Here is a 120,587-nt window from a genome sequence, read left to right on the forward strand (position 1 = left end):
CTAAAACGGTTTGTAAGTTATTAAAAATACAAGGTTGGGAAAAAAGGTCAATAAAACGTAAGTTTCCATATCTTCGACCACTTCTACCGGGCTAGAATTGGGCTAGTTCCACAGACTAGTTCAGTCAGCTGAACTAGTCGAACATTAGTACAGAATGCCCTATAAAAAAAAAAATAGTCGTACTTGACATCGTTTTTGATAGTAGAGCCCATTAGTAGAACACCCCAATATATTAGTAGAGTCCCTAGTAAGCTCTAGTAGGTCTAGTTGAACTAATTTATTATATTAGTAGGTCAAGGTTGAACTAGTATTTTGATAGTTAAGTCCCTAGTGTATCCTGACCTACTAACATATAGTTTATTCCAGTCCAGCCGTATTAGTTACAGGTTAGTCGTATACTTGACATTGTTTTAACTAACTTTTCCTTAGTTAGTCACCCCAAGTTTCGTTTTCAGTGATGGTTTTACTGTCTAAGTGGCTGTGCAAGGTTTTGATGCTGTACATGCTGTATTACTTTCAAAAAAGTTAAAATTTGATGTGTTAATTATCATGTGATTTTTCATATTTTGTTAAACTTTACCCAAAATGCTGAAATAATATTAGTAATAAAAAAGTTTAAAAAAAATAAAACATTTCATACGGTATTATAAGATCGTAGATTATGGCTTTAAATCACATTAAAATCTTTAACCTACAGGCCATGTTTATATTATGCGATTTTTTTCCTATATTCCTAATATTGGTGAAAATACCGTAGAATTGTTTAAGTAGGATTAATGAGTTTCAAATATAAAACGCTTTAAATCATTTGAGTGAAAATACCGTAGAATTGTTTAAATATTATCAAAGGTCACAACTCAACAGTTGAGAAAAAAATACTCAATATTGAGCTCATACAGGTCACAACTCAACATTGAGCTCATGTTGAGTAATTTTTTACTCATTTGTTGAGTTGTGACTTATATGAGCTCAATGTTGAGTAATTTTTTACTCAAATGTTTTACTCAACTGTTGAGTTGTGACCTTTTTATTCCATATTTTTTGCAGTGTACGGATATCTGCGACGCATGCTAGAGAAGATGAATATGGGGGTGATCTGGTCCCCTGGCACTATAGTTGAAGTACAGAGTCTGGAATTATACGTCACTCTGATTAGGGGATGCGGCCTGTTGAGAACCGCTGTGTCTCAAGTCAACATATGCTTTGAATGAGTTGCCAGGATGAGGATGTTTTTAGATTTGAAGTATTCATCGACAATATACCCCTTCCCGAAAACCACCCCACACCAGATTTTAAACGTCTCTTTGCCGATAACCGCTGTGTCTCAAGTCGGCATGATCTGAGTGAGTAAGATGAGGATATTATAGATATATGAAGTACTCACCGACAATAATTATACCCCTATCTGAAAACCGCCCACCCCAGATTTTGAACTTCTCTTTGCCGAGAACCGCTGTGTTTAAAGTTATGGAAGTTGGATGAATGAGTTGCAATTTAATTTTCGTTAAATTTATCCTAAATTGATCATAATACAAATTTTAATTTAAAATTCTTCAGTCCCAAATTATTTTAGATCGCATGTATCCTTGTTCCAGAAACGACTAACATTAACAAAAGGTACATATTTTTCCACCATACTTTCCGTGTTTCAAATAATGGGAGGAATAAAGGCAATTATTATTGTAACCCGATTTGGTATAATTTAAACAGATAAGCTAAACATGATGTGTGATAAGATTACTGATTATGATTATGGTTTATGCAATTGAATAAGATAATCTGGAATCGGTCTGTATATCTTGGTCTATTCATTATGATTTATAATTATATAAACTTGTTTTGAAGGACGAACGTTCACAATTTGCTAAACAGCAGTACCCACTGACATTAATGATAATTATGAAAATGTAATAAATTGGCCTTTACTTTCACAAACCAGAGAGATAAGCCTTGATAAAATGTTGCGCAAATCGTCTTCATACAATCGTCTATACTGTTGCATAGTTGTGTTCTCTTTAAAGCAAGTAGAAATAAACATCTCAAAAAAACAAACTAACCCCCTTAAATAATGGCCATTATTCAAAAAGGGCTATTGTATTAAAAATCTGTAAAATGCGTTGGAAGCAGAATTTATTTCTGCGCATTTTGACACCTCGTTTGATAGGATATAAGCCTAGAAAACAATAAAACATCAGTCAATTTAATGTAGTGAGGTCCAGATTTGAAAGTTGCGAAAAGAGAGACTGTATCCAAAGCGCAAATATGCTGTGAGGGAATAACTTTATATACAAATTTTTACAATACAAAAACACTCAGATATCATTACACAGATTTCCTTCCATTACACTGAATACAAAATCAATAGAATTTACTGCAACTTTCAAACCTTGGGCTACATTGATTTAAATATACGCTGTGACGTCAATATTTAGTCAATTGCTACAAATGAGGTGTCAAAATGTGCAGCAATAAATTCTGCTTCGAAGGCATTTTACAGATTTGTAATACAATCACCCGTTTTTGTACAATGGTCATTATTTAAGGGGGTTAGTTGAGATGTTTAGCTTGTCAACATTCAACATGGGAACACGTTATGAAGTAGGGCGATCTATAATTACTATAGGTCCTATATATATTAATTAGTGAAACAAAATAGCTCAGCGGCCAACAAAAAGTAATTGTCTTATTATTACTATATTAGGTCATATATACGACAAACAAGATTTTCTCTCTGAATTGGCCGTATTTTTACCTGTAGGCCCTACATGGTGTAAGAAAATCAATCGCATTATCGTGTTCACTCTAGTGTAAATTTGGGCCCTATTTGACCACAGATATTGGAACACATCTGTGATTTGACTTATTGGAACGTTCTTAAGGACCCCCCGCGACTGTCAAGGTAAAATGAATTTATTAACTTTTTTTTTTCAAAAGTTTTTATAAGTGTTCACAAATTATATTTTGAGCTCATTTGGAATCTACACGTCAAGGCAATCACATCTCCCGGTTTGCTTGTAAGGCCACTCACAGATCTTTGGAGAAAAAGCATCTGTGATCACATCCAAGCATCACTTCTACTTCAAACCAGTCCTTGTGTGTGTAATTTCAACATTTTTGAAAAATGTTGTCAAAGGTTTCATTTGTGAAGTGTTTGACGTTATCAGCGGCATGTCTTCTGCTCTATGTATCATTGGTGTCTTCAGAAGGCAGTCCAGATGCTTCTGAGACAAGCGTTTTGATCTTAGGGGCTGGTGCAGCTGGTCTGCAAGCAGCAAGGAGCTTGCTGGAAAAGAACTTCACTGACTTCATCATTCTGGAAGGATCCAACAGAACAGGTTTTTTTTTTTTTTCAATTAAATTATTTTTAACAGTTGATTTTTAAAAGGGACATTTTGTGATCCACAGTTTCATCCCTAACTTTTCTCTAAAACAGTTAAGATTTTTATACCACCGGAATGCTCTGGCTACATATGTGCAAACTAATTTCTTAAAGATTCATTCACTTGGCAAAAATATCACATTTGTATTTATGTTCTGGTTAACAAAACAAAACAAAATTACAGCACAGTGGCCTATGGAACAGTCTATACGGCTGGAGATGATTGATTCTTATACATGGCGGTATATAAATAATTTATTTATATATCTCCATGATTCTTATTCATAACTAAACACGACTTGAGGAGTTCTAGATGAAGAGGTAATAGTTAACCGATGATGTCTTTCGTTCTAGTTCACAATAATCCTTGATGATACATAAATATAGGCCTATGAGATTTCTTCTTGATAAATGTGTTGGTATTAGGAGGGTCAAAACCGATAAATCGGCAGTACTTGGAATTAAAAAATCGGCAAAAATAAAGTATCTATAAACTACTCCTATTTAATTCATAAATCAAAGGCAGTCCTTCTAAGTTTCATTCTATAAAATATGACGATCAAATCTTGTGAACTTTTATTTTTAAAGGTGAAATCAAAAAGGATATTCTAACAAAACTATAATATATAGACCCACACGATGTGCCTTACAGATGTGGGAAATATCTTTCTTTAGCGATTACTAGTATAGGCAATTAAAAATTGAAATAATTTTAAATTGATTCAGACCTATACCTGGGACCTGAAAGAAACATTTTGGCGTTTATATAATCTTAATTGGACGTCCCATTCCAGAGATACGGCCTTTTGAGTGTCACGGTTTTATATAGGGCTGCTAGAACATTTAAAAAAATGTAATTCCAAAAAGTAATAATAACAGAAAGTGCAAATCATTTAACATGATTAAGGTACTTTTTCTTAATGTATTTTAACTAGCGTTATCTGGAACATTATATTTGCTTATAACAACATGAAATAAGTTGACTAAATAGTTGACTAAATTATAATTCTATTCAACTGGACTTACTATTTATGATGGCTACGGTATCTACCTGGATGATTGATAATATTCATAAAAACATGAAATAAGATCATCCTGAAAATTGTTGACATACAACAAAAAATATAAGACCTCAAAACCCACGGTTTGTTTGGTGGAGCTCTGAGCATGATCCTAGATAGATGGCTGCCATGGAAAATATCTCCAGAGGAGCTGAACAATTATAACTGCATTATTTTAAATGAACAGTGAAATCTTACACTAAAACTAAAAGACACAATATTTCATGCCTAATTTTAACACCAGGATTTAAAAATAATTATAATGTATATCCAACTTCCAAGGACTATATGTTTTTAACTGACATTTACTGAAGAAAATAATATTGCTTTATATTTGACTAACAATAGAAGCTGGTGACTAGGGGTCTGAGTGCCTTCACAATTGGGGAATAGAGTGATATTATCAGATTACCATTTTAGATCAAAATGATACTTGAGCAATAATAGAATAGGGAGGATGAAGATGCCAACAATCGATGGACAAAGAGTAAATGGGCTGATATGATAGGTCTAATCAGGTTTAGGGTAAATGATTATCTCCCAGGTCTCTCTTTCTAGATCTTTCCATATCATGATATTACTAGTTATATTTTGGAAAAATCGCGTTGCGGCAAGTTTGCGTAAAAGTTTGCAACCAGCTTTGGGTATCATGCTGAACTCGGAATCTGTTGCGTTGCCTGACAAACAATATTTTGAGACCTTGACCCTCAAAAAGACCCCTAAATGACCCCATAGGACCGTGTAGGGGGCCAAAATTAATTTTATTCCACACACATGTCAAATTATGCATCTGGCCCCACGGATCCCAGAAATGTAATGTTTGTGCGTGTACGGCCTATATTTGTTAAGAAGTTATGGGGCACACATGATCACAGGTCGGTTTGATTGTTATGTATGGGTCAAAAGTCAATATTGCTCCAATTTTCGTAAAAGTTGAGACAAATTGTTCACCAAGCTTAGAGGTTTCAGAAAAAGAATAGTTTACACTATCTGCGATGTCTAGTTAGCATGTTAAACAACAAAGAGTCAAAAGATATATAGGATTCCATACATGATTCAATGGTATTTGTATTTATTTATCATCTATCTTCTGAACTTGACATCGCAGATAGTAAAAACTATTCTTTTCCTGAATCCTTTGAACGCAAGGAACAGTTTGCATCCATATTTACTCAAATCGGGGCATATAGCATGGGAACTATATATCCTACACACAATAATATTACATTTTTGTGATCCTTTAGACCCAGACGAATAATTTGACATGTTTTACAGTGACTTTGGAGCATGTTTAATTTACGATCATGTAGGACCGGGGTTTGGTGGTCTTTTTAAAGGTCACGGGGTTCCCATAATTATAGTATTGCAGACAAATTTTTTGAATCCAGCATTCCCGAAATAACCAAAATAATTGTATACGCGAACTTGTTGCTAGATCCTTAAGAATACGATACATAATTTACCGACAAGTGACTCATTTCGGAATGCGATCATGAATTTTGAAGAAAAAAACAAGTTTCCACAGGCTTCGTTGGGATTCGAACCAGCGATTCGGAACTTCCTTTGATTAAACGCGTCTAGCGCTTTACCGCTCGGCCACGGTGGCAGTTGAGTGGAGGAGTGTAATGATGAATTAGTCTCATAATGCCATCTTGAGCCTTTTGTTTACTAAAAAAAGACGCGTTTTGTAAAGATAGATTAGCCGTTTTATGCATAAAGAGCACGGACGTTTGGGAAAGGTTTCAAACAAATAATAAAGACACTGATGTGATGATGAAATTGCGTAAGTCGGGAAATATCTGCGTCGCAATGTTTTGTTTTGGTTTTAGGAATTTGACCTTAAAATTTACGACTTCATGACATTATCATTCGAAATCAACAAAAGATATTTCAACAGTATATGGCCTCATTCTTTCTTTCTGAATGTTTTGTACATGTATGTGAAACTAGCTTCAACAATGGTTCGCTGCATAATGGTAAAAACAGCCTTGACCTAAAAAAGGGCGAGAGGTACCATATTTACCGATTCAGGCTAAATTCAAAATTGATATAAAACGTTTGTTTTTTGATCGATTACAAAAATTAATTTTTGTCATATAAAGAAATTGTGTCTGGTGTGAATTACACTACAGTTTTTATTCTTAGGGCTCTTTAACTTCTTCAAATAATTTTTTAAATGATAGAGTGAATCCCCTGGCCCTCTATAATTACGCACAAAAGATCGAGTCCCCTGAAATAAGCACTAGAGCGGTTCTCGGGTTTCGCGGTTTTCGGCATACGCGGTTGGTGTGTAAGGTTGTTGGGTGGTGGTATGGTAGTAGGTGAAAAACCTCGCGTGGTTGTGTTTATGTGTGAGTTTCTTTTCATAACCCTGTATGTTCGCAGCCAGGGTGGTGATTGGGGAATGTGGGGTGATGAAGAAGGAAATAATAAATATGGAAATATAAAGAGGAAGGGAACACATGCATTACATTAATTATATTTTTTATATATATTATAAATTGGTAAATGAATAAAATGATGATCACATTGTTTATAAGGTAATTCATTGTCAAAGTTTTAAGGGATTTAAGGCAAGTAAATAAATAAAACTATAATGAAAATTGAGATGAATTATACTAGCTCTATTGTTTGAAGCTATAACGGTTACACATGGTACATTTGTTTAAGACTCGTGTAGAAATACAAAACAAACAAAAGGTTTACCCACATTATGTGTCTAAAATATTTGATATTATATAAAGATTGATAAACAAGTATGATTGACAGTGTGTGTTAGGGACTAAGTCCCCGATCAAAGTCCTGTTAAAAATGCAAAGTACATAGTCGATTTAAAACTCGGGCTTTCGCGATTAATAAACTGGTAGATTCTAAAATCAGAATTGTTCAGTATTGAAGTGCCATTATAATATGTTGCATTCAATAATAATTATAAGCCTCCGTATACTTTACTGTTACTACAGGGTGTATCAAAATGATTGGTACCGACGACTTCTCATTTTTGCAGATTTTTAGAACTATTTTTGTACCAGTGTGGAGTTAATTGTTTAAATATTTGAAATTATAGTAGTTTAATCTTTACTAAGAATTTTAGATCATAAAGATAACACATTTCGTTCAGAAGTTACATTATTCTAAAGGAAAGTAGGTGTTTTTACGCTTTTCATCGTAACGCTGGATCCGCAGCGTACCATTTTCAAAGCTCTATTTTACTACAAATATATTACCTTGTGAGAATGATATGTTGAAAATCTCGGAAATGTTTTATTTTTCCTTGCCTATTTCTTCATTCATGATGTATATTTAAATGTTCTAATCAATATTTATTGGTTGAAAGTAATGTCAAAGCCGTAATATCTTATTGACTTGAATCATTTAGGTGGGGTGAAAGAGGTTTGTGTATTTACACCTTCTAGGGCGGTAATTTAAATTGTAGTATAAGATGCATTGAGATTACTAAGTAGATGGTGTGGTAGAATGGTTATGGACTGTAGACAGTGTCTGTTAGGTAAGACCTGGTAAGCGTTAATTGGAACGGCTCTACAGTATTCAACACTTCAGTATGGTTTCACGAAGCTATGGCGAAGTGCAGTAAAGATTTAGAAGACTTGCTCTAAGAGCAAGGATGATCCCAGGCAAACATGCTATAACTAACAATGTTTCAAAATAATTTGGTATGGGCAATTACAGAATGGACCCATCCCAGGTGTTTTAACTTAAAAATTCATTCAAGATAGGACTTCACCTCACACTGTCAGAGTCGTATAAGGCAGATACTTCAGGAACTATCTTTCAAAAGTATGTGTAAAGCAGTTTTATGTTAAAACCGATAAATCAGTCGGCAGTACTTGGAATTAAAAAATCGGCAAAAATAAAGTATCTCTATAAACTACTCCTTTTTATTCATATATCAAAGACAGTCCTTCTAAGTTTCATTCTATAAAATATGACGATCAAATCTTGTGAACTTTTATTTTTGCTGAACCATGAAATGGTATCAGCCTATATTAGTGTATGTTACTAGGTTCCTAGGTTCCTAGGTCCCTAGGTTACTAACTAACCATTTGGTCTGAAATAGACATATCTCTAAATGCCAGGAAGGTATGACCCCATGAGTGGTGTCATATGAAAGAGGAAAACATAAAGAATATAATAAAAATATTTCCAAACGTCAGAGGTCATCCAGGGGTCACAGGGGTTAAAAAAGGTCATTTTAACAGAAAATGCTCCGATTGAGCTTAAATTTGAATGCAATGATCCTTATGACATTCTAAACATGTTTCAAACATTTTAAAGTTTATTTAAGGTCATTAAGGGGTCATAAAGGGGTCAAAGGTCAAGTTTTTCAAAATGTTCCAATTGAGCTGAAATTTAAATGCAATGATCCTTATGACATTCTAAACATTTTAAAAATATTTTAAAATTCATTTAAGGTCATTAAGGGGCCATAAAGGGGTCAAAGGTCAAGTTTTTCAAAATGCTCCAATTGAGCTGAAATTAAATGCAATAATCCTTATGACATTCTAAACATTTTAAAAATATTTTAAAATTCATTTAAGGTCATTAAGGGGCCATAAAGGGGTCAAAGGTCAAGTTTTTCAAAATGCTCCAATTGAGCTGAAATTAAATGCAATAATCCTTATGACATTCTAAACATTTTAAAATATTTTAAAATTCATTTAAGGTCATTAAGGGGCCATAAAGGGGTCAAAGGTCAAGTTTTTCAAAATGCTCCAATTGAGCTGAAATTAAATGCAATAATCCTTATGACATTCTAAACATTTTAAAAATATTTTACAATTTATTTAAGGTCATTAAAGGGACATTAGGGGTCCAAGGTTACGTTTTTCAAAATGCTCCAATTGAGCTGAAATTTAAATGCAATGATCCTTATGACATTCTAAACATTTAAAATATATTTTAAAATTCATTTAAGGTCATTAAAGGGCAATAAAAGGGTCAAAGGTCAAGTTTTCAAAATGCTTCAATTGAGCTGAAATTTAAATGCAATGATCCTTATGACATTCTTAACATGTTTTAAATATTTTAAATTAAGGTCATTAAGGGGGTCATACAAGGTCAAAAGTCAAGTTTTCAAAATGCCAGCTTTCCACGATCAAGGTATATTAAAACGGCAATTAATGAAACAGTCTTATTAAAATTAATACTATCCAGTACAGTATTGCTGCTTGATCAGATCGTCACAGTAATCCGCCTAACTTACCTCATGCACTTTCGTAGCATTTGGAAATTATGTCCATTACAGACTCCGGGTGACACTGGTAGGCCCTATAGGCCTACCACAATATACTGCCGAAGCTACATGGTTCAGCTATGGTGCGGTTATCGCTCTAGTTAAAGGTGAAATCAAAAGGATATTCTAACAAAACTATATAGACCCACACGATGTGCCTTACAGCTGTGGGAAATATCTTTCTTTAGCGAACTATATTACTAGTAGGCAATTAAAAATTGAAATAATTTTAAATTGATTCAGACCTAACTCGGACTTGATGAAAGAAACATTTTGGCGTTTATATAATCTTAATCAGACGTTCCATTCCAGAGATATGGCCGTTTGAGTGTCACGGTTTTATATAGGGCTGCTGGAACATTCTAAAAAGTAATAATAACAGAAAGTGCAAATCAATTAACATGATTAAAGTACTTTTTCTTAATGTATGTATTAACTAGCGTTATATCTGGAACATTATATTTGCTTATAACAACATGAAATAAGATCATCCTGAAAATGTAAGCGATTTTGTTGACATACAACAAACTAGAGCGATAACCGCACCATAGCTGAACCATGTGGCTTCGGCATTATATTGTGGTAGGCCTATACCACTGTCACCCGGAGTCTGTAATGGACACAATCTCGAAATGCTACGAAGGTATGACCGCCCGAGTGGTGTTAATGAAAGAGGTAAAGCAAAGAATATAAAATAAACTAGAGCAACTGTGCCCTTTGCAAGGGCACGAGGTAAGTTAGGCGGATGACTGTGACGATCTGATCAAGCAGCATGCAATAATGTGCAGGATAGTATTAATTTTAATAAGACTGTTTTATTAATTGCCGTTTTTAAATATACCTTGATCGTGAGAAGCTGGCATTTTGAAAACTTGACTTTTGACCTCTGTATGACCCCTTAATGACCTTAAATGAATTTTAAAATATTTAAAACATGTTAAGAATGTCATAAGGATCATTGCATTTAAATTTCAGCTCACTTGAAGCATTTTGAAAACTTGACCTTTGACCCCTTTATTGCCCCTTAATGACCTTAAATGAATTTCAAAATATTTTCAACATGTTTAGAATGTCATAAGGATCATTGCGTTTAAATTTCAGCTCAATCGGAGCATTTTGGAAAACTTGACCTTTGACCCCTTTATGACCCCTTAATGACCTTAAATGAATCTTAAAATATTTTTTAAATGTTTAGAATGTCATAAGGATCATTGCATTTAAATTTCAGCTCAATTGCAGCATTTTGAGAACCTTGACCTTTGACCCCTTTATGACCCCTTAATGACCTTAAATAAATTTTTAAATGTTTTAAACATGTTTAGAATGGCACAAGGATCATTGCACTTAAATTTAAGCTCAATCGGAGCATTTTCAGTTAAAATGACCTTTTTTGACCCCTGTGACCCCTGGATGACCTCCGACGTTTGGAAATATTTTTATTAAATTCTTTATGTTTTTCTCTTTCATATGACACCACTCATGGGGTCATACCTTCGTGGCATTTAGAGATAGGCCTATGTCCATTTCAGACCAAATGGTTAGTCAGTTAGTAAGCTAGTAAGCTAGTAACTTAGTAAGCTAGTAAGTAAGTAAGCTAGTAACATTCACTCTTATAGGCTGATACCATTTCATGGTTCAGCAAAAATATAAGACCTCAAAACCCACGTTTTGTTTGGTTGAACCCTGAGCATTATCCTTGATGGCTGCCATGGAAAATATCTCCACAGAGGAGCTGAACAATAACTGCATTATTTTAAATGAACAGTGATAGTCTTAAGGGATCTGGAATGAGCGTTTTGAGCGTTTCGACAGTATTTTTTGTGGGACATGAGAACACATCAGACGTATCGAATTGCATTCTGAATACGAAGAATGTCTTTCTGATATCAAATAATTTTCATTTTTTGAAATTCACGGTATCATACAAATTTTATGACAAATTATAAAAAGTTGATATTTTTCACATTTTTGATATATTAACAGTCCTCGAAGTAAATTTAATAAATTTAATGATATATTCTTAAAGCGTATGTAGCTGGGAGGAAAAGCCGACGATCAATTGAAAATTTTAACCTTTCATATTGAAGATATAGATTTTTTCCCCAAAAGACCTAATGTTTTTGAATTTTGAAAAAAAATCCATATCTTCAATACGAAAGGTCAAAATTTTCAATTGATCGTCGGCTTTTCATCCCACCTACATACACTTTAAGTATAAATCATCAGATTTATAAAGTTTACTTCGAGTACTGTTAAATATCAAAAATATCAATTTTAATGATTTGCCATAAAATGTGTATTACATTGCGAATTTCAAAAATCAAAATTATTTGATATCAGAAGGACATTCTTCGTATTTAGAATGCAATTCGATATGTCTGATGTGCTCTAATGTCCCACAATAAATACTGTCCAAACGTTCATACACCTTCCCTTAAACATCAGATGTCAAAAATCTTACACTAAAAGACACAATATTTCATGCCTAATTATAACACCAGGATATAAAAATAATTATAATGTATATCCAACTTCCAAGGACTATATGTTTTTAACTGACATTTACTGAAGAAAATAATATTGCTTTATATTATTTTGACTAACAATAGAAGCTAGTGACTAGGGATCTGAGTGCCTTCACAATTGGGGAATAGAGTGATATTATCAGATTACCATTTTAGATCAAAATGATACTTGAGCAATAATAGAATAGGGGAGTAAATGGGCTGATATGACAGGTCTAATCAGATTTAGGGTAAATGATTATCTCCCAGGTCTCTCTTTCTAGATCTTTCCATATTAAGGCCTACCAGTTATATTTTGATAAAATCGCGTTCCTTGCGGCAAGTTTGCGTAAAAGTTGCAACCATGCAGCTTTGGGTAGGGGTGAACTCGAATCTGTTGCGTTGCCTGGCAAACAATATTTTGAGACCTTGACCCTCAAAAAGATCCCTAAATGACCCCATAGGACCGTGTAGGGGGCCAAAATTATTCCAATAACACGTTCAAACATGTCAAATTATGCATCTGGCCCCACGGATCCCAGAAATGTAATGTTTGTGCGTGTACGGCCTATTGTTAAGAAGTTATGGGGCACAAATGATCACAGGTCGGTTTGCTTGTTATGTATGGGTCAAAAGTCAATATTGCTCCAATTTTCGTAAAAGTTGAAACAAATTGTTCACCAAGCTTAGAGGTTTCAGAAAAAGAATAGTTTACACTATCTGCGATGTCTAGTTTAGCATGTTACACAGCAAAGAGTTAAAAGATATATAGGATTCCATACATGATTCAATGGTATTTGTATTTATTTATCATCTATCTTCTGAACTTGACATCGCAGATAGTAAAAACTATTCTTTTCCTGAATCCTTTGAACGCAAGGAACAGTTTGCATCCATATTTACTCAAATCGGGGCATATAGCATGGTCACTATATATATATCCTACACACAATAATATCATTTACATTTTTGTGATCCTTTAGACCCAGACGAATAATTTGACATGTTTTACAGTGACTTTGGAGCATGTTTAATTTACGATCATGTATGGGGTTTGGTGGTCTTTTTAAGGGTCACGGGGTTCCCATAATTATAGTATTGCAGACAAATTTTTTGAATCCAGCATTCCCGAAATAACCAAAATAATTTGGTTGCCATCTTATACGGGTATTTCTCTGAAAAGGTGTACTATTGGGAGATAGGCAAATATGAATTTGAAAATGATTATAAAAATGTTTCCTTTACATATCTGTAAGGATGTAAGTCTCTAGTGCATGAAAACAATATTTGGCGCAATGAGTTATGAGTTTTATGGATAACTTGTAAGTTGCTTGATTCATGTTTGCTTTTTTCATTGAAAAATATGATTTTGTACTTTCGTCATTTAGTTGGGACAATGAGAGGCAGGCTGTACGGAAAAAGTCATGTCTGTTTGTATTTTTTTTATACAAACTTAAGTATATTCATAATTTTGCTTGAAATAACTAAATAAATTTCTATTGACATAGTAAACACATACAATATCAATTACATTTCCAAATAGTAAATTCCATGTTGTCTGGGTCAAAGGTCAAATAAAGGTCAACAACAATTGTGATGGAGATGACATTGCTGTGATGGAGATGATGGTGATGTGACGGAGATGATATTTCTACACAGATTCCTATAGAGAATCATCTCCGTCATAATTGTACCGATAAATTTGATTTCAGTAATGTTTTCACACTACTTGAAAATGAAATTCATACAGATGAGAAGGTTTAGAATTGGTAAGCACTTTCTGATAAACTAAACTGGACTTCGCTGTATCTCAAGATCCGGTGCTGTGATGGAGATGATGGTGATGTGACGGAGATGATATTTCTTCCACGAATTCCTATAGAGAATCATCTCCGCCACGGCAAATTGTGACGCCAACTGATGTAGCGGAGATGATGGTTCAGACATTGCTTACGGTTAATAACAGGGCAAAGCTTACCCACGTGTTACATAACACCACAACAGCTTGTGGGACATATTCAACCATCATTATTTTCCGGAAAAATTCAACAATAACACTTAGGCCTATATCAAATTGATCAGAAACGTTTGGAGATGATGTTGAATAAAGGTACGCGCCTGTATACTTGAAGATACCCTCAAAATTGGCAGGAAAAGAGTGCCAATATGCAGCTATTTCGGGTTGATGTTTTTCGTCGTCTGTAAACGGCAGCGTACGGGGTCAAATTATTGACCTCTGATATTTGGTCTTCACCTCCAGCCGTTTTGATGCCAATGTGACGGCAATGATGCAAAACTCAGGGACAGCAATTTTTTGACACAAATTTGTGAATTATTCCATAAAATTGACTTTAGAAGTGGTTTTAAGCGTTTAAACCTTCTTAGACATGATATTTACCCCAGTCAGTGGTAATGTTCACTTCCCACACTTGCTCACAAAAATACTACTAAATCACTAAAAATCGGTGTGTGACATCGGGACATGGGGTTTTCAGGGGGGTCGTCAGATATTGAAGAATTTTTTGACTCCAAGAAATTTATTTTTCCCCACTTGGATGTTCTTAACTATTTTTATACATACAAAAGTCCATGACTAAGCCAAAAAAGGAAAAAAAATCCGCTTTTAAAACTTTTATGAGCGCCGAAAGTCGCGGGACTTAAAAGTTCACCTTTTCAGAGAATCACCCATACGCGAACTTGTTGCTATAGATCCTTAAATATAAAGCACAAGAGCGGTTCTCGGGTTTCGCGGTTTTCGGCATACGCGCTTGGTGTGTAAGGTTGTTGGGTGGTGGTATGGTAGTAGGTGAAAAACCTCGCGGGGGTGTGTTTATATGTGAGTTTCTTTTCAGAACCATATGTTCGCAGCCAGGATGATGACTGGGGAATGTGGGGTGATGAAGAAGGAAATATATAACTATGGAAATGTAAAGAGGAAGGGAACATGCATTTCATTAATTATATTTTTTATATTATAAATTGGTAAATTAATAAAATGATGATCACATTGTTTATAAGGTAATTCATTGTCACAGTTTTAAGGGATTTAAGACAAGTAAATAAAGTAATGAATATTGAGATGAATTTTAATATACTAGCTCTTTTGTTTGAAGCTATAACGGTTACACAGGGTACATTTGTTTAAGACTCGTGTAGAAATACGAAACAAACAACAAGTTTACCCACATTATGTGTCTAAAGTATTTGATATTATATAAAGATTGATAAACAAGTATGATTGACAGTGTGTGTTAGGGACTAAGTCCCCGATCAAAGTCCTGTTAAAAATGCAAAGTAGCCTACATAGTCGATTTTTAACTCGGGCTTTCGCGATTAATAAACTGGTAGATTCTAAAATCAGAATTGTTCAGTATTGAAGTGCCATTATAATATGTTGCATTCAATAATAATTATAAGCCTCCGTATACTTTACTGTTACTGTCACTAATATAATTATATAAACTTTTTCATAACCATTTACTAGTGTTTTGATGTAATAAATATTTCAAGTTCAACTGAATGCGTTCATCATGATCAAACGTCAACCTATTTAAACACAAGCTAAACATATAGTTTGATATCTAAACATGTCGTTTAGCAAAACGATAGAGCTGTAACACTTTTTTAACACGTTAGGCGTTTAGCCAAATTGTTATTGTCGTCTACATGTACCTTGTCAGGTTACCATCTTGAGTAATGCAGAACTGCGTCATGCGATGAAAAGATGTCAAACGCGCTTGCAGATGCATGATATGCTAGTGTAAATTACTCTAAAAAACAAGCGAACATCCTGGGGACCACGGGGTAGATTTCCTATTTTTGTTATTGAACAACTTTTGTTCCATCAAACTGGCCCGGATGTTGTATCTCTCTGCCTCTTCTCCCATAACGGTGGTACTGCATGGTTAGTTCTTGAAACAGATTCATCAGGATCGTTCATAGTTCATTAGCCTGATAAAGGTTCTTTTTCAGATCCAATAAAATGATACTACTCACTCAGAAATATTCCTGTCAGGAATCTTGTTCACTCTGGTACTGGTGTTTCTAGATGTTTTTAGATCCGGCAACACTTCTGTCTGGTTTTGATGACGTCACCAAACTTTCTTGTTGCCGAGAATTTATGACCTGGAAATAAATTGTGTCCAGTCTGTAAGCCCCCTCGTCCTTGTTCATGGTGTCTTTCCCTCTATTTCTAATACAGATTGCTTCCTTTAGCCAGCGTGTTGTTTTGTCGCATTCTTGATCAATGACCTGAGTCTCTTCCCATGCACCCAATCATATGATTTTGGTGTGCAACATGTTCTGCAATAGCCGATTTGTGGATTTCTGAAGCTTGTCTTTTGGATGAACTTACATGTGCAACATGTTAGTTCATCCAAATGACAAGCGCGATCGATCGGCCGAGGTTATATATGAGACCCCGGGATATGAGATCCCGTGTCAGAATTGCCCCAAAACTTACATCGGTTAAACAGGTCGCTTGTTTGATAGGCTAACAGAACACAAATCAGAAAGTGAAAAGTGAGCTATTTTAACGTGTCTCACTGTCACGTTCGTGCAATGAGATAAAAGTGTTGATGAAGTAGAGTGCGTTTCAAAAATAAAAAGATATGCTTTAATAGTGACCGTAAGAAAGGCTCTACCATTGTCTACTATTAAAGCATATCTATACACGGATTGTTAATTGTCACTGCACGAATATTTTATCTCGGCACGAACGTGACAGTGAGACACGTTAAAATAGCCCCTGCTTGGTCACATCTTTCTGGTTGCAGATTTATTTGTCTGTGTGTAACTAAACCTTTCTATCATTATTACCGTTCCAGGTGGTGTTCTTCAGAGAATCCAGTTTGGTGGAATTGAACTAGCCTCCGGTTACATGTGGTTAACACCCCCTGATCTTCATCTTGCAGAAAAAGACAAAATAGGATTGCAGGAAGTCAACTATGAATCCTACATGGTTCTTAATGATTATGGAGAGAATGTGACAGACATGTTTAACCAAAGGTAACGGCATAGTGTCACCGTGATAAAGCCTTGTAGGTGTAGACTTTATATTGAAGAGGTGGTTGCTTCATCCATCAGGGTGTTCAAACACTCCCAATGGATTATAAGAGAATTGAAGAGAGGGAGGGAGGGAGGGTATGTGATAAACAAAATAGCAGAAGAAATGTCAGAAATGTAAGAACCTAGATTAGATTGAAGCAAGTCAACTCTGATTCCCACATGTTTTTTTTTTTTACAATCATATGGAAGATATGAAGTAGATGTTTGACCAAGGGTAGTATTAACTTATGTGAAGAAGAGGAAGGGAGGGATGGGTGAAAACACAATGTGGGATTGAAGAAAGCCGACTGTGATTACTACCAGTAGCATTCTGCCGTCTGCCGAATTCATAACGATATGATTGCTGCGTGGTTCATAATTATGATTATGATGGATAAATTATGTAAACTTGTCAAAAGGTCAGGTTTTAAAAAATGGTATAACTTGATGGTGGGATGAACTCGAAATTGTTTTAATAGGTGATTGTGCCTGCATATTCAACAATTTTAACTTCAATCAGGCAAAATTGGGCTATTTGTCTAAAACAATTGAGAAAATGTTGGCAAAATGTCTCAATCATATACAAGAAATTGCCAATTGATACCCCTCTACCTCTCCGCCCCCCCCCCATGCAGAAAAATCACTTACAGGTTTCTTACATTTTCATATCAAAGGTATGCAGCTTTTTACGAAGGAGATGAAAAAATCTACGATATAGCAGGGGTGGTGGCAACGGGACAAGGTCAGGATGTCTCTCAGAAGACAGCCCTTGCTATATGTCAGGCTGGGTTGCCGCTATCCCGTTGGATCGCCTCGTGGAGTGGTCGGAATTAGATTTTGGTGAAGGTAAGGATACTATCCTCATAGTCAGTGACGATACCGGGAATATTTCCGGGGGGGGGGGGGGTAAAGGGAATTTCAGGGGGGGGCAAAATCATCAAATTTTGCGCAAAATCGCCGCAAAAAGTGAAAACTTACGTAATTTTGGAGAGTCTGTCTCAAAAGTGGAGGGGGGGCGCAAGAAAAATGCTTTTTTAGGTCACAGCTACTTTATGATACAATAGGCCTACTACATGATTTATAAACTACTTTTACTTCATAAAAATGCAAAAGTTACAAACAGCTCCACAACTGGATGTCGGGGTGGCGGGGCCCAAATGGCAATCAAAAGGATCATATTATTTCCACTATTTTATTACCATTTTTCTTAAGTGCATATTTATTTATTTATTTACACTCAAAGCAAGCTGTGAAGGAAAATTCCTTAGCAAATCATCCCAAGGCTGAGAGAAAATATGTTAGTCCCTACCAAACTGACCCCTAAAGATTTAAATTATAGAGTCCGAAGTTTTTTTGTTTCACGGAAAACTGAAAGGTACAACACGGAAAATGACATTTTTGCATGGTTGAAAAATTAAATTAATTTATGTAATGATCAGCTTTCACATCTTTCTGATTTCTGAAAACAACATGCTCACATTTTCAAATAAACATTATTAAATCTTTGTGTGTAAGTTAGTTGAACAATATAGTATTTTTTGTGTTCTGGTATTTAAGTTCAGATCCGGGGTTCAGATATGCAATTTTATTTTGTGGGGGAAAAAAGCAGAAGTCATAAGTGTCTGAATTCCAACCAAATTGAACAGTTTTAGCCATATTCAAGATCAATCCAACTAAAGCAACTAGGGGGCCAATATTTGTAAAATTCAATTGGATTTCGTAATTTTCCACAATATTCAGCTGCATTTTAACATCAATCGACTATATCTAGTTCCACTCACAGTGTTATCACCCATAATGTTTATGAGTACAATGGTAAGAATATTTTCATGGGGTGAAATATGGACTGTTCCATTCAACAAGGCTTTCCCGAGTTGAATGGGACAGTTCATATTTCATCGAATGAAAATATTCTTTCCATTGAACAAATAAAACATTCAACATTTTGTTTTATATAACTCATTTCAAAATTCTTTTTCTTTCACTTAAATTTATGAATCACCCAAAAAACAAAATAAATTAAAAATATATTACAATTTACAAACTGTATTTATTTTAGAAGCGACACCCATACCTATAATCGGCGAGTCGGGGTAGTCTTCGTGTGGGATATACACTCGCGTCTGTAAGCGTTGCTATGGTAGCTGCGAGTGAGTGCAATGGAAAAGGGACTATTGCGTGGACGCGGAATGTAATAGTCTATAAATAGCAACAATAATCAATAGTAATTGACCAATCAAATGATAAGAATGTTTGTATAATAGTCTATAAATAGCAACAATAATCAATATTCTATTACCCCCACGACCCATTATTCAAAATCGCGCACTGTGAGAATGGAATGTCAGGGGTGTGTTATTGTATGTGCATACCTGCTTATAGGGGAGAATGGAATGTTAGGTTGTGTTATTGGAATGTGCATACGCTTTGGTTACGGTATGTGCTCCACCTTGAGGTAAACAACTTGAAATATTTGGGCAAAAAAATTGATATTTTCTCTTTAAATCACACTATTTTGTGGTAATAGAATAGAAATAAAGGGTGCAGCATTATCCTTTACACGCAAATAATGTGTCCTCGGCAGTAAAACGTTTAAATAATGGGTTCGGCTGCGCCTCACCCATTATTTACGTTTTACTGCCTCGGACACATTATTTTCGTGTAAAGGATCATGCATTACCCTTTATTTCTTAAAGAGGAACAAATGTTGGCCTGGTCAACTGGCCAGTTGGTAGACGACCTTGTCCTTATAGATCACACTTCTGTATACTTGTATACATGTCTGGACTTAGGTGGTGTCTGGACTGACATGCCCTGGGCCACATAACTCAATTATGTAGTTCATTATTCCAGATGTGCTTGTTCCTCTTTAAGTAATTGACCAATCAAATGATAAGAATTTTTGTATGAGTTATATAAAACGGGCTATTTCATTTGAAATCCACACTCCCCATGGTAGACATGACCTTAATCTTTCGCGCAGGGAGTGTGAATTTCAAAGGGTTACCTGAATGGGTGAGTCCATTTGAAATCTACACCACCTGTGTGGAAGATTAAGGACATGTCTTTCAGGGGTGTATGGATTTCAACTGGAATAGCACAGAAAGTTTTCCATTTATTATGTAGCCTTGTTCAAGGCCTTCCTCATGACCATTTTCGGGCTCGCCAAGTCAGTGAGGGCCACAGATTACGGCTACTAATGACCGTGCGTAAAAACGTCGCCCTACGGGCTCGCAGGCTCAATCCGAGTTCGATCGTTCGACTTAGGCATGATTATAAGCAGCCGCAGTCTGTGGCCCTCATATCATGGACTTGGCGAGCCCAAAAGTAGTGATAGGATTCAAGTGGCCTTGAACAAGGCTATTTATTATCAAGCAAATTAAAAAGATGACTCCTCTGCGTGTTTCTCTACAGCACCATATGAGTTCCAACACCTAATAGATGAGGAATACCCTCCAGAATATATAATAACGGATTACAACCAAGGATTCTTTCCTGATGTACATGCTAAACTTGTAGGCCTACCGGGTAAAAACCTCAAGTTTAACAAGGTAAGGGACCGTGAAAATGTGTGGTTATTTTTTTCAGGCCCCCCCCTTAGGAGGGTCAAAAATTTTCAGCCCCCCCCCCTTTTTTTGCATCAGGCCCCCCTTACAAGTGTTTGTGAACGGGGATAGGCAGTGGGTTCATGGCTCTTCATTTTGCCAACAGAGTGGGACAATTTAGACTTTCTCCTTGCTTCATTTAGAATTATGTACAATTAATCTGATCAACTTTTGCACATTGTATCACAATTAATCTGATCAACTTAATCTGATAAAATTAATCTGATCAACTTTTGCACATTGTATCACAATTGCAAAGCTTTGAAAAAAAACCAACTTGTTGACAACTTGTGTGTTTTGCATAACACTAAGCCTTTATGTCAGTCTTCAAAAAATGTCCAGATTTTAGGAATCAATTTTGCTCAGATGACATGTGCAAAAAGTGCATGCAAAAGTATACATTTTTCAGGAATTTTGCAACCATTTCAGGAGTTTTTGACAACACTTTTTGACATAGCTTTCTAACTTATGAATTCACGGTTGTTTGATGTGATCATTTATTAATTTTTCTAACAAAAAACATATGTTCAATTCTAAGACCTGGGCAATACCAACAGCTATCATACTAATACACATATATTTTAAAGCTATTTTTAAACAAGATTTTCGTTTCTATATCAAATTATTCATCTTTTTCTGCTTTTTTGTGGTAATGCTTATTCTTTAAACTGTATATTGGTGTGATAATTGAGGGCGCTATTTACATATTTTTAATTTAAATTAGCTAAATAATATGACTTATTCCTTACATTTCGTGATAAAAAGTTTTTTGAAAATGTTCTTGCCATTTATTATTAATTTTTCTGATGTTCAAATACCATTATACAAGTGTCTACCCCTTATAATGATGTAAACAAGATTTAAGATAAACAGTGCCATCATTGTTCAACTTTTCTTTAAATTGACACAGTTTTACATTACATCAAACAACAATGAATTGTGTTTTCACCCAATACAGGTAGTGCGGAACATTGACCAATCTGGCGACAAAGTAGTTGTGACCACAGAAGGCAAACATCAATACACCGCTGATTATGTCCTGGTCACCTTCGGCATTGGAGTCATCCAACAAGGAGAGGTTACTTTCACTCCAGATCTTCCACCATGGAAGACGGAGCAGATCTTCCGCTATCAGAGGGGCACCATAGATTCAATCTTTCTGAGGTTTTCCAGCAGCTTCTGGGGGGATAAAGAGTGGATATATCATGCTAGCGAGCGTAATGATGTAGACCGTCATTATTACCCAGGTTAGTGATGAATACAGGTACTAACATCCACAACATGCTCATCTATCAGGGCACACTTCCTTAATCCTAATACATTTGTACATGTGTTTTTTGACGAAAATGTAGGTTTTAAAATTCAAAACCTCAAGTGTTCCTTACAATATTTTTCAAATTCTATCCAGTGTTCTTGAATCTAGAAGCAGAGGGCTACTATGCTGACAGCAAGATGCTAGTGGCCTTTGTCACCGGTGAGGAGGCTCTCAGGGTAGAAGGACTGACAGATGGACAAGTTGCAAATGAGGTAAGTCAATCAATGAACTAATCAATCAATCAACTAATCAATCAACTAATTAATCAATCAAAATTTGCATCAATAGTATTTGATATTTCAGGTAGTGCAAAAAACCTAATGAGCAAATCAATTAATCAGTATATTAAGAGGCCAATTTCACATCCATATGTATCACAGTATCCAACTTTGGATCATTAAACCACAATACACAATGTAAACATGGGTAATGGTATTTAATGATTGAATTCAGCATGTCCACAGTAGCCCATGAAACTGAGAAACTTATAAGAAAGTTTAAAGTCCCTGGCGATAAATTTAGCCAAAAAAATGTGCAATTTACCGCGTTTTCCCATGTGACGTGGGGCCTTTCAGAAACAAAGTGTAGGAAAGGAGATGTATCAGTCAATCAATCACATCATAGTAAAACATAGATGGTTACACATACTTGATCCACAGAATAATGCCACGTACATGACATCTATTATATTTCTAGATTCTTGCAGTCTTGCGATCCATGTTTGGAGCAGAAACGGTATCCACCTTGGAAGAAATCTATGTTGAACGTTGGGCATCTGACCCCTTCCACTACGGTCTATTCTCAACATGGCCTGTTCCTTCCAATGTCCCAGTAGATGCAGCTCAGCGTCTCCGTGCCAAAGTTGGCCGCATATTCTTCGCCCAACAAGCTAGTGACCCCTTTATTGGGTAGCCCTCTGGAAGCGTTGGGGCTAGTATTACGGCTGTGGAGCAAATGTCGGCTTGTATCCAGGGCGAAGAGTGTCTAGAGTATGAGCCGGACATGAGTGGAAATATCGGGATGGGAGGGGTTGATGATGATGATGATGATGATGATGATGATGATGATGATGATGATGATGATGATGATGATGATGATGATGATGATGAATTGTATAAGTGTATACGTGTACCAAAAGGCAAAACTAGAAAGAATATGCCTGCAAGTGATAAAGCCACTGGGACTAAGGAGTAAACATAGGTAAAAACGCTGATCTGTGTAGGGTACCTATAGGAAAATGTACCTTTTTTATGATTGGTTATTGGCTGCAATGCAGTCGAATTCAATAGGCAACAAATGGGCTATTTTATTTGAAATCCACACATACTCTGTGGAAGAAGACACATTATATCACAAATTCAGTTGAACTAGGAAGTCAAACCAGGCTATCATGTTAACCCCATGAGAACTACCTGCCGATTGGCCAAAATGAATATTGTGTTCAATTTTGAACCAATCAAGGAGGGTATTAATAAGATCATCTGCAAATGCAAGTTTGACCATAATAATTCAAAGCCTAGGCATAATTGGCAATTGAAATGAGCGTTTCAAGTTATCAACCAATCAGAAATGCTGTTAGATGACCAGTAGTGTCCAGGGGTTAAAATAAACACAACATAAAAATAAAGTCCTCACTCATATACTGCATGTTATGGCAATATGTTTGATATGGTGCAGAATCTCCAATTTGATTCTGTGCCAATTTGCTACCGATTTTGATACGAGTCTATGGAATTTGGTGCACTTTTTAAAAGTTGCAAATTAAAAGGAGCATGTATGCAGACGTGCATGCAGAGGTTAATTGCAGAGCGTGACCATGGGCAGAGCCGGAAACGTCCGCTACGTTATATCTGAGACTATCAGGTATAGTCTCGGGTAATATAGATCGCAAAATGTCCCGTATGTACAGCGATAAAACAGTGTAACAATGCACGTGTTTCAAATTAGCAATTGAATAAACCGTTTCTCTGCATGGGTACTTGCGACAGTCGACAGTGACTCGCCTCGGGCAAACGCGCTTGGCCATGCCTAGCAATAATCCAAGTACTGCATGGTCATATTGATTTGCAACTTTTCAGAATTATATAGAATCTTTCTCAAGGGGAGTGGTTTTCATATACAATAGCCCAGTAATACTAGTCTTGTTGCACAGATTAAAAAATATAAATACAATTATTTTCATTAATAAAATTACACATCATCTACAAATTTGTCCAGGCTTGCATGTCCATTGAGGGCCAGTTGTTTAAAGCCAGTGATCCCGACCCGGATCTCTGATTTATATAAAACTGTTCATTCAAAGGTAAATTTGGGTTGTTTTTTTAATTGGTTAACAGTAAAAGTAGTGAAACCGAGTTGTAAGAAGTAGTGAAAACAATAAAATTGAGTTCTAAGATAATTCATGTGTTTGTTTGTCCTTTTACTTAGATGTGGTGGTGGTGGTGTTGTTGATTGATCTCACATTAGAAGTACGTCATATCCCTACACTTATAAGGGCAATTTCGTGGAAGAAACTTAAGAACATAGATTAAACTCTGCCATTTGATTCCTGACTGGGCATTACGTTACTTAATTCCTTCAAGTTACATCCATTGGAATAATACCAACAGAATAGAATAAAATGACTGACTGACAATATTGCCACGGATTTTTCCTTCAAACACACCATTAATGAAGTAAGCACCTTATGCTGGTTTCATACTTTCCTGCTGCTTGCCACGTTCCCTGGCCAAGTAAAGGTATACCTTTTTTTTTTTGCTCTACGATATCATTTGGTCGAGTTATGGGCGCTTGAGTGACTTCAAGTCGGATTTTGAAAGTTGCACTTAGCTCCTATTCCAGCCGAATACGTTGTACTGTGACTTGAAGAGTTCTTGGAAACAGAGGGGGTGGATACTCTCGACTGGCCTGCAAAGAGCCCTGACCTTAATTCACTGGAACACTTGTGGGACACTCTTAAGAGGAAAGCTAACAAGGCACTCAAGTCTGACACCACCTTAGAAGGCCTTCGACGCATCCTGCTCAGGAAATGGTGAGACATTGACCAAGGAAAGATAAGACATCTTGTTCAGAGCATGCGACGACGAATCCAGGCAGTGATAGGAATTGATGGTGGACACACCAAGTATTGAGATGTCAGCAGAAAAAGTTCATGAGATAAGTCAGAGATAAATAAAGCGTAGCAAGTATTGAAGATGGAAGTCGAAGGAGTAAAATAAAGTAAAGTTCATGGTTAAAGTTCACGCATTTGGCTTGAATAGGAGCTATAAGTGCAACTTTCAAAATCCGACTTGAAGCCACTCAAGCGCCCATAACTCGACCAAATGATATCGTAGAGCAACAAATGAGGTATCAAAATGCGCAGGAGAAAGCTGCGCTTTATATACATTATTAAATGGGTTTTTGCTATAAATTTCAGTTCCTGATATATCTGACCATCTATAATCGTTTCGATACTTTCTGGGTTGAGTTTAGTATAAATAGTAGTAGTCGCTACGTGCACCAATCTTCATCTTCCACACACTTCGCTGCTACCCACGCTTGGTTGATAAGCTCTCGTGATATGTTTCTAAAGTTTTGTTCTCGCAGAAGCCTGTAGGCTGCTTCTTGATCCTGGATAACAAAAGTATAATTCTTAAGTGATCGTTGGCCAGGAAAATCCTCGCCCTCGTACCTGATCTTGAATCAAAACTCCTACTTAGCCGAGTTTCAAACCCGTTTTTATTTTTGAAGGTCTGTACTTAAACCTTTCTTGCATTTTCTTGATGGGCTGTACGATCGACACGCGGTTGTTTGATGTATATAGCTTCATTATTAACTAAATGCAAACTATAGATGGCGCTATTTATTCTAAATCATATTTCTTTATTTGCAAGGGGTAGGTGATTAAGGGGTGGGGTATGAACCTTTGGACAGTATTTATTGTGGGACATTAGAGCACATCAGACATATCGAATTGCATTCTGAATACGAAGAATGTCCTTCTGATATCAAATAATTTTGATTTTTGAAATTCGCAATGTAATACACATTTTATGGCAAATCATTAAAATTGATATTTTTGATATTTAACAGTACTTGAAGTAAACTTTATAAATCTGATGATTTATACTTAAAGTGTATGTAGGTGGGATGAAAAGCCGACGATCAATTGAAAATTTGTACCTTCAGATTGAAGATATGGATTTTTTCCCAAAACACCAAAAAAATTAGGTCTTTTTGGGAAAAAATCCATATCTTCAATATGAAAGGTCAAAATTTTCAATTGACCGTCGGCTTTTCCTCCTGCTACATACACTTTAAGAATATATCATTAGATTTATATAATTTACTTCGAGGACTGTTATATATCAAAAATTTGAAAAATATCAAATTTTTATAATTTGTCATAAAATTTGTATTATATTGTGATTTTCAAAAATGAAAATTATTTGATATCAGAAAGACATGCTTCGTATTCAGAATGCAATTCGATAGGTCCGAGGTGCTCTCATGTCCCACAAAAAATACTATCGAAACGCAATAAACGCTCATTTTAGATCCCTTAATACTGCCATTAAAACAGCTGGAATAGGTGAAACAAGCAACAAGGAAATTTTATAAACACATTTTATCAAACAATAAAAGGAGTTGTTTGTATTAAAAGCTTGAAAGAGTAATTTCTAGTAACTAAATAGCATCACCAATTTTGTCATTAATAGATACATGTTATATCCGAAAAAGCTATTAAAATGCTATAAAAGTGAGTAATTTTGTAAAAGAAGGAAAATTATAGTTAAGAATGACTCAAAAGCATCTGTATACATTAGCATGATATCACATTTAGCTATGATGTTTTGTTTGAAAAACTAATAAATGATCCCATCAAACAATATGAGCACATGGCAGGTTTTGAAATTGGTGCCCAGAAGGTTTTGATTCCAAAGGTCAAAAGTTCATACAGAATTGGGCAGGAACTTGTGGCCCCTGAACATGTTTAACCAAACCTGTCAATACGTTACATAGCAGGTTTTGCTTTAAGCATGTTCAGGGGCAAATGACACATACGAGTTTATCCCTCATAGGTTTTCGGGTGTAGCCTCTGGCTAGCGACTGTAGTATGAAACAAGCTTATCACTTACCATAGGTTGCGGTTATACCTGAGAATATTCAGGTATAATTGTCTCGGGTTATACTCTCCGATCCGGAGACTAAGTCTGTTAACATGCTCCATGTAGGATGTTCGTAACATTGGTTTTATCTCATTCCGTAGACATCTCGAACATAAGTAGCATGTACAATGAGTAAAGTATCAAAACTTCCAAACACCTCAACACTTTATAACGTCAGTTTTTGAATAGTTTACTTTTTGCTTTTATCCCAAGGAGTGGTAAGTGATCGACCAGCCAATACTGGATGGAAATAATTGTGATGTTCTATTTAAAGGAAGTCTCCGGCACTCATATTGACCATAAAAACGATTTAATACAGCCGTCTCTCAACAAGCGATATTCAAAATTCCTGCGCCGAAATTGTCCAGTGCAATGAGGTCCCGGTAATACAATGAAGGCTGGCAACAATTGAGCACAAATAACCATGACGTCATTACATTAGACAATTTCGGCGCGAAAAGTTTGAATATCGCGTGCTGAGAGCCGGCTGTTTTTATGGTCAATATGAGTTTGTTTTAAATAAAACCAGGTGATTCGTGCTTGATAATTATTTTTCCAACATATAAGACATAATGTTGTGATTGCCGTAGACATCCTTTAAATTAGATGCCATAGGTTTTTAGCAGTTTGCATTAGGCACTCATTTTGTCCAGTATCAATATCGATGCCCCGATATATGCCGATAGCTCTTTTTACTATAGACGAATCTAAATTCACGCATTCCTACACCTGACTAGCAGCCTTTAGTTGGGTAGCCGTTGGCTACAATGCACTCAAAATGTGAAATGATTCGGCCTTGGCGGAAATTTTAAACTGCATTCCATCACCCGTTTGACACCTTGATACATAATAATCGGATTAACTACACGCGGTATCTATGCTTTGATGTACTTCTCGTCCTTGCATCTTCTCTAGGTGTTAGGCGGCTTTTATTTGCACAATTGGACGCTCAAAACACTAGGTTGGTGCTAGCGGCTACCCAAAGATGTCCGACCAAATCCTGACCATGACTTGGCTCGTTGGATTCGTCTATAGACGAATCCAAATACACGCATCCCTACACCTGACTTGCAGCCTTTAGTTGGGTCCCCGCCGGCTACAATGCATCCAAAATGTGAAATGATTCGGCCTTGGTGGAAATTTTAAACTGCATTCCATCACCCGTTTGACACCTTCCGGGAAAACACAGGTAGACAAAAGATTGATTTAAGTTTACAACACAATACAGTTCCAACAGTTGTGCAAATAAAAGCCGCCTTACACCTAGATAAGGTCGAGGAGGGTTAATAGAATAATACAATAGAGATAATTCCGCAGGTAATCCCGTCGCATGTATTCAAAGATGTACAAATGGATGAACAAAAGGACTATATATGTATAGATGCGACAGGATTACCTCTATTGTATATATTATTCTATTAACCCTCCTCGTCTTTGCATCTTCTCCAGTCCAGGTGTTAGGCGGCTTTTATTTGCACAATCGGGCGCTCAATACCCCAGGTTGGTGCTAGCGGGAAACCAAAGATGGCCGACCAAATCCTGACCATGACTTGGCTCGTTGGATTCGTCTATACCTCATAAATATTTATTAGGTAATCCAAACATCTTATGATAACGCCAGCGTCCGAGTACGGTATTTTGACTACTTCCCCGCGCCTGTGCAATTACTCGCACGCGGGGAAGTAGTAAAAACTTGAAACAACAGAGAGTGTCAAATCTGGGTTCTAGATTTCTGATGGTATAAACACCTCCGTTCTTTTGGAGTAAAGTGTGACGATGATCCGAGTCTATGGATCACAAAATGCCTCTTTAAAAAATTATTGTTATACAATTAGGGGCTGTGCAATAATTATGAGCCCGGGGGGGGTAAAATTTCCAAATGGCTCGCCAAAAATCGCTTGCCCCCCCTCTCGGCTTGCTCCCCCCCTTTTCGGCTCGCCAAAAATGTCTTGCCTCCCCCCAATTTTACCCTCCCCCACGGCTCATAATTATTGCACAGCCCCTTACATTACTCCTATATTTTGGCTATACATTGGTTCGCTTGAAGTTTGGTAGTGACGTCAATACTGTTTTGTGGTTGTGCCGCAAGCGGGCCGTCAAGCCGTTCCAAATTATAAATATTATTTCGAGAAAGTATAAATTTAACAAAGTTCTCACGACTTACGTTGTGGAGGTTGGTGGCCTGCGACCAGCATCCACTGGTCTTCAATGCCGACTGATGTTTTGGTTGGTAGCGGGAAATTGGATCATCTGACCGGAAGTAGCAACTGGTGATGACCTCCGACGGTCAGGTGAATGGATGACCGAGTCATAGGTGGGTGGAAGGTGGTGGCGCCCCTTGTCTCTGTTTCGGATCACTCTCATTGCGTTTGATTTGTATGGCTTCCTTGACGCCTCTGCGAAACCAGTTCTCTTCCCTGTCCAGAATTATCTTCAATATCATTTTAAATGTAGTTTAGTTGCAATAAAATATGTGTATTCTATGCTGATGCTTGTATACAACAAAGAAGCAACATGCTTCTGCATCATCATTACACTTTCTTGTATATCAGCTTTGTGCAAACATCCTACTTTTGTGTAGCCTTGATCAAGTCTTTCTCCTCACTACCCCTGCAGAGCACAGTATACCTGGGGTAAAGTATGATAAGAAAGTCCACTATCTAGCAATTCAAATGTCAAATAGATTTTCACAAAGTGATGATGGTAAATAATTATTTTGAAAGAATAGATAACTTCAAAACTTTGGAAAGAAATAGAAATTTTTGGAAGATGTGGCAAAGCTTCCATGAATTTTAGTGGACGCCAAAGGACTTGAAACAAGTCTTTCTTTTGTGATGGATGCACCAAATTAGCGTAATTAGCTAAAATGATTTTGTTTCAAATGTCACTTGCTTTTATATCCCAAAATCTGGAACTAAACTTGTTATTAATTCATTAAAAATGACCAAATTATATTCATAGTAAACACAAAAAGCACATAAAGGGTTAATAATGTATTTTTGTTAATTTAATTGTATTAAATTGCAAGCACCTGTGTGCATATTATTGAAATTTGCAAAATTGAGTTTTTATTTGTTTTTGTTTTTTTAACATATTAAAAACAATACCATTAACTTGATGTTAGTGAACCAGGTGGGTACTTTCATCAGGCTGTACCTACGTAAAAATGACAAGTCAATTAAATGGATTTAAATTGATCTGCAATACCACAACTACCAAGTTCAAACTGTTATCTTGTGAAAATTGGTTCTTCCAACAGATTGATACATTCAAGATGACAATGCTATCACAGACAGAAGCTCTTTGGTTCCTCAAATACATTTTGAAGGTAACGTCTGTCCAAGAAAAGCTGACCAATGACAAAGCTGCCTTTCTGGATGAAATCATTAACATCTACCGGCAGAAGATTCCATTTCAAACGATAACTGTAATATCCAGGACAGACGAAGATCAACATCTATCTTCAATGGATGACATCAAGGCACAAGTTCTTAGTACTCAAGGAGGCCTCTGTTATGATCACAACATCTTCATGAAGCATCTTCTGGAAGCATTAGGTTTTGAGGTTTGTCTCAATGCATGTGACATAGGACTGAATGGTGTACGTAGCCATGTATCAGTTCTTGTTAAAAACTTAGTGAAGACTGGGGATAATTACTATGTTGATGTTGGCACAAGAGATCCATTCTTCCAAGCCATTTCACTGGATTTTGACAAAGAATCACCAGTGTACAAGTGTGGTTTCCAGGTCTATAAATTTGTCAAAGAAAGTGAAGAGATCAGTTGGTGGCAGAAGGTCAATAGGTCATATTCAACTGTATCCCTAAATAAGAAAGACATCATATTTGATGGTTGGAAGAAGTTTATGACTTTCACATTGGAGCCAAGGGAAATTGAGTACTTCAGAGATCACATGCTCAAGCACTATGTGACACAGAACCCTCCTTTGCCTAGAGTCACTCTTCTCCAGCTAATGCGTGCAGTGGCCTATCCTGGGCAGAAGTTAGTAGCTATCCTTGGTACAACCCTACTTCATGAAAATGATGAAGGGAAAATTGAGAAGACTAAAATTAGATCTAAAGAAGAACTTGTAGGTCTCTATGGGAAGTATTTCCCCCAGTTTCCTGCTGATTTGGTTGAACTTGCTATTGACAAAATGAAGTACAACTTTGAAAAGTGAAGAATAAATTAACTTGGTGAGAAGCAAGAATAGTGACTTATGGGTTTACATTTGGTACAGCTGTTCGTCGATAAAATACTGCCGGACAAAAGACTACATGGAGAAAGTTGATTTTTTTTTTTTGCATCAACTTCAGTTTCAAATCAAATAATACCAACAATGTTTACCATTAAACTTAAGGCATTTGACTATGGTGGGAGAGGTTGCGGGTTTGATGGCTAGTACGCTCTTGTGTAAAAATTGAGTTAGCTTGCAATTCCCCTGGACAAGGAACTTACTGCTAATTGTCTCGTTGTAACCCGTAAATATCCTGGGTGCGAAGGTCAATTATGGAATGTCTATGTTACGAGCCGCACTGACTCAAGGCCAAAATCACCTCTTGCCCAAATTCACACGAATGCACAACACAAATACACTGTTTGATTAAGCTAACAAAATCTAAGTCTTTAATTGAAAGTAAAATATGATTGATACAATATATGACAACAAATGATACAAAAAAATCAAACAATAATAATCACTCTTTTATCTAATTAGTACTTAGCCAACATTCTTCTTCTTGAAGATAACAGAGTTCTTGCAATGTTCTGGACAGCTGATGTAACTATCCTCATTCACTTGTCCTGCGTTTGCATATAAATATCCATACGAACAAAATCCTCACATGAAAATCATGATGCTGCTTTCTCCAATCACTTATCTTCTTGTGCTGCTTTCTCCAAAAATATATCTCTGTGCGCTGCTTTCTCCAAAATTGCTTTCTTTCACCAATCACTCTTTCTCCAGGAAATAGGCTTCTTTAACACTGCTCCGCTGTATTTGACAGATGTGTTGTTTTAAAATACCAGACTCCAGCAAGTCGACAGAATAACTTTAATCCTTTGATGAGGAGGAGCACATTCGTGTACTCATAAATCTCCTTCGTTGCTGTATTAAAATAGCTCAATTATTGGCTATGTAAACTGGTTAAAATGTACTTCTTTTTTGAAGCACGAAGACCAACACACAACCAATTTGGGGGGTGGGGGGGAATCCCAAAATGACTTTACACACCAACTCTTGCAAGTGCAAGGGGTTTCCCATCTCATGAAATACTTTCAGCTTGTAAACAAAGCTAAATAATTAAATTAAATTACTCAGGGTACATCACACTAGGGTGTGAGCTTCTTAGCTTCAAGTCCCTGTGATATCGTTTAATGATTTGTGGAATGATATGTAGTGGTCGGCGAAAACCTGTAAAGTGTGCTGAGGCTTGTGGATCAATGTCTTAGCAAATGTAACATGCGATTACTATCACTAGGTAGCATATGATCAGTAGCTGGCACCTGATTACTATCTTCAGTAGATAGCATCTCATTACAATCTTCAGTAGATAGTATCTGATTACTCTCTTGTGTAGACATTTAGTATCTGATTACTATTTTCAGTAGATAGCATCTAAATATTACTTTCAGTAGATAGCATCTGATATCTTCACTAATATATAGAGCATGATATGATATGTGACCATGAGTAATTTAATTTGATCATTTAACTTTGAACTTTTTTTACATTTACAGCTATTTCATGAAACTGTGTGCTCAGGCATGGCTCAGGTGTATTGAGGTGGAAACTGCATAGATGGTTTATAAGAGAATCGTTTTGTAGCCAAACTTTTCCATATGGACTTGTCAGTAAAACTGACACAGTTGAATGAAGGAAGAAGGGGCTATCAACTTAACGATTGATGTTAATATCAAATTGGAGCTTATTAAAAAAATCGGCACTTACTTTAATGTGCAAGGTTGAAAGTCCAGGTTGAGACACACTATTCACTGTCGTAGTGCACGTTAGAATATGACCCTTGCTAGGTCAACTGGCTCACGCTTTCCTTTGTTACGAACCACTGATCAAAATGATCACAACACAAAGCCTATGGCATATCAAAATTCAGAATAGATGTATGAGCCCATGCTTGAATCAGTACGTACCAATGGTTACTAACATGCACTACGACAGCAAATTGAACATTCATCATTAAAGACAAGTACACCAAATATGATTGTCATAGTATTTCAATATTTCATTGCTGACAGTATTATACTCACAAAGTTTCTCAAAATAAAATATACAAACAATATCAATATATATGAGCAATAAAACAAAAAAAGTTTGATATCTAGGTAGCTGGCTATATTGCATACACAGAGGGCTATTCCAGTTGACATCCATACACTCCCTATGGAAAATTTTGGGTCAAAATATAAAAGTTGATACCAAATTTTCATAAATTTTGAAAAATTTGAAAACATTTTGTAAAATTTGAAAATTTTGCAGAAAAATAATGAAAAAAACAGGGTCATCAGTGACAGATTATTAGAAATTTTCCCAATTTTTTTGAAAAATAGGGGGTCTTTTGGTGACAGGAAAACAAAAAATGGAGTCATTGGATGAGAGGAGTTCAGTAAAACAAAAAAGGGGGTCATGGGTGAGAGGGAGTTGAAAAGTGGGGGTCAATGTGGCCGCACATCCCTGTCACCCATTTTTAGTGAGTTCCCCCACCCCAGGCATAGAGGGTGTATGGATTTCAACTGTAATGGCCCAGAAGGTGAGCAGTATTTAAGTGGGTAAAACAGGGCAAATGTGAGAATCAGATTTGATTCTCCCAAAATCATATCCATTCTCTATGCATTAAGTTATAATGATCAATTCAATGGTGTAGCGCGAGTCATCCTATGGGGGCACCATTCCCACCAACCATGATTGGAGTTGGGACACCGGGCCTGATCGGAGGGCACGAGCCATTTTTGGGCAATTATCCTGTGGGATTTCATAAAAATAAACAGGGGGGGAGGATGTGCCCCCTGTGCCTCTATAATGCTATACCACTGGATGGATTCTCACTTGATTCTTGCCAATTGAGTTTGTGAGAATTAGGCCAAAAAAAAAAGTTGTTTGTTTGTCCTCCACCGCCCGCTCCTCAGATTAAGGCCTGACCAATTTCTTTTTTTCTATTTTTTAAAAAATTTTTATAAAAATAAGTAAAATTCAATTTTTTTTTTCAGATTTGGAGTATCTCTGGACCTAGCTAGAGCTAAATACTAAGATCTTTCATGGTTGAAAATAAAAAAGTTATAACTTTTCATTTCATAGTCTATTATTTTTAGTGACTTCAAAATACATTGGATTTGAAATCATTAAAAGACTATGACATGAACACAAATTATAACTTTAACTGCATATTAAAGAAACAAAATGTTGGTTTTCTTAAGTCACCATGAATGATTGTAGCATTAGCTCTAGCTAGATCCAGGAATACGCCAAATCCAAAAAAATTTAAAAAAAAAAATCTGCCCGCCCACCCGCACATCCTCTTTCAAAGCTGTGGAGGACAAACAAACAATTATTTTTTTTGGCCTTAATACTGATTCATGCAAAGTGCTGCAAAATTGAGCCCCTGCATAAGTGGCATTTTGCCTTTGTCACATTCACAAAACTCAAAAGTTGAGTCAACAAAACTGCACTTTAGCAATTTGTAAATAATTCGAGAATACTGAAGATTCACATGTGTTGTAAACGTTTAAATATAATGTGACAGGACTATACTATAAAGCATGTATTAGTAACATAATACTAAAATAAAATAAATAAAATAACTTTTCACTATTGAGATAAAATCCATTTTATCTATTCAGCCAATTTGAATATTGCAACAAAAACATTTGCACAACAACATAATTACACAGGATAATATAACTCACGTTTTTTCCCCTCTCTTCAGCCAATATGAATATTGCAATAAAACATAATGCACAACATATTACACAGGATATAACCCACATTTTAGGAAAAAATCAAATAAATCTTATTAGTTTCAGTCGCAGCCAGATTGTGCGCTCCTTTGTCACTAAACAACCCGTCTGACGACAACTTCAAAATATGTCTTTTCTGATTGGCCTAAACTATCAAGCTTCAACCCAGTTCTCAATCAAATTGATTTAAAAGTAGGATGTCACCTAAAAGCTAGCATTATAGGCCAGATGTTAGTGACCTTATAACACAAAAAGTTTGAAAATGGGGTATCTGAACTCATCATTTTATATTTTAAAAAAAAGAAAAAGAAAAGCGCAGTGATTTATAGTGCGCTATGCACAGGCACAACGCCTAGACGTTGATCCACAAGCCTCAGCACACTTTACAGGTTGTCGCTGACCACTATGGCCCCACATCATTCCATAAACCATTAAACAACAAATCAGGGACTTTGCTGCTTCAAGAGCGCACACCCTAGACATACTACAAATAACCATCGCAACCAGGATCAGCTCCCCGAGTTTTGTATGGGTTACAACGAGACAAATTAGCAGTGAGTTCCTTGTCCAGGGAATTTCAAGCTAACTCAATTTTTCCACGAGAGCGCATTTAGGGTTTGAACCTGCAACCTCTCGCACCATAGTCGAACGCCTTATCGATTGAGCTAACTTGACTGCTCACTTAGAACTTAGAATTCCTAAATGGATCTGCTGCAGGTGTCATAGGTCACAGCAGGATACGATCAACATGTCTTATTGCATAACAAGATGGAGATTGCAAATCATACTCATCAATTCAGTGTGTGTTGTTGGAAATGTATGGCAGCTGTCTGTAAGGGAAAGAGAAAAGGTCAAAGGTCAAAATATAAACTTCATTCCAACATATCCCCATCCCGGCTTTACGAGCCCATCCCCACCTCGGAATGTAACTTTCAAACAAAAATAGAGTATTATTCAAACTACATTGTACTACAGTCCAACCTCTCTTATCCGGACATCTTTTATACGGATCTCTCTATTATCCGGATATGTGATCTTCATAGAAAAACATGTTTTTCATGTTTTGAGAACTTGATTTCATGCACTGAAGCATTTAGAAGGACATAACTATGTGGCATACATAACTCAAATACCATATTTCAGTGTTATTACCCCATTTGAGTAACCTTTTGCTGTCTCAATGTTAGCACTTCAGACATTCAATGCAAAATTACATGTAATTCACTTATCCGGATTTTTCACTTATCCGGCTAATGCTTGGTCCCATCATGGCCGTATAAGAGAGGTTGGACTGTATATATAAACAATAAACATATAAAATACAATCAAAATAAACTAGCAATTCTTTTTCAAAGTACTAGTATTCAGTGGTGGCACCAGGGTGGTATCCTAAGGACCCAATATACCGTAGAATTCCGTCTAGAAGCATATATGCTTCTAAACGAGGGCTTTTTTTAACGAAAGATATGAAAGGCCAATACCCTTCTCAAAAACATTGCAATAGATTGGTCTTACAAATATACATGTTGGTACAGCTGCCTTTATCAGTAATATAGTTGTTCAAACTCCAAATAACGCTTTTGCTGAGAGTGTCTGCCTCTTGTCTCTTGTGTCAAAAAACCTCGCTTAGAGGCATTATATGCTTGTAGACGGAATTTTACGGTATGTCCACTTTCGGGCCAAAAACTATGCCCCATTTTAGGCAAATTTTTGTATCCCTGGTGCAGCCACTGACGGTATTCTGTGTTACATAATATGAGTAAGAATGATTGTATCAAAGAGTGTGGTTGATGAAAACATACCACTACTATATGTGACAAAGTTCATTTCTGGTGTGGCCAATAATTAGGACCTGATTCTCGAAGCATGGCTTAGTGGTCAGGCTTCTTAAGCCATGTTTCTCATTTGATAGCGTTTAAATCAATCAATAATCCTATTGCTGAAGAGGATAATAATCTAATCATTAAATAGCTCTAGTCTTTGTTTGCTTTGGCTAAATCCTGTTCAAGTGGTTGGTTACAATTGCATTGTATTTTGTCTAGGTATGTACAACCAACAATAACAATGAGAGGACATTCCTGAACCTCATTGACATGAGGATGATTTGAAATGACCGCCAATTATGACTATATTACCAGCAATGTAGAAAAAGAGACACACGTAGAACCGGAAAAAGTTACCATTTTGTTGAAGGAGCAGAGTTCAACAAACCATAACCCCGCTTCTGGATATCGTTTGAGGTCAAATGATATAATATTGTAAAGCTTATTATGTATATTTTCTAAACACAAAATAAAACAAAATTGACCGGGGACCGACTTTACGGCTGATTCGTAGTGTCCAGACACATATGAGTAAGAATGATTGTATCCAAGAGTGTGGTTGATGAAAACATACCACTACTATATGTGACAAAGTTCGTATTTCTGGTGTGGCCAATATAATTAGGACCTGATTCTTGAAGCATGGCTTAGTAGTCAGGCTTCTTAAGCCATCTTGCCTAAGCCCAATTAGTCCTATCAGGCCTTAGCCTAATTGTGACCCACTCTGACAAAATATGTATGAAATGAAAGGATAAGAATTGGAACGCTGTTTTAATACAGTTCACTTGATACACTTTTGATATGTATGAAATGTGATACAATGAAAGGATAAGAATTCAACGCTAATTTGATAGTTTCAATATAATTTTGATACATAAAAGGGTTAGAATTGGAATGCTGATTTGAAACAGTGACATACTTGATACACTTTTGATATAATTATGTATGAAATGAAAGGATAAGAATTGAAATGCTGTTTTAATACATTTCATTTGGTACAGTTTTGATATGTTCAATTTGATACATCCAACTTATTTGATACATTTTTGATACATTATCTTAGCATTTGATACACTTTTGATATGTAGGAAATGTGTATGAAATGAAAGGATGAGAATTTCAATGCCTCAATACGATTTTGATACATAATAGGATTAGAATTGGAATGCGGATTTGATACAGTGACATATTTGATACACTTGATACATTTGGGTGAGAATATGACTTTTTTTAATGGGGTCTTTGGGTGAGAGCCAAAAGAAGCCTTGAAAATCAGTGATAGCCAATTCGTTGCTGTTCAGATGGAAATATTAGGGTCTAGGTCTTTGGGTGACAGATCTAAAGGAAAAATATGGGGTCTTTGGGTGACAGAGCATGTGCTGGTAATGGGGTCTTTGGGTCACAGCAATGGTGAAAAAGGGGTCTTAATAGCCCTACATATAAATCACGTCCAAAGTGGGAGTGCCCCCAGTTTCAGCACATTATTATCATAGCTCCCATTGGGCGCCCCATTCCTTTTTAAAGGATTTTTTTTTATTTGAGCCTGGTCCCATCAGGATCCAAGTTACCATTTAAACAAACAAACAAACACACAAACAAACATATGTTGTTAGTGTTTTTAGTAAGAAAAGAAAAGCACGCAAATCGGTTAACACTGCATTACAAACTATAACTATGCACACATCAGCAAAATATTCTACCTGCAGGCAGGGTCAAAGGTCATGCTGGTTGCTAAAGTTATGCTGTTTAGCCTGGTGAATGTATTCAGGGTTAAGAGGGTGGAATGCATGGTCTGATGAGGCTGGTGAGGGTGGAGGCTTTGAGGCTGGACGAGCTGTGTGTGGAAGGTAGCGAGCAAAACATGTCAATAGTAAGCCAGTATGGTTGGGGCACCTTTGTTAATACAGAGAGGACATTTTACACGTGAGCGCTGATTAGTGAATTCTTGATTGACATACATGTATATGTATATGTATATGTTTGAAAATATAAATGTGCAAATTTATAAAATATTCAGGTTTTTTTTTTTGAAAAGCAGTGGCTTTTTTCGATGGGAATTTTGTGTCACATGAAGAAGGCTTTTCTTTTCTTGCCGGTAATCACTTTTTCTCTATCCCCCCCGGCAGGTGGTGCTGTAGCGCTGTGGACTTCATTGCTTTTTTAGTCCATAGAGATAGTGGCCCCAAAGAGCACTATAACCCAACCCCAATGACATATAGATCAATGTTTGAAAATGCACCCCGAATCTGCTGCACATCCCGAATCTGCTGCATATCCCCGCACCCTCATTTCAATTAATCAATCAATTTATTTATTTTCATCTATTCAATCTATAACTTACCTAAATCAAATGTAATTCTCTCTCTAGTAGAGCCTGCAGACTTCACTGCCCTCCTCTGCTTGGGCGTCTCTCTGCATTGATTAAAAGTTACAGAAACATACAAAATAATAAGAATATTAAAGCCATATTATAACATTTGCTGAGGAGAACGCCCTCAAAAAAATTTTAAATTCTGTTTTTACACGATTGTAATGTACTTTAGTCAATAAAGATACTCTGCAAAAATCAAGACTTTAGGTGCTGTAGTTTTGTCAAAATCCAAGATTTTGAATAAAATGATGGAACCGGTGTTTTATTATTATGATGGAAATATTAGTCGAACACGTATGCACAGTACGTACACGGTGTGCGGGATACACATACACACACACACCCCGAGGTTCATACCGTATTACAACCGCGGGAGTAACATGCATGGGCGCTAGTAGTAAATTCCAATTTCTATGCTTACCTCACTTGTTCGGCTCAAAATTAAAAGGGGACATATCTAGCTAACATTTTATGGAAAATAAATATTAATCTATTTTTACAGAAATGTTATAATATGGCTTTAAGGCATCTTAATTATTGTGCATCTATCATTTCATTTCATATAACACTATCTAGCATAGTGAGGGTGATCAAGGCACAGTTCACCAAAATTCATGATTCATTTTGTTGAATTAGATAATAGATGTATAATATGTCTGTCTAATATGTATGATGATGATGACGATGACGATGATGATGTCTGTCTGTTGATATACATGAAAAAAAAAAAATAAAAATAAATAAAAATAAAAAAAATAAAAATAAATAAAAAAAAAAAAAATAAAAACTAGATGGACCGCGGTTCTCGGATGTCATGGTTTTCGACGCTTTAGCGTCGACCGTGATGCCTCCCCCCAAAGGGGGCGATGTGGCACTCAACAGTTGATACAAAGCAGTTTTTATCAATTTGACCTCAGATAATCTCTGGGTGACCCCGGATGACCCCAAAATGACCTTCCAAATATTTGGCTCTAAATGTTGACTGTACCCACCAAGTTTCATGCACGTATGACAGTTTTTACTAATTTGACCTCAGATGACCCCTGGATGACCCCAATATGACCTCCCAAAATTTGGCTCTAAATGTTGACTGTACCCACCAAGTTTCATGCCCATATGCTAGTTTTACTAATTTGACCTCAGATGACCCCTGGATGACCTCAAAATGACCTTCAAAAATTTCGCTCTAAATGTTGACTGTACCCACCAAGTTTCATGCCCATACGACAGTTTTTACTAATTTGACCTCAGATGACCCCTGGGTGACCCCAGATGACCCCAAAATGACCTTCCAAAAATTTGGCTCTAAATGTTGATTGTATGTACCAAGTATCATGGCCATACAACAGTTTTTGCTCATTTGACCTCAGATGACCCCTGGGTGACCTCAGGTGACCTTGACCCACTAACCAATACAAACTCGTTCTGCCTGGGTCAAGATGCACCCACCCACCAAGTTTGAGGAACGTGCGACCCCTAGTCTCTGAGAAAAGAGGTAAATAAGGAAAATGGGCCCCTGACCTCAAATGACCTTTAACCTCAGTATATGACCTTGAACCTCACCCAAAAAAAAGTAGCCAGAGTTTTTGACCATGACCCACCTATCCTGAAAATCTGAAGTCAATCCGCCCATGCATGCCCGAGATATAGCGTCCGGACGGAAGCACGGAAGCTCGGAAGCACGGAAGGACGGAAGCACGGACATTGCAAAAACAGTATGCCTCGCGGTGGAGGCATAAAAAATGTACCTCTTGCTGTAAGTTTGGAAGTCATCCAGTGGGAAATTTGATTCATTATAATGGATCTTTTATATGATATAATGATCTTTTTTTTTAAATATGTGTTCAAACACCAGCAACACCTCATGCATGTATAAGACCTGAGTGCTCCCGAGTAAACCCTGACAAAGACACAGAGACTGAATTTGGGATACAGTCCAATAACACTGGACAACAAATGAAAACTTTTCTCTGTTACTGACGAAAATCCATGTATTCTTCGCTAAATCAGGGCCGCTGATTTCAAATATTAAGTCAGTTTTACTGAGAATGCTATAGGGTCACTCCATATAAAATCAAGGAGGCCCCCCACCCACATTACATTTTTTCCTTGCATATTTAATGACCCCATGACACAACGCGCAATTACAGAAATTTTTATTTTTTGACAAATTGGGCATGCAGTTAGTGTGTATACAACGTTTCAGACCTCTCTCTCTCTTTATAAAGAAGGCACAGACTCTCAAAGATGAAATTTATTTAGAGGGCAACTTTTGGGTCCAAATTTAGACCCCCCTACTCCAACTTTATATGGCTGCCACAGTAAATCCGTAAGAGATTTGCAGGTTTTTAATATTTTTACAGGTACAACATATGACTAAAATATAAAGCAAATCTGAGGGGGTCAGGTGGGGCACCTCCTTGATATCATATGGAGTGACCCTATATCAAAGGCATTATAAAATATATCCGCTATCATGTTTTGGTTAAACCATCACTGAAATGTCTTGATGGAACCTTTAACCATGCTAATCACTCACATCACCCTTATAAAAAAGAAATCAAGGTGAGAATACAAGAAGCGCATTAATAGACTCATTTTTAAGCCAATTTGCTGATAGGCCTTACACATATCTGAAAATCTTGATGTGATGGACAAATTCCGACTTCAGATTCCGAATCAGAATGCTCAATTTAGTCTAGAACACATACTTTTACCCCAGTAGTAAAATCTTTGTTGCCAAGTGACAGGCTAAAAGTCAATAGAAACCAAAGGAATATTGAAGCTAAAGATGTATTTTTGAAGGGCCAAAAATTGAGTAATCATAATAAGCGATATCATTTTAAGCAGTCAAGTTAGCTCAATTGATAAGGCATTCGACTACGGTGCGAGTTCGAACCCTGGCGGTGCCTAGAAATTCCCCTGGACAAGGAACTTACTGCTAATTGTCTCATTGTAACCCGTACAAAACTCGGGGAGCTGATCCTGGTTGCGATGGCTATTTGTGGAATGTCAAGGGTGTGCGCTCTTGTAGCAGCAAAGTCTCTGATTTGTTGTTAAATGGTTTATGGAATGATGTGGGGCCGTAGTGGTCAGCAACAATCTGTAAAGTGTGCTGAGGCTTGTGGATCAACGTCTAGGCGTTGTGCCTGTGCGTAGCACACTATAAATCACTGCGCTTTAAAAAAAAAAAATTTAAGCTGACAATCTAAGTATTTTCGATTTGAAGATATATCCAAATGATAATTTCCGGACTTATCCTAGTTTTGTAGGAGCAGGTGTGAATAGGTAGTAGGTATATGTTCACTGCAGGTGCATGGAAACTACCAGTACATGCACTGTAACAGCCCTCTTATATCAAGTTTTCAAAGTAACATATTACAATACCTCCAAGGTTCAGAGAAATTAATGAGGTGTCACTAGAGCTGGAATATAGATAAAAAAATAAATAAATGAATACTGTCTCTGCATCCTCTTAAATGAGTTTGCTCTAGCTATGATGGCTATGTTTTATATCACACCATCTTTCCATCCTAGTAAGTACCGAGTCTTGGTTGTTCACGCTATGATGGCTATGTGATCTCAACATAGCCAAAATCTATAAGATATTCAAATTGTACTCACTTGGCCCTTAAATACGCCACTAGACCTAGGTCTCTGTGTCACTCCATCTTTCCACCCTGATGAGTCTTAAATGATGTTGCTCTCGCTATGATGACAGCTATGTCATAACAACATAGCCAGAATCTATGAGATTTTCAAACTGTACTCACTTGGCCCTAAATACACCACTAGACCTAGGTCTCTGTGTCACTCCATCTTTCCACCCTGGTGAGTCTTAAATGAGGTTGCTCTCGCTATGATGACTATGTCATAACAACATAGCCAGAATCTATGAGATTTTCAAACTGTACTCACTTGGCCCTAAATACGCCACTAGACCTAGGTCTCTGTGTCACTCCATCTTTTCACCCTGGTGAGTCTTAAATGAGGTTGCTCTCGCTATGATGACAGCTATGTCATAACAACATAGCCAGAATCTATGAGATTTTCAAACTGTACTCACTTGGCCCTAAATACACCACTAGACCTAGGTCTCTGTGTCACTCCATCGCTCCACCCTGGTGAGTCTTAAATGAGGTTGCTCTCGCTATGATGACTATGTCATAACAACATAGCCAGAATCTATGAGATTTTCAAACTGTACTCACTTGGTCCTAAATACGCCACTAGACCTAAGTCTCTGTGTCACTCCATCTTTCCACCCTGGTGAGTCTTAAATGAGGTTGCTCTCGCTATGATGACTATGTCATAACAACATAGCCAGAATCTATGAGATTTTCAAACTGTACTCACTTGGTCCTAAATACACCACTAGACCTAGGTCTCTGTGTCACTCCATCTTTCCATCCTGGGGAGTACGTACTGAGTCTTAACTGAGGTTGCTCTCGCTATGATGACTATGTCACAACAACATAGCCAGAATCTATGAGATTTTCAAACTGTACTCACTTGGCCCTAAATACGCCACTAGACTTAGGTCTCTGTGTCACTCCATCTTTCCACCCTGGTGAGTATTAAATGAGGTTGCTCTCGCTATGATGACTATGTCACAACAACATAGCCAGAATCTATGAGATTTTCAAACTGTACTCACTTGGCCCTAAATACGCCACTAGACCTAGGTCTCTGTGTCACTCCATCTTTCCATCCTGGTGAGTCTTAAATGAGGTTGCTCTCGCTATGATGACAGCTATGTCATAACAACATAGCCAGAATCTATGAGATTTTCAAACTGTACTCACTTGGCCCTAAATACGCCACTAGACTTAGGTCTCTGTGTCACTCCATCTTTCCACCCTGGTGAGTCTTAAATGAGGTTGCTCTCGCTATGATGACTATGTCATAACAACATAGCCAGAATCTATGAGATTTTCAAACTGTACTCACTTGGCCCTTAATACACCACTAGACCTACAATGCTGGCCATAAGTGTTGGGACGGTTTGATAGGGTAATGTACATAAGCACCCCACTCCCCCCGATCAACGTTGAATCCGACTTTTTTGGTCACACAAGCCTTGTGGCACCCAACATTGATTGGTGGGGAAGGGGGAGGGTTGGGGTGTTAGGAAAGGGTTTAGGCTTGACACCAAAGAAACCTCCACTTTATCACGTTAATAATAACGGAAATAAGGTCATAATATAGTGTACGTTTTCCATAAGTGTCCCAACACATTTTGGCCATGGTTGTATTTGAAAAGTTGAAAAAGAATCATCTAATTTCAGTTTTTTGCTTATAACTCAAAAAGTAGATATGATATTGACACCAAATTTGGAGCAGTTAGAGATCTTATCATTTGGCTTTACCAAAAATATTTTGGATGGCTACATTTTACATTTAGGGACTGGTCACTTAAAATGTCTTAAAGCGATATTTTGGCCCTGTCTATGTTCACTATTCGTCACTTTAACTGTCAAAAACTTGGGTTTTAAAATGGAAAATTATTGTTTCCACCAATTAAAATGTTACATTACAGCTATAGAAGAAAATAAAAGTTATCACAACATCTCGTGATCAAAAAACAAATAAAGGAATCGAACCCATGCACACCTGTTTTCCCAATTTACCGCAGTCTACCACAAATGAAGCAACGGAGTAAATCAACTTGTTAGCATTAATTTCGATTACATACAATAATGGATGAAAAAGTACTGTTTGTTAGCTCAGTTGATAGTCTGCTTTTATTTGTGATATTATTTATGAAAATAAGAATCCTACATATTTTCATTTCAACAGAAAAGTGAGAAATTGGTAATTTTAATAAGAAAGCAAAAAAAAAACAAAAAAAAAAAAAAAAACAATTTTTTTTAATCGTTAGGAATCGAACTCAGACTTTTTGAGCATAAGACAGACCCTTATCAACTGAGCTAATAGTTTCAAGTAACATTACGAAGTATTTTGGGGCATAAAAGCTATTGCGAAGTTAATAAAAGTGTTTAAACTAACCCGCTACTTTTAGGACATGAAAATTGTCTTATTGGCTATAGAAGAACGGTATTCAAGGCCTTTTTGAAGAAAATATATTCTAAAAGTGTAAGAAAGTCTGAAACCCACGGTATGCACTCGTAATCTAAATAAAGAGATGGTAGTGATTCTCTTTTATTATAGCCTGCATACCGTGACCAAATCACCTTCCGTGTACAAATGTCAATGATGAATCGAATTATTGAACGGTTCACTGAGGCATTGTATTATCTAAATGACCTATGCCGTGCATTAGGGTTTCAGCTTTAGCATAATGGTATCGCCGAGTTATAAATATGTTTAATAAGGAAATATAATTATTAGGTCTTGATGATGCTGAAGCTGATGATGATGATGATGATGATGATGATGATGATAATGATGATATGATGATGATGATGATGGTGATCATCATCATCATCATCATCATCTTCATCATCATCATCATCATCATCATCATCATCATCATCATCATCATCATCATCATCATCATCATCATCATCATAATCATCATCATTGGATCCAAAAGGTGTGCCTATATCTGCCTGTAATAGACTAGTCAAATTTCTTGGAAAGGGGCATAAGCCATCAAGGCGCATTTTTGGTTTAAAGTGGTATCTATGACTTTTAAGTCAGTTTGGGTATGCTAAGTTCATGAATCACGGATACCAAAAATAATTTATATGCTTTGACCTGCTAATTTGCATCAAACAAATTGACTACCAAAGTTATCAGAGTTTTAAATACTAATTTGATGATTTTGGCGGTTATTTTGTTTTTATTCAAAATTATAATGTCAAAACGTTATAATTGTTTATGGTATCCACGTTTGTTGGATTCAGCCTACCCCAATTGACTTTAAAAAACATAGAGACCGTGTTTAACTTTAAAAAAACGCACCTAAGACTTCTATTACTCAGCAGAAAGTCGACTAGTCTAATAGGATATGAAGGTGAATAGTCAATGATGTTTGCTATCTTCTGAAGATGATGAAATTCTGATTTAGATATTATGTGTAATATTATGATAATTACTTTTTTATGTGCTATGTTATTTTTTATACGCAAGTTTCTTTGAAAGCGCTTTAATAAATTTCAGTTATAAAATGTAATTTAGGCCCACTCCTGCCGACTATGATTATATTTACACGATTTACTCGTTGTAAATACGTTTTTGATGCAAACGATGAAAATGATTAAAGTTTGTTTGTTTTTTGTCTAAAAATGAGCTTTTTTAATTTTAAGTATTTTTTTTTTCCAAAATCACTCTTTTAAAAGACTTCAATCAATTCCTGTCAACAAATATCATGTATTTCTGGCGATTAAATCACTACTCTTTCGAAATAAAACATCATTTTAAGCAAAATATGTAGTTCGCATAGGCTAATAATGTTCAGAACGCACTGTAAAATACATGATATTATGTATAAAATGTGACCGTATCCCTAAATCACGTGAGGAAAATGCAATATTTTTTATATAAGTGAAAAGATAAATAGTTTCTCCGTTTTCATGTAAAATTTGATGAAAATCCAAGCTATGGTTGAGGAGATATGGGCCAAAACACACATTTTAAAATTTGATTTTTGTACCTTAGAGACAATGCTGGCCATAAGTGTTGGGACGGTTTGATAGGGTAATGTAAATAAGCCCCCCACTCCCCCCCGATCAATGTTGAATTCGTCTTTTTTGGTCACACAAGCCTTGTGGCACCCAACATTGATTGGTGGGGAAGGGGGGAGGGTTGGGGTGTTAGGAAAGGGTTTAGGCTTGACACCAAAGAAACCTCCACTTTATCACGTTAATAATAACGGAAATAAGGTCATAATATAGTGTACGTTTTCCATAAGTGTCCCAACACATTTTGGCCATGGTTGTAGGTCTCTGTGTCACTCCATCTTTCCACCCTGGTGAGTCTTAAATGAGGTTGCTCTCGCTATGATGACTATGTCATAACAACATAGCCAGAATCTATGAGATTTTCAAACTGTACTCACTTGGCCCTTAACACACCACTAGACCTAGGTCTCTGTGTCACTCCATCTTTCCACCCTGGTGAGTCTTAAATGAGGTTGCTCTCGCTATGATGACTATGTCATAACAACATAGCCAGAATCTATGAGATTTTCAAACTGTACTCACTTGGCCCTAAATACGCCACTAGACCTAGGTCTCTGTGTCACTCCATCTTTCCACCCTGGTGAGTCTTAAATGAGGTTGCTCTCGCTATGATGACTATGTCATAACAACATAGCCAGAATCTATGAGATTTTCAAACTGTACTCACTTGGCCCTAAATACGCCACTAGACCTAGGTCTCTGTGTCACTCCATCTTTCCACCCTGGTGAGTCTTAAATGAGGTTGCTCTCGCTATGATGACTATGTCATAACAACATAGCCAGAATCTATGAGATTTTCAAACTGTACTCACTTGGCCCTAAATACACCACTAGACCTAGGTCTCTGTGTCACTCCATCTTTCCATCCTGGTGAGTATTGAGTCTTCATCTTATTTATAGCAAGTTCTCTATGATGAATGTCTTTTCCACCTGCTAACCAGAAATTACCATATTGAATCAGCACTGGACTTCCCATTTGCTCTCTGGATCTTGTGGGTGTGGATGATCTGGAATCTACAAAACAGAATGAAAATTTAAGGGGTCTGCACACTCTCAGAAATGCATTAAAGCCTTAAAGGGCAGGTCTATAGCAAAAACAACATCATATCATTGGCAAGCAAATATTATGAGGACAATGAAAATGACTCCTTTTTTGAGAAAATAAGACGTTTAAAATTGATATTCCGCAAAAACCAACTTAAGCGGTGAGTTCCTTCGAACGAGACAGATTTGGCCTAGAAAAACGGTGACGTCATGAAATGAGATGTGCCCGCTGTGAGAAATCAGCCGCTTCTTTTTTATATATTAGACAATTGTGATATTACAATTCATATGTATATCAATATCATGAGAAATATTAGGCCTAAAAATAAATACATAATTTGAGCTTAGAATTTCATCTGAGACTAGCATATAAACCGTGTTAAGTCCACAAACTCATGTATCTGATTTCCCTGTATATTGCAATGCTATAGTTTCAATTGGATGAAATATTACAAAGCAAACGTATAGTAACAATTACTGTGTGGGCTTTGTTCCCGAAAGAGAACAATAGCGTGCATATTGTTATGCAGCATTGTTATGGTAAGTGATGGTACAACTCATTGTTGCTAATGTCAAACTTGTCAAAGTGATTGTGATTGTATGATGAGAGCACGATAAAGTGTCCGCTTCATTTACCTATCCTACGTCATCATTCAAACGGGGGAGAACACGTACGCTTCAAACGGGGGAAGAACACGTACAAGGCTGAACTTTACCCACACAATTTCTCCTTTTTCAGGAGAAATATGCACAAAAAAATTGCAACAAGTGTCAACTTGTAATGTAATAATTATTCTCTACGAATAGGGATAAACTTGTTTTTGCTATAGACCTGCCCTTTAATGTACGATTTCTGTCAAATTTTGATTTTGTTATTCTTTATTCAAAATGTTGAAATAATATTAGTAATAATGGACGAGAAGGATTGCTGTCCATTTTAGATTGACATAACAAGGTAAAGTGAAAGAAACCCCACTGGTTATTTTGGTCATTTAACACATAGTTCTAAGGGAGGACATATTATCATAATTTTTAAATTATGATAATATGTCAAATTTTGCTCTGTTGACCTACAAAGACAACAAATTTGGCCGATTCCATTTTGGTGCAAGTTGTGTAAACATTACAAATATGCGAAAAAATCAGGTTTGAAAAAAAATTAACCAATTTCATATTATAAGACCGTACATTGTGGCTTTAATTAAAAGTGCTGTAACCTCTTTATAATAAATTGAATATGTAATGCTAAACAAATTACTTTTTAAAAGTCATTTTAGCCTTATTTGGTCAATAATTCCAAAAATAAGGCCAATCTCCAAAACATGAGTGAGTGTTTAGATTACAGAAACTCACAAAAGCCAAATTTAGGATTCCCACTTTTTTTTAATGAGGCAAAAAAATGTATCAAAAATGTGTGTTTTTACATCAAATCTGTTTATTTATATAGATTAATTGATTAATTGATAAGGCATCATCCAAAAATGATACTTTTATATATCTTGCACTTTTAATTAATGCATTTCTCAGAATGCATGTCTTAAGTGAGACTCGCTGAGATTTTTAATATTTTTTAATGTAATTCGCTAAATTGCAGCTAATCAAATGGTTTGACTGAATTACTAATTGATTGATTAATGAAATGAATTGATCGATTGATTATCAAATAATTAAATAGATGGTTGGATTGGTTAATTTGATGGATCGATTGTTTGATAGATCAAATTGATTATATTTTATTGATTGATTTATTGATAGATTGATCAAATCAGAAATATGAAAAGAGTCTCTACTGGTGTTTGAGTCATTTGGATAAATAAAATATTTAAGTAATACAATGCAGACTTTATTATTATCTTATAGATAAAGAAAGACTTATTAGATATTGATTTTCCATGTGAGACTCAAAAGCCACAAAACTTTTTTTCCACACACTAGAAACAATTCCTTAACCCTAACCCGCCTGAATACTACAAAATACTACTTGATATATGCGCTGTGCTTGGCATGCGAGGGGTCTCGGGTTCGAATCCCACCCAGAGCAAACAACTTCTTTCCTTCTTTTCTCTCTTTATTCTTTCCTTCTTTCCCTTCCCGTCGCCGAAAAGCCCTAAGGGCGTTAGGGTTAGGTTACCACTATCGAAACTCAGTATAGGCTTCCTTAACCCTAACCCGCCTGAATACTACAAAATACTACTTGATATATGCGCTGTTCGTGCATGCATCCCACGTGGTGTGATGACGCATCGCCCTAAGTGATATATAGGCACTGTCTCGCTGGCCAGCGAAGCCCAAGACCCGTGGCAAAGTGTCGCCGACCGAGTGCTTGGCATGCGAGGGGTCTCGGTTCAATCCCACCCAGAGCAAACAACTTCTTTCCTTCTTTTCTCTCTTTATTCTTTCCTTCTTTCCCTTCCCGTCACCGAAAAGCCCTTAGGGCGTTAGGGTTAGGGTACAAATAATAGACTCCTTTAATCAGTTTTGCAAACTTAATTTATAAATTTAACAACCATTTATCTTACAGGCACTTCCTTGTCTAGAACTTGGCCGACCTTTCACCCCTCCTTCATTCCTCCATTCATCAGATCTTTCCTTCTGGTAGCTAGTGATGTTGCCAGGTCGAAGGTCAACTTCTATGACCTGTGACCTTGCAATCGGAAGCGATCTCCAGCTAGCTGAGGACTTGGCTGAATTAATGCGAGATGAGGCGGATGTCCTTGCAGTGCCTGGACGATTCCTTCTTGCCACAGATGATGGTCTTCAGGAAAAATAAAATGCAAATAAAATAACAAATTATGACATAAACATAATATGCAGAAAGTCAATAAATTTTGTGTACGAGGAATTTCACAGAGGATGGAGTATGGGTGGCAGTGCGCAATTCCAGTTAAAATCCGTACATCCCCTATGGAAGACATGACCTTAATCTTTCACACTAACTGTCGTTTTATCTTTTCTGTTTTGGGAGCTCTATTGTTCAGAAACGAAAACGAAAGGGATTAAGTGAGATGGTGTGTAATTTGACTTCATTGTTACGTTTGGGGCATCATGCTTCTCATTTCAAGAGGTAATAATAGGTGCTGTCAATCACACTTATGTCTGTCAATAAAGGTTGGATGATAAGTCAATTATATGCAACACTGGTGCTTCAAGTGGGCAATTTTACTCATGTCTCTCATTAACTAGGCAGGATAGGCCTACATCAGGTCCGAATGCAAATTTGATGTCATTCTGGTCTATATTACTGTGACATAAAAAAAAATGACCCCTGCCTCTTCTCCTCTCGCTTTCTTCTCTTTCTAGTCTGTCTGTCTCCCTCCCCCAACTCTCACCTGTGTCATCTTTTGGATTATGGTTAAGCATCTGCAATACATGTAGGTATATGATGCTTTAATCAGAGAACTTGAACCACCGTTACTAAAAAAATCAGTCCAAATCCCAGGTCTAATAATCAAAGTCGCCCAAGTTTCCTCATAACCATTGGTTTCTATGCGACATGTACCTACCAGACTGAAGTTGTGAGTGCCAATGTTAAAAAGTCACCCAATTTCTTAACCATTAGTTTCTACGGGACAGAAAATTGTCAAAAGTCGCAGGGAAAATCATTAAAAGTCACCCAATGGGGCTACCAAATTTAGGGCCTGACTTGGAAGGTTTGTGCAACTGTAGCATACACAAGTCATACACACAGAAGTGGAGTTCTGCATAATTGGTGGGTTGATTCACATCATGAAATATTGACCACTCATTCGCTAGGCAATACTTGTAGAATCGCTTGACCTTGGTGCCAAAGTTTCTTTGTAAACACCGAAGAGATTCCTGTTTCAAAACAACATTATATAGACTTATGCCCATATCATATACTAGCAGATCAGCATGCGACAACAAAATTACTTGTGATCAAATGCCAGTAGCGATGTAAAATACTACCAGCATTCAGTTGTGGCCAGTGATGTCACAAGAAAGTTGCCTTTAGTCAACTGGCTGCAATTTGACTCTGTAGGGTATGCTAGTGACTACAGATTGATATATCTGCAGTCACTTTTCAGATCAAGGGGGGGTCCAGGGGCCCGCATAAGGGCTCCTGGTGGGGTCCAGGGGCGAAGCCCTGGCGATGTCGAGGGTCAGAGCCCCCGAAGCCAGAGGGCTACTACACTGTAAAAACCCTATTGAGGCCCTCTCAGGAGAGCAATTTTACAGGAAAAAAAGACACATAAATGAAGACAAAATGTTTAATTTGAATGAAAAAATACCACTTTTTAGTACAATGTGAGCGAAAATCAAATACTTAACCTCACTTGTTACTTATTACAGAGGGTTTCTAGATGGTCCGTTAAAGCAATTCTTCCCTTGGATCCATAAGATATCATGTCCCCACACAGTGAGCAATAAGCTTTACCGACGACAGCAATTTTTTTGATACTATTTTCCTCCACCGTACAGCTCAATTCGCGACCATCTTTAACATGTATTACTTTCACTTCGTGATCCAGCCAGCTCCAGCGGAACGTGTTTTTCAGATCTTTATCAACTACGCCGACGTTCGCGTCATTTTTCTGAAGCGTTTTCATCTTGATTTTGGTTTAATACTGATAAACAAATCCTGTCGATCACACAATATCAGTTGTCAAAATTAAAGATGGCCGAACAATGTTGATAGAAAGCAAGCTTATCAGTGATTGGTTTATATCGGCAAGTGACGTCATAATGGACCAATCATAGAAATCGTTAGTAAAATTACAATAGCGTGTCTTTGGGCGACTTTTAAAATAGTAATTCATGAATAATCGGCAATTTTTCCATTCATGTTCGCAAGAAAAACACATTGAGCGAATTTTTGCGTGTTTTTTCAGCAGGTATTTGCCTTTACGACTTGCCAACCACGGCGCTTACGGCGAAACAAGAAGTTCGTTAAAAAAGAGAGAGATGCTCTTTGCCAATGTTCAGGAGCTTAGAGGGGGGCCCTACCCCCCCAAATGTCTCAACGGATTTACAATGATCTCAGGGGGGTCGGATTTTGGTCTCAAATCCACGGATGCCTGTGTTACGTAAGACGAAGAAGAAACCCGCCCGGAACCCACCCTACTCATTATTTCATTGTACTTATTGTAATTTGCCATAACACATTACGTAATCAACACAAAGCTTTTGTGAGGACGTAGTGAGTGGATAAGAAACTGACAGCGGAGGATACGAAGGATACGTCAATTTTTAGTTGTCAATCATGAACTGCCGCAACGTTTTAGTATTTTACTGCATGGCATTCCTGCAAGCACCATGACAAATTATGCCATATTTTTCCAAAGATCATCTCATATGGAGTAAGCTGAATGCGATCTGTAGTTTTGTAACATTCCGATCGCTTTTGATCACCTATTATCATGTTGTGTAAACATAATTAGCATGAACACAAATGCAATTTGAATGCGTAGCAGATCTATAGAAATAAGGCTGCCCGCTTTTAGGTAGAATTTGGCTTGTGTCTGGCCTAGTTGCCTATCTATAACCACTTGATTACCTGCTGTTAGCATTGATGAACTGTTCCAAGCTTTCTGAATCCAGATTGACATCTGCAAACTCATCAACCAGGATATCATCAGCAGCTCTCTCTGTCATACCGCTGTAAAAGAGAAAATTATCTTAAGTTTTAAATTTGAAAATAAAAAACAAATCAAGCAAACAAACCAATCAATCAAGTAATCAATGAAAATGATAATCAGTCAATCAAACAATCATAATAAAACAACTAACTTAACAAATCAACAGACCAGTCAATCAATATATTGATTACTCAATCAATCAATCAATCAACTAATCAATACATCAATCAATCAGACCTGCAGCATTGGTTGAAACTAAATTTTGAAAGTTTTTTAACAAGAAATTATATAACATCAATGTTCTTCAGTTGTGACAGGTACCAAAGAGTAGCTACGAAAATTCTATATTTTTATATCAAATTCAGTCTTAATCAATCAAGACCTATCAACTCAAACATGTGTGGACACATTCCTTGTTTAGGTATTCATCTCATAGGCTGACGGCCTCATTCTATCAACATAGTAAAGAACTGAGAAACTTAGAGGCAAATTTTGTGTCACCTTAACACCAGAATCTGGTGGCAAGAGTCTGCAGTTGTGCCCAAATTAACCCCCTGAGCACTACCTGCGAATCTAACACTGCCTCTGATTGGTCAATTACATAATATCTTCACTTTAATCACCAATCAGAATTGAGCTTTGCAAATAATTCACCAATTTTTTTGCGTGGTGAAATTATTCTAACAATGTTGCTGATTGGTCCAATTGATAATGAAAACTTCTTTTTGGCCAATCAGCAGGTAGTTTAAGAGGCAAATTTTGTGTCAGCCTTACCACCAGAATCTGGTGGCAAGAGTCTGCACAGTTGTGCCCAAATTAACCATTTGACCCATGTTTTCTTTTCATTTGAACCAATTTTTAAAACATTCCCGTCCTGTCACAATGGAGCAGTTGGACACAGGAGCATCGGAGTCCGACACAACCAGCATCACCCAATATACGGCATTGTCTGTAATAAATGCCAGGGTTTGTCTGTGATAAACACCCCAGGGGCATGCAATTTTTTTGAAAAAGGGGGCGGGTTTATTGAAGCAAATTTTTAATGAAAATAACCTAAAAATAGGTGCGAAAATCAAAAGTATCACTAACTTGCGGTTTGTTTAAGGGTTCAAATCCAATATGGCGGCATCCATGGCACAGGGTTTTATCACGGGAAATACTATGAAATTACATCTGTAAGTCCATTTTTAAGCAAGAATGTAATTTATTTAGTGAAATTCTACAATTTGCCAAAGAACTGGATGGAAGTTTAAGTGAGGTTGTGATCGTGATGGCCATGTAACTCTGACATGACTGATGAAAACTTACTCACATGATATGGCATGGATTTTTTCCCTTTTTGGTCACTTTTTCATTGAAAACACACAGGAGGGTGTTTATGCATTTATTAGAGGGTGCGTTTATTACATACAATACAATACATGCACAGTTGATAGGCATCAAAGGATTCAGTCTATTCATCTCACCTCATTGGTCTAGAGGAAGAATTCCCAGCAACTTCTTCATCTTCAAATTCCTGTTCTCCAATTTCGTTGGTTTCATGTTCACCACCCTCTTCCTCATCTCTCCTTGGACTATTCTTTTGTACTGTATCAACAGCAATTTTCAAACAGTCATATAACATCCCATCTTCATCAGCAGTGGTAGATTCCAGTTTCTCCTCATCTGATTGGTCAATGCTATCGTCTAACTCCTCTGGTAGGGGTGAGCTTCTTGGACTAGTCTTGGCTGATGGGGTGGCCACCCGTTCTAGTTCGGCTGGGTTGGTTTTGAATCGCTCATGGAGACGGGATGAGACCGAGCGAGGAATATCATCTTCAATCTGTGAGATAGAAATAAGGTATGTTAAAATGTATGTAGGACACAAACCACTGTTAAGGGGGTACTACACCCCTGCCCAATTTTGTGCCTATTTTTGCACTTTTCTCAAAAATTATAGCGCATTGGGGACAAGTAAGATATGTATATTATAGGGGCAAGGACTACATCTATTGCACTGGAAATTTTATTTCGCTCAATTTCTGTAATTGCGCGTTGTGTCACGGGGTCATTAAATATGCAAGAAAAAATGTAATGTTTTGTAAACTGGCAAGTTTAGCCCCCTAAATTCACATTTTTTGTCAGATTAATTATTTTTTGTTGTCACTGATGCTAAATATAGGTTAAATACAATACATATCCAAAAAATTGAGGTCACAACTCATTTACATTTCGAACAGCGCCCTCACGAAGATGAAATTTATTGCAAATTCAACATTTTCAGGGGTCCAAAGTCGATGTGGTCCACCTTCAAAATTTATAAAACATCACTTTTATATGACTACTAGTCTTAAATTACAACTTTGTAAAGTCCCAGTAATTGTATAGGTGGTGGATAGTCACAGCGTTTTTCTCGCAGCGGCAAATCGCCGCGATTTTTTTCCCGCCGACGAACAGCGACTTTGTCGCACTTGTTCAGCGGAAAACGCTAGCGAGTCCATTTTTTGCCGCCGACGGAGTTGCGATAGAAAAAGTTCAAGTAGAAATTTTTTCTACTGGAAACGATTTTAGCTGGCGATTTTCTGTGCTTGTCCAATCAGGTCGTGTTATTTCACCACGTGATCACTTTACCGGGAAATAATATTGCCCCAAGTAAGTATGAAGAAATCAAAGACATCATGGCGAACTTGACTGACGAACAAATTGAACAGCGTATGTGGAACAAAATCTTTTCTATATTTTACGTCGGAGTGATTATCGTGATGCCCAAAAGAAAAAAGAATTCCTGGCAATCCATTGCTTCTGCGTTAAATATCGAAGGTGTAGGCCTAGATCTTTATGTTTTGAGCACAGTTTAATAGGTCTGTATGTACGTGCATGGTGATGTGTGGTGATCTAGTCTATACTTTCATGATCCTCAGTGGTATACGCTGGCGAATTTACGTAATAAATCGGATTAACTACCATAGCAATAGGTGAAAACAATTTTGAACATATCGCGCTGCACTACAAGCAGGTTGTACTCATCACCTGTGTGTATCTGCAATCATAGATTGAATACAATACGCTGGCGAAGTTACGTAATAACCGGATTAACTATCATAGCAATAGGTGAAAACAATTTTTGAATATACCGCGCTGCACTGATACCGTCACGCGGTACCTCTTCATTGAACCATATCAAGCTGATTACTTGCACCTGTAAGATTAGTATCTTTGAAAAGACCAGTATTGTATTAAATCTATGATTGCAGACATACACAGGTGATGAGTGTAACCTGCTTGTAGTGCAGCTAAATCATAGATTGAATACAATACTGGTCTTTTCAAAGATACCAATCTTACAGGTGCAAGTAATCAGCATGATATGGTTCAATGAAGAGGTACCGCGTGAACGTATCAGTGCAGCGCGGTATATTCAAAAATTGTTTTCACCTATTGCTATGGTAGTTAATCCGAGTATTGCGTAACTTCGCCAGCGTATAGGGTCTATCATTAGCGCTGTAGAATTACCATTTTATCATTATCATTTTAATGATAATTCTACAGCGCTATTACTATTAGCCTGACCGTTTGACTCAGCCGGAGTGTTGACCAGTACAGTGTGCAAGACTCAAGTCGTGTTATTTTCTTGCATGTAATCTATTTCGCGGGAAATATTCAAAGCTCACGAGACTGGAGAGAGAGCGAGAGAGAGAGAAAGAAACAAAATCTGAAATTGTCCTTCAAAAATCACTGGTATCCTATCATGCACTATATACTTCATACGAAAATGACACTGTTATAAAATGCATAAAAACGGACAAGACGCTATTATTTAGGCAACATATGTCACCATAATAGACTGGCAACGCCAGCCTATAATTTTTTTCTCGCAATTGACAGCGTGATAAGTCGCAAACTTTCGCCGAAAAGTCGCACACGTTGGCGAAATCGCGGCGATTTGCCGCTGCGAGAGAAACGCTGTGACTATCCACCAGGCTTGACTTCATATAAAACGACAAGCCCAAAGTTGACCATTTTGTCAGATTACCCGGTAATTATTTTTTGTTGTCACTGATGCTAAATATAGGATAAATACAATACATATCCAAAAAATTGAGGTCACAACTCATTTACATTTCGAACAGCGCCCTCACGAAGATGAAATTTATTGCAAATTCAACATTCACAGACTCCCAAAGATGAAATTTATTTAAAGGGCAACTTTTGAGTCCAAATTTAGACCCCCATACTCCAACTTTAAATGGCTGCCACAGAAAATCCGTAAGAGCTACAGAGCTCAAATTTGCAGATATTTAATATTTTTACATGTACAACATATGACTGAAATATAAAGCAAATCTGAGGGGGTCAGGTGGGGGACCTCCTTGATTTCATATGGACTGACCCATTAATTATCGCCTTAGCGCTCCCTCTTTGGGATAATGTAGGACTATTCCCTGCAGTTGGACTTTTTGGGACTGGTGGGTTTGTTAGAGTACCTCATTTCTAAATACCTCCAAATTTAGGCCTTAAAATATTGTTTGATTGGCGTAACCCGACCTACCCTAAATTTAGGCCCGACCCTAACTTTTTTCTTTTTTTTTTTTTTGCAAAAAAATAAAGAAAATTTAAAGAAAAAAGTTCCAAAGCCTTTATCAAACGAAATTTACAGTTTAAAAAGTAAAAAAAAAAAAATCCCGACCTACCTACCCTAAATTTTTTTTATGTTACGCCAATCAAACAATTTTTTTTAGGCCTTACTCACCGATTTGATGGACTTCTGGCTCTTTGCATCGTCTTCCTCGTTCTCATCAATTATGGTCTTAGCACTCCCTCTTCTGGATAACATGGACTATTCACTGCAGTTGGACTATATGGTAGGTTTGTTGGAGTTACTCCCCCCTTCCCTCATATGAGACCCAAACTCACCGATTTGATGGATTTCTGGCTCTTTGCATCGTCTTCCTCATTCTCATCAATTACTGTCTTAGCACTCCCTCTTCTGGATAACATGGACTATTCACTGCAGTTGGACTATATGGTAGGTTTGTTGGAGTTACTCCCCCCTTCCCTCATATGAGACCCAAACTCACCGATTTGATGGATTTCTGGCTCTTTCCATCCTCGTCATCATTCTCATCATTTATGGTCTTAGCACTCCCTCTTCTGGATAACATGGACTATTCACTGCAGTTGGACTATATGGTAGGTTTGTTGGAGTTACTCTCCCCTCTCCCTCATATGAGACCCAAACTCACCGATTTGATGGATTTCTGGCTCTTTCCATCCTCGTCATCATTCTCATCATTTATGGTCTTAGCACTCCCTCTTCTGGATAACATGGACTATTCACTGCAATTGGACTAGATGGTGGGTTCTCATATGAGACCCAAACTCACCGATTTGATGGATTTCTGGCTCTTTGCATCGTCTTCCTCATTCTCATCATCAATTATTGTCTTAGCACTCCCTCTTCTGGATAATGTAGGGCTATTCCCTGTAGTTGGACTAGATGGTGGGTTTGTCGGTAGAGGTCCATCAGTGTTCTGGATTGTAATTCTGATAAAAATGTGAAATTCATTATTAAAATATCTCCTGTAAGTAATTAATTCTCATTCTATAAGCAGGGTTCCCGCACCTTGAAGCCTTTCAAATTCAAGGACTTTTCATGGACTTTAAAGGTCCAAAAGCATGATTTTCAAGGACTTGCCACAACACAAAATCATGATGTGGCTCTCCATACGGCACGTATTAACGAAAGTGACAGCTCCTCTGTCAAAATTATACTTTAGGTAAAATTTCAATTTTCAAGGACTTTCAAGGACATTGTGCAAATTTCCAGGACTTTCAAGGCCTTGAAAAGGTGTTTTCAAATTCAAGGATTTTCAAGGACTCTCAAGGACCGCGGGAACCCTGTATAAGATGAAATTGATCAAATAAACAGCTTGTACTGCACACACAAATGCAGGATTTCTCTGCAGCCAGGACAAAAATGTATGTGACTGATCCTTAACTCCAAGTGGCATATAACTATAGGGTCCACAACTTATAAGTTCCCCCCTAAATACTTTTTTTCAGTCGAAAAAATATTTGACAAAATGCAAAGGTGTAAAAATGTTTGGGTAGCCTTATTTGTTTTATACATATGGACCAAATTATAGCCTCACACGTCAATGCGTTCAGTCACAATGGTTCATAATGTAAAAAAAGAAACCGCTTTAAACAGTGTTAAAAGTTGCATCTGAGTCCATAGGAATCAACTCTCAAACAATGCAGCAGGCCAGGTCTATTCATGTGTTTGTTAAAGAAAACCTGACTGCTATGGACTCAGGTGCAACTTTTAAAATGGCCTCTTTTCTTACACAATTAACCATTGTGACTGAACGCAATAATGTGTGACGCTATAAATTGGTCCACATGTGTAAAACAAACAGGGCTATACATACCTTTTTATATATTTACATTTCGTAAAATATTTTTCGACTTATTTTAAAAAGTATTAGGGTCCCTATATAACTATATAGACTCAAGGAAATGAGAGGGTAGGAGAAGAGTAAATGCAGTGTCAGAGAGAGCTCAGTCATAGACCTCTGTATAAACTGCCCATTCACCGGACAAGGGAGGTTCAGTTGCCAAAAGATTTCAGCCCGAATTGTGGGTCAAATAATCAAGAAATTACCCAAGTTTTCTCTAGTCCATTGGTTTCTATAAGGAACAGGAAACTACCGGAAGTCGTGGGAGCCAATGTTGAAAAGTCAGCCAATTTTATTCTTATCCATTGGTTTCTATGGGACAGGGAAATGTCACAAGTTGTCATTGAGTACAACCTAAATAAAAAAATGGGGGGGTCATTGGGTATTAAATGTCAAAAAAATGTGTCATCGGTTTAAAAATTTGTGAAAAACTGGAGCAAAATTCTATTTCTTGTCCCACATTTCCCAAATTTACTATACAAATTTGCTGAAATAACATAATTTAAAAGTTTCTGTATTATATTGTGGCATTTTGATGATACAATTTTAGAAAAAAAAGAGGGTCATCATCAAGGTTTTCTTTAAGCATTTTGTTGAAGGGGTATTTTCAAATTTTTTGGACTCTTTCAATTGTGAATTTTCCCTCTGAAGGGGTCCAAAACATTGTCCAAGGGGTATTATTTTTATAATATTATTTTGAAGACATTTTTAACAATGTGTATGTTTTTGGAGCAGTGGTGGATTTACAGCAGTCAGAAGAGGGGGGGGGGGGCAAATTTAGAAGAAAATAATAAAATGTAAAAAATGCCCCCTGAGAAGGAAGAAATTTTTGCAAAATATAGACCTAATTAAAGCGATTTGGTGGACCATTTTGGCACTATTAAATGTGTAAAATTTAAGTTTAAAATGCCGAAAATTTGTGAAATGAGCAGTCCATGGAGCCTTTCGTTTAAGTTTTCCCTATTATGGTAGGCCTATTGAGCTTAAACATAAATTGGCAAATGTCAAAAGCAGAAGTGAAAGTGGCCATTTGTTTACCAACTACGCAGGGGATGTCCCCCCCTCAACTTGGAAAATTTTGCAAAATGAAGATGCAGTTGAATCGATTTGATGGACCATTTTGGCACTATTACTGTGTAAAATTTAAGTTTGAACAGTTGGAAAAGCCGAAAATTTGAGAAATGACGGTCCATGAAGCCTTTCGTTGCCACATTTTCATTTTCCCTATTATTGTAGGCCTATAAATTGTGTTACATATAGGGCCTAAATTGGCAAATGTAGAAAGCACAAACTGACACTATACAAGTCTTCAGACTCGCAATCGATGCAGACAAAATATGCTGGGTCCTGCATATCGGGAGCAGGTCCTAAATGCCAAAAGCCGATAATAAATGCACAATATCAGTCACATTCAGGTGTTTCTCTATTCAAATCTTGCAATATTTGAACGTGTACATTTTCAAGATTTTATACGCGTTGGGACTTTGGGACTTAGTATTTGAAGGGGGCCGCAAAGTGCCTGAACGCGTAAATATGCGTGTCTTGTGCGGTAAAGTAAACCCTTGTCATCATGTAGCCGGACCAAAAAAAAAGGGGGTCAGCAGGTATGACTTTTAAAAAAGGGGGTCATCGGGTATATTCGACTTTAAAAAAAGGGGGCCTTTTGATAGAGCATGGGTTTGACAAAAATATGGTCTTTGGGTGACAGTAATGCTGAAAAGGTGCAGGGGCCTTTAAAACAGCCCACTATAGATGAGTTGACCTATGATGTCACATGTTTACATTTAGACCGCCCTCTGTTGTTTCATGCCAGGCAAAATAACACAGGAATGTCTATGGCAGACCACCTAAATCTTTTCAAAACTCAACTTTTAAAAACATTTGAAGTTTGTATGATATTATGTATATAGCTTGATGCATTTGTAAACAAGTTTGATAAAATTTTTAGTATTATTTGCTTTGAAATCAAAGTTAATGAATAAAAATCAGCTTCTTCCATGTAAACTATAGTGTTTTTTGCCTGGCAGTTTAAATCTCACACCAACAGAGGGCGTATCAAATGTAAACACATGTCAACTCATCTATACATCACCCAAACCCTGAAGTGCCCTGTCCCAGGCTCAAGCTACACTTGCCCACCTCTGGTTACATCCCAGTGTCTCCCTTATCCTTATTTTATATATTGATGCCATGTTTTGTGAGGTAGTGTCTTTCTGGCTCTACTGAGGAGTGGGTAATCGTTGGAAATGATTTTCAATGGGACATGAACTGTGCTGCTTGCTTCAATTGTTCAACCATTAATAAATAGTAACACAAGAAATTCGTTATACTGAGACCAGTCAAAGCTATTTACATTTCTGGATGCAACCATTAGTTGATTTCATCAGCAGTGCATGCTGTTGTTTGAAGTGCTGTGCGATCTTGGTCCAGCAGCATCATTCCCTGTGTTGCAAGACCATGAAACATTGAGAAATGTAAGTTTTGGTTGGTCTTGATATAGACGAATCCAACAAGCCAAGTCATGGTCAGGATTTGGTCGGCCATTATCGGGTCCCTGCATGCACCAAACAGGTGTTGTGAGTGCCCAATTGGGTGGATTAAACCCACTTAAAATTCTATGTTAGATTCTTTTGTGTTGTAAACTGTCATCATTCTTTTGTCTACCTGTAACACGGGTGATAGAATGCAGTTCAAAATGCCCTTCAAGGCCGCATCATTTCACATTTTAGGTGAGATAGCTGGGTCTCCGTCGCGGCTATGGCTGCCATTGAGGTTTAGGAATGTGTGAAATTGGATTCGTCTATAATGAAATTTCTTGTGTTATGGATAAACTACTATCCTGATGAATTTATTCACAGAAATGAATGAATAAATGAATGAACGAACGAACAAACAAACAAATATATGAATAAATAAATAAAAACTAAAAGAACTTACTTATCTCCAGTCATTCCTTTTGGTTTCCAGTAGCCGTGCTGTCTATCCCATGTAACTAGTGTCAAATCTACATATGCAAAGTGTTGTTCTATATCTTTGGTAAAACTCACCACAGATCCATTAGGCACTGTAAATATATAACATAGTGACAAGAAATGTCTTTAAAAAAGACAAAGTCTCAGGCATAACAAATATAGCTATATTGTTGCTGGGACCTATTATGGAATTAATTTTTTTATGAAAAATGTGTGCTTTTGAAATTGTATGGCATGTTAAATTAAAGGGGGTAACCCTATACTTTGAACAGCTCGTAATCGGCGGACCTTATAACATCGCGGATTAATATCAAAATGTTTTCTTTTAAAAATTTTCTTGTGATGTCTATCCAGAAGCATCACAAATCATTAATTCAAGTGCTATATTTTGTCTATTTCTTTAACACACAAATTATAGACCAGACAGGTCAACTAACAGTATTCTTAACGTGGGTCTACTTTTCGGCGTAGTGGTAAAAGCCTAACATTTCCCGCCTATTACGAGCTGATCAAACTATATTGGTTTTGGATATGGATTGTCTTTAAACTTACATACAATATTAAATATCACCAAGATATAATATTAAATATCGTCCCCTTTATGCAGCTATGTGAAAAAAACGAAAGCATTGTCAGCGTAAATGTGAATAAATAGCAAAATTTGCCATCCAATACCTTAGTATGTGTGAATTGCATTCTGGGCAGGCAAACAACAACATGTGCCGTAATTCCTGTTGTTGTTCATGTGCCATAGTGCGTGCGTGGTTGCACTGACAACACGCTAGGTTGTGAGATTTTTATACCACTAGTTCCCACAATCAGTTTTGAATGGGTGGCATATAAGGCCAAAAAAAAGGTTTGTCTCAAAGCTCGTGCACGCATTTGTAAAATCGTGAGATTTGGGGAAAAAAAGAAATGCAGATTTTTTTTTTTTTTTCAAAAAAAAATTTTTTTTAGTTTTTCCAGAAAAATTCGGCGAAAATCAGATTTTTTTCTCCAAATACCATGAAAAAAGTCGGGAATAAAAAAAAAAAAAAAAAATCGCATTTTGCATTTGTTTTCAAACCACTCGTGAGCTTTGAGACAAATCATTATTTTGGCCTAACCATGGCATACTCTAGTATATTTTTCATATTCCACTTCCTGTTCTTGATAGATTTTTGTGTATCAATAGCCAAATAAGCCAATATCGAAAGCAAAACAGATACCCTTTAGTGACAATGGGCCTATGCTGCAATGTCCATACGTTGAACGGTAAAATTTGTTTTTCCAAGCTGCATTTTTAGCTACTTTTAGCATCCACGCAGAGCAGTACCGATTCAGAAAAAGCAAACAAAATATATTTCCCCTTCCAATATGTACATTTCATATTAAAGTAAAAATGTCTGGGTTAAAAATGGATAGGAATAAAAAACCTGCCCCCATCAGGGATATTGAACTCGGACCTGGCGTTCAATGACACAGCTGCGCCACATTAACAACTGTAATTTCGTTGGGAATTTTAGAAACTATATAATACCATATTGGAGCCGAGTCTCTTCAACAGTTAATATTTTAAAGGTCATAGAAACTGTAAAAAAACTTTTCAGGATGTCAAAAATGTTGAAAAATAGAAAACTTTTTCTGGAATTTCCAAAATTAGGGTCGGTATTCATTTGTAGAGCAAAACAAAGTTGGTGAAGTACAGCATGTCTGGCAATGCCGACTCAACCAGAACCTGGCCTGATCGCAGGAATAACACGGACGTGCTTTACTGGTACAAGGTGTCCCATAAAAAGGTTACATGTAGAAAATGAACCACATTTTGTGATGGTACAACAAATTAAACAATGTCATTTTTTCAGATATTATTTATTCATCCTTCTTATAACTATTTGTTAAGTTTCTAATAAACCTTGAATGAATGAAGAAGGGGCTAATATCAGGTGCAGGGGTCGCGCTAACCTGCGTTTCTGCGCGTACAGCGCATATTTTTAAGTTTGAGCGCATCTATTCATTTTTGCATACCAGTTCAGGGGTTTTCATGCGCGCATAAAATGAAAACATGTGAAAGAAAAATAAAAGCTTCGATCTCCAATATTTACGACCTGTCCAGAAATTATGTAACATAAAATGCAATAACATAAATGTTGAAGTGAAGTGGCCGTAGCATTGTAACATAATTTAAAAATAAAAATAAAATACACACCGCCAGCGTAATTTAACACAGATTGTGATATTGTCTAGAATCACTGATGAGTTTTATTGCAGTACTGAATGACGACACGTACGTGAGTTGATAATTTATAATTCTAGGGATCGGTAAGAAATGCTTCAAGGGTGGTGTGTAGAGATATGCCAGCGGTGAAATACGAAAAAAAAAAAAAAAAAAGTGACAAAAATTTGCCCTTGAATTATGTTTTATACTTCAAAATACTCCAGTAATTCAATAAATATCATGATATTTGGCCTAAACTTGAACTCATTTGCAATGAAATGTCATTTTTTATTGAGTAAATCATGGCCTTTTCACTCGTCCATGTGACTTGCAATGCTGTTGAATTCTGCACTTTGCCGAAGTTGAATTGCATTTTATGGAATTCGGCGAACTTTTATGGCATAAAGCAACACTTTTATAGCAAGTAGGCCTACACTGCGTGGGAACTTTCTTTAAAAGCCAGATAGTTGGTTAATATAGCGAGAATCGCGGTGTGAAAGGGAGATCGCGTTTTTGCCAGGCCTCAACTATTTACACATCATAACCAAAATCACAAAATCTGATAGTGATATATTGAAACGGGCATTCAATACTTTCATGACTAGAGAACCCCTCTTTTTAGGATTTGAGCGCATATTTTTAACACTTTCAGGGGTTTCAGGGGTTCTGAGAACCCCTGGTTTTAAAACCTAGTGCTACCCCTGATCAGGTGTCAATTTGTTTATAGAATGCCTTCAGCGAAAAAGGAATTACTTGGTGTAAGTTCAAAGAATCTTCTTCCTGGGTAATGTTGGCATATGTAAGGCCCGGCTGTAAGGCAATTTTGTTTCTTGAGATAAAGAATATTTTTTTTTAGTTTTTAAAAGGAGTCACTCATTCATTCAAAATATACACTCCCTGCATGTGTGGAAGACTAATGTCATGTCTCCCACAGGGTGCATGGGTTTTAACTGGAAAAGGCTAAAAAAGTTTATATTCAGACTAATTCTGCACAGTCATAGGGGTTTTGCAATAATTATGAGGCCTGGTGGGAGGGTAAAATTGGGGGGGGGGGGAGCAAGAAATTTTTGACAAGCCAAAGGGGGGGGAATTTTGCCAGGGGAGAGGCTGGGGGAAGCAATTCATGGCACACATTCATGAGGTACATATTAAATAATACACACTAGGGCTTAGGAAAACAGTATGGAAATGCTTAAATATGCAAAATTTCCTGCTTGCTATGCTTGCAACATATCTCTAGACCATTTTAAGGTTTGCAAACTGGGATCCCAGCATGTGCAAGGGGGTAGGGGGAAAAGATATTTTGGCAGGCCGAGACGGGGGGCAAGTGATTTTTGGCGAGCCGTTTAAAAATTTTACACCCGGGGGCTAAAAATTATTGCACAGCCCCTTAAAGCCATATTATAACATTTTTGAAATTCATTTTTTACACGATTATATTGCACTTTATTAAACCAATATACCCTGCAAAAATCAAGACTCTAGGTGCTGTAGTTTTGTCAAAATCCGAGATTTTGAATAAAACGATGGAACCGGCGTTTTATTATTACGATGGAATTATTAGTCGAATGCATACACGATGTTCATAACACACAGTACGAACACGGCGTGCGGGGCAGTGATCTACACAACAAAGTGTCGTACCATAACATGACCGAAGGAGTGGTACGTATTGGCGTTGATATGCGCTGGTAGTAAATTCCAATTTTCTTTGCTTTGCCGTAGTTGTTCCGCTCAAAAATAAAAGGGGACATATATCTGACAGTAAAAACTAACATTTTATGGCAAAGAAATGCTAATCTATTTTGTATGAAAATGTTATAATATGGCTTTAAGTTAAAACTTGATTTAAAGTTTTGAAAAACAAAATGCAAGATATACTTTTTGAATGTTATGTGTGTTTGTGACATTATTTATATTGGGCCTAGAGATACCCAAAAAGTGCATAAGCATTAGTATTAATAAGGCCTCTTTTTTTTCCTTCTGTTTTTAAATCCTTGAAAATAAAGAATAATATGAAAAAGTTGGCTCATTATGAGCTGAAAAATATGGGATGATAAACTCAACATTGAGTTTCAAGGGCCTAATGTATTCTTACAATAACATTCAAATGATGAAAACTTTAACTAGAAAAAGTTTATATTTTGATTAATTTTTGAAGTCTCCGTATAGACAAATAATTTGTAATTCAATGACAGCTAATGACGCCAACTCTGAATGCACAAAACACACTTAGCAATTGGTATGTTTGACCTATGAACCTTTTGCTACACACTTACCATGAGGGTATAGGTGCACAAATTTCTGTGTGGTACGTGTTGTACTCTAGCTAGCGCTCACAGTTTAAAGTTCACTTCCTTCATTCTTGTAACTTTTTGTTGTGAAAAGTATGTGCCTTCATACTGTACAGTGCTCGATATTATTTTGCTGTGAACTACTCATGAATCTCACCACTAAAATATGTTTTCTCCTGTGAAGTTGACTGAAGGATTATGATACATTGTGTGAATGATGTAAAGTTCATTGTTGCACACAGTACATGCAAGGTATGTTGAAACTCTTAACTCTAAAGTGGTTGTAATACTTCTGATCATAGACTGTCTTCTGAAACACCACACAGATCTGTAAAAGCAAGTCCCTGTTGCTTGAGTGGTCTGCCCCATTTCTATTTAGAAATAAACAATAAACATCAGTATTGATAGCCACAATTTGGTTTGTGTGTAGGCCCCTACAAATTATGAAGTTGTTGAGTATTTATTAGTGCTGGTATCGACAAGGCGTTGTCGACAACATTTGTCGACAAGAGCACTTTTGCCGATTGGCGACAAGAGCTTTGCATGTATCAACAAAAAATATCAGAAATTTTGCGATCGAAATTGAAAAATTGGCAGAAACTTCGCTAATTTCCTTCTTTTTTACCAGCAACCCAAAAGATCTCATGCGACAAGAAATTTATGAATCTTTTTTTATCTAAATATCAGCCATCTTGGTTTATTTTTAGAACGGATGCCATGTGACGTCAGGGGGGCTGGACTGAATAACGATTGTTGATTAGCCAAATGTCAAGGTCGTTCTTAGCAGGATGACAAAATTTATTTTGTGTGTTTACTTGGTTGAGTATTAATTTTGTTTATTTATATGGTTTTTTTTACGTGAAAAATATGCTCTATTTTCTTAGTTCCTCTCACCCCACATGCAAATAATATATTTGGGGTGGTGCAATAATTATGTGTACCCGGGGTGGTGAATTATAGGGGGGGGGCAAAGATTTTTTGGCAGGCCAGAAGGGGGAAGCATTTTTTGGCAGGTCAAAAGGGGGGGGTCAAGCGATTTTTGGCAGGTCGAAAGGGGGGGGCAAGCAATTTTTGGCACAGATATTTTGGGTACCGTTTCTATATTACGCCTTAAAAAGGTGGAGGAAAACATTAGAACACATTCAAATATGCAAAATTTCCTGCTCGCTGCGCTCGCATTATATTATATGATAAGACAATTTAATGTTTTAAATTTGGGTTCCCCAAAATCTTGCATGTGTAAGGGGGGGGGGGCAAAGATTTTTTGGCACGTCAAAAGAGGGGGGCAAAGGTTTTTGGCATGTCGAAAGGGGGACGGGGGCAAAGATTTTTGGGCACGGCCAAAGGGGAGGGGCAAGCGATTTTGGCAGACCATTTTGAGAATTCACCCCCAGGTGTACACATAATTATTGCACCACCCCTAAGCAACTATGACTATAGCGTTGCCAGTATGTATCGTTTTCATAGTCCCTGCAGCGTGTTGACGGTATTAAATGTACACTCTGAAGGTTGCCGAATTTTGAACCTTAATCGTCGCAATTTGCCATAGGGCGATTTTTTGGGACATTAATTAGGTCTGATTGTCGACAATAGTCGACGACAGCTTTTTAATTTTTGTCGATTGTCGACAATGAAAATGCTTGCCGATACCAGCACTAATATTTAATGAAAGGAATAATTGTGTACATTCCAAATATCAAGTTCATTTTCCTATTTAATATACTATATGTAGAAATATTGGAGTGGTAAAGAAATTTTTTAGGTATTTTTCATTGGATTCACCCTGTATATTTTTGGTACACCCTGTATATCCACTCAAACTTTACAGATTTGCAATCCTGACAATATATGCTTTTTAAAAATGTATATGTTTACATAGTTTTGGGTGAAAACCTTTTGAATTATTATCAGAAATACAAAAAAGGAGTTGATTTTTGACAAATTGTAAGATGTGACACAATTGGGTCCCACCTCAAAAAACATGACCTGTTGTTAATCATTGAGCCCAGATATTCAAATTGCTTCACCTCCTCAATCTGCTGTCCATCTATCACAAACTCATCACCTTGCATCCTGCATACAAGTGAAATATATGTGTGGAAAAAAATGAAGGTCAACCGAGGTCAAAGGTGATCACGGAGGGTTCAAATTTCAAACTCCGTCCGATCAGGCTTAAACTTGGTGGGTGGAATCCTGCATATGAGGGGAACAGGGGCGGAACCAGACCTGACCTTCCGGGGGGGGGAGGGGGGGGCAAGATTGAAAAATTTCCCAATTTCTGATCAAAAGTTGTAGCATAGCAAGCGGCTTGCGTCGAAGCGTTAAACGGGTGGGGTCCAGGGGTAAAGCCCTGGCGGGGGTCAAGGGGGCGGAGCCCCCTGAAGCTCCTGGTTTTTGGCATATTAGAAGCTAAAAAATCAGTGTTTCAGAGTACAAATTTCACAATGAAAGTAGTATAGATCTTCTTCCCTCTTTCTTTCCCTTTTCTCTTCCCCCTTCCCCTTTTTATACCCGCATGCAATAGCATGCAGGGTATCTTCCCATCCTGTGGTTTCTTACACCCGCATGCGAAGCATGGACGGGTATATTGCCATCCTGTGGTTTCTTCTCCTCCTCCTTTTCCTCCCATCAAACACATCATTCTGTCAAGGCTAGCGCTAAAACTACAAGGGCCCGAGGGCCCATATGTGGTACAGTTAAATTACATACCCATTGGCTGTTCCATTTAATTTACATACTCCCTCTGAAATATCAAAAAAAAAGGGTATTCCGTTTAATTTACATACTCCCTCTGAAATGGCTGTTCCATTTAATTTACATACTCCCTCTGGAATAGTTTCCCTCAATCATATTGCATAGCCTGAATGTGAGTAAGAGAGACGACTCCCCTGGGAGGGGACTTTTTACAATTTCTTTATTCTAAGTGCTACGACAGTGCAACCTACATTCAATTAAAGATTGTGACTTGGACTTTCACTTACACATTTTCTGCCCAATTGGGCGACTTTTTACAATTTCAAAAATCCTCAATATAACGTGAACATGTCAAAAAGTCAAAAGGGTCATCAGGGTTGAAACAGCATCGCTATCAGTTGCTCACACAGCTACAGGTGAACAAGTATTTATGTGGATATATTTTCTCATGGCTCATTTCTTCATTTTTAATTGAATAAGATAGCAAGCTTTGCTATCAATGGGAATAAAACCTTACAGGTTTTTGTGTTATTTTTTTCATGTATATTCTAGATACCACAAGCACCCAGAGCTTCTAACCTTGAAAGAGACAAAGAATCCAACATGGCCACCTCCTACTTTGAAAGTGCTGAAGAGGATCTCACCTGCCCACTCTGTTTTGAACTCTTTATCAATCCTCATGTTCCTATTGACCTAAACTGTCCCCATGTGATCTGCTCTACATGCCTGGGGAAAATGATCCAAGGTGGAGCTCGAACCAGACCTCGCATTATCACATGCCCAGAATGTCGCAAGAAAACATCAGTTCCCAAAGGTGGTGTGAATGCTATGAAAGTTAACTTACGTGTACGTAACCTGGCAGAGAAGCACAAGAAATTTGGCAAAGATGGAGGAGCCTCTGATGAAGGTATTGGATTTTGTCGCAAACATAAAGATAAACAGCTAACATTATACTGTGCATCCTGTGATGTGCTTGTATGTATAAAATGCTCTGATGATCATGCAAGGCAATGGCATGATCTAAAGGATATCGACACAGCACATACTGAATTGAAGGAACAACTCAGCAAGTCTTTGACTGAGGTCAAGTCCATTTTTGCTAAAAAAGAGGCCACTCTACAGGCATTGGCACAAAAGGAGAAAAGGTTTAGATCTCATTTGAATGAAGAGGCTCAGAAAATAAACAAAAGAGTGGAGGAAGTTCAACAGCAAAGTGAAGCTCTGATTAACGAGCTTAATGAAATAGGTAGTAATAACTTAGAACCATGTCTAAATTTACAAAGCGAAGTGCAACAGGATGTTGAAGGTATTCAAGAAGTTATCAATGATACAAGTGGAGCTCTTGGTACAGAAAATATTACTCAACTGGTGGGTCTCAAAATGAAGTTGAATAATATCCTTGAAACAAAAGGTATGGATAGTTCCAGTGGATTTGTGCATCTAAAACAGGTGGGGTTCAAACAAAATCAGAAATTAATTGAACTGGGCAAAGTGGTTCTCCAACAGACACATATCAAGTTAGAGAAAAGTCAGCAGTTCCAGAAAACTGCAAAGACAAATATCATAGCTACGGGTGCTGATGGTGCGATTCTTGTTGGGGGACTTTACCAAAGTGATGTGTGCATATACACAAAGCAAGAAAATGGGAAGTACAAAAAGAAGGCACAAAATTTAACTCTAAGACAAGGAGGTAGGGTGCAGGTCTGTGATATGACAATGTCTATCGATGGCAAGTATATCATAGCTAGAGATGGGTACGTTGAAGTGTACTCCAATGACTATACATTTGAGTGTACTATGTACACATCCCCAAATAAAAACTCCTTTTTATTGTTTTTCATTAGTGTCACTCTGTTGCCAAATGGAAACATAGTCATTGGAGATCAAAAGGGACATGCAGTCATTATCTATGACCCCTATGGTAAAAAGCTAAGAAATGCCATCCTCAAAATATGCGGCCCACATATATCTTCGGGCCCATCTTGCATAACTGCAATAGATAACACACAGATTGCAGTATACGTACCTCAGGACTCACAATTGGGCATAGATCCAATATATAGCATTTATTTTATCGATGTGCTCACAGGTTCTTCTACAATTATTCAAATACAATCAGCCATTAGATTTGGTATGTGCTTCCATCCAGAAACAAATAGCTTGTTCTATGGATCTGATGGAGACACATGGAGATCTATATTGATAGATTTCCATGAGAACCCCATTATTAAATTCTTATCTGGTGGAACCAATTCATACAGAACTGGCAGGTGTTTGCTACACCAATTTATGCCAGGCACTCCAATTTACAAAATTGAAGTACAGGATCTTGTGACAACACAGGCAAACTCAATTACATACCTACCAATGTCCAACAAGACAGGTAGCATGATTGCCACCATTGAGTATGATGGGATCAAACTGTACAAGACAAATGAAGCTTTTATAGACATCAAAGACTGGAGAAATAATATATGGGTGGGATTGATAGGATTTCTACCATATATCTTTTGCTTCTTAGCAGGACTTATTCTGTCATATATCATATATTTTTTCATACACTGAAGACTACACATTCCCTTGCTTTCATGTATATGGACATCTGCACATATCTGTTCAGGGCTGTGTAGCAATAACACCCCGCCGGGGGGAGGGGAGGCACTCCAACTTTGGAGGTGACGCGTATGTAGGGCTGTTAAGACCCCCTTTTTCAGAGTCGCTGTCACCCAAAGACCCCATATTTTTTTACGAACACATGTTCTGTCACCCGAAGACCCCCTATTTTTTCATTTGATCTGTCACCCAAAGACCCTTACTTGTTTAATTTTAACAGCAACTTTCACTGATTTTGTCACTTATTTTGAAAAAACAAAGAAATTTGAAGCCATTTAGAACTAGAAATTTGATTTTCGAGGTTTCTGTTGCGCTGTTTCAGCTCTCACCCAAAGATTCCATTTAAAAAAAGGTCATGCTCTCACCCAATGACCCCATATTTTTTACATTTTGCTCTCACCGAATGGCTCTTAGTGCGAAAGCGCCACCCCTACACCTATATCCATTTCAAATTGAAGTGACTCCCCCGGGACCCCGCCTGACCACCAGTTGCGGGTATCTTTGCTGTTGGTCAGTTAAAATATCAAAAGTAACGAATGTCTCGCACAATAATTTTGTTGGTGGTAGTGTGTAGCATGATGTCAAACAAGTCAGAGTTTTTTTTCTGTGTGATTCAGAGCTTCGTTTAAAAGTAACAGTCGGATTACTGTGGCATTCCAAAATTCAAAAATTTCTATACATTGGGCCCTATAGACAATATTCAATAGGTATTGATCACACCACCCTGCAAATGGGCTATTCCAGTTGAAACACACACTGCTCCTGTGAAAGATTTTGGAAATATCTTCCATAGAGGGAGTATGTTTTTGGAATGTAATTGGTCCGGGTTAATCATTTTGAAACCCATACTCCCCCTGTATTATGGCTTTACCTATATCTTCCACAACTGGAGCGAATATTTCAAATGGAAGTTACCCAAGCTTTACCCAAATGTTTATTTATTCTATTTGAAAATCATACTCCCTCTGTGGAAGACTTTAGCTAAATCTTCCACAGGGGCAGTGTGGATTTTAAATGGAATAGCCCAATCCATAGGGAAAAGTGGACACACTTACTAGGATTTTCTCTACTTATATTTGGATGTAAATGCATAAATGGGATGGGATAAAAGTCCACTCTGTTGAGTAATATTCTTCTTCTTTCTACTGACATATCACAGGTTTAGGACATGAAGACCCTATAATCTCCCACTGTTAGTGCCTTTAAAGCCAGTTTAAAAACCCATCAGTTTAATATTGAGCTGTTACCATTGTGAATATAGCGATTCACATTATAAATCATGTTTCGTAAGCTTCCGTATTTTCTCAGAAGACTGAGCAAAAATTCACCTAATATTGAAAACCAAGGCATAGACTGTTCTTTAATTTCAACCTTATCAAACCTGAAACAAATGTGCTGCCTTGTGACCACACATTTTGCATATCATTGTCAACTGGAAGGGGGAAAATAAGTTTATTTAATTGATAACATGAAATTGATGTATATTTGTGTTTTCAACGCTGTGCATAATTAATGCATTTCCAAAAAAAACCCATTTTGGTACTTTTAGGGTCTGCCATTAGTGATAAATATGTGTGGTGAGTGGTTTCACGGTAGCAGTTCTGAAATTGTAAATAAACTCAAATTTGTAACGGGATGATGATGTACCTCTTTTTGGCTTGTATCATTAAAAGCATGTAAGCTACATTGATATCGATGCCACCAATAGAACGAGAAGATTTGCCCCTTAATTTTGCATACCACTTTGACTAATTTTTTTTCTCATTTCTTCACAAAATGCAAAAAAACCTGCAAAAAAATGCAATGGGTGTAGTACCTTAAAACTGCAAAACAGTAATGTTCTCACAGTACAGCAAATCACAATCACACAGGAATGGTGCAAAAAGCGAAGATTTGTTAAAAATAATAGAATCAAAACACTTCAATAGTTAGTCTGGTTTTTATCATTCCACACACAAACAAACCTTTCCAAAATTTGGACAAATCTATGAGGAATAAAATAAACAAATACAAGTGTAAGATGATACGGGCTGTTCAAGTTATAATCAAGACACCCCCTATCAAAGGCATTACCTTAATCTTCCACACAGGGAGTGTGAATTTCAAAAGGGTTTACCTGAATAGATTTGAAATTTACACCCTGTGTGGGAGATTGACTTCTATTGGCGTTGTATGGATTTCAACTGGACAAGTATCAATGTAGCGTGGAAAAATCCTGGTGGGGTCACTCAACTTGCAAAACTGACCGCACGATCGTTACCAAAATCGCGGAAAAAGGGGTCATTAGCATAGATTCATAAAAGCCTCATCCTTGAAATGTTGAAATTAGGGTCAAAATTGCAAATGTGTCCTCGGAATGTAAAAAATAGGGGTGTTTCAGAGTACCATTTTGTCCTTGTTCTGGAGTAAAAAAGGGGGTAAAATGTCATGATTTGTCCTTGAAATCAACTGCGAAAGGGGGTATTTTGTACTTGTGGTAACGGTCCAACATGTCCCCCCTGCCAGGGAGTGACCCCACCGGGGGGGGGGGGGGATAAAGTATGTCGTATATACTGGATTACTGGTATCCATTTCAGACAGCCTCCAATTTAGAATGGCTATCTCTATGGAAGACACATTCTTAATCTCCCACACAGCAAATATGTACAATATTATGTGTATCCTGGGCTAGCTATTCATGAGTGTAAAGATTCCATTGAGGAATTTAGCAGATTACAGAATCAAGCTGTATAATCCTTCAATAGAAAATTACTGTGCTAGGCCAATTCCATGCAGATTTAAATGGAGGATTTATGACTAAATTTTCAGTACACCAAAATAATATTGTAAAATAGAGTACAAAGTAACATGTATGTATAAGGAGTACATTTTTGTCATATGTGATGCGATCAAGCAAAATCAGTCGAAACTCAGAAATATTAGATTTTCAGTTTCTTATTAGATAGTAAAAAGCATTTACAACGCTGTATTTTGCAGAAAACCCCATTGAAATATAACAACCAGTTCCAAAGATATGAGCAATTAAACAGTTTCCAAAAACAACAGGAAAGAAAGGGAAATATTACCTTTGTTTGGCTGTATCTCAAAATCAATATTTCTGAGTTCCGACTGATTTTGCTTGATCGCATCACATATGTGATGCAGCACATCAAAAGGGGGGGGGGGGGGCTTTGTGGCAAAATGCTTTTCAAGATATAATAGATTATCACTTAGCAAATGTGGTGTCATTTTAAAGCTTGCAAAATGCATTCAAAGTAGAAATGCTGAACTCAAAATTGATTTCTCCTACAAAATCCCGCTTTTTAATGTGCTGCATCATGGAGGTGCAGTAAATTGGAATAAATTTGATAGTAGGCAATATGTACATAAATCTCCTCCCTTTAATATTTATGATGGCGAACCTAATGAAGGAAATGATGTTTACTATATTTAATTCCTGTCAATCATGCCACAGTTTTTCCAGAATTATGAAAAGCATTTTGTATTTAAGAAGTAAATTATCTATTAAGATTTGTACCAACCAACTGAAGGTATCTGTATTTTTTTTAATGAAAAATGAAATGAAATGATTTGATATGAAATAAATGAAACTGAAATGAAACAAGTTTGGTCCTTTGTTGTTTTGTTATTCATGTCAAATTTATATACCGTAACCACCCGGGTATAAGCCCACCTTCAGGTATAAGCCCACCCCCTATTTTTCAAAACATTCTGGGAACAAGGGTGCACTCGGCTATAAGCGCAGTACTAAATTTTGGCCAAGTTCTTAAATCAAATTAATGCTTTTCTCTCACATTTAAGAACAAGTATAAAAATATATCAGTTGATAATTTTCATTCCACACTTAGAATTTTAAGAAATTGACATAGATGATAGAAATTACTGGTACATTGGGCATATACAAATGGGGATGATTTTTCTTATTTCTAAATTCAAGTACTAGCCCCTCACCGGTTATAAGCCCACCCCCATTTTTGAAGTGAAATCTCCCATCTAGGGGGGTTGGCTTATACCCGAGTGGTTACGGTACTATCATATTTTGACCTTTGCAAAAAATCACTTTTCTGATGTGACCAAAGCGCATCTACCCAAAGAATTACCTACTCAAATTCGCCCCTGCGTGTAACGCTATGCAAATCCGCCATATTGGTTTGTCGCTCATGGAGGCCAAATATCTCCGACACTTTATCGGCAAGAGCCCAAATTCAAACAATAATTTGCATCTTTAAGCTTGAGAGTTACACTGGTTTGCACAGGTAACCCATAGCACAATATGTCAGACACAGAACGCAAACAACTATTTCCCATTCCAGAAAAATACAGCACTAAATTTTTTGGATTAAAAAAATATTTTCCTGTTTTGCCAAATGAAACACACCTAAATCCTAATCCTTTAGTTAGCAATAAAAGTAAAATTTTAATATTTTTGCAATTTGAGGGAAAATGGTCCAAAAACATGCAATTTTGCATGTTTTCTTACAATTGTAGTCACAAAATTGTAAAACTTGACAAAAGTCTAAGCATTAAAAATCTTGAGTATAGGGTAAGAGTTAGCTCATAATTTTAATATTATATGTTATTTTTGCTAATTGGTTATGAAAAGGATTGGAAAATGTGTTTTCCAAAAATTAGAATGCATAACTTGAAATTAGTCTTTGTTCAAGTCTTTGGGCTTGATTGTCACAGAATACAAAAAAAGTCGAAAAATGCCCTAAAAATGCATGTTTTTGGCCCTTATTTCCACAAATTGACCAAATATTAAAAGTTTACTTCCATTGCCAGTTAGGACTAAAAGGATTAGGATTTAGCTATGTTTCATTTGGCAAAACAGGATAATAATTTTTTAATCCAAAAAAATTAGTTCTGTATTTTTCTGGACACACTTTAAATCAAGGTTTGCTGGGCGCAGAGCGCAATAATCCGGAGGTACACAATTTTATCATCCATGAGTGACACACAAACATGGCGGAGATGTACATGTAGTAGGATCAAAATATGACACAGCTACCCGAACCCAAAAAAAGACAGAGTGATACTCTTTTGGGTTCTACCTTATAGTGACTGACTTTAGACTACTGCCCTCATTCGTAAACTGTCTGGCTTGACAACTATGTGGAAAAAAGTGACAGACTTTGCAACAGGATTTATGTTGCATAGAGACTGCGCAGTTGTGTCCAAATTGACAGAGTTTGTTATTTTCAGAGCGCAATCTTGTCACAACGGCACGGCACACAGGCACTGTTAGGCAGTCACGCTACGGCTCACAACCAAAGTCGCATTGAATATTTTCAAATGTCAGACACGATATGAACTGTAAGTTTATTCAATCGTCACTACGAAGCATAACACAAGTACATGCGCAGTGTAGATGACTGATGGATTCAGTCTAGACTGACCTACCTGGTATGCTTTCCATTTGCACAAGGCCGACATCTGGTTCAGGAAGAGCGATTATGAAAGCCAAATTTTGAGGACCTAGTAACACTTTGTCTCCCAAAGCAGGAGTCCTGATCTCCTTAGCAACCACATGTCTACGAGGGCTGTGGGCTGTAGAGGGCAGTGCTGAGGCAGCACGTTCTGGGGCGTGTTGGCCTGTTGTCAAGAAGAAACTAGCGCGGACAGGTGACGACATTGGTCTTCTCGGAATTGCATTGGGTGTCTGTTGAAAGTGAGTACGATTGTAAAGAAAAGAATTTTGAGTAATATGTACTGATTATTTCACACGGTTGTTATATAGAATTGGCTTCATTATTAACTAAATGCAAACTATAGATGGCGCTATTTATCATAAATCATATTTATTTATTTGCAAGGGTTAGGTGATTAATACTGCCATTAAAACAGTTGGAATAGGTGAAACAAGCAACAAGGAAATTTTATAAACATATTTTACCAAACAATAAAAGGAATTATTTGTATTAAAAGCTTGAAAGAGTAATTTCCAGTTATTAAATAGCGCCACCAATTTTGTCATTAATAGATACATTTTATATTTGAAAAAGCTTTAAAAAATGCTATAAAAGTGAATAATTTTGTAAAAGAGGGGAAATTTAAGTTGAGAATGACTCAAAAGCATTAGTATACATTAACATGATATCAAATTTAGCTGCTTAAGCCTAAAATTTGGTTGTGCATGATGTTTAGTTTGACAAGGCGGTTCTCGAACCACGAGTCTCGCCTGCTTTCGCGATTGCCTGCTTTTACAATTACTTTTGGTAGAAGTAAATGAACCTGCAACAACCCATGGCGATTTGCCTGTTCAATTTGAGCTTGATTGGACCAATATTGGAATTTGACCTTTGATCCCTAAATTTTGGTGGGTCTCGGCTGGGCACAATTACCTGGCTGATGGTGACTGTACCCACCAAGTATCATGCCCATCTGACAATTTTACTAATTTGACCTCAAATGACCCCTACTGACCCCAAAAATTGGGCTCTAAATGTTGACTGTACCAATCAAGTTTCATGCCCATACAACAGTTTTTAGTCATTTGACTTCAGATGACCTCTGAGTGACCTCAGATGACCTTGCAATGACTGTCCAAAAATTTGGCTCTAAATGATGACTGTACCCACCAAGTTTCATGCCCCTGTGACAGTTTTAGAAATTTGACCACAGATGACCCATGGGTGACCTCAGATGTCCCTGAAATGACCTTCCAAAAATTTGACTTTAAATGTTGACTGTAACCACCAGGTGTCATGCCCATATAACAGTTGTAAGTAATTTGACCTCAGATGACCCCTGGGTGACCTTGGATGACCCAAAAATGACCTTCCAAAAATTTGGCTCTAAATGTTGACTGTACCCACCAAGTTTCATGCCCATACAACAGTTTTTAGCAATTTGACCTCAGATGACCCCTGGGTGACCCCGAAATGCCCTTCCAAAAATTAAACTCTAAATTTTTGACCCCCCTCAACTTCGAGTGTGTGGGGAGGGGGCCACATGGGGGGGGTACTAGTGTGCATGAAGACTACATTATATGATAGACCATTTTTGACATAAAAACCTGTTTTAGACATTTTTTTGAAAAAAATGCTTCCTTCACCCTAAAAAGGTGGTTTTAAATGTTCAGTTTCCTATACTTTTGTACATGAGACATTCTACAAAGTCTTTTTTTGGCCTAATATCTTGGCCTACACGACCGAAATTGATATATGTAATATGCAATATAACAAGTATCGTCGGATCCGTAGCGGTCGCTGCGGGACAAGGAATTCAATTTTGCAGTGTTGGTGTCTTTGAAGCAGGTTTTTTTCTTTGACCCTATTTTGACCTGTAACCCCTCTGTGAGCTTATCCTTTGAGGGCGCTCATCTTAAAATAATGCCAGAAAGGGTATTTCCATCCACGGGACAAAGCGTCTTGACATCAAAAGTGTTCGTAAACCAATTTCGGACACTTTTGATGCCCAAACGATTTTCGGGAAGAAGGCGTCTTGACATCAAAAGTGTTCGGACACGATTTCGACACTTTTGATGCCCAAACGATTTTCGGGGACAAAGCGTCTTGACATCAAAAGTGTTCGAAACCGATTTCGGACACTTTTGATGTCCAAACGATTTTCGGGGACAAAGCGTCTTGACATCAAAAGTGTTCGAAACCGATTTCGGACACTTTTGATGCCCAAACGATTTTCGGGAAGAAAGCGTCTTGACATCAAAAGTGTTCGGACACCGATTTCGCACACTTTTGATGCCCAAACGATTTTCGGGGACAAAGCGTCTTGACATCAAAAGTGTTCGAAACCGATTTCGGACACTTTTGATGTCCAAACGATTTTCGGGGACAAAGCGTCTTGACATCAAAAGTGTTCGGACACCGATTTCGGACACTTTTGATGCCCAAACGATTTTCGGGGAAAAAACCGTGAAATCAAAAGTGTTCGGACACTGATTTCGGACACTTTTGATGCCCAAACGATTTTCAGGAATTCGGGAAAAAAAAGTCGGAAAAAAAAATTTCGGAAAAAAAAAAATTTCAAAAAAAATTTCGGAAAAAAAAAAAAATTCGGAAAAAAAAAAAAATTTCGGAAAAAAAAAATTTCGGAAAAAAAATTTCAAAAAAAATTTCGAAAAAAAAAAATTCGGAAAAAAAATTTCAAAAAAAAATTTCGGAAAAAAAAATTTCGGAAAAAAAAAATTTGGAAAAAAAAATTCGAAAAAAAAAAAATTCGGAAAAGAGAAAAACAAATTTCAATTTCCTAACGGACGGACTAACTAACCTTGACGCACTAACCAATACAAACTTGTTCTGTCTCGGGTGAAGATGCACCCACCCACCAAGTTTGGAGAACGCGCGACCCTAGTCTCCGAGAAAATAGGTTTTTGCATTTTATGCATAAATTATGCAAATTAGGTACTTAATTAATTCCCATATTTTGCGCTGAAAATCGCATCGGGTTGAGATCCTCTGGTCATACTACCCCCTACCACGTTTCATCATCATAGGGCTTAGGGATCTTACGAATCCCCAGATACAGCTCCACAAGGCGGATTTCTTCAGATTTCCAACCATATTTGTAGAATCGTTCCGCATAAATTATGCAAATTAACAACTAAATGCGCATACTTTTCGCCGAAAAACTAATCAGGTGATCAGCATATGTGTATCATAGCTGCCACCAGGTTTCGTTACCATGCGCCCGACGGATCTTGAGATAGTCTGTCCACAAACTCCGCTATCAATTTGCGCTGATTTTCGCATAAATTATGCAAATTAGCTATGTTAATTTGCATATTTTTCACCGAAAACATACGGATTACTGAGCAAACTTGGATACCCTTCCTCCCACCAAGTAGCGTCGCCGTAAGTCTTACGGTTCCCCAGATACAGCTCCGGACGGACACACATACACTCCACACACACGCCCCCACACACACCCGCCCACACACACACACGCACGGACAGACAGAAATAGTATACAAATATTGACTGCTATTAGCCACTTGCAGTTCCGCCATTATGCACTATATGCGGGAGAGCCTCGAACTGGCAGCATACATGAAAGGAAGAATTACGTAACCTTACACAGAATGTTATATGACTGGTTCAATTCCCATTCATGTATGCTGCCAGTTCGAGGCTCTCCCCGCACATAGTGCATAATGGCGAACCGCTAAGTGAGTGAAAACACAGTTAAAATTATAGGCCGGTGATGTCAAAACCATGACTATGCCCGGCGAAGCTGAGGGCATAGTCATGGTTTTGACATCACCGAGGGCCTATAATTTTAAACTGTGCCCGAATATTAAGCAGTCAATATTTGTTTTATATACCGAATAATATAGATTCTTCTCATTTGATTGGTTAAAAGATTTCCTGACTGACAAGGCCTACAAGCTTTTAACTGCATAGGCCTTTAGGGCGCACACCTCTAAATCACTCCGCGCACGATGTAATGTGGATGAGTTCCGGTAAAAACGAAATCTTTTTTGAGGTATTTTGGGCCTTTCTGTGGACTTGTAAGGAAAAAGAGAAGCATGTTATAGCTTAAATAAAAGTTTGAGACCTATAAACGAACTTGGATCCTATAAAAGTTGCATAATCCAATTTTTGAAAAAAGTAGGCCCTCGGATTGAGAAAATGACCAGAAACAGGTTTTCAGGGTAAAAACGGGTCGAAAATGGTCATGGTGCTGTTTAAACGCCCATATCATGAAATCTAATCGAAGACTACCCGTACATTGAAACATATATTAAATTTTCATCGATTTGCAATCGATTGCTGGTATATTTATGTTCAATTTGTTGCCGAAAAGGTCTAAAATCGGGCAAAGAAGAGACGTGTTTTCACGTGTATTTCAATGGGACGCGCTATTGGTGGTGTGCGCCCTTATAAGGCATGATAGGCTTAATTGGCCCGAAGTAGGGTTTTTACAGGAATCACGTCAAAAACAGGACGGATATGTGTAAAATTCCGATTTTGCGATCTGAATTAAAACTTTACAAGCCACTTAAAGATTTTAAAGTGTTTTATAGTGAAAATGTAATTTAAATTTCTTAATTAATATTGTTAAAGTTCATTAAAGTGATGAAAAAGTCAGCAAATTCGGCGTTCTGAGAGTTTTCATTAATTTAATATCGTGATTAAATTTTAGCACGTGTCCTTAAAACGACTCAAATTTCAGTTTTTTTTTTTTTTTTTTTTAAAATGATGCTTAATATAAAAATATGAATGTGTAGAAAATGTTTAAACTTACTTTTATTACGTTTAAAGAAATAAAAATGCAAATATACCATTCAAAAGACGCTGATGCGAGTAACATTTTTGAAGAAAATGACCAAGACTGCTAGAATGGTCAAAAGCATAAAAACTGTATATTTTCTGCATTGGACACATAACTTCAAACGTATTTTTTTCCAAATCTATTTATCCTAGAGCAATAAAATTTGACAATTTAATCCAAAATGTAATAAAGTTTTCAAATCTATAATGAAAATAACCGACTTTACAAATGTGCATTATAAGGGCGCACACCTCTAAATCACTCCGCAGACGATGTAATGTGGATGAGTTCAGTAAAACGAAATCTTTTTGAGGTATTTTGGGCCTTTCTGTGGACTTGTAAGGAAAAAGAGAAGCATGTTATAGCTTAAATAAAAGTTTGAGACCTATAAACGAACTTGGATCCTATAAAAGTTGCATAATCCAATTTTTGAAAAAAGTAGGCCCTCGGATTGAGAAAATGACCAGAAACGGGTTTTCAGGGTAAAACGGGTTGAAAATGGTCATGGTGCTGTTTAAACGCCCATATCATGAAATCTAATCGGAAGACTACCCGTACATTGAAACATATATTAAATTTTCATCGATTTGCAATCGATTGCTATATTTATGTTCAATTTGTTGCGAAAAAGGTCTAAAATCGGGCAAAGAAGAGACGTGTTTTCACGTGTATTTCAATGGGACGCGCTATTGGTGGTGTGCGCCCTTTAGGCTTAAATGCACACAGCATGACAGTGCATGCAAGAGCAAGGGTGCAGAATTTGGACCGATATCTACCGATGTCATAATCTAAAACAACCCTACCGTTTCTGTGCTAACATCACACACTGCCGAGTCTCCAGGTCGTAGTAATTTGTCTAAAAAGTGACATTTGGCAGGTATAAATCCTTGACATGTAATATTTTGTAAACAATCACTGCACTCACTACGGCGGCGGTTAAAGATCGTCAGTGCAAGGAGAGGTCAAATTCATTGCGAACTGTGACCGCGATAGTCTCAACACTCGTAATCAACGCCGGCCGTATAGTGGAGTGCGCAATGTATACTGACGATCTGTGTATTCGGGGTTGCGATTATCCAATTATATCCAATTATTTTCCGGGCATAGAATCAACTGTGCCGGGGCACAGTTGTTTTATGACGTCATCTTGATAGAAAAAGGGGGCACAGCTATTTTAATGACTCCACTTTTAACCAATCAGATGAGAGGAATCTATATATGAGGTATATAATGATTACTAAGTCCCATCCTGAACAAAGTTCAGGCGAGACAAAAACTAATAAATGATCCCATCAAACAACCGTCCACTATACAATAGCGAAGGACTACAAATAGCGAAGAAACTACTCCCAATTCCAGAAAAAAACAGCATTACTTTTTTGGGATTAAAAATATATTATCTTGATTTGATTCCATCATAAACACTTTCCATGAACCATGAACAATTTCCCACATATTCCAGTTGAATTCCATACACCCCCCATGGAAGACATAACCTTCCACACAGGGAGTGTGAATTCCATGGGGTTACATGAATGGGCAACTCCATTTTCCCCCCCCCTTGTGGAAGATTAAGGCCATGTCTTCCATACACGGCTGTTCGTCCATAGAAACTAGGTTTCTACGCACGCACTAGTCAGCGGTGTTTTGCCGCATAATTCGAAATCAAAAAATGAAATTCTCCGAGATGGCGGAATTTCATCTGGGGCTATAAAAAATGTTTTTGTGTCTTTACCGCTGATTCTTTCGATAAAATAATTCACAAATCCATGTACAAATTGGAAAATAATGAATTTAAAGCTAAAATCTAAAATAATTTTGTAATTATCTGTGATTTCCTACAACGTATTTTTCTTGATTTTTTAATGTTTTGGGGTAAAAATACCACAATTTAACATGAAAAAAGTACATTTTTGAGTAAAATGCTGCTATATAGGTTATGTTTATTCAAAAAAACATCCATTGCTTTTTCAAAATCCATTTAAATATCAAATGCAAGATTATCAGATTTTTTTTAAGGAAGTGTCAAAAATCCGTGATTTTCATCCATGAATTATCACACATTTTGGTCATAGATCCTATAGGTGTACGTATAGACTACTATAAATATGCTACCGCAAAGAATTATCGAAAATATTGTCATGAAAAATTAATAGTAGGCCTACATTTGAGTCAAATATAATGATTTTAATATTATAGGGGTCTAGAACATCGCTCACGTCAATGCCCGCCACGACCACTGCAGATGATGCTCGCAGCATGGTCGCAGCCATGGTCGTCCGCCATGCAGCGAGACAGCGCACGATAGGCCTACTTTCAGGCAAAAAAATGATAACAATAAGGCTATAATAATAATAATAATAATAATAATAATAATAATAATAATAATAATAATAAATAAATGTAATAACAATAGGAATTTCAATTACATAACGGTACAATAATAACGATGATGGGGATGATGATAATAATTAATAAGCAATTCCCCCCGTTTTCTAATGTTTTGTTTTCTACTTATCTGCTTAGGCCTATTAGTAGGCCTATATAGGAACGAAGTGCTATTGTTTTTGAAAGAATACCGTAATATTTCAACAAAATCAATAGAAAATAAAAGTCAATGATTTATTTTTAAATAACCCAAGTTCTTGAAGAGTAAATATTTCCCGTTTTATTTCCACGCCCTGCTTAAAATGACTCGACTAAACTTGATGAAATTGTATAATAGAATAATTATTACTAGGCCTAGGGCCTAAAGTATACTTATGATGATAAACAAATAAAACACGATACAATAAAAAAAAAAATAAAAAAAGGAAGCGAAGTTCTATTTAACATCAACGGGTTTCGGCCTATGATCGGTATTATTATTATAGGCCTACATTTTCATGAATGACGGCATGCAGCATAACTTCCCCCACCTTGAATAACTATTAGGCCTAGGCCTACTTAAAATCATTAACGTCTATGCTAAAAGTCACCTCAACCCGGGGTGGGAAGGATGGTACTAGCTCTAAAAAAGGGGATGCCTTCAGTAAGTTGACCCATATACATGTACACATATCTATTAGGCCTGTGCAAGTATTGCATAAAATAATACATATTGACCAGCCATAGTTGGCTTAAAATAGGCCTAATTAATGACCCATACATTCTCATAATAAGAATATCAGAATTATCGACACATGGTCAATATAGTCATTGGATTTGTACGAACAAACCACAAGCATCCACATAGTAACATAATAAAAATAATAGTAAGAGGTGAAAAATGCAACACAACCGGCGGCATATAGGGCATATGTAGGCCTAGGCCTATACCTACCCTTTTTCTACCCCTACCCAGGCACCTCAAGTGCTCATGCAAACCAAAGTCTACTATTGGCCTATAGAGAGGCCTAAAGAGCAAAATGACAGTTGTGACGGGTCGGGGGGGGGGGGGCGAAAATCCAGTAGCATTTTTGATATGCCCTATATAGATTTTTAGAAGTATAACTTGAGATGTAATATTCTGTATAGATAGGCCTGTGGGCCTATATGTACTCCTTTTATTTAGCCTACAAGGATTTGTAGGCAACTTTTTAATTGTAATAAATCCCTTCCCTATCATGATATTTGTACACTTAGGCCTAATTGCCGTTATTTTAAAGAAAACATGGGTAAAATATAACGTTTAAAAACGTAGGCCTATTTATTCAGTTTTTCTCACTGATTAATTCGTGCGCTGGCCTAATTACAATTTCTAACTTCTGTGAAACCTATGACCACCACATCCACGTGATCCGTGGGTGACCATCTTAGCCTGTTATTTGAAAATTGAATGCCCGCGCGCGCGATGAAGTTTTTACATGCGTTTTTTAGTACAAGTTGAGAAGGCTGTAATTAAGTATGACATAAATCTTGCACAAGTAATTTCAACGGAATAAATTATGTCAATCGGTATATATGTATTCTGTAATATTGAAATTAACTATATCTTTCACAATTTATTGAAAATAAATGAGTGTTTTAAGGCTAATCGGAGGTATGTGCAGATTTGAGTAAAATCGTTCATGTTGTACTTGCACATTTTGAGTAGCCTTTACGCAAAATTATTCAAGCTAAAACGAATGAAAATATATTGTATGATGAATTTGTAATCTCCTTTTAGAGTTACTACCTTTAGTTTGTCTGTAACTGTAAAAAAACGTGTTTTATAAGAGTTTTTGTGTTAGGTACTTAGCGCATCTGTGCGCCTACATTTACAATGCGATCTTTTACCTCTTAAACGACTGCGTAAAAAGACTACGCGCGATAAACTTTGTTTCCACTTTCGCGTTGAAACGAACAGCCGTGCATAGGGGGTGTATGGATTTTGACTGGAATAACCCAGTGAAAGCAAACACCTGGGATATACCATTTCGAATCCCCCTCTCCAATCTACAATTTGTCATCTGCATCACATACTGTCAAATCTCAAAAGGCTGCCTTGTGTGATTTTTATTATCATTCTTGTATTTCATTTTGTTATTCTATATTTCAACATTTATAAATGGACACTATTGTAATATTGTGATAATAGCTCAAAATGAATATAAAGTTAATTTCAAAGTGCATCTCATCACAATTAGATGACAATATCACAGGGCATGGTGGCACAGGCTTAACCTCGCAATTGAAGAGTTGCAAGTTCAAGCCTCGAAAGTGCCATCGTGTTGTGCACTTGTGCAAAGCGCTTTACCTCACTTGCATCTCTCTACCCAGGCATGAAATGGGGAGTTGTGGAGAATTGTCCAAAGGTATGAGCATGCCTTGGGCATTGTATGGCAGCTGACATATTCTAACGACAGCAGAATAGTGCTTTCATATATGTAAAAGGCACTGTATAAATGCCAACATTTTATTTAATGAAAAAATCACAAAAGGCAGCTTTTAAAAATACGGCTGTATGTGATGCAGACAACGAATTTGACTTACCGATAGTACATAAGTAGATGAGCTGTTCAAAGGAATCTTTCTCTTCAGTACATGTTTGGTATTTCTATGAATGGTATTAATTAATAATTCAGCTACCTCCTCTATTGTTCTATGAGTTGTCCCCTATAGAACAAATGAAGGGGAGAAATAAATAATGTTCATTTTACTTTATTAAAGAGGGTGCATCATTAAATCACTATGCATTTTATGTAATAACAAAATTTGGCTAATATAGTCCAGAGTGAATATCTACCGACTTGTTCACTTTAAATCAGGCCCTTGCAACTCCTATACCAGTGCAATACAAAGAGGTGTGGACACCGTCGGCTTCCCCCGTGTATTATTCGCCGGTGCCATTATCATGTGACTGAAGAAAACTGCTGCTGCCACCACAGAATTATAGACATAGGACCGGGACTCGACCGCCATCTTGATACATCATGAATATATGAATATACATTGTATACTTCAAGAAAAATGCTGCTGCCACCAACAATAGCTAGCGATATAGGCTACGTAAATAGCATATATACTCATCTTGGTCTGTTTTGAATAATATTGTATTTATGTATATTTATATTTATTTATGTATTTTTGTATTACGGTACACAATTCAGCCTTTGGCTGCCATGTATTTGTTTAATAAAACCTAAACCTAAACCTAAACCATAAGGACTTATTTTTTATCACTGTCCTCACGTCGATGAACGAAGTCTCAAGTCCATCGCACTACGTGCTCTATTCTTCATCCATGTTTAAATCACTCAATATCAGCTCGCACAAATTCAGGAAGTATATTCATTGATTACATGCAGAAAAAAAGACATTTTTTTAAATCTCAAAAGCGATGTTCTGTGGTGGATTAGGACAACTTCTGACTTTGAAATATGAGTGGTGAGTTCAGTATATTTTGTTTTTTTTGCAGTGCGATTTAGAGAAAAATGTCAGTGGATAGCGATATATGCTGATAAAAGTTTTATAAAAACAGATAAATTTAATACAAATTTATAATGCAAAGTATGACAGGGAAGCCCAAAATGGTGTTATTTACACCATTTGTTTCAAGTTCTATAGAATCTGGAGTAAAAATACAAATTCAAGTTTTCAGTATTACCATGGTTTCAACTCACCCCTTCTATTCTTATTCTCTCTACCAAAGCTGCCACTTTGTCAACCATTTCACTATCTGATGTTGCCATGGAAACCAATCTCATGGTACCCGAGTCTTTGGTTATATAATCAAAGAAGACGGGGACTATACAGAAGAGTTGGACCACCTCGGCTGCTAACAGGGACTTGTATTCTTTGTATCTGAAGGAACAAAAACAAATCAAAATTATGAATCTTTAGTTAGGCAACAGAAACAAATTTGTTTGATCTTTGGATCGACCGTCGATGCTGCTTCGATGCTTGTTATTAATAAACTATTAACTAATTAATCAGAATTAACGCTAAATTTTATTGGTCAATACCACTACAGGCACAAATTACCATTTGATCACAATTAACAATAGTAAATTTACTAATTTAATGAATAATAAGGATCGACCGTGCATCGATGGTCGATCGAAAGATCGAACTAATTTGTTTCTATTGCCTTAGTTATTTCAGAATTCTTTTATTTAGAATTTTCATTTATGTTGCATACCTCCATGACAGTTTCATACGGGGATGTGCAATAATTATGAGCCATGGGGAGGGTAAAATTTTGGCAAGCCGAGGGGGGCAAGCAATTTTTGGCACACATTCTTGGGGCGCCTTTTAGATAAAACGCTCTAAAAAGGCTTAGGAAAACCGTACAGAAACGCTTAAATATGCAAATTTTCTCGCTCGCAACATGTATTTAGACCATTTAAAGTTTGCAAATTGGGATCCCGAAAATTTGGAATGTGCAAGGGGGGGCAAAGATTTTTTGGCGGGCCAAGAGGGGGGCGATTTCACGCAGACATCACAGGTCTATACATATAGAGGTAGCCGGGTATAGCCCCTTCATCTGGCCAGACGCCACCAACAGCATCTATCTCTAGTTCCGAAAAAAAGTCTGGATCCAGGCAATTATCGTAGCAGGGTGATACAAATTCCTAGCACTCATTATGATGAAATGTAGTACTTACATTGCATTGACTTTTCTTGATTTTGGTGTGTTTGGTCCTGGATGTTCTAAATGCCATTTCTTAATGAGCTCTGTCACAGTGTAATATAGACATAAATAAAGCTTGTCATAGAGCCCTCCATCCTGTTAAAATAAGAGGATAAGAAAGTCAAAAGGTTAGTCCTTATACTGTTAAATCCAATTGGGTCTATTCCCAATCTATAAAACCCAAATTTGCCATTCTTTAAACCTGGTTCAGAATACTATAAACCTAGTTTATCATCTTTAAACCTAGTTACCTCTTTGCTGTCCCTGTCCACCTTAACAGCACTCAATAGAAGTGAAGTGACTGATATCTGTGATCTCACGGCATCAAAAATAATTCTATTAAGCCTAATGCCTTGTAGCAAATCCACTATATCTCAAGATTACCATTCTTTAAACCTGGTTCAGAATACTATAAACCTAGTTTATCATCTTTAGACCTAGTTACTTCTTTGCTATCCCTGTCCATTGTCCAACTTCACAGCACTCAATAGAAGTGAAGTGACCTGACACCTGTTATCTCAATACATCAAAAATAATTCTATTAAGCCTAATGCCTTGTAGCAAATCCACTATATCTCAAGATTACCATTTGTTAAACCTGGTTCAGAATACTATAAACCTAGTTTATCATCTTTAAACCTAGTTGTCCCTGTCCACCTTGACAACACTCAATAGAAGAAGTGACTTGATATCTGTGATCTCAATACATCAAAAATTAATGTTTATTTACATCAAAAATATTCTATTAAACCTAATGCCTTGTTGCAAATCCACTATATCTCAAGATTACCATTCTTTAAACCTGGTTCAGAATACTATAAACCTAGTTTATCATCTTTAAACCTATACCCCGTTTACACTGGGCAAAAGTCGTAATCGAATTCACTAAAGTCGTAATCGACTTAAGTCGTATCATAAGTGTAAACAGGTACAGTCGTAATTAGTCGTAATTCAAAAGTCGTAATTCCAATGATGACTTGTATCATCATTCATTTCAAGTGAATTCGAATAAGTCGTCATTAATTACGACTTTTCGCTAATGTAAACGAACACGTCATTTGAATTTGTGTTTACCTCCGTAACGAGTGACCCCGGCGACGTCACTTCCGGTTTTCATACTCATCACCGTGGTAACGTTAATGAACTTGATTGATTGCTGTTTGTTTATCGCCCGGTTTACCGATTACACGGCTTGTTGAAACACAAATCAAATAAAAGCATTTCTAGAATTTTTGTTCACGCATAATACCGTATCTGTGTTTGTGGCGACACCATCATGCCCCCATCATGTTGTTGTTGTTTATGATGAGCGTGATGCAACGATGACCCCGGACCGGAAGTTGAAGCTATACGAATTACGATGCACGGGGCGTAAGCAAGGGAATTTGATTTTCACTGAATGCGAATTTGAAATCGAATTAAGTCGATGCAGTGTAAACACCCACCAAACTAATTAATTTGCGGTCGTAATTCAAAATACGGCTTAAGTCGATTACGACTTTCGCCCAATGTAAACGGGGTATTAGTTACCTCTTTGCTATCCCTGTCCACCTTGACAGCACTCAATAGAAGTGAAGTGACCTGACATCGGTGATCTCGAGGCATCAGAAATAATTCTATAGTGTCACAATTGCTGTCAGGAATAAAGCATACAACAATATCTTATTTACTTTTTAAATTATCATAATTGTATCACAGCCCGACCAGCTAGCTGAGGGGACTAAAATAGTTCATACACTCTTAGATAGCAAGAACCAATCAGAGCAAATGTTAGAAAAATGCAAACCATGCATATAATGCACAGGGCACACTTTGTGCTACTTGCAGTGCTTTCAGATATGTTCATTTTTCTTGGGAGTTGATGCATTTATATTCGCTTGTATTTTCCAAAATTTTTACTGAATATTTTGTTATAAAAATAGCAAAATCATGAAATTTTTGTATCACTTGTTGCTTGAAAAATTGTACAAAATAATGCACTTGTACTGAGATGTTGATGAATGTAATGCACTCCCCCGTGTGGCCCGTGCATTGGATACATCAATATCTCAGTTTGCATGCATTATTTTGTGCAATTTCAGTACCAAATGTGATACACATTCATTAACCTATAATTGACTAAAAAATGGCATGTGACCCTATAACAAAACCACCAAGTAACTATGATTACTCAGGTAACCATGGTAACAGACCACTACATACAAATGAATAGTTTCCAGACAAATATCACCACCCCTACTGATAATTTATATAGCCAAATTATTTAATATTAGGGCATTTTTGGTTTTTTATGTTATCAAGAACTAAATTTTTCCTGACGGAAAAAAACAACTCTTGCCATAATGTTACAAAGTTGCAAAAAACTCAACATGTTGCAAAATCTGGTCATGCTTGCCACGTTTCTATTCAAATGTACAGGAAGACCACCCGCTGCACGCCAAAGGTCACTTTCCATACATCCTCTCTTGACACAGTTATGTCATCCCCCATGCATGTCACATGCAATTTTTATAATCAACTGTTTAATCACCTAAGCTAACTGATGACATGGCGAGATAAAAAACAGACGGTTGGAAAGTCGTAAACTACTTGGAGAAAGACAGTGGATAAAGTGGATGAATGAATAATATGAAATGATGTGAGGGAATAAGAAGAGTAGAAGGCAGGCAAATGGAATCAAAGTCTGGGGGATTTTAGTGAAAAGATGATTACATGGATGTGGGGTAGCATAATCAGGCTCTGCTATGGGTCACAAGTTTCAGAAAATATTTTAGAGAGAATTTTTTTCAGAATTTTCACCCAAAAATCTGTAGAACTGCAAATTTTCATTGTTTTTAGCAAAAGTTTCCAATATTTTGCCAAATTTATCTTCATTTTGAATAGAAATAATTTCACCAAGTCCAGTAAATTAGAATATTTTTGAGGTGTCTTTTTCGTCAAATTTTATATATTTTAGTTTTCAGAATCCCACCCAACATCCTCCCCCAAACCAAAATCAAAATACACCTTGGGCTTAAGGATAGACAACCTTATGTGCCAAGAGGTATGATGAGAATAGCCAACACCCATGGAAGATATGACCTTAATCTCCCACTTTAATCTGTCATTCCTCATGGGCTTGAGGGGGGGGGGATTTGATTTTGGTAGGGACGTGCCGCTGAGAATTTGAAAGTGGACCCATAAATATACAAATTTTTCAAGAAATTTAGACCCATTGATATACCAAAAGTCAAAATTTTCGGCCAAATTTAACCCAAATTGTCTTAGTTTTTACAAATTTTCCCAAAATTTTGGGAACATTTTGGCTAGATTAAGGATAAGGAAAAATTGGGCTATTTTCTGAAAAAATTGAGAAAATTTTGAAAAGGACCCATTCATATACCAAAATAGGCTTTGAAAAAGGGGTCATTGATATACCAAAAGGCCGAAAACGCTACCCATATTCGTGGTACGTCCCTGTATGGTCATTTGTACTGAGTACGCCCGGGCTCATGGGCTATTGTTCACTCATGCATTTTATGAAATTATGGCAATTTTCAATGGGATTTATCAAATCTTTGAAATTGATTGGTGAGCTGTGCCTAACCCCTCCCACCCGTGTCCCCTTATGATGCTACACGTCATTAGTGGTTGAATTCAGGCGAGTGTTACTAAGTGTCACAAAATGTGGACCAGAGTAACATTAATTAACATTTTACAGTTTGAGTTTGAGCCTGTGGAAATTTACAAGGTCATATACATTGCAAACCCATGTCCCTTGAAGATGTTGGCTAATTTCAAGCACTGAGCAGTCTATAATATCAAATTGATTAATTCAAATTAAACAATTCATCAAGTGGCCATGGGTCGTACCATTAGACATGTTAAAAGACTACCAAGTGACAGGTGATGGACCATACACACAGGAAAGAACAGGCACTTTTTTGATAATTTTCATGAAAGTGCTGCAAAACTTACCTAGCTAGATTATTAACACAACATCGGTTTCTAAATTGTTATGAAAAAATTAATTAAAAAAATATTTACTAACGACAAAAAGCCCATTGATGGAAATTCTTGTTATGCTCTCACAAACTTGGAAAAAATCCAGTAAAAACAAAAAATGTTGGTCTAAAAATAGGCCACGCTTACTGCTGTCCAATTCAAAAGCACAAAAAGACCACCACAGTGTGGAGGTCACCTTTCCAGACTTCCTGTCTACAAGCAGAAATGGATGCCACCAGTGCTAGCATCAATGAATTATTTAAAACAAATCAATAAATTCAGTGTTATAGACTCTGTCTTTAATTATAGTAGCTGCAGACTGTCTCTTGGTGGTAATTCAAGGTGTATCATAACCCTTGTTCACACTACCATAACCCATAACTGTCTCTTGGTGGTAATTCAAGGTGTATCATAACCCTTGTTCACACTACCATAACCCATAACTGTCTCTTGGTGGTAATTCAAGGTGTATCATAACCCTTGTTCACACTACCATAACCCAAGTTTAGATCCTTTAACCCAAGTTTATTCATCACTCACACAAATTATAATAACAGTGGCTGCAGACTGTCTCTTGGTGGTAATTCAAGGTGTATCATAACCCTTGTTCACACTACCATAACCCAAGTTTAGATCCTTTAACCCAAGTTTATTCATCACTCACACAAATTATAATAACAGTGGCTGCAAAATGTCTCTTGGTGGTAATTCAAGGTGTATCATAACCCTTGTTCACACTACCATAACCCAAGTTTAGATCCTTTAACCCAAGTTTATTCATCACTCACACAAATTATAATAACAGTGGCTGCAGAATGTCTCTTGGTGGTAATTCAAGGTGTATCATAACCCTTGTTCACACTACCATAACCCAAGTTTAGATCCTTTAACCCAAGTTTATTCATCTCTCACACAAAGTGTACTAACAGTGGCTGCAGAATGGTGGTAATTAAAGTCATGTCATAACCCTAGTTCACACTACCATAACCCAAGTTTAGATCCTTATAACCCAAGTTAATTCACCGCTTACCCAATTGTACTAATAGTAGCTGCAGCTAATGTCTCTTGCACCAGGAATGTTGGCAGAGCAAATTCAAGTGAAGCTACCAATAAAATTAAGAGAACATTGCATCGATCCCTGTCTTCTGGCCTCACTTTTAACAGTCCTTGTAACAAGTCATCTGAATAATTTAATTCTTTATCACTGCAGGTTAAAACAAAAAACATGCAATGTGTTACAACAAAATATACCTTATCCAGGCAAATATACCTTATCAAAGAGTGAGGTGGTTGAGCGGTGCACTGTCGGCCGGGAGAATATGATCGGTGTGAGTTCGAACCTTAGGCTTGCCTTAGTGCCTTCCTCTCCCAAAATATTCATGATAAGGTCAGAAATCCTGCAATTGTGTTCAGTTACTATACAGAATAAAATTGTAGAATTTCTTTTCACCCCCATACACTGCTTATTAGCACGTGCAGAGGTAGTGAATATGTGATGTCTCAGAAGTAATGTTAAGCCGTTGGTCCTTTGTACAGGGAGAGTCAAAATGGGTGACTACATTTGAAATCCATACCCCCTGTGCGGGAGATTACCATCATATCGTCCATAAGGGGTGTATGGGTTTAAACTGGGACACCTCAATCACAGAGCAAAGGAATGGGTGACTCCATTTGAAATTCTCACTCCCTGTGTGGAAGATTATAAAGGTCATATCCTTCACTGGGGGTGTATGGATTTCCATGAAATGGGCGAGTAAACTGCTGCACTCTGCGAGTAGCACCACAATAATTCCCAAAGTTCAAATTTAATATCATTGCTGAAATGCGCATACATGCAGCACCATACATAATCAGTAAGGTAGGGCTGCTAAGTATACGCGATTTTTGAGGTCAAAAAACAAACCCAGATTTTCCAAAAAATGCAAAAATATGCGATTTCCCGCCAAAAACGCAAAATATAAATTTTTTTTTTTTTTTTTGCGATTTTTTTTCAAAAATGTCAAAAAATGCATTTGGAGCCAAAATACACAAATTGCGCCGCAAATAACGCAATTGCGTATATCCTTAGCAACCCTACAGTAAGGCATGAGCGAAAGAACAATCCATGCTAGTGAATATTAACATGTGTTCATATAATTCATCAGGATGTTGCAAATCAGGCTATTCCATTTAAAATCCACACTATCCCTGTAGGAAGATTTTGGAAATATCACAGAGGGAATATGAATTTGAAATGGAATTAGCCCATTAACCAACGCTATTTGAAACACATCCTCCCTCTGTGAAAGATTCAACCATTTCTCAGAGGGTATATAAAATTCAAATGGAAGTGCCTAATGTAATCATTCCATTTGAATTCCATATTCCCTTCTGTGGAAGATATTTCCAAAATCTTCCACAGGGGTAGTGTGGATATTAAATGGAATAGCCCATTTGCTTGAATAGGTACAACTTGGATGTGGAATAATTAACTGTTGAATCTGATTGGAATTCAGTCAAATTCTTCCTCAAGGGGTGGGTGGTTTACAATTGGAAGTGCCTATTGTGTCTGTTTTACATGCAATACTTGTTGTGTTCAGTACATATTTACATACCTTTTTCTATGCTTAGATTCTAGTTGTAATTCCCTCTGCAAGTTTTCTGCTAGATACTGGACCCGTCTTCTATCCGTGTCAACATTCAGCGATCCATGTGTTGGAAAACGTCTCATAAAATGGCTTGTCTGTTGACCAATGATTCAGATTTAAAGAATATTAATTTACAGAGCTAAGCCATGCACATTCTGGCACTATTTGTTTGTGATGGAAGGCCTTAGATATCCATAAGATGTTCCCAGAAAAATTCCCAGTCACAACAAAATAAAGTCAGGTAAAATGAAACTAAAAGAAAGATGGGAAAATATAGAAAGGAAAGTGAAAAACATGAAAGAAATTCAATAATCGTGTGCTAAAAGCCTGTCCCACAAAATATGAACTTGATATCAGTGGTTAAAATATGAAATAGCCATTCCTATTTGCCAGGCAGTTTTATGCCGAGTGAGAAGTCTCGGTTACATCAGATGATATTGTACAGTCCAGCTTTCCAGGAAGTGACCTTAACCCGAGTCAATTGCGTATGAAATATTGACAATTGGTAACAGAGGTCACAGTTTCGAGACATTATATTGCAACTGTTGAGTTGATGTTCTTCGCTTGAATTGGCAGTTGTATGTCCTTTGTGAATGGGGACAGAATTGAATACATCAGAGTATAGCATATTATGATTTCACACCGCCAAATAGAATTATATCGTTGTGCGCTCTTAATTTCACTTCTTAGAAAAACCCATGCATTCTCAATTTAAGCATTAAGATGAGCAGAAATTTGCATAATTTTAGCCAAATTTGGATTGGTCATGATTAGTAATATTATTTCCTGCAAGTGTACCACAGATGGGCGAGATCAAATAACTTAAAATGATTTTAAGCAGCCTTTTCTTTACAGAAACTGGCATGGTTTTGCCTTAAAATAGGCAATTCCCAGACATCGTAGACTTCGAGGGCCAGTCGTAAAGAATAATGACGGTCAACCTATATTTTTTCCCAGCCAGATGGATCAGGCAAGGGCTGATTTCAACCATCATAGCTGTCGCTTAAAACTGAGTCGCTCCTGTGAAGAAAAAATGATGTTTTCTTAAGGCAAATTTAGCACATATCTCTATGGGACTCTGATTTGGTGGTGTGAGATCTTATGTCTCCATTCACAAAGGACATACCACTGACTTCAAGCAAAGAACAGCAACTCAACAATTGGAGGGTCTCAAAACCACCAACTTGTGAATTTACGCTCATTTTGGGGGTATAGTTCAACAGGTCACATATGTGACATGATCTGGTCCATGGGGGCCAAAGGCCGCAAATTTGAAATTGAGATCAAGGCAAAAATATGAAGTAAAAAACCAATAAAGTACTTCATAACTTTAGTGAGTAAACTAGACCTTTGGTGCTTTCAGTATATGATAGTTTCATGTTTGTATAAGGTAATAATTATAGTAACTCAATTTTCAAAAATGCCTTCTTTGTCCTCCGTGGTCCACATCATGTCAAATAAGTGACCCAATCTGATCCACTCAGGTTGAAGTTAGAAATTTTGAAAATAGAGTTACTACCATTACTATCTTGCTCAGTACCCACATTTACTGATTTTCAAATCCCCAGCATGAATACTTGGTTGCAAAGTTATGAACCTTTTATATATCCATTTTCTTATGTTTATTATTGTTTTTCTCCTCTCTTTTTGCCTATATCTCAGTTTCATTATTGCCGACTTTAGCCTGATCAGGTCACATATGTGTACATCCATATCAAAACGATGTACTTGTCGGCTGCTACATGTGTCTCATTTTACATAATAGTTAGGCATAAATACCAGACTCATCTCAAGTGGAGGTCACCTCAAATCATACTGAAGTCACTTGATTTAGGAATACAGAGAACATATTCCTAAACTATGTGACCTGGGGATGTTTTGAAGTGACGTCCACTTGAGATTAGTCTTGGTAGATTGGTATTTATTCCTAGCTATTATGTGAAATCAGACACATGTAGCAGCCAACAAGTGCATCATTTTGCTATGGATGTACACATATGGTTGAATGAGTTATTACTGCCTTTTCAACTAAGACATTGTGTCGCTGGGCAGGAAAAACCTATGTGATTGTGGCCCCTGAACATGTTTAAAACAAAACTGCCAACAGGTTACATAATAGGTTTTGCTTAAAAATATTCAGGGCAAATGATACATACGAGTGTTTTCCTGCTCAACGACGATTGGTTTGCTTAAAGGAGTCTGTAGCCTATTATTGGCTATACTAGTTGAAATCCATACACTCCCTATGGAAGACATGGGCTTAAATCTCCCACACAGGGAGTGTAGATTTTAAAAGGAGTCAGCCATTCATGTAACCCCATTTGAAATTCACACTCCCTCTGTGGAGATTAAACTCATTTCTTCCACAGGGGGTGGATGGATTTCAATTGGAATAACTCTGGCCCAATGTCTTACCCTTTCCCCATATATTCCATCCACTTGTATTTTCTTCATTGATGTTGGTACAAACTGCTCTCTTGTTAACTTGTGTCTCTGTTCAAGAAATAATAAATACCAAATTAGCAGTTTAACTTTAAGATCCTTGACCCGATCAATGGCCTCATTCCCCATTTCACTTCATCCAAATTGAGATCTTGGCATCAAAAGAAAGCTTATATTTTCCCAGTGAAATTTTACACCCGAGATATTTTTACACGTAAATGGGATGAACAAAAACATAGTGATTTGTGGTTACCACACCTGCCAGAAGTGTATGTACTATCCTATGGGGCATTGTTTTACACATTTTTTGCTTCTCATATCAATGATTATATTGTTATAAATATTGTTATGAATGCTCTCTGTTTACTTCCGTTTTAGGGTGTTGACAAGTGACGTCACTTCACTTGATTGATTGGCCAGCTCAATCAGTCAACTGGTATGATTGGTCAATCAATCATCCATTACTTGATTAACCCTAACCATACCAAACATCAAAAATCACAATTCTAAAAGCATGTACACGGGCAGGCATCTGTGATGCGATTGCGTCATCATGCGTACAGTAATATGGCGATGGAAAGCTTGGCTGGCCAAGCTACACCCCCGTAGCAAGGTAGGCCCATGGTTTAAAACCACACCCGAGAAAAAAGTTTTCTCTTCTTCTTCTTTCTTTCCTCCTTGCTTCTTTCCTCACCCCTCACCAAATAGTAACTAGGGTGTTAGAGTTAATGGCCTGAGAATTTTTAAGAAAATACAAAATTACACCACTGGTCTTTGCTGATTGGTTGATTGACTAGTATGATAAGTTAATTGGTATGATCAGTCAATCAATCATCCATCAATTGATTGACATCCTAAGAATTTGTGGGAAAAGTTTTTTTTAACAAAACTTACCACTGGTCTTTCTGTGAGTGCAGAATCCTGGAAAAACTGTTGCACTTGTATACGTTCTGCAGCTGAAAATAAATTTTAAAAATATTACCAAGCGTCAAAAATTGAAATATAAGTTCAACCACAAACTGTTGAAACTATCGATTAAAAAAAAAAGTGATTTATAGTGCGCTACGCCCGGGCACAACACCTAGACGTTGATCCACAAGCCTCAGCACACTTTACAGGTTGTCGCTGACCACTACAGCCCCACATCATTCCATAAACCGTTTCACAACAAATCAGGGACTTTGCTGCTTCAAGAGCGCACACCCTAGACATTCCACAAATAACCATCGCAACCAGGATCAGCTCCCGAGTTTCGTGCACGGGTTACAACGAGACAATTAGCAGTAAGTTCCTTGTCCAGTTCAAGCTAACTCAATTTTCCACGAGAGCATATTATAGGCACCGCCAGGGTTCGAACCCGCAACCTCTCGCACCATAGCCGAACGCCTTAACGATTGAGCTAACTTGACTTGAATTTGTGCATCTGTCTGATCCCTGCAACTACGTACAGTATATTTCATAATAGTTTGTAGTATTAAGGTAAAGGGACATTGTAAATATATACAATGTAAATTTTGTATTTGGTCCTATGTCATATACTGGGCTCCTCAAAAAGGTGATTTTGTTACATTTTGTTACATTTGTTACAAAACACTGTCTGTAGAGTATTCCTTCACTTTAAAAAAGATTCATTTAGGTCTTAAATTGAAGCAAGTTTAGTCTACATTTAGACATGTACAATCCTGTGCTTTAAAATAATTAAATTTTTGAAGACATTTGAAATGAAATGTGCCAAGGGTGGTTGTGGATTGGGGGAGGCGGATTAGGGGGAAGAACTCATATCGTAAATTTGATCTAAAACCCCATTGAAATATGAATCTATAGTAAAAAAATGTCTAAATGAACTCCCAGACCTCTAAACCAAGTAAATAAATATATAAGGTCATTTAAAAGGTTAATACTTGCTTAAAATTATTGTAAACATGGAAATAAGAGGGGGTCAAATACTCCTCTACTTTGTGATATTCTTTGTAGTGTTGGCCGATCCAACCCAAGATCGGATCTGCCGATCTCCGATCTGAAAATTAGCAGATCGGGCGATCCGATCGATTCAGACTCCTTAAATGTTATTCTACAACCAGTACAAGTTCATTCAAGTCGGGCCCCAGTAATGTTAGCGGTCAAAGCTTAATTCCCAAACCTGTAACTATGTAATATGATGACCGTTTTAGAGGTTTTCAAGTCAATATCAACCCAAATAAAATACCATTTTACACCCCAAGTCCCAGCGTTACTCACTCAGTGCCTCCGATTGTCGGAAGTTTAATCATTAATCCATTTCTCTTGTTCTTTCTTCTCCATGAATCAGCGAATCACTGCGCTTGAATTGATTCGATGACCCTGTAGCTAAATCAGCTCCATCGATATTATAATAATTTATGCATATGCGTATTGGGGAATACATGCGAATTCCCATCCTGATTGGTTGTGCAGAGTTGTTTACAGAAAGAATTCCGTGTTCGGATTAAGAGATGAAATCGTCCGTGTGAGGAGGAATAAGCTGTCTTGCGATTCTAAAAATAACATGCCCTCAAATTCACCTTGAAACCCGACATTGAAGGCGCCGCGTGTCGAGTGTTAAAGTGTTTAAATTTTTCCCAGGGACCAACACACTGAATAATATTATAAAATACAGTTGAAGCGCATGATTCTTGCAACGTCTTTGGAAATATATTGGCATTAAATTTAAATGTTACCAATTGTTGTGTACTTTTATTACTGTCAAAGAGATCGGTAGAGATCGGCAGCTGTGCCGATTCAAATTCAAGGCCGATGCTCATATCGAGGATGAATCGGATCGGCAACTTCAAATTTTTATTTAGACTGTGTCAAAATGCTCAGTAAATGAGACCTGTACCTGTAGGTAAAATGTTTGATACATTGAAGGCGCCGCGTGTCGGTGTTAAGAAGTGTTTACAAATTTTTCCCAGGGGCCGAACCACTTTTTCACTATGTAACACACCTGTACCCTAGTTTATGACACAGTGCTAATTATTATGACTAGCGGGATACCCGCGCGAAGTCCCCGCTAGATGAGTAAATGGGAGCGTTCACTATAACAGGAAGAATTACTGAACAGGTAGAAACTAGTGTTGGCCGATCCCGATCTGTGAATCGGAGATCGGTGCCGATATGGACTGCATCGGCCTTAAATCTGAATCGGCAGATGAGCTATCAGCTGCCGATCTAGCTTACCGATCTCTGAACTTGACAGTAATAAAAGTACACAACAATTCTTTAAGCTTACCATTACTTTCTTATGTAACATTACTACTATTTAATGCCAATATATTTCCAAAAAACGTTGTTACCACCACAAGAATCATGTCGTTTCATACTGTATTTTATAATATTATCCACTCAGTGACAACACTCCCGACTGTACAGTTCGTCCCTGGGAAAAATTTGTAAACACTTTAACACTCGACACGTGCGCTCTTCAATGTCGGGTTTCCCAAGGTGAATTTGAGGGCATGTTATTTTTAGAATCGCGCACATTCGCTAGATCTTATTCCTCCTCTCACGGACGATTTCATCTCTTAATCTCCGAACACGTGAATTCTTTCTGTAAACAACTCTGCACAACCAATCAGGATGGGAATTCCGCGGTATTCCCCAATACGTCATATGCATAAATTATTATAATATCGATGGAGCTGATTTAGCTACAGGGTCATCGAATCAATTCGCGCAGTGATTCGCTAAACTTGGTACACACGCAAATCAAAGTTGATTCGCGGAGAAGAAAGAAGAATAAAACAATCAAGAGAAATGGATTAATGATTAAACTTCCGACAATCGGAGGCACTGAGTGAGTACCGCTGGGACTTGGGGTGTAAAATGGTATTTTATTTGGGTTGATATTGACTTGAAAACCTCTAAAAACGGTCATCATATTACATAGTTACAGGTTTGGGGAATTAAGCTTTGACCGTTAACATTACTGGGGCCCGACTTGAATGAACTTGTACTGGTTGTAGAATAACATTTAAGGAATCTGAATCGGGATCGGATCGGCCCGATCTGCTAATTTTCAGATCGGAGATCGGCAGATCCGATCTTGGGTTGGATCGCCAACACTAGTAGAAACATTGAAAAGGTAGATTTTATTTATCTAAATCTGTCTCTTCTTACATTTTCTTTTTTAGTTTCTTCTGCTTAGCTTGTGATTTTCCGTTTCCGTGTTATTTATTTATTTAACCCGTTCCCATTATTTTCTAAATCTGTTATACAATTCCCTTTCAGCTTCATTTTTTATTTGCTGCTTGTGATTTCCTGTTTCCATGTTTTTTTATTTAATTCTGTTCTCATTATTTTAACTTCTTTTTTTCTTACATTTCCTGATTAGTTTCTTTTCTTCTTTGTTTTGTTCCCGTTTCATTTAGTTACTTTAACCCGGTGGCCTATTACTCGTACCTTTTTTGTCCTCATTTTAATTTTATTTTTCTTTATAGTACCGCTTCATGTTGTTTATACAACACACATCTTTTTCCCGTATTTATTACGTCCTCTCATAGCGTGTCTGCGGACGTGTTCACCCGCTATCATAATCTGTGACCCGTCCATGTACCTTTTTGTTCTTTACTTTTCCTTCTTTCCGTATTATCATGTCCACTGGTCTCTGGCTCGCAAGTCGCGTGGCTCTGCGCCGCTCGCCGCATTGGCGTAGTCGCGCATTACGCCGCGGCGCTGACGCTGTACCCGCCAGCTGCAGCGACGCCAGTAGGCTGACAACCGATTTTCATAATAAAAAACCTGTTTTTACCCATATTTTCACTGTTTTTGCAGCCAATTCTTGACCGTTTTCAATCAAATAAAGTGCATTACCGCCTCGGTATATTCCTTGATCTCCCGTATGAATTTGGCGACATTTGGATCGAAACTGACGGAGCCTTTATAGACATACCCAGATAGATAGATAGATAGATAGATAGATACAACATTAGCCTATTTATAGTAAGATATTTTTGTCCCCTATATTGTTGATGGTATACTCACATGTAATAATCCTGCCATCAAGCACCCACACGTTAGGCAGACTATCGATAACATGAATACGATCTGTAAGAAAATAATGCAATAACAGAGTACTATTAAAAATGCCTTTAACATTAAAGCCATATTATAACATTTTCAAACAAAATAGATTAGCATTTTTTTGCCATAAAATGTTAGCTTTTACTGTCAGATATATCCCCTTTATTTTTGAGCCGAACAACTACGGCAAAGCAAAGTAAATTGAATTTACTACCAGCGCACATGTCGCCAATACGTACCACTCCTTCGGTCATGTTGTGGTACGACCCTTTGTTGTGTATATCACCGTCCATACGCCGTATGTATGCGTACTGTGTGTTATGAACATCGGTTCCGGCGTTTTAGTCAAAATCTCGGATTTTGACAAAACTACATCACCTAGAGTCTTGATTTATGCAGGGTATATTGGTTTAATAAAGTACAATTTAATCGTGTAAAAAAGGAATTTACAAAACTCAGTGAGGGCGTCTTCCTCAGCAAATGTTATAATATGGCTTTAAAGGTTGCGCACAAAACACTTAGCGTGTGTTATGGTCACAGTCCGAAACACTGTCAGTCAAAAAAACTGTCAGTCCGAACCACCATCAGTCCAAATATTTAGGGTTAGGGTTTCTAACCCTAACCCTACAAATTCTGACTGACGGTGGTTCAGACTGACGGGGTGACCCCATTCGCACAACTTTTAAAACAATTTTACCAGGTGCATGGCGCAATACACTATCTTCCTCTCCATGAGTGACACACAAACATGATTAGGCCACACTTTCTTAAAATTCAAATAAAATCATTGTATATTAAATTCTCAAATGAAGGCTTTAGGGTGAACAAAAGTTGTATAGTCCTATAGTGCTTTCGTTAGGAGGCTTACCCCTTGGGCTTACCCCCATCCCCCTCCCTCCATGAAATGTAAGTGTGAACTGTTGAGAATTCCAACTCTAAAGATCAATGTTGACAGATATTTTAACTTGTTTTTTACAAACGTAAGCAGATTTTTCAACCCTCCCCCAACGAAAGGGGGGCCAATAATGCGCCCCTGATAGTCAGTAATAATTCGCCAATTGAATGACAATTATCTTAAAGCCATTACTTGAAAAAACAGGTGGAAGTGAGAGTGATAATTGCATTGGTTATAAAAAAAGATTAAAAATGTGTTTTCCAAAAATTAGAATGCATAACTTGAAATCAGTCTTAGTACAAGTCTTTTGGTTGGATCGTCACAGGACACGAAAAAGCACCCTAAAAACAAATGTTTTTGGCCCTTATTTCCAGAAATTGACCAAATTTATAATAACATTTGACTTTCATTGTCAGTTAGAACTAAATTAAGTGACTTCAATATGTTTCATGTGGCAAAACATGATAATATTCTTTTAACCCAAACAAATTAGTTGTATATTTGTCTGTATTCAGGGGCAGTACATGTGTAATGTGGCATTCTTTAAGAGCATATACTCACAATAAGGATCTTTTTCCATTCTCTTGTTGCCATGGAGACTGAGATGTAGTATATGCATATGCCTAATCTTCCTCAGTTCAGCCCAGTTCAAGTCATTGTTGGATAGGTTTAGCTCTCCAAAAGCCATGAACTTTGACAGTCCATCTAAGTTGCAAATCTGTAAACAAATCAACAATTACTATAATTATTTTAAGGAATTTGCACAGATTTAATTAAGAGGGCAGGCCGGTAGCCAGAATTTTTTTGAGGTAGGTGTAGATTTTTAAAATGTAGACCTTTTCAAGAGAAACCTTCATTCTGGCCAAAAGTAGACCTTAATCCCCTCTGCAATTGATTTTTGGATCCTTTTTTAAGAAATTTCAAAGAAAGTTCATGATTTGGGGGTATATTTATCACAATTTTTGACATTTTTCGCCCAATTTTGCTATTTTATTATTACCTACATGTAAGTCCAGTCGCCATAGTTGATGACATGACTCCAATTGTGTACTTTTTCTATTAGAGCAGGTATTTTTGAAATAAAACATGCCTGACAGTAACAGCTACTCACCACTAGACTACAACCTTGGCGAAAATTTGTTGCCACACCAGCACATGCTGGTGTTAAAATAAAGCAATCACCAGAGCTAAATATGTCACAGCACAGTACCGCATTATCTTTGTATAATAGTTGAAAAAAAATGCACACTCACTTTAGACCCTCCCCTTCCCCACCCCCCTCCCATCTTTCAATGTTGGGAGACTGAAATGTAGACATGATGACAACAAATCAACATTGGATCTGGATCTGGATCTGGATGCTGTACTCCGATTAAGCAGGACAAGCCTACATCACATCAGAGGGTTTGACCTATAAATGACCTAATTGTTGGAGTGACTGGGTTTGTTGAGGGCTATGAAATTTGTGTCCAGAAGTTTAACAAGTTCTGTCTTGAAGCTTGTGAGTTTAGTTGAATCCAATATGCCATGGGGCGGGGCAAGTCATTCCAGGCCTTGGTTGTCCATGGGAAGAAACTTAGTTCCCGGATGCAAGTTCTTGATTGTTGTCGTTGATAGGACAGAGCATGGGTATTTTTAAGTAAACATTGGTGAGGTGGTCTTTCCAGTCAATATCAACTAGATTATGTGAAATCTTAAACATCAGGATGAGCCGCGTGATAATGCGCCTATTCTCAAGGCTGGTCCACTTCAAATCTTTCAGCATTTCAGTGACGCTTGACTCCCTTGAATAGTCATTCATACACATTCTAGCCGCAGACCGTTGGATCATATTAAGCCTGTGAGAATCTTGTTTTGTAATTGGGTGCCATGCGGCAGAGCCATACTCTAATTTTGGTTGTACCAGGGAGAGGTACAATTTAGATTTAATATCACGGGAGCAGGATTTGAAATTCCTGCGGACAACCCCAATAACCCTTTTGCAGCTGTTTGTGACATTATTAATATGATTGCTCCATTTCATGTCAGAATTGAATTGAATGCCTAAATATGGATATGAGTCAACTGTACTAAGTGTGTTACCACAAAGTTTGTATGGTGTTGTAACAGGAGAAATTTTGTTTGTGAAGTGCATGGTATAACATTTCTCGGTGTTAAAGGTCATCTGCCAAGAGTGGCCCCATTTTGTTAGGGCATCTAGGTCTTTCTGAAACTGGATGGAGTCCTCACTGCTGTTCAATTCCCTGTAGACGAGGGCATCATCGGCAAATAAGCTGGCTTTAGTGCCCATGGAAACGCAGTCCGGCATGTCATTTATATAGACAAGAAAACATAACGGCCCTATCACAGTACCTTGTGGTACGCTGGACGATACATAAGTTGAAGACAGCTTGCCGTCTAAGGTGACACGTTGTTTACGCTGAGTGAGAAACGTTTCCAACCAACCAAGTATGTCACCAGTGATACCATAATGCTTCAGTTTCAATAAAAGACGAGTGTGGGAGACTCTATCAAAAGCTTTGGAGAAGTCGAGGAGGACAGCATCTACCTGATTGTTTTTATCCAGGGATGAAGTCAAGTCATTGGTGGTCAAGACTAACTGTGTGTCGCATCCTCTCCTCTTCCGAAAACCATGTTGAGAGTTGTGGAGAATGTTGAAATCCCGGGGGGGCCTCTTGGAAAATATTTGTACGGGGGTGCTAAAAGTAGACTTCTGAATGTTGACCATCTCTATACCTGTATAGTGCAAAAAAACACCCGATCACTATACCTCGCTTCTATCAGTTAACCAACCCATCTCTATACCATTTTTACAGTAATGGTGACCCATCATTATATCATCAATATAACCAAAAACTTACAACAGCCCATCTCAATACCATCACAGAAATAAGGGGTCATTAATATACCCGAAACAACTTCAAAACCACCCCATTGGTATACCAAAATCGATGAAAATGCACCTCAAAACCTTTGAGCATCCCCGTATACCATTTCTTAGGGAGAGGCCCCCCCCCCGGGGTTGAAATGATCTAAATGGTCCTTAATGTGGCTAGCATTGCAATAGGGGGGGCAGGGGTGGATGTTGGCCAATTAATGCTTTGGTGTGGCAACCTTTTCCGCCAAGATTGTAGATCCTCCAGTCTTCGAATACTTATGCTAGTGAAGGATTGTGGGTAAAAAAAGGCACTGGCGCCATTAGGATTCAGGCTAACTCACCACTACATGTGAGCAGGTGCTACTTCTATAATTGAAGACCGAATTAAAAAGACGACTTTGCGTCTTTGAAGTTGCGACGTGATTGGTTGCTGACCTGCGCAGTACCATATTTTTAGTCCAGTTGACATCGATGTCATACGCAAACTAGTCATTTTAATTTGGTCTTCAATTATGAACCGCGGCTTTGCTTACCTTGTTATTACCCAAGTCCAGTCGCCATAGTTGATGACATGACTCCAAATTGTGTACTATTTCTATTGCATTGCCTCTCAGGATCAGTGTCTGTAGTTTGGGGCATTGTTGTAATTTCTCGAGGAAAGCTGTCAATCATCAAATCAAATGAATATGGTCAGTGACTCACCTAGAAATGGGCTATTTCTGTTTAAATCCATATTAATTTCTCACAGGGGGTATATATTTCAATTCCAACCACCCATTCAGGCCTGGGGTATTCAACTTTGGTTTTGGAGCTTCTTGGTAGAGGTGTGCCACTGAAAATTTGAAAGTGGACCCACCAATATACTCAATTTTCAAAAAATTTTGGCAGAATTTAACCCAAATTGTCTTGCTTGCTTTTTACAAATTTTCCCACAATTTTTTGGGAAAGGTAAAAAATTGGGCTATTTTCCGATAAATCAATAATAGAGAAAACGTGCACATGAAAGGCTTCATGGACTGTTATTTCACAAATTTTCAGCTTTTTCAACTGTTGAAAACTTAAATTTTACACAGTAATAGTGCCAAAATGGTCCACCAAATCGCATCAGTTAGGTCTTCATTTTGCAAATTTTTCCAAGTTCTGAGGGGGGGGGGGGACACGTAGTGAATAAACAAATGGGCACTTTAACTTGTGCTTTTGACATTTGCCAATTTATGTTTAACACAATTTATAGGCCTACCAATGGAAAACTTGCCATCTACGAAAGGCTTCATGGACTTCTCATTTTACAAATTTGCTGCTTTTTAAAACTAAAACTTAACACATTAATAGTGCCAAAATGGTCCGCCAAATCGCTTCAATTAGGTCTTCTATTTGCAAAAGTTTCTTACTTCTTAGAGGGGCATGTTTTTACATTTTCTTCTTTTCTTCTAAAAATTGCCCCCTCCCCCTTCTGACTGCTCTAGATCCATCACTGCTCCAAAAACACACACATAAATAAAAAAAGTGTTCAAAAATAATATTATAAAAATATCCCTTGGGCAAGGTTTTGGACCCCTTTAGAGCAAAAATTCACAATTGAAAGGGTCCAAAATTGTGAAAATACCCCTTCAGCAAAATGCTTAAAGAAAACCCTGCTCCACAAATGAGAGTTTTGAGACATTCTGGCTGCTCAGTTGGTGTTCTTTGTTTGACTCACAGTGGCGTAAACCAGGGGGGGGGGGCAAAGGGGGGAAAGGCCTTGGAGCTAGCTGGGCAGGTTTCCAGCTGGCCAAGGGCAAATCCACTGGCCCAGATTCTACTTCATTTGTGTTTCTAATATTGTAACATACTAACATCATAAATTCATAATTACGCCAAAATCCCAATTGGCTTAATACTGGGCCATCCAGACGGAAAATCTCCTGGCCCAACGAGAATACTACTGGCCAGGGCCAGCGGCTAAATCGACCCGTCCCCTGCTTTTTGTGGATGAAAATGTTTGGAATATTTTGGATTTGGTTGGAATTTCAAAATCTCCTTCAATGAGAAGGACTATTCCAGTTGAAATCCAAATTTTAAAAAGTCACTCATTCAGGTAGCCCCATTTGAAATTCACACTCCCTGTGTGGGAGATTAAGGTCATATCTTTCCCAAGGGGTGTATGGATTTCAAGTGTAATAGCCCATTTTGACTTACCAATGGATAAGTTGGACAGGTCAACATACTCTATAGAATTCAAGGAGCACTTGGTTCTCGATCGTAACAACTGAAAGAAATAAAAAAAATTTAAAGGAAAAGATGTATACGATTGTATGTGTATCAGCATGGGTTTACCAGGAATGTTACTCTAGACACCAGGCGGCGAGTGGCATGATGGTCGGAGAGAGCTGGCAAAACCGCTCGGCCGTATTTTCCATATATACTCGGTTAGTTTTGTGGGGTTCATTATCGAACCCCAACGGTTTTAGCTTGTATTTATATGTTATTTATTAACATAGGCCTATTGTTGCAAGTGATATTTCGAGCATTTTAAAATGTCAAAATAATACCATTCAATTACATGGTTGACAATGGAAATTTACTGAATTTAGATTGCATACCACCTGCTCTGAGCCTCTGACACTTTTAATAATATTAAACTTGAACATTCTGGCTGAACCTGAAAGTAGTAGCTAGTAGTGAGTGTACTGTACAACTCCTGTTACTCTCCTATTCTGCGAGGATTGACCGTCATTTTTATGAACATCATACACAGGTTTGACATTAAAAATTTCCATCGTAATATAATTAAACAATGGTTCTTGCATTTTATTCAAAATCTTGGATTTGACAAAATAAACTAGGAGCGATTACCGAATAAAGTGAAGGATAAGTCATTCAAATTGTCATTTGGTATTTTTGAAATGACAAATTTGGCAAGAAACAAAGAAAACAACAGTACTGACGAAGTTGAGCCCCATTCAAATACACGTAGCTAATTTAGATACTGTCAGTATCTAAATTGCAGATTCGTGTAAAATGTCTTATTTTGTCTTAAATACATGACTTTCGGCTGAACCACTCACAGGCAGGGGCGGCGCCACAGGGGGGGCAAGGGGGGCAATTGCCCCCCCTATGATTTTCAAAAAAGAGGTAAAAGGAAGGAAAAGAGAAAGAGAAGAAGGAGAGAGAAAGAGAGGGAGAGAAAGAGAGGAGGAGAAAAGAAAAGGAGTCATTCCCTCCCTGGCCATGGTTAGAAGGAGGAAACTCCCCCTTCGGACATCTTGCCCCTTGTGAAATGCTGACCTACACGCGGTTTTAAAGTCGTTGGTTTTTATATTTTGGGCCCATTTTCGCAAATTTTCCCCATAAAAGTCACATGGCTTCTCTTGCCTTTTCTCCCAACTCATAAAGAACCTAGTTTTTTTTTTTTTCGCTACACTCGCGAATGGGCAAATTTTGTCCTTTTCTAACTGAAAAAGCATAAAAAACAGGGTTTTTTTCGCTCGCTACGCTCGCAAAGTGGTGTTTTGGGCTTTTAGTGATCATAGGTGCCGATAATCCCTCCCGTCTACGCTCCTGATTACGGCTTTCAGTTTGAAATATTTCCAACCTTAAGGCCCCCCCCCCTTTCATACAATTTTATCGTGCAAATTTATAATAAAAAAAACCCGGCATATCACATACAATGCAACTGACTTAACATACACCGCGTTGCGACCAGAGGCGTAGAGATCCGACCCGGGTGTGGGGCATAAATCCCCCCCAATATTTTGATAGGGTACCCAGCTAACCAAATAACGTTCTCAAAACGTTCTGAGAAAATACCGTTGACGTTTTCTAGACGTTTCGATAAAACATTTTAAACACGTAATTTTGTTGAAGGTTTTTACGTTCTAAAAACGTTATTAAGAGATCGTTCTAAAACGCCTGGCGTAAAGAACGTTTAAAAACCTTTCTTTCTGTCACCCAGGACGTATCCAGGACCTACAGAAAACGTGTCGGACGTTGGAGCACGCAATCGAACGTGATATATGAAAACGTTATAGGAACGTAAAAACGTATTGTATATTTTGTTTTTATTTTTTTTTTTCACTTATGTTACGTTTCTACTACATATTTAGAACGTTATAATGACGTATTGAAAACTTTTATTAGTACACTTTACAAAAGTACCAAAAATATCATACATAATATACAAAACTATAGGTCCGGCTTCTAGAAGAAAAACGCGGTCCATGGCAGTTTTACAGTGACCAAGTGACGAAAACTCCGGACGAAAACTGTAGTATAAACACGAGAACCGTTTGTAGTGATACGTCTACCATGATGATGATAGTATTCACACCAAAGGTAATACGTATGACCTCAACAGTTACGTGTTCGACAGCAACAGCAGGTTCTTTATTTTACCGGCAGGAATATCCGCATGATCCCGGAAAAATATACACGATAAGCAGAAACTTGCATTACAAACACTACAACACACTTTCCGTTTTCACAGGGAAGTGGTTAGTCGGTAACACAAATCAAGGAAAAAAACATCACTATAGGCCTACCTGAAAATGTCACTTCTTGGAAAACGTTGATGCTTTGATAATATAGAGGAATTATTCCCGGAGCCATGTGTTACAGTGAGATTCCGGCATACATAATAATGCAGTTGATACATACACGTTGTACACAGTACTGTACTGCTTTGGTGAGTGACCGTTAAGGTCAAGTTCAACCTGTTGCATTCTTTCCATATTCTGCGTGGGTGCTATTATAGTCTTGCTCTTGAGGTCAAGACACAAAGTGAAAGTGTAGGCACATATACACCGTTTTCATGGGACCATTTGAAATCTTTAACTTCCCTTTCACTTTTTGAAATGTTTATGCGTTCTACGTGTACATATAGGCCTATAGAACTATTTATGCATGAGTATATAAATACAAAATCGCAATAATTATTTAATATATTGACTCCATAGGCCTATGCAAAATGCAAATAAACGCGTCATTTGTACACGCTTATGAATAAATTAAAATCAAATTTCTACTTGTAGAATTTAAATTCTTCTTTTAGGCCTACATTCTATTGTACATTTCAATATTCTATTGATAAAGAAACGTTTAACAGACGTCAGCACAATATGTTTTGAGAAAGTTGCAGGCGAATGTTTTATACATCGTCGCGAAATAACGTTTCATTTTATAACGCTTCACAACACGCCCTGTGAACTTACAAATAAAACGAAATTAAAGCTTCAACATTATAACCAAATCGCAACGCTTTTAAACACGCTTTTAAACACGTTTTGGAAGACGAAGACGTAAAAGACCTAACCAGAACCTAACAAAAACGTTTTATAAACGTTTTGTGTTTGCTGGGTAGATGGTCCATACAATCATTCCCTAATGTTGATGCCTGTATGTGGGTTTCTGAACAAAGTAACCTCATATTTGGCCATTTTAGCCTAAAAGTGCCAATTTTTTTTTCGCGCTTGTAGCGACTTTTGTTTAACTTCCACCATATTTCACTTCGTGCACATTTGTACAATGAACTTATTTTGTTGCCAAAAGGTGCTGGATTTACTAATTGAGTAGGTCCATGCCTAAAACCAGCGGGCTGAAAGTCGGGCCCGTGAATGAAATCCATAAAAATATGCGGTTGGAAAATAAATAAATAACCCGAAAAAGGTGCATCAAATGGCTTCATTTGTGCTTTCATTTTAAAATAAATTCCAAATTCTGAGGGGGCACATCCCCCTCAGACACCCTCTGTCAGCATAAGCGCGATGGGCGGCGCTGTCGCGCCGCATAACAAATTTCAAAAATTGTTTTGCCCCCCCTATCAAAATACCCTGGCGCCGCCCCTGCTCACAGGCTATTTTAGCACATCTATGACAAATAACAAAGGTACCAAAATCTGAATTTAGATGATTTTTACGATCGTCCGGATGAGCAAATCACTGAATGGGCCTTTAATGTACGATTTCCTTCAAATTTAAATTTGGTTATTCTTTATTCAAAATGTTGAAATAATATTACTGTAGTAATAATAGGCGGGAAGGGTTGCTGTCCATTTTAAGTTGAAATAACAAGGTTTAGTGAAAGAAACCCCACTGGTTATTTTGGCCATTTAACGTGCAGTTCTATGGGAGGACATATTATCATAATTTTTAAATTATGATAATAAAATTAATATGTCAAACTTAATTGCTCTGTTGACCTAGTCTTTGTCAAAGACGACTCACTATCCCTCCCGACGATCCTTGTCAAGTGGGAAGGGAGCGGCGAAGCCACGACAGCAGCGAGTCGCGAAGCGATGAGAACGACCGCGGCGACGGGATGTCACACAAGCCGTGACATCATCAATAGCCAATCAGGAGCTTTCATTTTGGTGGGTTTTTCGGTTACCTGCCCTTTTTACGCGTATTTATTATCGCGGATGGTCTACAGGCCACAATGGGAGTGAGCCCCAACCCCCCCCCCCCCGGTTTGTGATATTTTAAGCATCTTTAAATTTCAAAATAATCCCATTCAATTACACAGGCTGACAAAGGAAATTTACTGAATTTAGAGAATGCACAACGTTCACCACACCAAATTTTCCAAGTTCCGAGGAGGGAACATCCTCCTGCGTAGTGGATAAGGCGCGTGAAAGTCGATTCCGAGTTTATCGTCCCCCGCCCGCGTCATTTTTTGGAAACCAAAAATACCCGCGTCAAATTTTCAAAAATGCCAAAATAATTCATTATTTTCAACGTACATGTATCAGTGTTTTCACCAGTTTTAGCAATTGGAAACATATATTTTTGTGTGTAAAACATATAAATTCTTAACTTGGAAGCAAAACCAGGCTCTTTTCTAACTTTTCTAGTCCCTACCCCATATAAAAACATGTAACATGAGTTTGGCTTTAAATCAGCACGCATTTTAGGTCAATAATGAAATCTAATGAAATAATGAAAAAGTCACCTCACCAACCTGGAAAAAAACGACGATAAACTCGAAATTGACTTTCATGGGCCTAAACAAATAGCCACTTTCACTTCTGCTTTCGATTTTGCCAAACACAATTTACCATAAAAGGCATAATACGGTACTAATAGGGAAAACTTGCCGCTCACGAAAGGCTTCACAAGTTCATCATGGACTGCTCATTTCATAAATTTTCATGTTTTTTTTTTCAAACTAAAAATTTACACACTAATACTATAGTGCCAAAATGGCCCACCAAATTGCTTAAGTTCTATTTAGCCTAGGGCCTAGGTCTTCATTTTGCAAAAGTTTCTTACTTCTCAGGGGGTATTTTATTTCATTTCTTCTAAACTTGACCCTCCCCTTCTGACTGCTCTAGACTATACTAAAATGCAGTAAACCTTTGACGAGCGCGTATTGTATTTGTAAGGATACATCGCGTATTTACTGCGTTGCACGCACTTGTCTCTGTCTCTGATTGGCTGCTAAGGCGATATGTTGTTGCTGAGTGGAAATTTATGAATGAACTGTGCGCCGTACGCGTTGTTAGCGCCAAATTTCCAACATCACGGTAGTCACGCTCGTATTTTGATACATCGCAAACCGCTGGCGGCGCCCTTATTGCGAATAGCGAGAATTGAAATGGTCCAAAAAATATGAAAATACCAGACTTGTAGTGACTCGACTCGAAATGACTCGACTCGACTCGAGTTTTGGTGACTCGATGACTCGACTCGAGGCAAGGCGACTTCGACGACTTCGACTCGAGGGTTGATGACTCGATGACTCGACTCGACTCGAAATTTGATGACTTTCGACTCGATGACTCGAGGCTTGTGACTCGAGTCAGTATGGCTGAATCGACTTTTTAAAAATGACTCGAAAATATAAATTATACCTTAAGATTTCTAATAATATCTGCATGTATTCTTCCACATATCTCAGTGTGTGAATGATTCTTATATTTTACAAAGTGGGCTCTTACTATACCAGCTGGGAGCCTCTCTCACATCCCTACGTACATGTACTTGGTGCCAGGGTTGCCAAAAGATTTTGTTTCTTTTTCCTTTTGTTTCTTATTGTTTTGGCAACTCTTTAATTGCTTATATCTTTGGAACTGGTTGTTAAATTTCAATGGGGTTTTCTGCAAAATGCAGCTTTGTAAATGCTTTTTTCTATCCTATAAGAAACTGAAAATTTATTATTTCCGAGTTCCGACTGATTTTGCTTGATCGCATCACATATTACAAACATTATTACATCAAACAACAAACAATTTACATGGTAACATGAATGGTCTGAGATTCAATCAATCAACATTGTTATACATTTGTACATCATCTTAAAACACATCAATGTTAAAAAATTGATCAAAGATTATTATTGATCATTGTCAGAAGTGTTTTGAGTTGATTGTCAAAAGTGGTCATCACTCATAAGTACATGTAGGTCAATTGTAGTAGTACACATACTTCAGTTCTTGTTGTTTTACACAATATTGTAAGTAATTGATTTTACATGGTGGTATTTATTCGTAACCTGTAAACAATTTAACACAGGAGTGAGAATTTGCAGGATTTTTTCTGAATTCAAATTTTGTGCTCAAATTTGTTAATTTTCAGGCTGTTTTGAGCTATTTTTGCCCAATTGTTCATTCAAGAGCGCACACCCTAGACATTCCACATAAAACCATCGCAACCAGGATCAGCTCCCCGAGTTTCGTACGGGTTACAACGAGACAAATTAGCAGTGAGTTCCTTGTCCAGGGGAATTTCAAGCTAACTCAATTTTTCACGAGAGCGTACTAGGCACCAGCCAGGGTTCGAACCCGCAACCTCTTGCACCATAGTCGAACGCCTTATCGATTGAGCTAACTTGACTGATATTTTCAGGATTTTCCCCGAAGATTCATTCTCATGCCTGTTAATATAACAATTAATTTTGTGAGGACTTTTTTTCATTTGCAAATTGTCAAAATCCACCATTTTCGTTTTCACAGATCACCATTGTGCTAAATTTTGATATTGATTTAATGATTTTAATAAGTAAGCTTAAGAATTTCAATCTGACTTTCATAATACAATTACCTTTTTAATTTCACCTGTGCTCATTTTTTTTTTTTTTTTTTAGTCTCTTGTGAATTTAGCCCACTCATGAAATTAAAATCCTTGTAAAATAAATCCTTTTAGTTCATGGTTTGAAAGTAGGCCCTATGACATTATGGTCTATGCTGGGGGTCTGATGAGTCCCACAGAAAATCTTAGCTTTTTTCTCAAGTCTGTTGTAACCATGGTATAAGTAGCGTGCAGTGTGTTATTTGAGTGTATATCCTCACTATCCTGGCACTACAGTTTAATGTTTTGCAAATACCAGTACTTCTAATTTATTTGTGTGTTAAAAATGTACATGAATGCTACACACATGTCATTGTTCAACAGCCTGTGCACACACCCCTACATGTATGCTACATGTCTCATTCACACAATGACTGATCACTTTATTCCCCATCCAAATACACTCCTCTACATGCTGCACACATGAAGAACTACATTGCAATGTGACTGACTGGTGTGAGCATTTCCACCAGCCACATGTACTTCTTGTGCCCAGGCTTGGGCTTGTGCATCTGAGTCAAATGAATAGAGAGGTTCTTACCATATACAGAAATTTGGGATGTATATGAATTTTGAAATATTAATAAAACATGGATATAATTATCCAGATGTGCATAATACGACTCGAAAGCTAAATCATTGCTAAATATATGTTGAAACTAGTATTGCACAGTCTGGCTGTCCATACTGTACATAGACATAGTTTTTTCACTTGCATCCCAAAATATGCCACCTTTAGGCTAGATTCACTATGACCACCAATATTTGATCTCTTTTGTACTTGATTAATTAATTTGTTTATACCCATAATAGGACCCTTACAAGTACTTGAAGGCCCAATTTCCATAACACTACTGGACCAGTACCCGTACTCGAGTCCCAATTTCCGTACCCATACTGTACCCACCCATGGCTCCGTGCCCGTACTCGCACCCTATTTTGGAATGGACCCGACTGAATACTCATGGCTAGGGATCCGTACCCGTACCCTTACCCATGACCTGAAATCCGTACCCATGGCCTGGGACCCGTACCCGTAAGTACTGCGTGGTCCGGGACACGCACCCGCACCCATACTCATGGCGGGTCCTAATGGCAATACTACAAGTATGACTGATTACTGATTTCCACAATGCACTGGATGGAGCACATAGATTCATAAATTAATATTATGTACTCTCACTGGGATTTTAATTTCAAAAAAGTACAAATTCATGCAAATTGGGCTATCAAGTTGACAGCTGGTATCATGAGCATATAAAACGTGAAGTGACTCGAAATGACTCGACAAAATATATCCGACTCGACTCGACTCGACAGAATGGCCTGACTCGACTCGACTCGACTCGACTGAAAACTTCAAATGACTCGACTCGACTCGGACTCGAAGCCTTCATGACTCGACTCGACTCGAGACTCGAGGGCTCGATGACTCGACTCGACTCGGACTCGACTTTCAGTGACTCGACTACAAGTCTGGAAAATACCCTTCAGCAATATGCTCATCGGGGCTCATTCATAATTATTGCACAGACCCTGCAGGCTAAAAATACAATGCTATTTAAAATTGGGTGCAAAATTTGGAACCTTTGACTCAGCTCTACTTGTTAAAGTCTGAAGCGAAAATGCAGCTAAATTACACCAATTTACACACCCTCCTTATCCTGTTAATAATACCAACACGTTTTTTACCAACCTGTGAAGTGATACGCATGTTTATAAGGACAAAAACAAAATTCTATGTCAATTTTAAACTCCCGATCCCGTCAACACAGACCTATGATCCATTCTCAATCAATTATAGTGTAAAGCTGAATTTATACTCAATCGCTTTTGCAGAAAAGCGATTTTCACGCATGCTCAATGTTTACTTACATTTCCAGAGCGTCAAGCCGATCAATCGATTCAAATCGCGGAGGCAAAAACGACGTCGCTTTTGCAAGTTGAAGAAATCTCAACTTCCCAGCGATATCGCTTGACACGTGAATGCGTCAACCAATCATATACAACCAACTGGATCTATTATTTTGCTGATAATTTACCTTTCTCGATTTTTAACTTTTGATGATGAATTAATTCAAAGCAATAATTATTGACAGCAACTGATGTTTTAAAAATGTATTTTGTGGCATTTCGAATATTTTAATTGCCGTCTGCAATCGCTATCGCCGTGAAAAGTATAAATGCAAAAGCGACGGGCGATGCATCGCAAAATTCGGCGATTGCAAATCGCTTTTTCAAAAGCGATTAATCGCATCGCTCGGCGATCGAGTATAAATTCAGCTTTACTTTTAGGGCAAAGTTCTAATTTATAACCAGTCTCTGTACATCAATGGTGAACTGTGGAAGTATACGAGAGTGTTGGCATCGCAACGCAACGCTGCTGCCGGGCGCTGCTGTCAAATGGTGACAGACTCGGCTGTGTAAAATTTTTTTGAAAAAAGTTGACCAATCATTTAAAGGAGTATTTCGTGATCCTATCATCCTCTTTTTATGACATTTTTCAGTACATAGGCCTATCCACGAAAAAAGCTTATTCCCAAAATTTCAGTTGATTCCGATTTTGCGTTTGCGAGTTATGCATGATTTATGTGTATTACACTGCTCCATAGACAATGCGTTGTAATTTCGTTCTGGTGCACCAGAACGAAATTCAAATTTTACGATATCTTTGCAAAACGAATTAATCTGCAAGAAATATTTTGTACATAAACATTATGTAGCCAGAGGTTTCCAGTGATATAAAAATCTCAACTTTTTTTGAGAAAAGTGGGGGATGAGGCTGTGGATCACGAAATGCCCCTTTAACATGTTTAAAGCGGATCATATTAGGCCTATTATAGCTTTAACTTCAACAAATCTACCCATGTTATGTAAAATGACAGAATTGACTAACAAATGAATGAAAAGTTTAACCAATCATAATTATAACCAACAGCTGTTGGTTATTCAGGTTAACCAACAAATGTGTGCTTCACCTTCATGGTTCTTGTTTTAACCAACAAGTTTAAACATTTTAATTCGTGTTTTAACAGTGTAACCTATAAAGTATTATAGCCTACTATCATTAATTGCTGGGTTTTTTTTAATTTTTTTATTAGGCCCTATTCACCTCCATTTTAAAGTTCTTCTGCAATTCTTGAAATATGCACAGATAGAGAGGCTAATAGCCTATTAAACTTGATAAAGGAAATTAGAGTGCAATAATTATGTGTACCCGGTACCCCCGGGTGGTTAATTATAGGGGGGCAAAGATTTTTGGCAGGCCAAAGGGGGGGAAGCATTTTATGGCAGGTCGAAAGGGGGGTCAAGCGATTTTTGGCACAGATATTTTGGGCACCATTTCTATATTAGGGCCAATGCCCTATTGGTACCGTAAAATGG

General features: G+C 37.4%; 4 protein-coding genes across 4 annotated transcripts; 3 read left to right on the forward strand and 1 right to left on the reverse strand.

The window, feature by feature from the left end:
- The first annotated feature begins 19,381 nt into the window (after window positions 1-19,381).
- On the forward strand, window positions 19,382-23,249 carry LOC140140178 (uncharacterized). The gene is made up of 5 exons (XM_072162031.1): window positions 19,382-19,394; window positions 20,659-20,795; window positions 21,808-22,096; window positions 22,258-22,376; window positions 22,861-23,249. The coding sequence occupies exons 1-5, from the start codon at window positions 19,382-19,384 to the stop codon at window positions 23,074-23,076; spliced, it is 774 nt and encodes a 257-aa protein (XP_072018132.1). The 3' UTR covers window positions 23,077-23,249.
- Window positions 23,250-30,480: 7,231 nt separating this feature from the next.
- On the forward strand, window positions 30,481-31,494 carry LOC140140194 (uncharacterized). Its single transcript, XM_072162032.1, has one exon. The coding sequence runs from the start codon at window positions 30,481-30,483 to the stop codon at window positions 31,492-31,494; it is 1,014 nt and encodes a 337-aa protein (XP_072018133.1).
- A 4,539-nt stretch (window positions 31,495-36,033) lies between these two features.
- Window positions 36,034-119,001, reverse strand: LOC140146127 (uncharacterized). The gene is made up of 24 exons (XM_072167883.1): window positions 118,900-119,001; window positions 110,341-110,410; window positions 108,696-108,823; window positions 105,846-106,002; window positions 104,351-104,413; window positions 100,247-100,308; window positions 99,326-99,403; window positions 96,878-97,005; window positions 95,314-95,487; window positions 91,830-91,932; window positions 90,274-90,395; window positions 89,290-89,470; window positions 88,160-88,282; window positions 78,374-78,632; window positions 63,141-63,267; window positions 59,130-59,289; window positions 55,233-55,588; window positions 53,685-53,786; window positions 50,689-50,924; window positions 47,962-48,139; window positions 43,398-43,421; window positions 39,450-39,520; window positions 38,809-38,942; window positions 36,034-36,115 (listed from the first exon to the last, which is right to left on the reverse strand). Exons 1-23 carry the CDS (start codon window positions 118,915-118,917, stop codon window positions 38,821-38,823), a joined length of 3,042 nt encoding a protein of 1,013 aa, XP_072023984.1. The 5' UTR covers window positions 118,918-119,001; the 3' UTR covers window positions 36,034-36,115; window positions 38,809-38,820.
- Window positions 67,689-76,545, forward strand: LOC140146128 (uncharacterized). The gene is made up of 2 exons (XM_072167884.1): window positions 67,689-67,918; window positions 70,913-76,545. Exons 1-2 carry the CDS (start codon window positions 67,865-67,867, stop codon window positions 72,923-72,925), a joined length of 2,067 nt encoding a protein of 688 aa, XP_072023985.1. The 5' UTR covers window positions 67,689-67,864; the 3' UTR covers window positions 72,926-76,545.
- Window positions 119,002-120,587: the final 1,586 nt, after the last annotated feature.

This window comes from Amphiura filiformis, chromosome 2, assembly GCF_039555335.1.
Source record: "Amphiura filiformis chromosome 2, Afil_fr2py, whole genome shotgun sequence".
NCBI lineage: Eukaryota > Metazoa > Echinodermata > Ophiuroidea > Amphilepidida > Amphiuridae > Amphiura > Amphiura filiformis.

Excerpts from the sequence above, each read along its gene's own strand:
- LOC140140178 (XM_072162031.1), top strand. Across the intron at positions 20,796-21,807 it reads AAAACCTCAAGTTTAACAAG|GTAGTGCGGAACATTGACCA; the intron begins GTAAGGGACCGT and ends CACCCAATACAG. Across the intron at positions 22,377-22,860 it reads ATGGACAAGTTGCAAATGAG|ATTCTTGCAGTCTTGCGATC; the intron begins GTAAGTCAATCA and ends TTATATTTCTAG.
- LOC140140194 (XM_072162032.1), top strand. The coding sequence starts at position 30,481 with ATGACAAGTCAATTAAATGGATTTAAATTGATCTGCAATACCACAACT.
- LOC140146128 (XM_072167884.1), top strand. The coding sequence starts at position 67,865 with ATGATACATTGTGTGAATGATGTAAAGTTCATTGTTGCACACAGTACA. Across the intron at positions 67,919-70,912 it reads TTGCACACAGTACATGCAAG|ATACCACAAGCACCCAGAGC; the intron begins GTATGTTGAAAC and ends TGTATATTCTAG.
- LOC140146127 (XM_072167883.1), bottom strand. Across the intron at positions 99,404-100,246 it reads CACTCACAGAAAGACCAGTG|AGACACAAGTTAACAAGAGA; the intron begins GTAAGTTTTGTT and ends TTTCTTGAACAG. Across the intron at positions 48,140-50,688 it reads TTCTAGACAAGGAAGTGCCT|ATTCCAGATCATCCACACCC; the intron begins GTAAGATAAATG and ends TCTGTTTTGTAG.